At 27.8% G+C, this 144,179-nt stretch overlaps 4 protein-coding genes and 2 long non-coding RNA genes across 10 annotated transcripts; 2 read left to right on the top strand and 4 right to left on the bottom strand.

Annotated features, from left to right (window-relative positions):
• The first annotated feature begins 4,974 nt into the window (after positions 1–4,974).
• Positions 4,975–5,835, top strand: LOC136087099 (uncharacterized). Its single transcript, XM_065809605.1, has one exon. It carries the CDS (start codon positions 4,975–4,977, stop codon positions 5,833–5,835), a length of 861 nt encoding a protein of 286 aa, XP_065665677.1.
• A 22,172-nt stretch (positions 5,836–28,007) lies between these two features.
• Positions 28,008–98,800, bottom strand: LOC100204922 (WD repeat-containing protein 81). Of its 5 annotated transcripts, XM_065809080.1 has the most exons (19): positions 98,504–98,800; positions 97,431–97,618; positions 94,056–94,203; positions 92,207–93,443; positions 91,841–92,103; positions 71,949–72,136; positions 64,841–66,206; positions 64,529–64,654; positions 63,861–64,455; positions 63,545–63,614; positions 61,716–61,771; positions 52,793–52,849; positions 46,078–46,301; positions 45,843–45,973; positions 44,268–44,332; positions 41,659–41,798; positions 38,096–38,192; positions 28,367–28,464; positions 28,008–28,293 (listed from the first exon to the last, which is right to left on the bottom strand). In XM_065809080.1, exons 1-19 carry the CDS (start codon positions 98,621–98,623, stop codon positions 28,174–28,176), a joined length of 5,289 nt encoding a protein of 1,762 aa, XP_065665152.1. In that variant the 5' UTR covers positions 98,624–98,800; the 3' UTR covers positions 28,008–28,173. The 5 variants fall into 5 exon arrangements, 4 of the variants coding, with proteins under 4 accessions (XP_065665152.1, XP_065665153.1, XP_065665154.1 ...); XM_065809081.1 differs by lacking the exon at positions 97,431–97,618 and having other exon boundaries at positions 98,504–98,672; XR_010641537.1 differs by lacking the exons at positions 28,008–28,293; positions 28,367–28,464 and having other exon boundaries at positions 45,853–45,973.
• Positions 98,801–116,369: 17,569 nt separating this feature from the next.
• LOC124813292 (uncharacterized) lies at positions 116,370–121,068 on the bottom strand. Its single transcript, XM_065809079.1, has 10 exons — positions 120,008–121,068; positions 119,576–119,868; positions 119,198–119,410; positions 118,845–119,084; positions 118,616–118,692; positions 118,262–118,467; positions 117,827–118,156; positions 117,532–117,690; positions 116,931–117,123; positions 116,370–116,754 (listed from the first exon to the last, which is right to left on the bottom strand). Exons 1-10 carry the CDS (start codon positions 120,884–120,886, stop codon positions 116,447–116,449), a joined length of 2,898 nt encoding a protein of 965 aa, XP_065665151.1. The 5' UTR covers positions 120,887–121,068; the 3' UTR covers positions 116,370–116,446.
• A 6,128-nt stretch (positions 121,069–127,196) lies between these two features.
• Positions 127,197–129,029, top strand: LOC100210078 (uncharacterized). Its single transcript, XR_010641536.1, has 2 exons — positions 127,197–127,787; positions 128,520–129,029. It is a non-coding gene; the product is annotated as an uncharacterized LOC100210078 (long non-coding RNA).
• A 5,005-nt stretch (positions 129,030–134,034) lies between these two features.
• Positions 134,035–135,385, bottom strand: LOC136087098 (protein GVQW3-like). Its single transcript, XM_065809604.1, has 2 exons — positions 135,358–135,385; positions 134,035–134,522 (listed from the first exon to the last, which is right to left on the bottom strand). The coding sequence occupies exons 1-2, from the start codon at positions 135,383–135,385 to the stop codon at positions 134,035–134,037; spliced, it is 516 nt and encodes a 171-aa protein (XP_065665676.1).
• Positions 135,386–135,621: 236 nt separating this feature from the next.
• Positions 135,622–142,518, bottom strand: LOC136086730 (uncharacterized). Its single transcript, XR_010641535.1, has 5 exons — positions 142,159–142,518; positions 139,845–142,032; positions 137,624–137,810; positions 137,331–137,427; positions 135,622–135,814 (listed from the first exon to the last, which is right to left on the bottom strand). It is a non-coding gene; the product is annotated as an uncharacterized LOC136086730 (long non-coding RNA).
• Between the last annotated feature and the right edge of the window lie 1,661 nt (positions 142,519–144,179).

Raw genomic sequence — 144,179 nt, 5'->3', positions numbered from 1 at the left:
CAACGTTGTTCCAATGTATGTATATACATCAAATCAACGACGAGTGAATAACATTGGATCAACGTTGGGTTTAGATCGTAAAAAAAATCAACTTTTTGCGATGTTTTTACATACATTAATTCAGCGTTGTTTTATACACATTAAATCAACGTCGGTTTAATAACATTGGATCAACGTTGGGTTTACATCGTAAAAACAATCAGTTTTTTGCGATGTTTTTACATACGTTGAACCAATGTAAATGAGCTAGCTGTTTTTAGTTCCATCGGTATTAATTTCATCATTAAACAAATGACATTGGATCAACGTTGGTTTTGCATTGGAAAAAACAGCCGACGTTTACGATGGTTTTACATACGTTGGCCCAACGTAAGTGTGCTAGCTGGGATAGTGTCAAAACCGATGCATTACTTATGTCAAAACCGACTTTTCGATAGCGGACTGAACTTTTTTCAAAAGATATGCAAAAATTAGTTCATTTCGAGCTTTTTAGGTAAAACTTCATCAAACTACGGTACAGGAGCACAGGGTTGAAAAAAAGTCATAACCCTAATAAACACTTTTGCTACTTTTTTAAAACGTCTGTGTTTTTAACAAAAAATTTCGGGTGTCTAAATATCTAAGTGGATCATGAGTAGGAATCTCTGAAAATTGTTTATTCGCAAAAATTTTGGATTCAGCATATTTATTTTTGAAAATATTATAATATATATATACATACCATAAAATCGCCTAAGTTCGGTCACCAAGTAACTTCGGTCATTTAAGAAAAAAATATTAAAAATGCATGCAAAACTTAAATTATTCAAACTTTTTTTTCTCGAAGAATATTTCTTGTTACTTCATATATATGAATTAAAAAAAAGTTATAGTATTTATTTGCAACCTGCTAAAATAATTCTTTAGCAAAACAATAGGTCGAAAAAAGGCGTACTATTAAAATCTAAAACAAGCAAAGTTTTAACATAAATGATCAAGTTTAATTTTAGTGTTCTTAAGAACCACCAAATTAATTGTAGTTTCAAAAATAAATTAATTTTTGAATATAAACTACTTTTTTTAAGGAAAATTAGTGATATTTTGAAATACTCTAACTGCGGACATTCTTGGATAAACAGCAAAGGAGACAAACTGCAGGATTGTTGTGAAATTTTTTTTTTTTTTTTTTTTTTTTTTTTTCTTTTTATTTATTCAAAATAAGTTTTACAATATAAGAATGAATAAAATACGTATAGTCAGAATTACAATTTTGTTAACGTTACAACAAGAACGCGGATACTCGCAGAAGATCATAAGATCTTGTCATCGAGAACCGTCTAAACAGATTTTAAATAATAAATAATCCTTTAATAATTCATAGACAAATATTCACACATAAATACTAATATAATTATTTATACATATTTAAACATATAAACATGTAAATAAATATACTTACACATCAATATATATATATACACATACAAATAATACGCACAAATACACATACATATATACGTATATATATATATATATATATATATATATATATATATATATATATATATATATATATATATATACATATATATATATATATATATATATATATATATATATATATATATATATATATATATATATATATATATATATATATATATCATATATATATATATATATATATATATATATATATATACATATATATATATATATATATATATATATATATATATATATATATATATATATATATATATATATATATATATATAAGTTAAGATAAAAGATTTCGTATATATAAATTACGATAAAATATTTCCTAAGAGTATTAATAAAAAACAAAACAAACTTAAAAATATATCAGAATGTTTTCAACTGAGAAAATAATTTCTTTCAATTTTCTTTTAAATAAGAAAAAGTTCCATTCATGAGAGAAATCAAAAAGTTTTAACACTATTTTGTTCCATAAAAATGCTCCTCTAAATGAAATACAAAATTTACCAAAATTAGTTTTGAAAACTGGTTGAAGAATAAAATTTTCATTACGCAAATTGTATTTATTTTTAACTTTTAAAGAATATAAATTGTGAAAAGAAATTGGAGATGTGCGAGACTTACATTTAAACATAAAACACAATACATTAAAAATATTAAGTTGATATATATTAAGAATATTCATTTCGTTTAAAAGAGGCTTAGCATGATAAAATCGATGTTTAAAATTAATAAGTCGTGCAACATGTTTCTGTTGGCGATAAAGTGGTTCTAATTTAGTTTTACTTACACTACCCCAAGCCGCATTAGCATAGTTTAGATGGCAATGAATAAAAGAGTGGTAAAGCTGAATTAAAGTATGTTTATTTAGCATGCTTCTTATTTTAAATAGTATTCCTATACTTTTGGAAATTTTAGAGGATAAGTTTTCAATGTATTTTTTCCATGTCAGATTTTCATCAATAAAAACCCCTAAAAAATTTGTAGCCGTTACTCTTTTAATTTGAATGTCATCTATAAAAGGAGCAGGCAGTTCACTTGGTAGAAGATGTTTTTTGTAGTATGGATGAAAAAGAGACCATTTTGTTTTTTCAATGTTAAGAGAAAGCTTATTTAATTTAAACCATAATAAGCTTATATAATAATAAAGCTTATTTAATTTAATTTAAAAGCTTATTTAATTTAAATGCTGATTTGTGAAAAATTTGACTCTGTTTCTAACTCAAGACGGGCAAAACGATGTTACCTATGGTGTCACGCAATCTAGCTGGATGGAAGGACCTGCTTTTGCTAGATGATTTAAAAAAAAGTAAATGGCTCAGAATCCTAAACAAAAATTTTATTCAAAACAGTTTCAAAAATCTCACGAAATCAAGCTACCCTGGGTTGCTCAAACAGCTATTGACGAAAGCTTCTCCAGCGACAATGTGCGTTCCGGTTTCAAAGTAACAGGTATTTTTCGTATGTGTCGAGAAAAAATAACTAATGAAAAGTTAGGTTTTACATCTTCATTTTGCGCAAAGCATTTAAATTTTACCAACACTGCCTATACCAAACACAGCATAGAACTTCAAGTACACAAACTTCTTCGAGCTCATTAAAAAAAGACCTCCTTTAACATGCTCCACAATTGCTTGTGAGCATTTAAATGCTTTACATGCTGGCATGTCCAAAGCTTCTGTATCAGAGTCAAAGCTAAATGTTTCTAGTAATAAAATGCGCCTTATGAAAAGTTATACTATGACTTCTGAAGAAGATTTGATAGAACTTTCAAATAAGCAAATCCTGGCACAAAATAAGAAAAAGGAAATACAAGCTAGAAAGGTTTTTCGTGAAAAAAAACCCAGCTAATTCAATTACGACTCAAAAACGTTTGGCAAAGGAAGCTGGTTTGTTTAACAAACCTACAATTAAATAACGGAAACGCTAACGAGTGGAGGTAATAAAAATCCAACTATATTAGAACCTAAAGTAACTTCCATATGTCAACACTGTGAATCTGATGGTTCTTTGAATTAAAAAAAATGTCAAGCTAATGACATTTTTTTTGGAATGAAATTACAGCTTAACAACAATTATGAATGCGTTGCAAATCCTGAAACGATTGGTTGTGAGGATTTTGCTGTTCTACTTTGGTCGACGATATGTGCAAGAACTGCCAATAAACATACAAAGCTTATTTAAAGCAAATTAGCATTTTTTATGTTAATTGAAAATATGTTTTTAACTTAATTGAAAAATATCTTTTTAATTTTATTAACCAATGGTTAGCGAAAGTCCAGGGCGCTCTGCGATAAGACCGTAAGGACATCTTGGGGCACCTGAAAAAAAAAAGTGATAAAGGATAAAGTCATAAAATAGTTGACTAATTATAATAAAAATTAAAAATAATACTTTTTATACTTAAAAAGACCTTTTTTATGTGCTCCTTATTGTTTTCTTTGGCGCCCCAAAAGACTTTTTATAAGAGCCCGGGACGACGCCCATCCTTGATTATTGGTATTACCTGATATTATATTACCATTAAACAATAAAACAACATTTCATAACTATTTTTCATTATTTTTGACATGATACGTTATTAGGATTAATATAGCGACCGAACTTATGAGATGGTATTAGAAGTTCGGTCAAAGTAGATGTTCTCATTTAAAATTAATTATTGAGTTCTAGTTTTTATTTTTAAATTTTTTATTTATACAATATCAATTATCAATATAATTGTCTGTATAATTCAGGAAAAAAAATTGAAATTTCTTTATTTATGCGCGATAAATGAATGTTCAAATCTTAAGTGACCGAGCTTAGACGATTTTACGGTATATATATATATATATATATATATATATATATATATATATATATATATATATATATATATATATATATATATATATATATACATATATATATATATATATATATATATATATATATATATATATATATATATATATATATATATATATATATATATATATATATATATATATATCAGAGCCGTAACCACAATTTTGATATTGGGGAAGGAGGGGAAGAGGGGGGAGGCCCTTTAATTAGTTTTAATAATAGAATGCTGATAATAGTTCGAAAAAAAAGTTGATAATAACATTATTCGATTTGACAATCGAATTGTGATATGTAAAAACTTCACATGTATTACAATAAATACTTCATTTTTTGCAATAAAATGCAGTATTGAGAAATGTAAGGTTTTCGAAGATTTATAGTTTATCTCAAGAAAATAAATGCTATAGAAATAAAGTCATTCTATATATTTTACAATAGGTTTCTTATAAAAAAAAATATTCTTTTAAAAATTATTTAAGTGGTCTAGACCCCGCTGGTTTATTTTATATATATATATATATATATATATATATATATATATATATATATATATATATATATATATATATATATATATATATATATATATATATTTGGGCTTAGCCCATAAGAGCTAAAACTTATAAGCCTGAAAAAAATTAACCAATGAGGTTAAATGTAAGCACCGTTGGTACACTTACATATAGCATCTCTAAATATTTATTCAATATTGTACAACCCACTCTAAATTTAAATGAAACGCGTTTAAAAAATTCCCAACAGTTTGTGGATACAGCAAAATTATGGGAAATTGATAAGAATGAGGTTCAGGTCTCTTTTGATGTTGTTAATTTGTACCCTTCGGTCCCGATTAAAGAAGCAATCATTATACTAGTTGAAAGATTAAGAAACAACCAGAGCTTTATATCTAAATTAACTTTTGAAGAGATCAGGTTACTTTTAAAACTTTGTCTTTCTCATTGCTATTTTTTATATGAAAATGACATTCATGAGCTCGAAAACTCCGGACCAATAGGGTTAGCTCTTATGGTGGTAGTTGCTGAGTGTTTTTTACAATATCATGAAAGTAATGCTCTTTCACTGGAGCTTAACAACAACATCCATGTGAAATTATTCAAAAGAGATGTCGATGATACTCATTCAATGTTCCAAGTAGAAGAAGATGCGCAAAAGTTTTTAGATCTACTTAACAAACAACACAAAAGTATTCAATACACAAGGGAATCTGCCGACTTAACTAATACATTAAGCTATCTTATGTTTCAGTTACCAACAATAAAACCGGTACATATCGTTTTAAAATACATCGCAAAAATGCAATCACAAACATTCAAATTAAACCGAATTCATGCCATGAACCGAACTCACCCTAAAGTTATCAATGGTGTCTTTATTGGTTTCATCCATAGAGCATTACGTTTATGCACAATAAATAACATTGATGATGAGTTGTCGTTTTTTATTGATGTATTTGTAGAAAACGGCCATACGAGGAAAAGTCTGTAAAAACTAGATAAGTCTGCGAAAGAAAGTGCTAACAACAAAAAGACCTCACGAAAAATTAAAATTTCCTAATGTCTCCAAAAAGAATTGTGTCTTTACATCCCTGGAATCAGTCCTAAGTTACGAAGAGTTTTTAAAAAAGCAGGATACGCACCAGTGTTTAAGTCTCAAAAAATCTTCAAAGTCTACTTAGTTCTAAAAATAAACCTACACTACCAGTTAATTCATATCCCGGTGTTTACAAATTAGAGTGCTCTTGTGGCAAATGTTATGTATGTGAAACTGGACTGAAGATATTGTTTCGGATATGCCAGCATCAAACAAGTGCAAACAAGGGAAAAATTCAGCTGTAGCTGAACATTCCAAAATTTGCCAAGGAAATTTCCACTGGAATGATCGCAATACCTTAAAAATAGAAATAAATAGTTTTAATAGGAAAGTTAGGGAAGCGTTGGAAATACAACACAACGAAAGTACCATTCGCGACAATGGATGAAATTGTATACGTCACAAAAAACTCTTTTAAAAAACTCTCAAAAAGAAGCTCTTACAAAGAACATTGTTTCGTAAATTTAGACGGTTTTGTATAATATTATTTTTTTATAACGGTTTTCTATATTCCCTCGAAATATTGTAAAAATAAATATATTTTTAACAAATAGAAGTTAATCCATAAAAAGAAGTTTCTTTTTTAATATATATATGAACAAGGTAAATTTACAAAGAATATATTACTGGTAGGACTTCCAGAAGATCACATGATCTTATCATGAAGCCCTTTACAATCTATATATATAAAAAAGTCGTACATTAAAAAATTACATATGCGTTATAATACTATTCAGATGTTAAGCAAGTTTAACATAATATTTTATAATATAGGTATATAACATTCTCAATATTGAATATTATAATATAAAGTATTCAATATATTTTGTATAAATTATATTCTTCATACAGTAAACAAAAATAATGTATTAAATCATATAAACTTGAAATACTAAAAATAGATGAATATATTTTGTGTTGAAAATATTATTTTTTTTAAATTTCTTTCTAAAGGAAGGAAAAGACCACTTGAAAGAAAAATCAAAGTTAGGTAATACTATTTTATTCCAGAGAAATGGACCACGATACGAAATACAAAACTGGTTAATTTTTGTTTTGCAAAATGGCTCTTGAATAGCTTTACTACAACGAAGTTCATATTTGTTTTTGGGTTTCAAATTATAGAGATTTGTAAATACACTAGGAGATACATTTTCTTTACATTTAAACATAAAACATAAAATATTAAAAATATTTAGTTCGTATATATTTAAAACTTTCATTTCTATAAGAAGTGGTGTTGAGCTTGAAAAACGATTTGCAAAATTAATTATGCGAGCTGCGTGCTTCTGATGCCTATAGAGAGATTTAAGTTTGGTTTTGTGAGCGCTTTCCCATATAATATTAGCATAGTTTACATGGCAATAAATAAATGAATAGTATAGTTGAGTTAGTTGTTGTTTATTTAGTATATATCTAGCTTTATATAGAATTCCAATGCTTTTAGCAACTTTCATGGAAATATTATCAATTTGTTGATGCCAAGATAAGTTTTCATGACTCCTAAGAATTTTACAACTTTTTCTCTTTTTATGATTGTATTGTCAATTAATAAATCAGGCAAGATATTTTGGATTCTTTTTTTTTTAGAGGTTGGGTAAAAAAGTAAAAATTTTGTTTTATCTGTATTCAAAGATAATTTATTTTTTCTAAACCAATATGATATTCTTTTTAGTTCATTATTCATTTTACTAAAAAGTATATCTATGTCTTCGTGCGACTGAAATAAATTCGTATCATCCGCAAAATTTATGGTCGTTAAGTTTGAAGTTTTGTAAAGATCATTTATGTATAATATGTATAATAAAAATAACAGTGTCCCAAGTATGGACCCTTGGGGGACACCACATGTTATATTCGTTATTATTTGCGATGAGGATTCTTTATTATAAACAAATTGTTTGCGATTACTTAGGTAGCTTTTGAACCAATTTGTAAAGATCATTTATGTATAATATGTATACTTTGTTATCCTTGAGTAATAGATGCTTCAAAGACTTTGTAGAGGATATCTTTGATCACATTAATAGAGCTAATTATAATATTTTCATTTATATCAACAGGCCCAATTGCTTTATTCCTTTTTAATGATTTAAATGCTATTTCAAATTCATAATAACTTAGATTTGAAAAATTTATAGTTGAATTTGGTGACGATATAAATTCGTCAGCAGAGTTGTTGCCTACATAAGAAATCTTATTTGATAGGTTATTTCCTATTGTTGAAAAAAACTTATTAAATTCGGCAGCGATTTCACTTGAATCGGTAACTAATTTATTTTCTACTTTTATAGCATTCGGCATCGAATTTGTGCTTGTTTTATGTTTGCCAGTAATTTCTTTCATTATTTGCCAAACCCGCCTTGAATTATGTTTGTGTTTCATAAGCAAGTCAGAGTAGTAAATTTGTTTGGCTTTTTTGCGGAGTTTTTCAAATAGATTTTTATAAGCTGTGTAGTTATTTTTATGTTTGTCTGATTTATTTTTAAGATATTTAACATAGAGTTTTTGTTTTATTTTTGAGGATTTTTTTATTCCTTTAGTTATCCAAGGACAAAAAATGTCTTTGGCGTTAAGAATAATTTCTCGTAACGGAAAATTTGCTTCGTAGATTTTATAAAATATATTAAAAAAAGATTTATAGATGATGTTTATATCCTCATTAAAGTTTATATAGCTCCAGTCTTGATGTAAAAGTTGCTGTTTAAATAAATTTAGGTTATTGTTGTTATAAATACGTTTTTTTATTGTTACTTTTCCGTGCGTATTTGTTTTGAGGTCAGCGCCTAAGCAGAAAAAAATTGGAAAATGATCCGAAACATCAGTTTTTACAATACCTTTTTTGAGCGTTATATTGAAACAGTCATTGGTAAGAACGTTGTCAATTAAGGAGGATGAGAACTCTGTAATTCTAGTGGGTTTATTTATAATAGGTACTGTTCCCGTTTCAAATAAATGGTTATAAAACTTTGTAATGTTTTGTTTTTCATTGTACTGGAGACAGTCTTGGTTGAATCCCCTAGTATATAATTTTTTTTCTTTTCATGACTAGCTTTTTCTATTATATTATGAACAAGATAATTGCTTAGGTACTCAGTTCTTCCAGTTGGTGGCCGATAGCAGCAGCTTAGTAAAATATTTTTATATTTTTTGTTTAATATTTCAACCGTTAAAATCTCAATATTTTCATCAGAAACACTCATTTCGCTTCTAATATTATACCCAATGTTTTCTTTTATGTAAAAAAGAACTCCTACTCCACGCTTATTATTACGCTCTAGAAACACTGTATTAATGTAAGATGGAGATTAGAGTTTGATTTAAAATCTTCTTCTGTACACCAAGTTTCGGTTAAACAAATAACATTAAAAAAATATTCCGTTTGACAAATCATATTTAAAAAGCTATCAAAATTCTTTTTTAAACTTCTGATATTAAGGTGGATTACATTAAAATAATCACGATTATCATTTTTTAACATGCTTTTAATTTTATCTAGATAAAAATAAGAGCATTCGAATTTTGATACATTAATCTCATTAAAATAATTAATATCTGGATCAGATTCATAGTCTAAATTAAAAGTATTGGTTTGAAATAAACTCGATATTTTTTCAAAATCATTCTGATAAGTTGAATCCATTTTGTATGTTTTTGTTATTTCGAAAATATTCAAAAGTTTTTATATGCATCAGTATATATGTATGCACACATAAATGTGTACATAATACATACATATATACTCGTATACATAAAACTTAAAATTTTAATTTTTTTTTTTTTTTTTTTGATAATCAGATAGTCTTTTTGAAAGACTTGGTGATTAATTTATTATATACCACTTTGGCAAAATTACCTGACGAACGTATTTCTTTGGCTTTAATAAATAATTGCTTACGAATGATGGTTGTTCGTTCCCTAAAATCTTCATTGATGTAAATCTTTTCGTTCCATAGTTTTAGCTTTTTGTAATTTTCTTGACTTGACTTATTAGTAAATTGTTTTATTTATTTACAATGCATTAAGACCCTTTTCTTATGTCATAGTGCTACATATTTATAGTATATAAAAGAAACACTGAACAATATAAACTTTAAAAAAATCAATTCATAAGTTATGAATTGATTTTTTTAAAGCTCATATTGTTTAGTAGGGAAACCTGTTGTACCTTTGACCACGTTGTACCTTTGGTCACTCTACTCTGTCGGCTTACTATTATTTAAAAAAAATAACGTGAAGTTATTTTTTTAAAATAATAGTATGCCATTTGAAATAAAAGTCCATGGCGACTCTTCTTACTGTAAAACATCATACTTGTGATAGATGGTATCGATCCACAAGTAATTATAAGTTTTGGCTCTTAAAAAGTAATCATTTGTGTTAATTTTATTCTGATTTTAAAAATATGATAAGTTGTTGTTTAATTCATCTACGACATTATAAACATTACCCAACATCATTTTTTTGTTCTGCAAAAGTTTGGATGATTATATCTGACCGTAAATGGGGATTAAGACGATAATTGTTAAAGAAACTCATCTCGTGCACCTTTGACCAGACTAGGATGTTGCACCTTTAACCGACAAAAACTAAAGAAATTATGTGACTTTATCTAAATAGTTTTTATTTAAAAAAATTAGTAATACTAACTGAGTATCGTAACTTCGATACACAAGTCTTTGCAAGATTGTAAGGATTGATTTTACTATTTTTTTTTAAACTTGGGATTGATTACAAAATAGTTAGATTTGTTTTTTTTATTGACATAAGGTAGGCCAGAAGTTGCTATATAATATATAACAAGCTCTATAATATTAAAGAGGTTCAAACATTGCATGACTTTTTAATACTAGCATTTTGGTCAAAGGAACAACGCGCATCGGTCAAAGGTACAACGTACGTGTTGTACCTTTGACCAATTGATTTCATTTTTTAAAACGCGGGAAAAAGATAATTCTTGGTTGAATGAAAAAAAAGTCCTAAGTATAATTTTTGAGCAAAGTGTGAAAGAATATTATATAGTTTGAATGGTTTAAATTTACTCAATAGACTACGCAAAAAACACCTTAAAGCAAAAAGTGGTATAAGGTACAACAGTTGCGTAGTTTATGGACAATCCCTAACTCAAAAATAAAAAAATCTAAAGTTAACTACACCTTTTTGCGTTTAAGTTGGCCAATTTTCACTTTAATTTTGCATTTTTTCATTTTAATTTAGCAATTTTCTTTTACAAAATATTGTTAAAAAAGACAAATTAAAGTTAAAATTGATCAACTTAAACGCAAAAAGGTATAGTTGCTTATTTCAAAAATAAGTTTGAAAAATCAGCATAAATAAACCGCTTTAAAAACGCCATATTTTGTAGAATTACAAAGAAATGCGTCATTAAAAATAAGTTTAAGTAAACACGACTAAAACATTTGTCAAGATAGAATTGGAAAGACTTGCAACTCTCAAATTTTACACATGATAGTATTTTGGTCTATTTAAGGTACTCCCGCTTGAATTAAATAATTTTTCTAAAAAAAATTTGAAAATTGCTGGTATCTAGTCCTCAGCCTTTCAATTTTGAATTTATTTTAATAAAGGTAACTAGAAGACTAAAACATATAACTGGTTACAGTACCGGATTAACCATTAAACGCACTAAGCACGTGCTTAGAGCACCCCATAGAAATGAGCAACACGACAAGCTACTACAAATTTTTTGCAACTACTAAACTACTGCAACTTTATGTATTAGCAACGGGTTGTTTATGTCAGAAAATAGGTGTTTTAGAGTTTTGCGCATTATACACTGGAATCAGCTTTTGATAACGGCTTCTGCCAGTAACTGTTTCATGTTTATTAACCTGAATAAGCCATGATTTCTACGAACAATTATTATATTTAGATTTGTGACTTATAAAAAACCATAATCCTCGTGTTTTAATTTATTTGCTAGCCTCGTTTATCAGTGCATTTTTTATTATGGGAAAAAGAAAATCTAAGAATTCAAATCTAAGAAGGAAATCAGGTGGTAGCAGGATATTTTCATAATAATTTTTAGCTGGAATTTATACACATTTTTATCTGCATCTACGCACAGGTGGGATGTTTTAAAATCTCATGTACAAGATAAGAAGGTTTTAAAACTCCTTTCAGATACTCGATGGGAAGCACACTCAGCTGCAACTAGTGCTATTCTGGAATCTTTCTCAGAAATACTTGATGCAATGGAGAGCACTGCTGACGACCAGTCACAGAAAGGTGACATTGTGCGAGAGGAAGCAAGTTTAGCTAATAAAATGATAGAGTTGGAGTTTGTGTTGATGCTGATAATATGGCAGAACATACTGCAACATTTTCTTAAAACAAGTACTGCATTGCAACACGAAGAACTTAATCTGGCAATGTGTGGAAATCTCTATCAGAGTTTGGGAGTTTATCTGACCGACATGAGGGACCACTTTGATAAATATGAGAAGACTGCCAAAGAAATACAACTAAATGTTGACTATAAGCAATCGAAGAATCGTATCAGGAGAAGAAGAAAGCAAGCTGATGATGGTTTAGCAGTTGATGCTTTGGAAGACATAAATGCCAGGAATATTTTTAGAGTGTTTACATTCTACAGCATAATTGACAAACTGACGACTGAAATGGAAAAAAGAGTTAAAGTTTACAAAGATGCGTCAACACAATTTTTATTCATCAATAACCTACAGTTAAGCAAAGAAGACTATTTCAAAGTCTGTCATACTGTAGTCAGTTTTTACCAGGAAGATCTTAGAATGGACGTCGTTTGAGAACTTCAGCAGTTTCATAAGTACCTCAGCTCAAAGTTTCAGGGGGAACAAAAGTGATTTCACTCATGCTGAACTGTATGATGCTATTGTTCAAGATAAACTTCATAATGTTTTTCCAAACCTGGATATTGCACTTCGCATTTTCTTTACCTAACAAATGCTTCTGCTGAGCGAGCCTTTTCACAGCTTAAGAGACTCAAAAACCCATGTAGAACAGCAATGAAGCAGGAGAGATTGAAATCTCTGTCTCTATTCTGATTCGAGGCAGATATGCTTACTTCAGTTGACTTTGACAATGTAATTAACAATTTTACACTTTTAAAGTCTAGGAAACGAAATGTCTGATTTATAAAAATTATAACAATTACTAGTAATGTAGTAGTTTCGTAACTGTTTACATCTTACTCATACATGTTGTTTACAACTTACATCATAGTTACATGATGTGTGACAGCGTGATGTATAGATTATAGCATGTGTATATAATATTGTAACAAATATTAATGTTGCAAAGCAGCTTGCACTTACCTGCTATTGGTTGGCTATGTTCGGGCACCATACTTGGTTAAGTGCTTAGGGCCCCTGAATATGTTACCGGCTCTGACTGGTTAACACGTGACTGGTTAACATGTGACTGATTAATTTGTCAAATTAGCAAACTGAATTTCTATGAAAAATATCTTTTGAGAAAATCCGTCCAAAATCCAGAGTATGAGAGATAACCCTGATGAGAGAGTTGAGAAGCATTGTGTCCAGAGGCGATTCTACAAATAAAATGAGGGAGGGTAAATCCTAAAAAAGTACCGATTGGTTCATAAAAAAGAAAAAGGTCCTAAAAACTAAAAGTCACCCGACTGAAATTTGTCAAATACCTGACTAGCCGACTATATTCAGTGCTCTCCTGGAACTCATTATGAAAATTTAAGGATGATGGCTAAATATTAGGATGAAGGTTAAATAGTAAAAATAAACAGATGGCTAAATATTACGATGATGGATAAATATAAGGATGATGGCTAAATACTAAAAATTTAAGGATGATGGCTAAATCTGATCCTATTGGAGCTTAGTCACACAAACTGTTGTAGCAGGCAAGAGTTCTTCTCCAAATATTACCAGTCAGCCAAGAGAAAAACCTTTACCATTAATAAAACAATAAAATAAAATATTTAAATTTAATATTGTACACGGAGTTAAAAGAGGAAATACTAAAAGTGTATCCAAATTTTTTAACCGATTAGGTGTGATTGGACCTGAACATTATATGAAGTTAAAAGGTGCCTCAAATCCTACTATTTATCCCCCCCCCCAAAAATTCTGCCACCTTGAGAGAAAAAATAAAAACTGAGTTGGATGAAATGGAAAAAACCGGAGTAATAACAAGAGCAGATGAACCAACTGAATGGGTTAATTCATCAGTAGTCATGGAAAAACCAAACTGACAACTAAGACGCTGGATCCAAAAGACTTAAATAAAGCTATAAAAAGAGGACATAACCAATTATCTACTTTCGAAGAAATATCAACTTGAATTTGAGGTCTAGTTGACATTTCTTCGCAAGAAATGTCAACTAGACCTGCAAGCAATTTTACAAAGCTGGACGCAAATAAAGTTTGTTGGCAGATTCCAATGCATAAAGGTAGTTCTATGTTAACTACGATGAATACACCATTTGGAAGATTTAGATTTACATGAAAGATTTAGATTTACCTTATAGTATATATTCGGTGCTGGAAGTTTTTCATAAAAGAATCAATGTTTTAATTATCTTTGTTTTGTAGAAACTGATATTGATGATATTCTAACATGGGGCACAAAAGATGTAAATCAAGATAAAAATTTTATAAAATGCTAAGATTGAGCTGAAAAACTGCGAATTTTAAACAAAGGAGTTGATACACTTAGGACACAAATTATCAATAAACGAAATACAACCTAATAAATCAAAAATTAAAGCCATCGATGAAATGCCGAAACCTAAAGATAAAAAAAGAGTTCAAAGATTTGTCAAAAACAACATTGGTAAATTCTTACCAAATTAATCGGAAATTACGGAACCATTTCAAAATCTAAAAAAAAGAACACATATGCAATGGGGCAAAGTACAAGATCAATCTTTCCATAAAATTAAAAAACTACTATGTTCTGAAAAACGTCATGGCATTCAAAAATCTGTGGCATTACAAGTGGACGCATGCAAAACTGGTGTTGGAGCAGTGGTACTTCAAAATAAAAAACCAATTGCATCAAGGTCAATGACCCCAGCTCAGTTTTACTGTGCAAAAAAGAACTTCTTGTTGTACTTTTTGGATGTGAGCGATTTCACCAATATATATATATATATATATGTGTGTGTGTGTGTGTGTGTGTGTGTGTGTGTGTGTGTGTGTGTGTGTGTGTGTGTGTGTGTGTGTGTGTGTGTGTGTGTGTGTGTGTGTGTGTATGTATATATATATGTGTGTGTGTGTGTATATATATATATATATATATATATATATATATATATATATATATATATATATATATAATATATATATATATATATATGTATATATATATATATGTATATATATATATATATATATATATATATATATATATATATATATATATATATATATATATGTATATATATATATATATATATATATATATATATATATATATAAATATATATATATATATATATATTTATATGGGAAAAAATTTACTTTTAACAGTGATCACAAACCGTTGGAAAATATTATGAAAACAGCGTTAGCAAACACTCCTCCACGTCATTAAAAGGTATTATTAGATTGCATAAATATAAGTACTTAGAGTTTTAATTCCAACATCAATGCGAAAAGCAACAATTCAAAAGCAACACTAGCACAAATGGGGATTGAAAAGACTAAAATGAGAGCAAGAGACTCTGTATTCTGCCATTAACAAAACAAGTCGAAGATTTAGTCAACTCGTATGAAACATGTCTAGAATACTCAAAAAAAAACAACAAAGGAAATAATGATATTAAGTAAAATGCCAAATCAACCAATTGAAATTGTAGAAACTGATTTAATTCACTGGAATAATAAGGATTTTATAATAGTGGTAAACTTTTATAGTCGTTGTTGGGAAATTGAAAGATTATATAACAAACAATCGCAAACAGTGATAAAGAAACTAAAAATGATCTTTTCCAGACTTGGTATACTGCAGATAGTACGGAGAAACAACGGCACACAATTCACATCTTCAGAATTCCGAAAATTTAGTAAAGAGCGAGAGTTTAAACATATAACTAGTAGCCCACAGTATCAACAGTAAAACGAATTGACTGAGAGACATGTGCAAATAGCAGAAAAATTGCTAACCAAAGCAAAATCAAGATCTGTACATAACTCTACTAAAGGCAAAAAAAATACTTCTGTTGCCGGTTTTGTATCACCTGCTCAACTAAATCCGATTGACGTAAACAAATTTAAGAACAATCGTGAAAAAGTTCAAAATTTACACAAGAAACATTACGACAAAAGCGCTAAAAAATTGGAAAACATAAGGAGACAGTGTTCGTATCTATGATGAAAATAAATGGCAACCAGGAAAAGTTGTAGAGAGCAAACAACTACGAAGTTTTAATGTAAAAGTCTTAATTGGAAATGTTATTAGAAGAAACAGAGGACATCTACTAAAAACAAAGGAAGAAATAGATTGGGATGTTACTTTATCAGATGATGACAGCAATACTAATGAATCAAAAGGCGTGTTTATGGGCAAAAGAAAACTGTCGAAAAACACACAAAAAAGATGGTGTATTGTTGCACCTTCATCTTTTAAAAACGCATGTCGTAACCAATATAATGATTAGGTTCCTCAAAACTCTTCATGATCTTGTCATAGTAATATTGCGGTTTGTTGATTCATCGTGATTTGTATTTCAATCATTTTTTGTGATTTTCGACAATCATACGATTGTTACGCAAACAATTCCATCTGGACAATAATTTCTTACAATCGTTCAGAATAGTGATTAGCAATTGCGGAATAACCTTTGGAGAATTACGTTTTCTTAGGACAAAAATAGCAAAGTCATTAGCATAGCGACGTCACGTCATTCATTCAACGAATGAAAAGTTAAAGATTTTTGTTGGCACTTCAGATTTTTTTAGCACGATTATTATTTTTGTTATAAGATTTAAAAATCCTTTTTTTTAATTTAATCTTATTGTTTAAAACTGTTTGTTTACATTTTTACCGCTATTTATCTCAAGTTACAAAAATCTTCGCATAATAATGTAATACTTAAATAATATTAAAAAAAAGACATTTTTCAAAGTAAATATCATAATGAAACTTTTAACATAAAATAAGTTTACAACGCTTGTAATTAAGCTTAGGAAAGATACCTTTAGAAAACAAGATTTGCACGGTAAATTACGTAATTTACAAGGTATGTAAATTACGTAATTTACAAGGTAAATAATTACGTAGCGAATTCAAAAATGAATCGTTGCGATTATTTAAATAATGTGCGCAAGCTTAAAAAACAATTCTTATTTACGTAGATATTTGTTTAAATTTTTTTTTGAAATTTACAATAGCATAATGTATTACTAGATGTGAAATTATAAAATATGCCTTCTAAATTTGTTAGTGGTTAGAGCGCTTGCTTTATAAGCAGGAGATCCAGGTTCGAAACGAGCTCTGGACAAATTTTCGCGTCACGGTAAGGAAGGAGGCGTGAACTTCCTGGTTAAATGCACTTCCGCGGTGCTCTGTGACAAGACCGTTAGGACCTCTTGGGCACCTAAAAAAAAAATAAAAAAATAAAAATAAAAAAAATAAAAATAAAAATAAAATTTCGTTGGCGTTCATGCACGTCGCACGAAAACGACACACCCTACTCTACTTAACGTCGTTGTTGTTTATTTGAAATAATTGTAAAACCGCATTAAATATCTTTTTTTTTTTAAACTAACATTCTATTTGACATTCTATTTGACATATTTGAATTTTTCTTGAAACACCTTAATGTTATGTTCAATTTCTCATAAGATGCTGTCCATTGTCAATAAATTACGATGGGGAAGGGAGAAGGCCTGAAGTTTTGACAATTGTTGTTAAGGGGAAGGGAAAAGTCAGGAAAAGTTGACGTCAACATTAGTCTTTACTCAAATAATTTCAATTACTTAAATAAAAGGGAAAAAAAGCTTTTTGTTCCAGTAGTTAAATGTTGACGTAATTTTATAGGGAATTTATGGAAGTTTGACAAGTTATTCAGAAAGAGGAGGGAGAGGAAAAATTTCCATAAATTGCTGACATAAAAGTTGCCAAAAAATTAGGTAGCTTGTAATATAAAAAAATTACATTTAAATCAATAAATTAAAAACAACAACATATTATAGAAAATATTACTTTAACAAGAAATAAATTAAAGTTAAATCAAACAGAACTTCATTGAAAACCACAAGAAACTGAAGTTTATAACCTACAACAGGGGTTTCTAACTTTTTTTGTATTTTAGTGCACGTTCTAAATTATCAGTAGGGTGGTGGGTGCCACCTACTTTTAATCAACAAACTCCTACCATAACTTCTTATTTTCCCATAATTTATTCTTTTATGTTCAAAATTTATTAATAAATAAAAAACAAGTTTCAAAATATTTCATATTACACACCCATAAAGAAATGTATTTATAAAACGTAAACATAGTAAACAACAAAAATAAATACAATAAAAACATTTTATAAAAAAGTATAGTACCAATATGTCGAGCGATCTCTGGTATTGCATATAATCGGACATTGCTTCATAATTAGTAGAGTATGACGATAATCCTGTAAGCAACCAATCATAAAGATGCCCATCGGTGAATCGAAGTCAATATCTCGATTTTCTTATGTTCTTGTTTGAAAATTTCCCATAAATATGTCAAACCAAAATATGATTTAATTTCATATACCGTTTTTTGAAAAAATAGAAACTTTACTTTGTCCACGATACTTTAAAAATCCTTTGATATTAAGGATTTTAGCAAAATACCATTCTTAAGGTCTTATATTTTGAACTCTAGTTACATTTTAAACTTTCGTGGAACAAAATCACTTAAGCAATTGAAAGTGATTAATGAATAATCACCCGTTAAACTCACTATTTCCTAGCATTTGCTTCATATGCGAGAAATGCACAAGAGACTTAATTAGCAGATTAAATATTAACAAATCTAAATTATCTATAAATGACTTTAGAGAGATTATCATTTCAGCTATATTTTTGTCTTTTACCTGCGACTCCGAATTTGAGAAGTTCAATTTTTCCATGATGTTTATGAGAAAACCCAAATCAATCAGCCAGCGAGAGTCAGCTAGTTCATTATAATTTCCCTTTTTATTGTTTATAAATATTTTTTTATTTTTATTTTCAATTAGACTCACAAATCATATAAGAACTTTTCATTTACTGAGTGAAAAATACTTCAGTATGCAGGATAAGATCATGTGTTTTAACTTTAGTATCTTCTAACAGGGCCTTGAAATGTTAGTGTTGCAACGAAGCTGCTTGAGTACAGTTGATTACTTTGTAACCTTTTTCATAGCATATTCAAATAGTAATATTTTACAACATAGAGCTTTTTTGTGGCTGACATAGTGGTACAACATAAAGTTTGAAAATGATTCATCCTTCTTGCAAAAGCGATCCTACAAATAAAATGAGGAGAGTGGGGGGTGGGGTAGGGTGAATTCTTAAAAAGTACAAACTTGCTTCTTTTTTTTAAAAAAAAAGGTCCTCAAAACTAAAATTAAACCGATTGAATTGTATCAAGTACCCGACAAGCCGACTAAATTCGTAAAACTACCTACTATAACTTGAAAATCACCTTCTTTGACCACAACGTGTGATCTTTTAACTTAAAGTTAATAAATACCATTCTCACCATAACTGCTAACTTTGCGATGTCTGGCTCGTCAAATTGTGGAAAGAAACAGTCACATATTTCCGCGTCAGTCTCTAAGTTTGTATTTTTTTGAAATTGCATGTCTTCTTCTTGACAGTACGGTATTGCTGTTTTTATGGTATTTAATTTCACGTTTGTTTGAAAATCTCTCAAACAAACAATCGGCACCAGTCTTTTTTAACAATCGGCACCAGTCTTTTTTAGACAACTATTAATGAAAGCTATCTTCTTCTTTGCAAGCATTTGAAAATTTTTGAAAAGACCAATGGTGGCCTTTTTAAAATTTTCCAAATGCCTAGTAAAAAACAGTTTGTTGTGCAGTTTAACTTGATTGTATTTTATACATTTTTTTTTTCTTACTTTAGGTTTAAGTGGGTAATTCTCATCAAAAGTGACATGAACTGTCCGAAAGAGACATTCAACATAATGTTTTTTTGGCACTGCAAATACTACTACCACACAACAAGAAAACGCATTTATTTTTCAAATTAACGGAACAATATGATTCCTCCTAATCAGTGTTAAAATTTTAGGCCCGTTGTCTTTTACTCGGTCCACTCATTACCTAAAAATAAAATAAAAAAATAATTGAACTACAATATAATAATAATATTATAGCGACAAGTACTATCAACAAAAGTACAGTCAGCAATGCATAAAATATTGCAAACATACAAACGTATTTAATAAACCTAGGTGCTCAAAAGAATTAAAACTCTAACAAATAAATAAAAATAATTCACATTTTTAATTAGTATTTATGAAACAACTCTGCGTCGGTCGAGTAGTGGCGGGCACAAACGAATTGTTGCACGGACGCCATAGTGCTCGTGAGCACGTGGCTAGGGTTTTCTGACCTACACTTTAAAAAACTCATTGAAAAGTTAAAAAAAAATCTTTTTAAAAATCTTATATTTATTAAATATAAAAGTTTATTTATTTACTTATTTAAATGAGTGTTGATTAAGAGAATTTTACGTATCTAGAAAAATCTATTTTTTTAATTTTTTTTTGAACTTGAGAAAATTATTAGAGCAAAATCATGTTGTGTTGTTAATAGGTGGTCCTTAGACTAGATAGAGGTACGAATTAAAAAACATGTCATTTTGTCATGGGGCGTAGACAAAGGTACAAAATACAAAATGCATAAGACACAATCAGAAGCTGTTCAAGAAAATAAATTACGAAGGATCACGCCCGTGGCAAATAGATATCAAGTAACATTGAAAAATATACTATTGAAACATTGAAAAATATACTATTTTGAAATAGTCGACCAAACTATGTCTTTCAACCTGGGATCCCACACATCTATCTCTAGATTCTTTATTTTGAATGTCTGTAACATATTGGACAGAAAAAAAGACAAGGTTATAATGATTCTGGATTTTCATGCAAACTCTCCTGATAACAAAAAAGCAGTTGTAAGTAGAAAAAAACAATTTAGGAAAAAACTAAAAGTTCTGGTACATTTTATGCTAGAAACACAGGAAGAAGTGTATTTAAAGGCACAAAACCTTTTTTTTTATTTAAAGGCACGAAACCATTTAAATACTTTGAGTTGATAAAGTTTTTTTGAAAAATTTTATGTTATTTTTTGTGTGTTGATCTTTTAGCACCCAATTGACACGGATAAACTTAAAATATAATGCAAAGATGAATTTAAGACACAGGCAACACATTTTAAACGGTATCCTATGGCTGCTGGATTTTGTTTTGCTGGTATTTGCCTCTTACAACATCATTCATACAATGTTGAAAGAGGCAAACTGGTTCCTATTGACCTCTTATTTGAAGAAACTATGAAAAACAGGTATAAAGATTTTAAAGGTGTTCTCAAAAATCCAAAAGTAAAGATGTAACAAGGGCTCATCAGACCCTTTACTCCTTTTTTGAGGCGAAGTTCTGAATTAGAGGAGGAACCCGCTCTTATGAAAGAATGTTAAGACATTGTTTTGTAATTTTCCTAATAGTATTATATTCTTCATTGATAAATAATTGATGATATTGGTCCTAAACTTTATTTCTTTATTAGGAGAAACTTTTAAAAGACTACATATGCACAAAATATTCATGTCTATTAATTATAAAATATATGTCCTTAATCTGGTATCTATGATGGTTATGTAAATTAACTGACCAAGAAGCCAACCATGGGTAATGAAAATTAATTTAAACATATGTTTCTAAAAATATATAGATATAAACGCAAAAGTTATGTCTTATGTTGTGGCATGTGTCCCTGTCGTGTTATTTTAGTATTTGTTTATGCTATTCACTAAAATTCATAAATGTGCCACGAGTCCTGAAAACTATTCAACTACTTTAGGTAATTGGTATGCAACATGTGTTATATGTTAAGCTTACTTTGTGACCTTGGCGTTGTTCTCGGTGTGCTTCTCTACCTGTTCATCCATTTTACTAAGTTTTCATAAATGTGATAAGTTCAAATTACTTAGTTTACCGACCATCATCTCGTTTAAATTTTATCACTTTTTTTTTACTTATACACTATAACCACAAGTGGGTCATTTATACCTTTCTTCTAGAAAAGTTAATAATTATATAACAGTTTACATAACAGGCTATTATGTAAAATGTATATAAACATTAACTTCTCTTTAATATAATGCAGCGTTCTTTCGTAATACTGTGATTTTCAGTAGTATAAGAGTTATAGCAACACATGGACCTTACCAACGCTACCCCATAAAAAAGAGTGCTAACATATAAGCTTTCCACATGCGAACCACATTAAACTTACATGTATGAATATAGTGTGACATTTGTTCTGATTTAACGTAAATCAGAACGAGTGTCAAACGAACGAATGTCATAATCCACACAAGGACCACTCCGATGCCATCCCATAAAAAAGAGTAGAACATATATGGTTAATGTGAAATTGTACAATAAAATTTCTTGACGGGAATTTAGTTTTCTTTTTGAAGAAAATAGTATTATAGAAATAATAATTTCTTTAAAAAGAAGCTTTAATTGTCCTGCGCAGTTTATTTAATACGATATTATTCAAAACGTGCATTTATTGTTTGACTAAACTTTTTTTTTAAAATGCAGCGAGTATGTGGTCACAAAAATTGGATTTTCCATTCGTAAAAAAAGTTCGCAAAAAATTCCAGAAGCAATAGCAACTACCAATATTTACAATTTCTTACCAAACAAGGTATTACTTTGCTTAGCCGATACAACATAGATAGACACAAACGATTTTTCGTTTGTGTCTATCTGTGTTGTAAGATACTAAGCTAAGTAATTCAAACTTTTTTCGGTTAGTCTTAGGAAGTTAGGAAAGTTTTGTTTTAACTAAATGGATGAGAAAGTTGCAAGATAATTTAACAAGGTCAACGATCCAAAAAGTTCTGCAAATAATGGTTTCCTATACTCTGAAAAATTGCAACAAACATTTATGGAAAATGATTTCCTAATGTAATAGATGAAATTAATGATAAGTTCAACGCTCGCCTTTTTTTTAAAAAATAACGGAATTGAACAGGACAAGACTATTCTCTTCATGATAAATTTGTCTTAAAGGTTCCAAAAATTGAAACATTCGGCTTGCAAAGGTTGGAATGTTGTTAAAGGAGCTTTGATTACATTGAAGTCAACCAAGCCTGAAATTTTTTTTCAGTTATTTTGAAATTTACTTTAAATATATTTTGAAGCAGAAACGAAAGTTGGCAGTACTAATTTATTATCTGTGACAAAAAGTATATTTAATGCCTCAAAATATAGAATCATTAATTATAAATGTTTTAATTATAAATTTATAATTGATTTTTTTTTTCAATAGTTACCGTTTTTCAGGATTTTATATGATGTTTATTGAAAAAAAAGCTTTCAGAGTAAATTGCAAAATTTTCACGGGGCAAGTTGGTACGTAGTATTTACTCATGGTATACCTGAGGAAGGTATACCATGAGTAAATACGAGTGGCATATAAAAATGAGTAAAAAAAAAAATTTTTTTTTTTTTTAGTTTCTTTTTTCTTCCTCAGGTATACCATGTAAAAATACATTTATAATTGTGGATATATATATATATATATATATATATATATATATATATATATATATATATATATATATATATATATATATATATATATATATATATATATAGTATATTATTATTACTAACTCATTATACAATACTGAATCTATTGAATAAAATACTGAATCTATTGAATAAAATACTGAATCTATTGAATAAAATACTGAATCTATTGAATAAAATAGAAACGAAATTTTTTTTAAATCATGTCCAATGTAAAGTTAGGTGTGTTTCAAGTTAGCAATGTGAACTTTTGTCACATGCATCTTTTCTATATTTAAACAGCTTTTTTGGAGTGAAAAGTCATTTTTTATTTTTAATACATTTTATAAAGTTACTATAAATAGCAGGAATTAATATATAGTACCACGTTATTAACATTTTTTTGAGTAATACGTTGTAATTGAAATTTTCAATAAAAAATAAACATGGGTAATTTTTCAATAAAAAATAAACAAGGGTAAGGACATAAGTTCAAGCAAAACTTCAGAAGTAGAAGCACTTTTACAGCATTCATTGCATTCACAACAGAAAATAGCTAAAATGTGTAATGTTTTGCAACCATGTGTCAATAGAATCATACACAAAATGGAAAACGATATCACTCTCCAAAAAGAAAGAGACGGAGTCGGTCAAAACGTAAAACCACTCTAGGACAGACAGAATTACATGAGATATTTCTCAGGTGAATAGAAAAAAGTCATCCCTCCTCCTGACAAACTTATTCAAGAGTTTGAAATACAGGTTTCGGAGCTCAAAGTGAGGAGACGTCTGGTTGAAGATGGTTTTAAAATTACACAAATCGGCTAAAAAACGAAGGCTGACTCCAGCAATAATAAAAAAGAAATTGCAATTGTAAGTTTATCAATTTTGAATGAAATATTGTTGAAAAAGTGTTTAAATGTTGACATAAACTTAATAACAGCCACATTATGATGATTTTTTCGGGTGTGTTTTTCAGGCAAATCAACTTTTAAGATCTTGTTGGACAAAGCCACCTTCATCCGAAGAAGACCAAACAAAAATTATTATCCAGATTGCACTGTACAAACTATTAAACATCCAACTAAAGTTATGGTGAGGTCAGTTGTCAGTGGTAAAGGTACAGGAAGACTATATATTGTCAATGATGATAAACCAAAATACAGTTTGGAGAAGTTCTGGAAAGCTGGCTTATCCCCAAATACAAAAATGGTTTCCATATGACAATAAATTTACGTTATTATTAAAAAATAATAATAATAATTTTGGATCATTTTTTATATCCTTACCATCTTAAGATGTACGTAAACCTACATAAATTAGGAGTTTTCACAATGTCTGAAATCGCCAGAGACATAAGAAAAAGTTCTGCGTCGTAACTGCAGATCAATAAATATTCAAATAAATATGTCAACTGCAATTGGTTATTTGATCAACGCAATTGGTTATTTGATCAACTTATTTGAACAAAAAAGTTCAGTTTTTGTAAAACATAATTAGATGGACGAGTCAAAAATATTTTTACCATGATATCCAATTAAACTTCAAGTAAATTGTAGTGTTTAGTAACTATTTTTAGGCATACTAAATTCTGGATTTCGGAATATTAAAATAAATTATTAATTTTATTTTTGACTCATAGACTCATGATGAAATTCAATCTCGTATATACGATCGAGTCTTATATAATGAAATTAAATCTTGTATGAATAGGGTGGCCACACTTTTTTTGAGTTAAAAAGCTAGAACTTAGAAGATTTTAAAGGATTTTTTACCGTGAAACTTGGAAATACGAATAAAAATATTAGGATTATTTAGGAGCATTTTAAACGAAATTTAAATATTATTCAAAAATTTTAATAAAAAATTTAAAAGTTTAACTTGAATGCTCAAAAGAAAACTTAAAGTTCAAAAAACAAGTTTAAATTAGGAGATTTTTGAAATTTAAGTATATTTATAAAAAATTTGTCTTTTTAGGAGATTTTTCAAATATTAGGATATTTTAGAATTTATTAGGAGGCACGCCCTCCCTGTATGTATGATCGAGTCCTATATGGACTCGATCATACATACAGGGATCATACATACAGTATTGGACAAAATATTTGCAACCAACATCGAACAATGCTAAAAAGTGTTCCTAATTTTACATGTCTTAAAAACGATACGAACTATACTACCACAGCAAACAGTTCAGGAGTCTGGAGTCATAGCATGCCATGACATGAGCAATCAGCTGACAGGTGACAGCACACAGGCAGAATTTCGTTGACAAGTGCCATTTTGCAGCGGACAAAACAAGTGCAACTTTTTTGGTTTGTTTCATTTTCTTAAGTCTGGTCCGTGTCAACGTCACAGAAGTTTTTTAATAATTAAAGGAAGTATCCAGAAGTTTCCAGAAGTTTCCAGAAGAAGCATCTGGAAGCATCCAGTAGCATCCAGAAATATCCAAAAACGTTCAGAAGCATCCAGACGCATCCAGAAGCTTCCAGAAATATCAAAAAGAAGCATCTAGAATCTTCCAGAACAGGTTCATTTTACTATATAAGAGACATGTAAATCGACATGTAATTCAGTCAGTATATGGAAGTCAATCAGTCAGTATTATCAAGACAGTTTATCGAAGTGAGTTTTATCAAAGTGTTTTATCGAAGAACATCAATACAAAAAGTGAAATACAACAAGTGTTTCATTACATCAATACAGTCCACATCCAACCAAAACTTTGTGTTCCACAGAGCATTATTGTATCATCACAAGGTAAATGTAACACGGTAAGCCTTGAGAAGCGTGATTATTTTTATTATTTTTATGACTTCAAGTGAAAAAAAGGCTCCCAACAGTCTTGGATTGAAACTAAGAAAGAAAATTATTGGCAATTACGTAAGTGGAATGTCACAAAAAAATTTGTGATAAATATCGAGTGAAAAAATGGACCGTATCAAGACTATGTTCCAAATATCGTTCTACCGGGAAGTTGGCAGCAGATAACAAAGGTGGAAGACCGCGTTCCACCACTTCTAGAGAGGATTCTATGATCGTCAGATCCGTCAAGAAGGATCCCTGGATATCATCAGTCAAAATACAAAAGCAATTAGAGCTGCCTGTATGGACCGAACAATCAGACGACCTGCTGTTGAAGCCGGATTGTTTTCTCGCAACCTGCAAAGAAACTGCTGATTTTACTAAAAAACCAGAAGAAAAGACTCCTGTTTGCTACATCTCATATTGACTGGAATGTGCCAATAAAATGGGTTTTTCAGCAAGACAACGATTCGAAACACACTGCAAAAGTAGTCAGGCAGTGGTTTCAAGACAACCACCTATCGGTGATGGATTGGCCGCCTCAATATCCGGATCTCAACCATATCGAGAACCTGTGGGAGATCGTCAACCGCAGAATTAATCGTGAAGGTGTTCGTAATAAGGATCAACTGTTTGAACAAATCCAAAAGCCTGGGCAGCGATTCCACAAAGTTTCATTGATCACCTGATCGAATCTATGCTTCAAAGATGCAAGGCTGTGATCGACAACAAAGGATTCGCCACGAAATATTGATAGCGAAATACAGCTTGGTCAACATTTTGTCGAGTTGCACTTGTTTTGTCCAGAAGGAAATCAACTTTTTTTAAATACTTTTGATTAATTTAATAATTTTCGTTTACAAATAATGAACTTTGTGATGAATAAAACTTGAAGAACTTTGTCTCTAAACAAATACATAGTTATTTCTCTAAATTGAAAAAATGCAGCACTTTTATATAAAGAAACTAAATTAGCATTATTTGGTTGCACTCGTTTTGTCCGATACTGTATATATAAATTCAATCTTGCTAATATGATCGAGCGAAATTTTCTCTTATTTAATGAAATTAAAACTTTTATTTATGATCGAGCCTTGTATGATGAAATTAAGTCTTGCATGTATGATGGAATATTTTCTTATATTATATGGCAGTCATATTTCAGTCTATTAAAACTCTGTGACAAGTAATTTTATTTACAAAAAGTTGTCAAATAAAAGCTAAATAATTGATTTTTACTGTTCTTGATTTGGATTTTTTTTTACATAAGTAAAATTGATGCGTAAGAAGACAGAAAAGTTCATAAAATGTGTACTTATGCCTTTAAGGGTGACAAATTTAAAATCAGTTATATACTACGTACATACTTTGAGAATGCAACCAAGATATACTTTGGGAATGCAACCTCTTCATTTCAAATCTTGTTTGAAAAACGCATTTATAGAGACATTCTTATGACGTTATTTTTTTTAAAAACCATATTAAAAAAATATGTTCATATATTTATTTAATTTAAATGATACAATTTTTTAATAAAAATCAATATATATAAAATAGAAAAAAACAATCATTTTAATAATAAAGAATTCAGTAAAGTTAATGACACCCATTATGACGTAAAGATGCTATATCAATTTCATAAAGATTTTACGAATATAACGTTATGTTGTTATTGTCTGTAGCGAGTAAATATAGTTTATTCATTGGCAAAACCGACATCTTTATAAGAGATCCTTTGAGAGTAACTCGATGTGTAGAATAAATCGACTAAATAATTTTAAGCTATTAAAAAAATATTCAAATAAAAAAAAAGAAGATAAATAATAAAAAAATAACATACCATTTTATCGGGATTGTGAATATTGATTTTATTGTTGGTAGTTCCCCAAAGTAGCTGCTGGTTGCAGTAAATAACGCTGTGAATGAAATCATTTTGGGCTAAAAATGTATAGAATAGTCAATGCATAAAATCGCAAGTCCTGCACACTCAGGTATTACTTAAGGTAAAAAAATAAATAATCAAAGCGATAAAAACAAAGTAAACAAAAATGTAAATTTACATAATAATAAAACGTACGTACAAAAACCTTAGTTGAGTAACTTAACTTAAATTACTGCTGTTTGATTGCGTAAAAAAAGTATCGGTTTCTATTAACATTCAATAACTGTTAGAGTCTAAGATAGATTCTAGATAATAATAGATTAATAGCTATATTTTTCAAAATAATAACAATGGTAATAGCCGTGATAATTGAAAAAGAAATTGCTTTGAAAATTTTAAGGGAATAAGAAAAAAGTTTAAAAATTTAAGATAAATAAACCACCTGTCTCAACTAAAACTATCAGTCAACGTATGAAAACTAGGGTTATACTGAAATATAATATATTTGCGAAAATATTTTTGCAAAATTAGGTGTCAAGGACCCGCACCAACGATACCCTACGACATAGTAGGTGTCATATTTTACCAAAAATAATTCTCTCCCAAAGTATATCATGTTGGGCCTCAAAAGAAATGAAATTTGATAAAAGTGAAAAGAAATTTTATTAATAACAATCTTTTTTAAATGTAAACAGAATTGTTTAAAAACGTTTTAAAAAGCGCCTTTTTTCAAATTTTGTTTAAAAGTTTTTTTACAATAAATTTGAAAAAAGTTACTTTTTATTTAAAAGCATTAAACTTTTTAAAACTTCTATAAAATTAAGCTTCTTTTGAGATCCAACTTGATATACTTTTGGTGAGAAATATTTTGGGTATTATACGACAACAACCATGTCATTGGGTGTCTTGGTGCTGGAACTTTTTTATGAAATGAACAAAATAAATGTGATTTTCTTATTTAGTATTAAAATGTTCATTCATTCCTATTACAGGCCAGAAAAATTATTTTTTTGTCATAACCCTAATGAACACTCCAATGCACCAATCTCTATTTAATTCAGTTGATGAGTGTCACCATAAATATATTTAAAGAAGTACAATTAATAATATATAATTATGTATAAAGTATTAACTTAAACTATTAACAATAAGTTAGTTTATTGCATGCAATAACTCTTTTATTACATACAATAACTCTTTTATTACATGCAATAACTCTTTATAACAATAAACTAACTCTTTATATATAATAATAAACTTTTAGCTCTTGCATACAAGAGCAAAGATAAAAACTAGGCTGTGTAATTTTTAATCTCTTTCTGTTTTTTTTTTATTTTTTTTATTTTACTGTTTCATAAGTTTTTTTTTAGAATTTTGAGACTCAAAGGTAAAACATTTTTTGAGACTCAAAGGTAAAACATAATTCATGTAAATGTTTAATAACACTCACTCAGAGACAATGTTTTTGTCTCATATTAACACTCACTGACTTATTGTCAGATAAGCATTGTCGAAGGCAATGTTTTTGTCACAGTTTCAAAATTGATTCACATTTTTTCAATTTTTCGTCAAAAAACAATACAATTTTTGTTACTACTTTTTTTACAAATCACACAAATTAATACTTCTCCCAAGATGATATTGTATTATCAAAACTAACAAAACCCAAGATGATATTGTATTATCAAAACTTGCATATTTTCTAATCTGCTCTAGAAATAGTAAAGATTCAACTGTCAGTATAATAGGTGTACTTCAATCTAGTTAATCCAAAATCTATTTTTTTAATTAAACAACTTGGTTTTTATTTTTGCTATTAAAATTTTGTTAATCGTTATCTTGCTTTATAAACTTCTTTTCTCTTCCAGTAACTTCAAACTCTAACAGTGGTTGCTTGCAGATTTGTTGGTTTGTTGTTGGATTTGTTGGTTGCTAGCAGATTTGTTGGAAGTGAAGAATAATAGTTACCTAGGTTACCTGTTAAAATCTCCTCTTTTATATTTATAATGTAAGTAGAGTTACAATTTGGCAAAGTGTTGTCACCATAAGTGTCTAATACTACAGTAAAGAAAATAATAAAAAAATTATGCTGTATAATTTGATAAATTTTAGTAGGTATTTTAAACATACTAGGTACCTGTTACCAGCCAAAGCCACCATGTACATATCTGACCACCATTCCAGCGCATGTGTGTCCTTAAGTTGGACACACATGCGCTGATGAATAATCAGCTTCTATAAAATAATGAAGGTCTGGCAGCCATGGGCTTTAAGAATATGTAAAAATTTGTCATTAATTTTAATTCACCTTTCTTATAGCTTTTAAAACTTGTAATTATTTGATGTTTTTTTACTTAAAGTTTGTTAATTTTGATTTATTTCACCAAATTTATGCGATGCTGTGTCAAATTAGTATTAGTATAGTGCAAAGCAAATTAGAAATGGTGTCTCAATACTAAGAAGTACTAAATTCCCTAATAAGGATACAGCTCTAAAACTCAGTTTAATGGTTCGATGGCCGGCTTTGTAGTAAGATTTCAATGAACTCAAAGGCAGCTCCCAGAGAGACTGACTACATCAACAGCTAAAAGATAACTGAGTATTAATAGCACCATGCTGTTGGTGTTAGCAAAAATGAAGCTATTGCGTAGTTTGTTTGGTAAAAAACCATCAATTTGTTTTAACTCATTATTTATAAATACTTGTGGTCTTCAAAGTAACAAACAGATAATTGTGGTCTTTAACATATTTTAATTTTTGAATTTAAAAACTAATGTAAACTTTTTTACCAATGAGCAAAACGAAAATGATTTTAATTTTAGGGGTACTCAGTGGCAAGACTTTGTGTCCTTTTTCAAGTTTCTACATTCTTAATTTTTTTAACAAAATCTTTATTAATAATTAAGTCTATTTTATATTTGTATAAAAACTGTAATATAGAACATAGAAAAAAAATTAGTTTTCGGCAGATTCATCTTTGAGTTGCAGTGATGATTGCTATTATTCTTTAGTAAGCTAAGAAATTAATAATCACATGCTTAGCCTGGTCAAATTGGCCTGGTGTTCTTTATCTTTATCCTTCTTTCCAAGACTGCACTCTTTTTGATGTTGTTACTGATCTAATTGACCAAGCCTTATCACTATGTTTATATATGATTCTGTTCTGAGATTTCTAAATCTTATATTTTATATTAAGTTAGGTTTAAAATATTTAATAAGTTAGGTTCTAAAAACATCAACAAAGGTAAGTGTAACATCTCTTTTCTCAAATATAACAGGGTTGCCACTGTTATACTGGAATTAAATTCATAATTTTTTTTAAAAAGCATACTTGTATGGGTCCGATATTATTATCTCTCCAAAAAACTTCTTCTATTTGCAAATAACTCATCCTTTAATTTATCTCTTGATTGACCACAATCTTGCTGACATTCTAACCACTCCAGCTTATAAAGTGAATTATTTCTCACTTAATTATAGCTTGTGGTCTGGGGAACATAATTGTCACAGTCTTGCAAAAATCTTCTAAATCTTCTAAATCTCTAAAGAATCTTTCTTTAATACTCTTTAAACTATTTAATAGTGGTTAACAAAATCTTATTTCCCCTTTTCCCCAAATTCTTAGATTCACGCTTAACTTTTGGATTACCTCAAAATATTCAATTTTTTATTGATAATGTTCAAAAGAAAATGTTTATGAATTTATTAAAGACCATTGACACCGTTGGCCATCCTCCTATAGAAATTATTTTTTGTGTTGTATTGCTGGACAAGAACACAAATAATTTTAAAATGATTTGTTTTTGCAACTTCAATTGCTCAATTTTTTTGTTATATACCTCTCCAAGGTGGAAAGGTCTACTACTATTGAGAAGACTATTTTATTGTGGTTACAACCCTCTCTCAACCCTCTCTTTACCTAAGAAACACGAACCTTGATGAACAAGGCAAGAGAAATAAGAAACAACAACTATAAAACTACCAAAAAATTTAAATTCCAATGTACTAAAAAACTATACTTTTACATTCGTGCACATGTTTATGACAAACGTTTTAAAGATTTTTGACAGACATCATCATTTAGTGAACTTAAAGAAAGTTTTTAAACATTTTTTTGAGCTATTACATTTAAAAAAACTATTAATATATGATTTTTAATATTATTTTAATTAATAATAAATAATTTTTTTATCAACTATAATAACAGATTTTAAGATTTCTTTATATTTATAATTTTTGCTTATACTTTTTCATTTGTAAACAGGACACATTGATTAGCAGTAGTATTTTATATTGAAATGTTATATCCTGTATAAACATTCATAATAATAACAATAAAAATGAAAACTTTTAAACCCCCTAGTTTACTGCTGATTTGTCAACCATAATAAAAAAGGTTCTATCATGCATTATATAGAAGCAGTGAAACAAGGGCTTTGCTTTTGGTATAAAAAAGACTTGATAAAACTTGGTATGTTGGTCTTCTCAATAAATTTCTTGATATGATGTATCTAGGAAAGATTAAAAATTTATTGATTCATTTCTTTCTAATTGCAAAATTATAGTCACCTTTGATACTGTGATTTTGTAATTAGTCCTTGATGAACTTTTTTCCTGTAAACTTAAAGATATCCCAATGTTCCAACCTTGGTCCTTTGCTTTTTTATATACATTAATGATCTTCTCCTTTGACGCAATTATTTATTTTCACTAATTGTAAAGGTAAGAGTGCAATGCAGAGCTAATCAATAAAAGTTCCATTTATACCAAAGTACTATTCATATTGCTGAGCTGACAGAACAGGATTCAAAACCTACTATACTACTTATAAGAACTCTTGGTTAGTAGTGCACTACTGAACTAAGCTACTCCAGCATCTTGAATATGATCTCTCCTCTATGACAGTTTGTAGCACAAAGTGGCTGGTGAATTTTAACCTAAACAAAACTTAGTAAAAATAAAAGTGTTTTAATGCTTTTACAAAAATATTGATGTTCACATACTTATGATTGGCCATTTACAACAATACTAATGTATTTTACTAAATGTCTCTTAGATTTTTATTTACTACTAACATTTCATAGAAACCATAAAATCTGGTAAAACTCTTCACTATTTTTTACTTTTGATTCCATTCTCTACCACTGTAAACCTCTTATCCATGTATGAAATATTAATGCTATATTTAGTGGTAAAAATTTTTTTTATGGTGCAATAGTTCAACACCATCAACATAGTATTATCATTCTATTAATGTCTTTTTCTTTTTTAGAAAAAGTTTAAAAACACATTGTAAATGTACTTGGATCTGCTCTAGCTGTCTAACTTGAGCATTTTTTTAGGGTTGCATTTCTTTTTTGTTCTTTACTAATAATAGTCGTTAGTTATCATAGCATCATTAGTTCTTTTATTCTCTAAAAGCCTTTAAACTCATAATGTTTATACTATATCAGTTTTTTTCTTCAACACCAGTGTTTTAGAATTCGCTTCCCATGTTTTCCTAAATAATAAATTTACTGCTTTTTAAGCAGTAAATTTATGCCCAAATAAAATCCCAAATAAAACAGTGGTTACAAAAAAAGCAACATTTCAACTTTTATCTGAGTATATCGAAGAAAATGAGTCTGTTAAAGATTGGTTGATGATTTTTAAAAGCAATCATTAAACAATGTATTTTGATTAAGATCTAAAGCAGTTTTGATAATGCGACACATCACGTATTGATATGTGTTGCATTAACTTATACAACTTATATTATCAGACTAAGTAATCTTTACACTAAGTATTATCAACAACAACAAAAATGTGAGCAAAACGAATGTCAAAAGTTAGGCATTCATTTTGCTAAAAAGTCAACAAAAAAAACAAACAGCTAATTAATTTTTTTTTTCTATTGTTTAAATTTTTTCTTATTGCATTATTTTCCATAATATAGGGGAGATGGGGGCGCATTGATCACCGTAGCAGTGTTTTGAAAATTGCGCAGAACCTGAAAGAGATGTAAAAACTTATTAACTACGAAACACATGTAGAACTATCTGGCTTTTGGAATATTTAAATATTTTGATTTAAAAAAATGATAAACATGAATAATTTTAACTTTTAAACAACCCTCTCAAAAGAACAATGTACCCCAAACTATGGGATACTATGATCTCCGACTTGGGGCACATTGATCTTATATGCGTAATATTATCTAAATGTTTAACACTTCTATAACTAAATCTTGTAAATAATTTAGTCAAAGGGTAATATTGTATAACATATAATACATCTAAATTTTTTAATTATTTTTTAAATATAGCAGTTAAACCCACTAGTCTAATTTTTAATTAAAAAATGTATAAATCACAGCAGCTATAAGCTACCCGCTTTATATATGTTTAAAACTTTACAACAACTTGAAATTTATAAGAACTGAAATATAAAGACTGAAATAAGAATACAACTTTTAAGTTTACAAAACTTGTTAAAAGTACAATATTTTGATTAAGAATATTTCATCATTTGTGAAAGTCAAGTTGTGAAGCAGTTTTTGGTTTACATTGTTTTTTATTCCTAAGCAAGTAATTCTTAGTTTCTTTCTTATCTTTTGTGGAGACTTTTTGTTGATTTTTGGTTTGCTTCAAAATTTTCTTTTCTTTTGACAAACGAATTTCATTTCTGACAGGAGTATCAGTCAAGATCCTTGTTTTTAACTGCCTACTTTTAACATTTTTTTTTCTGGCAGATGCTTTTGGGTAAGGTTTTAAAACCTCAGGTGAGATTATAGAAGCAACACTTGTTGACACTTTGTTTAAAATACTTGTTTCAATATTTACTATAGTTATTTCAGACTCTATGTGATTAACATGTGCTGGTATCATTTCAGATTCCATGTTGTTGACAGGAGTGATAGTAACTGTATCTGGAGCAGCTCTATCTGTAACTGATGATGGTAAATATTCGTCATCTTTGAAAATTTCAGAATTGAATGGCTCAATGCCAGCTACTCTAAATCCTGTCTGTATATTAGATGGTGAGAAAGCTTTTGTATACGGTGTTCGAACTATTGAAACAATATCATAAATGGTCATTGGTCTTGGGTTTGAAACCATCCAATTATCACATGCAGAATTGTAAAACCTTTTCAATGGTCCAAAAACAGTTCTATCTAATGGCTGCAATTTATGGCTGCAATGGGGAGGAAAACTTATCATTGTAATTCCGTGTTGAATTGCAAGCTCCAAGCCTTTAACAGAAATATGACTTTCATGACTGTCGAGAAGTAACAAAACTGGAGATTCCTGAGAACAGTTTGAATATTTAACAAAATGTTTAATCCATTCTATGAAAATTTCTGAGTTCATCCAACCAGAAGGATTTGCAAATCCCACACATCGAGGAGGTCCTTCCAAAATCATGTAATCATGAAACTTTACCCGAGGAAAAATAAATAATGGAGGAATGGAATTTCCAATAGCATTAGAGGCACAACATGCAGTTACCAATGTTCCTCGTTCTGCAGATGTGATTCTTCCAACTTGTTTGCTTCCTCTACCAGCTAAAACCTTTACCGGCTTTTGAACGGTTGTTAAACCAGTTTCATCAACATTATATATACAGTTAGGATTATATTTATATCGATTTCTTACCGTTTTAAGATTTTGAAAAAACTCTCTTACAGTGTGTTTGTTGATCGAGCGAAGCTCGTTGCTTCAGGTGTTCGTAGAGACAACTCTGGTTGTCTTTTCATAAAACCTTGCAACCAATCAATGCCTGCAATTTTATTTTTGATCCATGATGATGGGCATATCTTATTGTTTTTTAAAGCAAATTCATATGCCAATAATCGCGTTGACCTAGTTGAAAGGCCATAGTTCATTTTTGATGCAATTAGTAAATAACTTGATAAACTTTTTTCATCTTCTGCTGTAAAAACTTGTCTATTGTTGTAGTTAGGCTTGAAAGCTTCATTTGGATTAAGCCTCTTTTTACGACAATATCTTTTTAAAGTCATTCTATCTATGTTAAACTGACGTGCTACAACATTCAGTTGTGTTCCTTCTAAAACTTTATTAACAGCTACTTTCATTGTTTCACTTGGTATAGCAACTTTATTTGTTTTTTTAATTCTATTTCTAACCATTTTAAGATCTGTAAAAAAATATATCAATAAAAACATATGTTTTTAATAAATGCTAATATTTAACATAATAATATTATGTTAAATATTTTTTAATTATTATGTTAAATATTATTCTTTTGATATTATAAAATAATAGTATTATTATTACTAGCTTATAACATAAGTAGATTTAAAAAATGAAATGCTAAAAGCTATTGTTTGTTTATATATAGTTTTTTAAATTATAAATACAATTCCATTCGTTTAACTGTATTGCTTATAAACAAAACTATGGGGCACTTCGTCTTCTATGGGGCACTTTGATCCTCCGATCAATGGGCCCCGCATAGTCAAAGATCAATGTACCCCAATAGGTATAGGTAACATATTGATAGCAATATCTACTGTATAAATTGCAGCCAAATAAAAATTATATATTATATCATACACCTAGCACTTACAAATTTAAAATAAAATTGTTGTTAACCCATACAGACATCTAAATAAAAATATATTTGAATTATAGTACGATTTAAAAAAATCACTTTTTATGACGAAAAACAATATTTTCTTTATTTTTTTTGACGCTGATAACCTTATGAAAAAATATTACGAATAATCAATTAGGGAAGCATAATGGTTAATTAAATTGCAACCTCACTTCTAGTAAGGCAAAAATGAACGAGTAAAAGCTAAAAGATCATACTGCCCCAGCGATCAATGCGCCCCCATCTCCCCTACATAGCAGACTCGATAACACTGTTCCTTTATAACATTGATTTCAACACTTTTTTAGCTGTTCACTTAATTTGCTAAAATTGCTGCTACTTCTTTAATGTCTTTTAAAGAAGTAGCAGCAATTTTCATGGACACATTTACTTCTGGCTTTGTAAATAAAAAACTTTTACAAATGCATGAGCATATTACTAATCATATTCTGTAAGTAGTACATTCATTTCATTCATTCATTTGTAACTCAAGATTTTCATTCTACCTGTTTCACAAAAGAGTAGGAATGAAAATTTGCTTCTTCATTTTTTTCTTTGAGATTCATTTTCCATTAATATTTTCATTGAGGAACAGCTAATTAAATGTATTCCAATCATTGTAATCAAAAAAAATGTAGCTAATTCTGAATAGATAGCACCTCATTTAAAAAATTAGATAATCTGTTAATGCCACAGTATGCTTCTACTCAGAAGATGTTAGTATTAATACATATTTTACCTTTTTTTTTCTCAAAAAAAAAGGGTAAAATATTTTGTACACACATAATAAAGTCAAAAAAATATTTTTGACCAATAAAGTGATAAAAGCCGAAACCATCAAGTGAGATAAACAATTTCTTATAAACTTTGAACTTTTCAGCAACATAAATATACAGCATAAAATAACTTCATTTTATTGCTACTCATAGTATAAGTTTTTTGATTTTTGTATAAACAATTATCTCTTAAATTAAACAAGCAAGCGAATGACGTAGTTTCATAAGCCACAACTGTATATAAAGATTTCAATAACTAATGCAAACAAATAATTGAAAAAAATAGTTAATAATAAACTTATAAGTTTTTTCTTACGTTTTAGCAACTGTGAGACATTTCCATCTTCACTCCACAACCTAATACAAGAATCTGCAGACAATGATATAAAACCACGATCAGGGATGGTTTGCAACTAAAGATAAAAAACACTTCTTTTATTAAATTTGATGAAAAAATTTTGAACTTGCATAATTTAGTTTTTTTTTTTTTAAAGTTTTTAAACTTTTTCACTGTTTTTATTTTTTACATTTTTACTGTTTATGATAATACTCAAAATGTCTTGGTATGGTAACAAAAAAATGGTTCAAATTGGCTTCCAAATTTAGGCCAAAAAGGATGAAAATTTGAAATGGTAAGAAACTTTACTTGCACAGTAACAACTACCAAGCATAAATGTCTGAAACTTTACCAAATTGATGTCATATGAGGAGACTACTACAAGTTTCACGGAGCAAGCTATAAATGTCTCTAATTTTTTTAGGTTGGGTTAATATTACCTGAAACTTATTGTTAATCAATTAGGATAATCTTGCACAAAAGGGGTGAAAAAAGAAACTGTCAACATCCAGATTAAACTTAGATATTTGTTTTAACTATTTAACTATAATAGGGTTTACTGATGATTTTATACTTATACAATTCCAGGTGAACTAAAGGGAGTGATGAAGATTTAAGCACATTTCCAATCTCAATGTAACAACACACACATAAGTTAAACATTTTTTCTATTGCTACATAAGTACATACCTGGTTTGTGCGGGCATTCAGCATTGTTTGCAGGTTTTTTTGAAATTTAGATAAATAAGCTCATAGAGAAAATAAAATGAATATGATAATTAATTTGGTTTTGGTAATAGTTTTGTTAGCTACACTGTAGCTTTTTGTATTATATAAAAAGTACATCAAAGAAACAATTGCCAGCAATGGTTCTTTCTGATATGTATTTATCAGGGATGCAGAGTCCCAAAAAGGACTCCAGATTTGAAAGTCACAAATAGATTACTTTATCCTAGTTTTTGGTATCCAGGAGCTCTAAAAATATAAATAAGTTTATGGACTACTAATAAGAAAAAAATTAAGACTTTTAGGTTAGAAGAACAATCATTTTTTGAGCCCGGAGTCCTTAGGTATAATGGCGGCAAGGACTCCAGGACTCCGGGCTTAAAAACAATAAATTTCAAGTCATTAAATCTCATGAATTTTTTTATTATAACAGATAATAAGTCAACAAACATGTTTAGAGCCTCTGGACACTACAGGCTTGGAAAAAGTTGAGATATAAAGCCGGAGTCCTTTTGGGACTCCGCATCCTTGGTATTTATTCAAGCATCGTAATGTTTTCTAGAAAGATTGTTAAAAAGAACATTGCATTTGACCTAACTTTTTAAACTCTATTTTAGTATATTTAAATATTATTTAGTTTTGCGTTTCTTCCTATTTTCATATATAAAAAGTTCATTCATTACTCTTCTTTTTTGTGATTTTTTTTTTTCCTAATTTAAAAATTGCACTGAAGCGTGAGAGCAAGTAATTATAGGAAAAGCATTTTGTAATTAAAACCTGAATGAATGAGTTAGATTTATGTTATATAAAATTGTTTTTGTGTTACATAATTCAAATTTAAACTAAAATTCATATAAATTTTATACAAAAAGAATTTTTTTATGTTATTAAATATGCGTGTATATATTATTTTCTATTAAGTTTACATAGTTGAAAATGCAACTATAAAAATAGTGTGTATTAAAAAGATGTTTTTAGAATAAATAGTTTCCGTAAGTTAAATATTATATTTTATTTTTAAAAAGTTTAAAAAAAAATTTAAATAAAAACAATAAAAGTTCTTTGTTATTTTTATACTGTTTTCTTAATATGGTTTTTAATGAAATTCTTATATTGGTCATTTATCTAGTATATTTAAAAATGTCAAACGACTAGTTTATGTTAAATTATCAAAAAAAATCTTACTTATTAAAGTAATATTTTATTTTGTGTTAGATATTTTTTTTACTACTTTTGTTTATGTAAGTAAAAAACAATTCAACCTAAAAACATTAATAAATTTTGCTATTAAAAAAATAATTGTATTTTGCACAGGGTTTATTTTGCTCGTGTACTGACTAACTGACTAACAATGTGTCGAGGCAAGCATGGCATTTGCACACTATTTCAGCTGAGCCAGCCTATATATATATTTTAAAACACAACAGTTGTACGAGAGGTTGAATAGAGACAAACATAAGGTTTGTATATACACTATTGTTTTTAATTTTTGACTATATTCACCTAATACATTCCACCTATGAGGTGAACCATTCCGCCTATGAGGTGAACCATTCCACCTATGAGGTGAACTGGGACAGTTGAAAAACAAAAACCAAAAACAAATTATTACTAAACTATAGGCCAACTCACAGACAACATGGTTTTTGAAGGTTGTAATAAATGAAACAAACAAAACACATGAAAATTAAAAAGAAATTTATATAAACGAACACATGAAAATTAAAAAGAAATTTATATAAACGAACACATGAAAATTAAAAAGAAATTTATATAAATGAACACATGAAAATTAAAAAGAAATTTATATAAACAAACACATGAAAATTAAAAATAAAGATGTATAAATATAAACACAAAAAATTAATAAGTTTAAATAAACACATGAAAAAAAACATTTGAACACATAAAAAATGAAAAACAATGAACACATAAAAAAAACAAATTAAAAATAAACATATATAAATAAAAACATAAAAAATTAAAAAGAAATAAATTTAAATAAACACATGAAAATACAAAAGAAGCATGTATAAATGAAAATTAAAAAAAATGAAAATTAAAAAATGAAAATTAAAAAATTAAATAACTAAAAAAAATTAAAAAAAAAAAAGAAAATTAAAAAAAACATTTACAAATGAACACATTAAAATTTAAAAGAAACATGTTTAAATGAAAAAACGAGAATTAAAAAGAAACCTGTATAAAAAAACACATGAAAATTAAAAAGAAACATTTATAAATGAACACATGAAAATTAAAAAAGAAAAAAGAAATTATCAAAGTGTAAACTAAAAAAAATATGAATTTATCAAAGAAATATGAGAAAGTATCCTTTTTGTATCTGGTCAAGAAATATTTTTGGACAAATAAAAATCTGACAATTTTAAAAACATAGTTAACAACATGCTACTGAGTTTTAAAGCTATTAAAACTAAGCATCAAGCTGCACTTTCTTTACAGAAATTTAGATTGCAACAAATAAAGTAAACATTTACATTTAAAACATTAAAATCATGGAAAAAAGATTGAACAAACAATTCACAAAATTTATTTTTAAATAGCATTAATACTGCTTATTTATTGAAATTAGGTTTAAGATATCAAGGAAGATGGGAAACAAAAATAATGACTAAATAATGTGGGACATGTGATTGTAAAGTCCAAGCACTAAAGAAAAACTGGAAGGGATAAATTTTTACTGAATCATTAATAATTTAAACTTTGTAGTCAATTTGATAGAAAACAATATTTTAGAATAATAAATAAAATTAGTCAAAAGGTAATTTTATACTTATCAGGTAAAAGTAAACAACCTGTGTAACTTCTGTGTCATTAAAACGTGGTGGTTTTCGAAGTATTCCGCATCTAATGTCAACAACTGATATTAATCCATTGCTGAAACCTGCTGCAATCCAGCGACCACTGCTACTCACGCACATACAACGAACTGTACCTGAACAATAAAATTGTTAAAAAATAACAAAAAAAATAAACGCTTCAAAGACTCTGTGGTTAAAGTACAAAATAGAATAAAAATGATAAAATAAGTAATGTCTTAATGTAACAGTAATGCTTTAAATTTATATTTAAAAAAATTATATTTAAAAATTATATTTAAAAAAATTCTTTAATTTATAGATTCTAACCAGATTTCCCAAACAATAAAGAAAACATTTCTTTTTCACACAAAAATGTGTGTTTTAAAGTTGTAAAAAAAAACACATTTTAAATTATATATATGTTTTTATAATAACTTTTTTTATAATATGTTTTTATAATACATTTTTTTAACAAAAATATTATTATAAGAGAGTTTACACAAACAAAAAGTATTAGGAATAAAGTCTCAGAAAGATTTGACAGAAGCCTTACAAAAGTTCTATGAGTCAGAAAAACATGAAGACAAGAAAGAATTTCAAAGCATTGATGTGTAAGAAAAAAAAGTAGATGAATAAAAGTTGAAATAACAGTAAAAATACATGGATGCAACATAGCTGAATAAAAAAGTCATACAAGATTGAGTTTTGGTTAATAAAACAAAAGATAATAGGTTGCTGAAGCAGCAATTATGAAAATTTGTTGAAAAGAGAAAAAGATCATATTCAAATGAAAAATGAAGAATGAAGATTAAAGTACATTAACAGGATTAAACATAATTTTAGGAGCTCTAAATTTTATCACTAAAAATATTACTTCATCGTTAATTAATCAAATGATTAATTCACGATGATGGGCAGTGGCTCAAGTTTGGCAGCTAGAGCAGATCTAACTACTTTTAAAATGCATTTTTGGATAATGTCTAAAAGAGAAGGGCCATCATTAAAAGTACAAATAAGACACCAGTACCAGTTAACATGTGAGTTTTGTTTGGGTTAAAGTTCCTATATACATATTAAAAAATATGGTAACCCAGTAAAAGGAAGAATAATAAATTTATTGTCATCTGTTTTTGAGGGATAACATTCATTGTCAGCTGTTTTTGTCATCATATTTATTGGCAGTTGTTTTTGACGGAAATCATATTAATTGTCAGTTGCTTTTAAAATAATTATTTTAATGACCAAATAAACTTCAAAAACTAAATGGGCATGGAAAGTAAAATGCTACTCAAATAATGTTGATTCAATTCCTGAAATTTATTATTAGATTATTAGCTATTAAAAGCTGGTTTATTAGATATATAAAAGGTGGAACATTTTGAAAAATTTAAAATTAAATGCTTTTATTCTTCAAAACAATATCTCTTTTCTTAGCAATCCTGTTTTTTCTTCACTCAGTTTGTTCTGTACAGGAATGTTGTTATAATTCATTTACAAGCAATTTAGCTTCAAAGCCATTTTCAAACAAAAAAAAAAAATAACTTTAATTAACTTATAAAATTAGCTTAAATTTTTAAAATTAAATATTCATTATATTTAATAAAAATTATTTGCTTTTAGTTTATTTTCAAAGAAATATGAGATCAATAATCTTAAAAATATGCAACAACTTGTAAAATGCAAGTTTATAAATATTTTGACCTGTTTATAAATATATCAGCTATTTCTGGTATCAGCTGAAATTTTAATTTGAACTGATACCAAAATTTTGGCTTTGGTACTTTTATAAATTGGGTAAGAAACAAAATTTTGGTTAAAAAACATACCAAAAGCCAAAATTTTTATTGAATGATTTAACATTTTAATTTAATTTAAATAAATAGTATTTTTTGGCAATTTTTACTGTATACTTAACTATTTTTCCACCAATTATTTAATTTTTAACTAAATAAATAGTAGATATCCATAGTAAATAGTAAAGTAAATAGTAGATATCTTCTTTAAAATTCTAAACCTCAAATAATCTAACCATTGCAGTGCACATCATATTTAGAAACTTGTAAGTCTGATAATCAAAATAATTCAAAGGTCAATTTTTTTAAATCTCAATTTGCATGAAACAAAACAAATTGTTAAATAAGATGATCTTCCTTTGGCATTGCTAAACAAACTGATAAGGAATTGTTTTAAAAAAATAACTCAATGTTTTTCCTAAGCCATCAGTCTTAGGAAAAACATGGAGTTATTTTTGTCTTGTTTCAAAACTCCCCATCCTATTATTGCCAAAACCAGCACTATTTCGATCAATATTTTGGTATTTGTTTTGGTAAAAAACTTGCTAAAACATTGGATATGGTTTTAGTATTGAAATAGTATACCCAAAATTTGGCTAACTTTAGTTTCTGCATACTTCCTGCCTTGATCAACCACTGCTTATAAGTGAATGTAACATATTAAATTAATTATAACTTACCATATGTAACATACCAAATTAATCATAACTTACCATATATAACATATTAAATTAATCATAACTTACCATATGTAACATCAAATTATTCATAACTTACCATATGTAACATATCAAATTATTCATAACTTACCAGCATTAGGTTGTATAGAAAGCTTCCAACATTGAGAAACCTTTTTTTGACGAACATCATACAATCTAAAATAAAGAAAATTCCTTAAATAAAGACAATTCCTTAAGAAACCATTACTTCCAATCTATCAGCAAAATAGTTCTCCATATCTGATTACTATTGTTAGAAACCATTGTAAAAAGGTTTTGTCTAATGCCGAAGCCTGCTATTCTCAGGTCATGAAATCTTGTATTTCATTTCAAAAATTAGGCTCTCGTGACTTCTGGAGAATCTTTAACAGTATCTATAAAAAGGGCAAATCTGTTATTACACCTCTCTTGTATAATTCTGATTTTATCACCTCGCCTAAAGGCAAAGCTGAATTGTTTGCTAAGAACTTTTTATCAATATCATTTCTTGATTCCACTAGTTGCATTCTACCTGATATAGCTGTCAAACAGGTTGATCCATTGCTTGACATTCATATCACTCCAGCTTTTAAATCTTAAGTGATTTCCTGTTTAGACTCCTCTACAGCTTGTGGTCCGGACAACATACCTATTATAATTTTGTAGAATTGTTCTCTGGAGCTGTCGTCTATACTTTCAAAACAATTTAACAGATGCTGCTTTCCAGCAGCATCTGTTAAATTGTTTTGAAAGTATAGACGACAGCTCCAGACCACCTCTATTTTTTATGCATAATGAACATCTTCCTCTTATAGAATTGAAAAGTTTACAACAATATTCAACTGTCAAACCGTTAAACAACTTTTTTAAATTTTCTCTTTGATTTTCAATTGAAGTTACTGTTGGACCAAAAACTGGTAAGTTTTCGGTCCAACACAGTCCAAACATTTTCAATTGGATTCAGATCAGGTGATCTAGCTGGCTAATGAAGTACCTTGAAATTGTTTTGCTCAAACCATTCTGTTACAGATTTTGCTTTATTGCATGGGCGTTATCTTGTTAAAACATCCACTTTGACTCGTTACCAAAAAAAATGTCCCTGGTAGGCATTAAATAGTTTTCAAAGGTGTTGATGTATCTGTATTGGTCCATTTGACATTGTATAACATATGCAGACCTGGGCCATTACAAGTGATACAGCTCCGAATACCAACTGTACCACCTATACCTTGTTACACAGGTACAATACAGCGACTAATGTACTTTTCACTGTGGTACCTATTGACAATTACTTTGTTTTTACGATTTAGGATAGTGTAGTTAGATTCATCACTAAAAACAATCTTTCTTAATTCATAATTAAGGAGAGCGCGCTAAACTTGAGCAGCTTTTTTTAAAGCTTAAAATACCGCTTAATGTATGTACTTAAAAAAAAAAAAGTGCAGAATAATTTTTTTAAATTACACTTTGCATCTATCACTGTTATTTAGAAAGAACGAATTCTATTTTGATCAGTTCAAAATATTGTCTTTCATATAAAAAAGAAACTTTTTTTATATGAAAGACAATAGTTTTAAAACAAAAATGACATTTTGTTTTAAATGACATTTTGTTTATATACTTAATTCAAACAATTGAAATAAATCTTGTAGAAATCATACTACAAAAAGTTGAACTATATTTAAACCTTAACAAACCATCAGTAGAAGCTACTCCAATACAAGTACTTGGTGGTGACAATGTATGCATACATGTAACTGTTTCGCCAGCAGAGCTATCATACACAGATAAAGTGGTTGCAACTATTGGATCCCAAACCTTTTGTTTACACAAAAAAAAAATTAAAAAAAAAATAATTTAAAAAATTTTTTACAGATAAAAAACTTTAAAAAAAAAAAATGAGTAAAAATAACAAAAACTACATGAACAATCCCATCACACGATGAAACAAGCCTTTTTGACTCAATCCCTTGCACTGCAAACACAGGTTTTTTATGTTTATCGTAAGTATGAGTACATCCTAATTGAGCAGTGCCATTTCCATGGTTTTTCAGTAACCATAACTTAACAGTCTTGTCACGACTTGCAGAAAGAAAGTAATGTTCATTCTCTGCCACATACATGTCACGGATAGGTGATAAATGACCTATTTTTAAGTTTTAAAACATCATTCAACATTGCCTAATATCATTTAATATTGAATAAATACATACATGCATAAAATTTAATGATAATAATAGTTGTAAAACATTTTGAAAAGCAAAAAGCTATATATGAAAAATATTTTGTAAAAAATCAATTAACAAAATTAATAAAAATAAACTAGTCTTTAAAATTAAATAATTAAAAAAAAAACAATCCAAAATCTCATTCAATCTAAAATTTTTTACTAACATATAAATCATTAAACCACTATCTTTCACAATCCAAATAATCAAACCACAACCTAAAACACTATCAAAACAAAACTAATTTAAACATCTACTAAACAACAATGGGTTGCATATATAACCATCTTACATAATAACAATAAAGATCAGGATCAGTTTTTTAAAAAGTGGTTCATCTTCACTTTATCAGCGAAGATAAACCACCTTTAAAAAAAGTAAAGAAAAAACAGTCAAGGGATAATGCTGTTCATTATCTTTTGTAAAAAGTATTTACTAGTCAATATTTACTAATTAACGCTCCTCTCTCTCCCCCTCTTTAATATTATATTATAAAAGAAGGAAGAAGCTTTGAGTTCTTTATACTGTACTTTTTATTATAAGTCCTGCCAAGCTGTACCCTGATAGAGAAGATTATCATCAAGACTTTAGCAAAGAAGCAAATTTGGCTAATAAACCTGATAGGCCTAAATCAAGACAGCTCTGATGCCTCAACCTTTGTAGTAAACAATAAAATCATAAGAGAAATTTTGATTGCACCAACCACACCAACATGTAGGAGAGCTGATATTACTATAAGAGATTAAACTCTATTCATCTCTAGCAGTGTAAACAATTTTGAAGAAGATATCACAAAATTAAGTATAAGCAGAGAGTCAATCAGGAGAAGCAGATACAAACTACTTCATTCTAAAGGTAATAAATCATACTGTTGAAAATACTGTAATAATTTAGTTTACATGCTGTAATAATTTATTAACCTGTTTTAGATTGCTGATTGATGAGAATATTAAACTGTCTTAAGATATACACTCAACATGAGTATAAGGAAACAATGAGGAATAAACCATTGGTGATTCATTTTTCTATGTTTAAGCACATAGAAGAAAAATATTTGATGAGACTTCTTGTTAATAGACTAGCAGTATCAGTTACATGCCCTGTGTTTTTATCAAACGATTTACTTGTTGGGGTTATTTCTGTGGATAGTGGAAAAGCAAATGATATGGTTATTGAACTCCAGAATCTGGTAGAATATTTTGAAATATCAGAAAATATTATTGCTGTGCATACTAACACAACAGTTTCAAACACAAGAAAGAAATCAGAAGTAATCACAACCTTAGTCAAAGTTTCGGGACCAGTTCTCTGGCTCTCGTGTTAGCAACATATTACTGAAAAAGTTAGTTTGCATCAACCAGGTACTAAGTTAGTACCTAGTTAATACAAAGTATCAAAGTACTACTAAACGTAATGCCAGGTTTATGTGTGATAGTATCTAACGGGTACTTCTGGATATTATGTCTTATTAATTAATTCTTAACTTCCTGTGATGTGAGATGATTAGAAAATTTTAGTCTCTAAAGCTATTGTTGCACTATACTTTGCTCCTTCATTTCTCAAATCCTGCAAAGCTGAACATGCAGTAGTAAATGATCTTGAGGCATACAAAGCTGCTAAAATCATCCTAAGAATTGGAATTATGATGTTGGTAGTACTTTATTAAAAAGTCTTAGCAACCATACATGATGTCTTTCCCTAAAGTATGTTAAAAGTTAGTAATAAAGTGTATTACTATGACATTGGCTGATCTTGATCTTGTCATGTCTACCAAAATTTCTTTCAGAAAAAAGATACTTACATTCCTTATACCAAAGAAAAACGTTTTAAGCTAAGAGGTCCTGGGAGAATATCCATCTCAGAGTCTATTAAGCTTGAAGACTTAATTACAGAAGAGAAGTAGCTTCTGTTCATACTTACCGATACCAAAAGTGTTGTCAGGGAGTGTTATCAGACAAAGGGATACTTTCATATACTTGCATCTTATAACGACTTTTGTAGTTATGTATGTATGCTAAGTGTCACTAATAATTGTGCAGAAAGAAACATCGGTCTTATCCAAGAACTTGCTGATACACCCCGAAATGAAGATCAACACCAGAATACATATTGCTGGTTGCCCGAGAGCACAGAAGGCTTGTCTCCGAAAAAATGCCGCAAAAAATGTCTTAATTTATGTTGACTAAATGCAGAGAGATGCTAGAAAATAATTGCAATCAAGTGACTTTTTTAAAATGTATCTTTGACAAAAATAAAAAAATTTCTAAAATTATATTTCTATTAAAATAAAATTTAAAATAATCCATTTTCAAAAAAATTGATATTTGAATTAAAACTCAGTTTTTACTTGTAACTGTTCCTAACATATTAGAAGTTAAATATTTTTTAGGGGGACTCTTTATATGGTGTGTAATGGATAGGAGACCTTATCATGTTCTAAAAAAGAAAAGAAAAAAAATATATATATATATATGTTTCCAAAATTTCCTTTTTGCACAAAATAAATAAAACAATTAAGTAATAAGACAAATTTTTCCTACTTATTAATAAAAACCATATTTTTTTTAACAAATAGAACAAAAATACATGTTTTGACTATTTTATAGTCATCTTCAGTTGGGTTTAAAAAAACTTATTTAATTTTTATATATTTATACACACACACATATATATAAGTATGTATTATATTATTTATATATTTATACACACACATATAAAAGTATATATTATATTATTTATATATTTATACACACACATATAAGTATATATTATATATACTATTTATACACACACATATATATATATAAGTATATATTATATATACTATTTATACACACATATATATATATATAAGTATATTTTATATATACTATTTATATATTTATACACACACACACATACACACACACACACACACAAACACACACACACATATATATATATATATATATATATATATATATATATATATATATATATATATATAATAAATGTATCTATCTATACCTATATATATATATACATTATGTCCCTCCATTTTTCATAAGGCGGTGAAAATCATTCATAAATGATAAAACTTCTTATTTTTTTATTATTTTAATAAAATTATTTAATGCATTATTTTATTAATTTAATTAATAGAATAGCTTAATTGATAGAACCTTTAAAATTAATAATACTAAGCTTGGTTTTTAATATGACAGTTGAACTTTTTAATATTTTAATAGTTTTTTAGTTTTTAGAAACCATTTCTCTCCCTAAAAAATAATTGGGTGCAAATTTCCACTGCTATTGATCAAGCATTTCATAAGTTATAGCTAATGGTGTTATGCAATTGGCTTAAATAATAAATGGCAATACACTTTTCCTATGACAATTTACTAATCAATTTGAATCCAAAAACCAAGAAGCCATAAAAAACTACTTTACACTTCCTTATGTTGGTAATATGTCTGATCAAACCAAAAAGAGTTTGAACTTATTAAAAATCATTGTAAACTCATTAAAAAACATTGTAAACTCATTAAAAAAACATTGTTAACCTATAAACTTTAATTTAATTTTAACCTCTTTCAAAACTTTTAATGTGTTTTATCAAAGGATCCTCTTTCTGTAGAGTTCAAATCATTCGTTGTTTATAAATTTGTATGTGTAATTCCTGTTATATAGGCAAAACTTCTCGCCACCTCAAAATATGAATGATTGAACACTGCAGGAGAGACAAACACTCCCACGATACAAAAATCTCCATGACAATACAATGTTTTAATAATAATAAGAGCTAGAAACAACATTTCAGCTTAGTGAAGATATTTGTGCTACAAACAACATTTCAGCTTAGTGAAGATATTTGTGCTAGAAACAACATTTCAGCGTAGTGAAGATATTTGTGCTAGAAACAACATTTCAACTTAGTGAAGATATTTGTGCTAGAAACAACATTTCAGCTTAGTGAAGATATTTGTGCTAGAAACAACATTTCAGCCTAATGAAGGTATTTTATATTAATCTGAATTATAATCCAGGTAATTACAAATAAATTGGCAGATATTTTTCACAAATTAAATGGGGAAAGGTTTTCATTAAGGATGATATTGAAATAACATCCTCAATGAAAAAAAAATTCCAGTTATGAATTTGAACCACAAATGCAACAGTATAAACTATTTAAAAAAGAAGTGAAAAACAAATAAATTTATAAAAAATAACTTACTAACTACAGTTAATCAAAAATTTTAGATATAAGCAAAAACAATTTTACTTGTATGAAATCAGTACATGAATACATTAGGAGCATAAAAAAATCAAGATGGTTAGTTATTAACAAACAGAATTTGATATTACAAATCAATTAAGTAATCAAGTTAAATCAGTATTTTTACAACAAAATAACAATAAAATACCAAATTTTCTTAGACATTTGACTAGGAAATCTAGTATAAATATAGTAATCTATATAAAGAATGTTCAATACCAACTTTTAATGAGTCAAATGTATATGGACTACTGTTAAAACTAGAAAAAATTTAACAGAGTTTCTTGTGAGAACCAATAGAAAGTTTTAAGAATAGGGACAGATCAATTTTTGAAAATATGGGGCGTTGGATGCACCCTACTAATTACATATTATTTATCTCAAAATTCATCTGTGGATATTATTTCGATTTTGATATGACCTTCAACAGTACCACCATCAGAGATTATTGTTAAAATTATCAGCTCATAAACTAAAAAACAAATTATTGCAGTGGATTGCAGGTTTTTTATATTCATATAAACAACGTTTTTGTAAAGGTGATTTTATATCAATTTGGGTGATAGTCTTGAGTAGTTTTCCACAAGGTTCCATGCTCAGAACAATTTTATTCATCATTTTAATTTACGTTTTGAATGAGATCATCTCAAATAATTCAAAACTTTATGCCAATGATTCAAAGATAATAGCTGGAGTAAATAATGTATCATTACAAAATGATATTAGTAATATTTTAAAGCGATGTTAAGACTGGTTAATCAACTGTTAATCAAAGTGTTAAAAAATACAAAGTTATGCACATATATTTAGATGGTTCAAAAAAATCAATTTTGGAAAATGCTCTTCCGAAGTGCTCATTGATAAGACCATAAGGACTTATCAATACGAGCTCCTTAATAACTACTCAAAAAAAAAAAAAATTTTGGAAAAAATGTTTAAAATAGTTTTATTGTTGAGGAATATTGTATGTTACGTAAACAATATAATTTTTTTTGCTTCACTTATTTAGATTACCTTCATGGTGGTGAAAATCCCTCATAAATGATAAAATTCTTTTTTTTAAATTATTTAAATAAAAATATTTAGTGCATGACTTAATAAAATAATAATATATAATAATTGTTGCATTTAACTAAAAACATTTTTTTTTTTTTAAATCTTTTATCTATTTTCTTGTAAGTTTTTGTCGCAAATTGCAATGAATGAAAATAAATGATATGTAGAGATAAATATTTTTTCTGTAATAGGAATCTTAAAAAATATATATATATATATTTTGTAAAACCTTGTTTTATGTAAAGTAAGTAATTTTTATAGTAGTGTTTCACAAAATGATTGACTTATTAGTATTAAGTTATCATTTTAAATAGTATTTGCGCGTAAAAGTTAATAAATGAAATTAACTAATTGGCAGTTTTTAAAATGATTCTAATAAGCAGAGATATAAAATGAGCTATTATTTTTCTTCTTTATCGTCGTTAACTTTAAAGATTGAAGTTCTTATTTTATTATCATTTGAAATTGTTGTACATAACTAAGAACACTTCTCTCGTCCAACTTTTTTTTGATTCACTGTCTATTTATTTTTCTCATAGCTTTTCTTGCCTATTGCGAAGTTATTGCAATTAATGAATTATTTTTGAATAAATTTAAAATTATCAATTGCACGTTAGCGCAATTTTATTTATTACTGAATTGTAAAAGAATCATTAAGCAACAACTCATCAAAATGTTTGCAACTGAAATGAGACAAACAACCTACCTTAAAAACTCTACAATAAAAATTCTATAAACTTATATTTAAAAATATATTTTTAGTAAAACTTTGTTTTATGTAAACTAAATAAGATAAATTATAGTAGTTTAAATAAATAGCACTAAACTTAAAGCTATAGTAGCATTTCATAAAATGATTTCTTTTAGTATTAAGTATTCAGTTTATATTCTTAAAATAGTTTTTAAAAAAACTATTTTAAGAATATAAACTGAATACTTAATACTATTTTTAATAATAATAAATACTTCATACTACTTAATAATAATTTGTTTATATATGAGTGTAAACTAAGGTTAACACATTAAGACCAAACTGAGAATTTGGATTAGAGCAATATAAACTAAATTACTAAGTAATTTCAAGAATAATCAGCTTACCAGTGTATGTTTGAAGTTTGCAATCATTAAAACTAAATTCTTGAGGTTTACTATCATCTACAAAAATAATTTATTTTTTAATTGTAAAATAGTAAATATTTCAACAACTTAAAAACACAAATATTTAAATAAAAAAAATATTAACACATTTTAAAACTCAATGTAAAATTATTTGTTGAAATGTCCAATATTGAATGAAAGATATGTTTTGTTAGTACCAAATCTAGATTGTCAAAAAATAAATTGACTTATATCTGTTAAAGTTAGTGATATTACTCAGCAACACTGCTTTGGATGTTTTTATTGCAAGCTGCTGTTTTCTTTTTAGAAACATAGAAAACTATTCTGCATTTAAAACAAAGAGATCATTGATGTTAATAATTCAAATAATATTAAAAAGCCACTGGTAACATGTGGTAGAAAAAAGAATAAATAATAAATAATAAGATCTTTGATTTCTAATTTAGCTTGTCAAAATGTATAATTATAAAATGACAAAAATAATTCATTAGCAATAATAGAAGGTATATAAGTGATGCGCTAAAATTCCAACATTCCAACAAATCCAAATAACAAACCCAAATCTAACAACAAAATAGTACGAATTTTAACACTTCAAACTTTGTATAACTTGTTTGTATTAAAAACAGCTCGTTAGTATGTGCTAAGGTTCAATATTTTAACTAACCCTGGACATCATGGGGTACATGATGTCGAAAGGTTAAAGATTTATAAGAGCATGTGAGAAAGAGAAAGTGGCACATAAATATAAAAGTACTAAAAGCCACTAAAAAGTATTCCAGACTGCAAATTGCATTTTAAGTTCTAAATATTCATAGTTTAAAACTACTCCAAATTTAAAACAAAATTGTTTTACGATAAACAACTTTGTCCATCAAGTGTGTTAAAATTTATACCAAGGTCTTCTCTACTATTAAGAAGGGCAAATTGTGTTAAATCCAGACTTATACCAAGGTCTCCTCTAAAATCAAGAAGGGCAAATCGTGTTAAATCCAGACTTATACTAAGGTCTTCTCTAAAATTAAGAAGGGAAAATTGTCTTAAATCCAGACTTATACCAAGGTCTTCTCTAAAATGAGGAAGGACAAATTGTGTTAAACCCAGACTTATACCAAGGTTTTCTCTAAAATTAAGAAGAGCAAATTACAAGAAATGTACAAAAAAGATTTACCTTAGTTATCTATGAACTAAATGAGAACATTTATGTAAAATATTTGTTGATAACATCACATATTACTAAAAACTTCAAGAAAAAAATTTAAGAATAATAATACAATGATTAAATCTTAAGAGATTTTAATCTTTGAAAAATAATACTATGAACTGTACAAACTATTGGGAAAATAAACAAAATGTTTTATGTTTGATAATTGTTTTTTGAAGAAAAATAAGAAAGCTCTTATACATTAGCAAAATAGCCAGAAAAAAACCAAAGCAAAGTTATATAAAGATTAGTTATAAAGATGGAGCCACACATAAGAAAATTATTCCTAGCAGTTTTTTCAAGATGGAGCCAAACATAAGAATATTATTCCTAGCATTTTTTTCAATTTATAAAGATGGAGCCACACATAACAAAATTATTCCTAGCAGTTTTTTCAATTTATAAAGATGGAGTCACACATAAGAAAATTATTCCAAACAGTTTTTTCCATTTAACCAAAATATCTAAAAATTAAATTATATATGAATTTTTTGTTTTATTAATTAAGCTATCAAATCAAAAAATATATAAATTTTCCTTGTTCATAAATTGTTGTTTCATTAATTTTCATTGGTCTTTATTAATTAAACTGTTTGCTTTGTTAATACTTTCATTTTTTATTTGTTTAAATCCAATGGATATTTTTTATGTATTTTTATATTTAATTAAATTAAATACATAACGTAATTATTTGTATTGAATTTACAAATTATTTATTTTGGACTTATTATAAATTGTTATAATTCTTTTTGAACATTTTTAACAAATGGTATAATTCTCTTTAGACATAGAAACTAATTGTTTGAACTCTGGTTATAGCAATCAATTCCTATAACTTTTTGAAATTACTTACAATTGATATAATACCCTCTGGATATTATTAATGATCGGTACACAAATATTTAAATTAATACTTCAGCACGAAGGATTGATTGGTAGACAAACAAATAAAATAACACTTCAACACAAAAAAATTATTGCATGAATGCACATAAAAGCTGTAGCACTAAACTTAAAGAGAGATAATACGAAAGGTATTCTCACAAACCATTTCTTGTAATTGTAACCAATTAAACCATTTCTCGAATATGTAATTGTAACCAATCAAACCATTTCTCGAATGTGTAATTGTAACTAATCAAACCATTTCTCGAATATGTAATATCCTAATATCTATCACTTGAAAGTACATTTAAATAATTTGATATTAGTAAGAATAATAAATACTATATATAATCAATATCACAACTATTATTATTTTATTTAAATAGTAAATGAAAAAATAAAAAATAAAAAAAATCATATCTTTGTTTTTATTTTATGAAAGAAACAAAATGTTTAAAAAATTTCCATAAAATTAAGGTCTGGAATTACTTTGTAAATAGCAGTGACTCTACAACAATCACATGATACATTGTAAAGATACACTGACAAATAAAATTTGCAACAAAGAGTTAAAACACACTAAAAATACCAGTTCAATAGCAAATCATTTGTATAGTAACCATTGTGATAAAATTAAAGAGTAATAACAATAACTGGTTATATAGTTATTAAAGTTGCATTTGCCAAGTCTCACTATTATTGTTCAAGATCACAAAAATATAGAGATTTATAATTGTCTATGAGTAACTTTTTCTTCAAACAGACCATCTGCTGTTGATTGTTGATAATAAACATTTTATCAAAATGTAAGCGTTGTTTGATAACAAACACAAGCTGCCAACTAAACAAAATATTTTGTACATAATAGTGCAGCCTAATTTAAATAATTTAAATTAAAAGTTACGCATATTTAAAACAAAGTTAAATTTTGCTATCTAACAGCAGATGGACGGACAACTCTCACTTCACGCACTGGTGCCACTATTTTGTTGATCAACAGTTTAAAATCAATTTGCACTGCATTAAAGTATAGCACTGCATTACTGCATACTGCATTAAAGTATAGCACTGCATTACTGCATACTGCATTAAAGCTTGAATACTCATACTAGCTTTTATTTAAGTAGCAAATTAGAAAACTGAATGGAACTGAAAAATGAATAGAAAATAAACCACAAAACACTTTCAACAAGTAGTGAAACTGCTGCAGCAAATGTCAAATACTATCTAGAATGTCTATTGAATAAAAAATACCTTATTGTTGTATTAAATTATATTTATATATTATCATATATTAAATTTAATTGTTAAAGATGTTCTTGTAAAAGAGATCAAATAAAGAAAATAGTTGTCTCTACTTTATTTTAAACTAATGTAGGAACCTGTTTGGTTTATTTAATTGTATTAATGAGCTATGTAATCTGCTAATCTAGTTAATTGTGTTGAGTTATTTAATATGAAAAACTGAAAATCAAAAAAAAAAAAAAGTCCACTTAACAAATTAAAACAAGAGGTGCCTTTGATGGTATAAAACAAGAGGTACTTGATGAAATTCAATTTTTTTAATGTTAGAGTCAGTTTTTAAACTTAGTAACTCGATTGATGTTATAAGGGATTATCCATAAAGAATGTGCGCTTGGCTGAGAGAGAGGGGTCTTCAAATGGTACATTTGAGTTGAGGGGCAGGGGGTCAATTACAAAAGTAAGGAGACACTAAATTAAAAAAAATATCATAAAATGTTGGGTAGAAAGGTTAAAAGTGTAGGTACTTTCAAGGAGGTGGAGAATACTCAAAAAAGCGTATAACAAAATGCGAGGGAGGGGGTCAAAATAAAAGCGTAGGTACTTTTAGACGACCCCTAATCAAGTAAGAGAACAAATATTATAAAAAACTATCATTAAAATGCTAGAAATTCATAGGTGAATATCATTGATTTATTTATTAGAGCTAACACATAACTTTACAAAAACTGTACAATGAAATAAACCTAAGATTTAGCTAAACAATGTGTCTTATTAAATCAGACATAAAATACAGTGTAATTTATATTCTATATTTAGATTGTATATTTATATTATATATTTGTATAATTTTTCATAACTTTATAAATGTAATCTTTTTTTTTTTGATTCACCTGATAACCATAGCAAGTTTTATTATAATAATTAAAAATCGGTTTTTGTTTACATTCCTAAGTTCCATTTGATTCATAGCATCTAAAAAAATAAATTATCAAGCAACATTATAATTTATACACCTAATTAAACTTTATGTGTTTTGTTAACTACTATTTATTTATACTTTTCTTGTATTTTTCATATACACTTTTTTTATATAATAATGGATCCTAACACCAGACCTTTTTTAGCATCAGTGCTTTTGTAGCACCAGATCTTTTTGCATCAATATAGTAAAATAAGAAAAGGATTACTGTTTTCCAGAATGTAGTTTTTGTGGAAAAGATGAAAAAAAAAAAGATAACGATGAGAAATAGAAAGAGGTTTGACTTAAATGATAATGATGAGAAAATTATAATGATGAGAAATAGAAAGAGGTTTGACTTAAAAGTGATAAAAATAAATAAAGGTCCATTCCTCCCTGTACCTAATAGCTTATAATTTTAGGCAATCTTTAGCAGAGAGACAAAAGACAACACCCAAGGATCATCATGAAAAAAACTGTTTCTTCATACTTAAAAATCTTCTAGTATTGTTTTTAAACATTGTGCTTTAAAATCCTCCCCCATTTTCATACTTTCCTGACTCATACAGTTCACAATTTATTAGGCCTTCCGTATTTTATATATATATATATATATATATATATATATATATATATATATATATATATATATATATATATATATACATATATATATATATATATATATATATATATATATATATATATATATATATATATATATATATATATATATATATATATATATATATATATATATATATATATATATGAAGGCTTCAACGGAAGAACAGTCACACTTTTACAGTTTTGAGAAAATCAATTTTTAAGATTTAAAACACCATTATGTAGTTCAATGAATTAAAATCACCCCAAAAACCATTTCATTTTAGAAAACATTTATTTCTCAATATTCAAAGTTTTACGTGAAAATATTGATTTATATGTTTGATATTGATACTGTAAGAGGGGAACTGCTGTTTGGACTTTGATCATTTCCGTTGCATCACTCCAATACAAGCCAAAATATTCCACAGGTTAGTTCCTAGAGACTCATTCTCATAAAAGGTTTTTTAATTGATTACTACTCATTCCAATCACAACAGAATTGAAATGCACTAAAATAATGCTTTACAATAGTAGTATTATTACATGAGTGTCATCTCTATTGCAGGTACTAAACCAAAGAATAAAAGAAGGGAGGAGGAAAATAATAAAAACCAATGTTCATGTTGCAATAGCTCCATAATTATATACTGATTAATTCAGTCATCAGCATAATATGACGTGTCTGTTGAGGAGCCATCATTACAATCAGAGGGTCCAATAACTGGAAGATTGTTGTAGAACTCCTGGTTCACAGGATTGCACAGTTTTTTCAGACACTGCAAGTCCTTGAATTTCTCCCGACTGATTGGTATTGGGACAGTGTATAAACACTCAAGCGCCCTTGTTTTCAGAGGGCTGGTTGTTTGTTTACCTTTAGGTCTAAATGTCATAACCGCAGTTTCAATGGTGCCGTTCCAGGAATCTCTAAAGCTGATGTATTGCGGATGAGAGGCTTCGATGTAGACCTCTCGTAAAGGTCTTGTTTTAAAGGGACATAATGTCTTGTAGCCTGGCTTTAGGAATTCTTTGAATGCCTTGAATATATTCTGGTCACAGGGGATCATTGTAAAGGGAAATGGCTTGACACGTGCATTCCTGAAAACTTGAACCCACTGGCTGGGAAGATCCAGGTCTGTTGACTGTTTCGTCAGGGCCATGTCACGGTCACATTCAAGATACAAGTGATCACGGATTGGAAAACAGAATGAGATGTGCTCAAATCGCCTTTTTGGGATTTAACAATCAATGCATAAATCTTAAGTAGAGTATAATTCTTGCTTTGCCCTGCACACCCATCATAAAACAAATCCAGTCTTATCATTACTTGCGGGATGTATGTCTCTATGAAGTGATAAAGCATGGAACACACATCATCAGCACCCTTTTTGGCAACAGTCTCATCGTAAAAGTATACATCATCTGTTGATAGCATGTGAACATTAAATGAGACACAGGTTAGTTGACACTTGTAATAAACATCGTTGGAAGTTTTGTTGGGAGTGCATAGATTTTTCTGAAAACAGAAAACGACTGTCTCTGTAGAATTATCTATACGGGCAAGACCTTTCACCTCGCTTTTTTTTTAAAGAAAGTTGTAGCGTTTCTTTGATAAGTTCCAGTTCTTGCTTCATTCTTTCACTTTTTTTCATCACAGACGTTACATGTATCTTTTTTTGGATATCCAAATCCAATATCAAATGTAGTGTTGAAGATATGTATTTATCTTTCATAAGAAACCTCACATACAGGGCAAGAGTTTACAAACATTTGATGCATCTTTGCAACATTTAAGTCATCTGGCAAGTATATTTTCATTGTAGCACCCATGGCATAGTGTGACTTTCTGCCACAGAAGGACAGGATATGGTCAATCACTGCTTGCAACTCTTCTGGCTTTAATTTATGAGGTTGATCTGAATGTCTCCCTCTCATGTCTACAGGTAGACGTCCTGTGGTAAAACAGATAAACCAACAATATTTAAATAGTATTATTATTTAAAAAACCAACACAGCATAAGCCTACATAATTTTTGTTTTTAAGTTACAGTTTAAAAAAAAAGTAAACGAGTAACCAATCACTCAGCATTATTTCACAACCTTTGCGACACATAGATTTACAACAAATAAAATGAAGCTTACCAGTCTTTGACAGAGCAGATTTTATAGTTTGAACCCTCCTGTTTGTTATTCTAAACAGAGCAATGAATGCCTTGTGACACACTCTTGATTCAAATGGCACACCAACTCGAATAAACCAGACCTTGTACTGATAGGAAAAGTCCCTGAATTTGGCATTCTCTTCATCTTTACAAGGTCGTCTCCTCTCCACTGCTTTCACCTTTAAATAAAAATCAGTTCACTTATTTTCGAGAATCAAGACCAATAAGTGTGCAGTATTTTTTTACTCAATGTTATTACTAGTTTGTAGGATGTTTACAAAATTAATGCCAGATAGCTAAGATAAGGCATTGTTTATGCTTTACAATTAATATTTTTTGTGTGATAAAATTATGTTTAATCTGTTATGACCATGTTATTAATTTTAATTAGTTTTAATATGGCTCGTAAACATGGCCACAACACAGATAAAAGTGTATTAAATAAATGAACAAAGTCAAACACGACAACACAAAGTTCATCATTTAACTAAAAAGAATAACAGTTATACCAAATTTAACTTAAAGTAATATACAAAGTTCACAGTACACGTAAGCCTAGGCTATAACACGATGCCGCTAATAAAATTAATCTGCCTGAGATTAAGCGTGCCTGTATTGATTAGTGAACCTATATTTATACTATTTCACAGGATCCTAGAATACTCCAGAATATGGAAAATATGCTAGTGCTGCTATATTAAATAATAAAATCCCCAAAAAGAAACAAAAGAACTTTCCATCCTATACAGAAATTCTATACACAAGTAAATTTAATATCATTGACCCAATTATTTTTACCCTGGCCTGATACACATAAATTAATCAACAAATCAGCTGAGAATGCATAGGATTGAATAGGATTTTAGAGAGAGCATAAATAGGATTTTAGAGAGAGAGAGTCAACACAGTTCAACATTTTTCGCATGGCTCAAAAAAATTTCTAGTTAGACTTACAAATGCTGAAGTCTTGCCCATCTTTGCTACTAATCGAGTTAAATTGATTGAGTAGACCATCTTTTTCTTTGTCAGTAATTGCTTCAAAACATTTCATCTTGCACTTGCAATCTTCCCCTCTTTCATGACTTGATATGCATTGAAATTTCAGCTGTTCTTTATGAGTAAAATTCTTTTTCCTTTTCTCTGGTTTGTCACTAATGACCGGGCAATCAGTGCTGCTATCCGCCATCTTAAAAGCAGACGCCTAACTAAAACAGCGCGGGATTGGCTCCCACATGTCATGTGATAGAAAATAAGCCAGCTGACAACTAGCTTGATCGTTTTGTTACTGTAAACATGGGACTCTGATCGCTCTGCCATTGTGTGGTGTTTTTTAAAATTCTCATTCTCAAGACTCCAATCATTTTTCGATTAGTCACTTCAGGTAAACAAAGTATGAACCTAGGGCTACAATAAAAGGGCAATAACTCAAAAAAATCAAATTTGTGACTCTGATCGTTCTTCCATTGAGGCCTTCATATATATATATATATATATATATATATATATATATATATATATATATATATATATATATATATATATATATATATATATATATATATATATATATATATATATATATATATATATATATATATATATATGACACACACACACACATATATTAATGTAATTTACATCCCTAAGCGGGTCACATCAGTCGAGAAGGCTACTTTATTGTGGTTACAACCCTCTTTCAACTTTTTAACTCAACAAACATATATATTTAACTCAATAAATATATATATATATATATATATATATATATATATATATATATATATATATATATATATATATAGACATTTAAAATATATTGAGATTCAATTATTATTGATTTACCTATATTTTGTTGCCAATGATTAAACCAATTGCCATTAATATGCTGCCATGCAGATCTTGAGAATAAAAAAATATATATCATAAACAGATGATTTAGATTGACACAAAACAGCAAAAAGAAAAAGAGCGTTCATATATATCAACTGACTCCTAACCAACCAATAATTAACTAGGGAGAGAAGTTTGATAAAATAAGCCTTAGGTTGAGACCCAATGATTGATTGATACAGGTTATTTATACACATTATGTTACACCTTACTTGCACAGTTGATGCAGCGGCACTCTGCATATATTCTAACTATTTAAGTCAGTCAATTTAATTACACTCTTTGATATGACAAAATTGTTCGATAAATATGCAACTATTTATCTATTGATGCTTTAACTTGAGTTGCCAACTATTTATCTATTGATGCTCTAACTTGAGTTGAGCTGCAAGGAAGTTGCGGCTACATCAACTGAGAGTTTGGGTTGCAGCAGTGATAAGTTTTTTTATTATTGTTTGTTTTTTTCCTTTTATTTGAAGAAAAAAAAAACGTATGGAATTAGGTTGCTAAAAAAAGTTCTATACAAAATATTTTTTCAGGAATTTAAAGATTCCAAGAAATCTGTAATAAAGCTTAGTCACATTTGTACAGTTAAAATGTTATTTTTAGTCATCCATGACTTCTTCTCTCATGATACTCCCTGATTCATCTATGGCTTTCTTAAGATTTTCAAAGAAGCTAAACTTTCCACAAGTTTGCACACCTTTTTTTTTATATAGACTCAGCTTTGTTTTATGAAAAATCTTTTTTAGCCTCAGCTAAATATGACAATTTTTAAAAAACAGTTTTATGATGATTTTTTTGGCAAACTTGCTACATAGCAATAACTCCACATCTTGTATCTTTGAGAAAAGATTCAGAATAGATCTTCAAAAAAGCAGATGACTGAAAAAATTTGAACTTATCAAAAAATCAAAATTTGCACAAGTAAAAGTTTAAGCCAGATGTTAAAGTATTTTATTTTTTTAACTTATTTTAAAAGATCACAATTTCATCCTAATTATCTAAAATGATTTTAAAAGGAAAAACATCTGATAATTGTAATTGACTAAAATGATTTTAAAAGGAAAACATCTAATAATTGTAAATAACTAAAATGATTCTAAAAGCAAAAACATCTGAAAATTGTAATTAACGAAAATGATTCTAAAAGGAAAAACATCTGATAATTGGAATTGCAACCTAAAAACTATCCATTTAGATAAAAAAAACTACTATATAAAAAACCTAAACTCATTTAAATCTAAACATGAAAATGAGTACCTATAAAAATTATAAACATAAATACTTTAAAACTATTATCTAAAGAATTCTTTTTACAATTTTTAATAATTACTTTACCATTTTTTTTCAAGAATAATACAGAAATTAAAAATAAAATTAATGCAATTAAATAATAACAAAATATGCGAACAAAAAATATAAATATTACAAAATAAAAATGTGGTTATTGCATGGAATAAGAATTCCAACATATATGTATGTATATGCGGTAGGGAACACGAGGCCTCTTAACTCTGGTAAAAGCAACCACAGAAAAAGTCAGAGGAAAGCCCATAATTTAATCATGAGTTAGAGTAAAAGATGTTCATAAACTTAAGATTGTATTTTTCTGCATATCAGATTAACCCTAGGAAAGGCAGAAAAAAATGCTTCATGTCTTCATAAATTAACTTAAAACTACTCCTATTACATTTTTTTTGTTTAAATTATAAATCAAACTAAAGCTTATAAAAAAATATTATCGCTTATAAAACAACTAATACAGTGGCCTTTTTTACCTGTTTTTCTGATAGTCTTCATCTTCAAGATTAAAAACACTGAATGGTTGAAACCATTTACTTGTTAATGCTTTAAAGTAAAATACTTATTATATTAAATTGTTTCAAATAATTGCAATTTAAAAATATGTTGTTTCAAGTACAAGAATTATTTAAACTAAACTGCTACAAAATATTCATGCTATGTTTATTCAAAACTTATGCTATTTATATTAAATTTTTATTTATTATTTATTTATGTTAATTATCGCTTTATACATTTTTATACTTAAAATTTTAAATATTAAAAAACTTTAAAATAAAATATTAAAAAAACCTCTATTTATAATAGACTTATTGAAACTCTGAGCTAAATGAAAATCTTCATCGTGCTTTGAGCATAGAAACCAGACTAGCTCGCTGTTAAACAATACCTTTTCCACATAAACAGATGAAAATATTCGTGAAATCAAAACATATGCATAATAAGCTAGTGCAGGAGAAAATGTTTCATAAACAGCCTCATAGCGCTCATCAAAAATAATTTTATCCTGTAAATTATTATCTGATGCAGAAACGAAATTTAACTTTGACTTGTTGAAACTAGTTTCAATCTTGTTTTTATCATTATTAAACTGATCATTTTCATTAAATAAAAATGATTTAGTTTTATTTTGATTTTTTCTTCTGAGTACTTTTTTCTGATTAGAATCAGTTTCCAGATAATATATACCATCAAAGCAAGAAAAAAATTGCTGCAGAAGAGGAACCATTAATTCTTGTGCTAATTTTCTATCAATTTTCTGACAAAGAATGCCTAATATATCAATAAGTTTTCGAGATAAGTACACCTTAGTCATACTTCCTGATACAAAAATATTTAGTGAAGACAGTAAACGAATTAGCGGTTGAAAAACATGATCAGCTAAATTCTAAATAAATAAATGCTGTGGTTAAAATTAAAAGACAATAATTTTTTATTCATATATTATGTTGGGCTTATACCTCAAAATGTGAAACAATACTTTCTGGACTTAAAACCTTGCATGATTCTACCATTAATTGAATACTGCAGACAAGATTACTGCCTATAGACAATGATATTGTGGTACTATTTAATGCAGTTTGGATCTACAAATAAATAAACATTAAACCTACATGTTTTTGCAAGAAAAATAAAAGTATAAATTAAAATAGTAATGACATTTTCAAATAAAATGTAATTTAAAAAAAAAATGTCAAAAATATTCGGAAATAACAGCAATTCATAAACAACATTAAAATATTTAAAAAACATAAAAAACAAAAAATATTTACCAATTTAGTTAAACTAAAAATATATAAACTTGTGATTATATTTTCACCATAAACTACAACAACTTCAACTAAACAATCAAGAATAGGAGATATTTTTTGAATAAATTTATCTATAGGATCTGTAGTATCATCTAACTCCAACTGCATTCTAAACAACTTCTTCATTAGAGGACTAGCTATATACTCTATTGATAGAACTGGCCCTAACCAAGGAATAAGCCAAAAAAAGCTTTCAACAACAGTTTCTGTAAAGGTAAGTTTGTTTATTGAGTTGATGCTGCATTTGTCGTAATGATAATTCAAATTATCAATTGATTCATCTTTTTCTAATTGACACAATTGAAAAGAGGATGATTCATTTTGTTGCGCTGTGTCACTGAAAGACAAAGAAAAACTTTTTCGTGATTCAGAGATTGCATTTTCATCGAGAGAAGTATTATTATTTGACACTGTATCTTTTTGAATTTCATTTGTAAATATTGATGCAGCCAAGTCAATATTTTGAACCAAGTTTGTTTCTACATCTATTATACTACTATGACCTCTTGTTAAATGTTTTTCTTGTAAACTAACAACTTGATTATACTTATTATTCAAATCAAAACATTCAGATTTACTTTGTTTTACTTCTTCATTGAAATCAGAAAAAAATTTGTTTTCCGAAAAAAACCCGTCAGAATCATCAACATTTTTTACTATTTCTTCATTAAAAAACATTCCTAAGTTTAAACTAAATATTGAGTCTGTTTCACCTAAATAACATGGAGAAATTTCATAATTCTCAAATAATTCACTTTTGAAAGATAATTGTGTGAATGATTCTATTTTTGCATCTTTAATCACTAAAAGATCAAGAAGTGTATTCATTAAAAGCTCTAAGAAGCATTGTTGTCCAAAAGAATCTAGTATTTTTGATAAAAAACTTTGCTGAACAAGTGATACATCTTCAGACATCTTCATATTTTCATATATCCTCTGAAGATCTCTAATGAAAAGGTTATTTGATTTTGTAGGACCTAAAGCTTTCGATAAAGAAGGAAATATGTATAGGAACATAGGTATTTGAAGTAGCTTCTGATGAAATAATGGAAAAATATAACCAACTAGAATATCTAAACCTTCTGGATCAAGAACATTGAGCAATTCAACTAATTGTATATTGTAACATTCTAGTTTTAAACATAATTTAGCTTTATCATCTTTTGTGACACAGTCATCAATAAAATTGTAAAATTCAAATAAAAATTTGTGTAAACTTTTGAAATAACTGGGAAAGGAAAAAATGCCTAATAAAGAACTCAAAACAGAGCAGTTTGTCATGGACATATTTGGATAAATGCAATCTTTTATAGCTAACTTCATCCAGCTGAAAAACAAAATAAATTATTATATACATAAAAAAACCAGTTGTATCAAAGAAAAATATTATACAATGTTAACAACATTGAATAATAAAAATTAACAAGTTATTAAATTGCCGATCTCAGACACTGTCAGGTTGGCAGTTAGATTTCTGTGGGCTAAAAATGTTATATTATAGAATCAACACAACAACACAATAACAATTTTTTACAACATTACAAGAAAACAATTATTACAGCATAACTTCATAACAATATTTTTGAAAACAAAAACAATCCAACTATTTATTATTATATAACAATGAAATACAAATGTTTTACAGCATAACAATACAATATAAAATGCAGCAAAGCAACACAAATTTCATATTTGTACAGAAATACAATAACAAAAATATAAAAATATAAATATATATATATATATATATATATATTTATAAATATATATATATATATAAATATATAAATATATATAAATATATAAATATATATATATATATATATATATATATATATATATATATATATATATGTATATATATATATATATATATATATATATATATATATATATATATATATATATATATATATATAAATATTCTATATTTGAATATAGAAAATGCTTCAAGTTTTGGATATTTAAAACATCACAAAATTGTTAAAGCTGACATTGATGAAAAATTAGCAAATGGCAAAAAAAGGAAAAACAAATTACTCATGGTTATAATCCTACTTTATAAGATACCTATGTTGATGAATTAGTAAAGTGGGTAGTTATGACTAAGCAACCTTAAAGTGCTCCTTTGTGATTAGTATTTTAGGTCAATTTTAATGACATTCAATGTCTCTCTCGAATCTTATGGTCATTCTCTTCCTTCCATTTCTATTAAACAGGTTAACCCGTTGTTTGGCATTCAAATCACTTAAGCTTCTGTTGCTTAAGTTATATCTCAAATAAACTCTTCTACGCCTTGTGGTCCAGACAACATTCCTATCACAGTCATACAAAATTGGTCTTCAGAACTCTTTGAACTTCAATTTTCTCTAAACTATTTAATAAGTGCTTTACTGAGTCTTGTTTTCCTGCCTTCTGGAAAATGGCATCTGTTGTTCCAATTTTCAAAAACTCCGGTGAACATTCTGGCCCCTCCAATTATTGTCCAATCAGACTTCTATCTGTTACTAGCAAGGTCTTTGAGTCGTTGATAAACAAACTTCTCACATCCCATCTTGAGTCAAATAACTTGCTGTCGGACAATCGATATGGTTTTCAATCCTCTCACTCAACGGCTGACTTGCTAACTGCTGTGACTGAAAGATTTTATTGTGCATTAGATGGAGGCGGAGAGGCTAGGGCTATTGCTCTCGACATATTTAAGGCTTTCAACAAAGTTTGGTATGTTGGTCTTCTCCATAAGCTTGTTTCATATGGTGTATTATCGAATCGTTTCTTTCTAACTGCTTTATTGAAGTCATCCTCGAAGGCCAACATTCTTTTTTATTTCCAGTAACTTCTGGGGTACCTCAAGGGGCTATCCTTGGTCCTATTTTGTTTCTTATCTAGATTAATGATCTTCCCGACAATCTTACATCTAAAGTAGCTCTTTTTGCTGATGACTCAACTTTATACTCTTGTCTTGAAAAAAAGTCTTCTCTTTTCGATTGCTTAGAACAAGCAGCTGATCTTAAATCTGATCTCACTTCTGTAACTGATTGGGGCTCACAGTGACTTCTAAATTTTAACTCCAACAAAACTTATATATTTACTGCAAACAACTATTGCAGTACTGTTGACATTCCTATATTGATGAATGGCAATCCTCTCACTGAGTCCTCTTCTTTACATCTTCTTGGATTATCATTTACTACTGACCTTTCATGGAAACCATATATACAATCGATTGCTTGCCATATATGAATCGTGCTCGCCATTTTCTCTCTCCTGATTCCATTTTCTTCCTCTACAAATCTCTTATTTGTCCCTGTATGGAATACTGTTGTCATATTTGGGCTGGTTCATCTAATGATGCTTTTCCTCTTCTAGACAAGGTCCAAAAATGCATTGTAAACGTAGTTGGACCCGGTCTATCTGCTAAGCTTGAGCCTCTTTCCCATTGTCATAAAGTTGCATCTCTTTCTCTTTTCTACAAATACTATCATGGCAGCTGCTCAAAGGAGCTTTTATCTCTAGTTCCATCAACCATTTAAATAATCAAACTCATTCTCGCTTGACTCCTCATTCATCAAAATCTCATTTTACTGTACATGTCCCTGTATGCTCCAAAAACTTTTATTCGTCTAGCTTTTTTTCCCCACACTTCAACCCTTTGGAACTCTCTCCCATCTTCATGTTTTCATGACTCATACAACCTTCAATTTTTTAAATCTTCTGTCAACCGTTTCCTTGCTCTATTCCTTATTTATAATAACTCCAAACTTAATAGTTGCTTGCAGCCTTGTTGGGAGTGAATCTGAATAATAATAATAATAATAACAATATTAATAAAAAAATTGTTTGTTAAAAAAGACTGAAAAAATCTTTGTAAAGTTAGTAATTGTTTAAAAAGTATAAACAATTACTAACTTTACAAAGTGATTTTTTACTTATACATATTCAAATGTTGAAGTTTGCAGATGCAAACTACTACATCACTTTAGCAATTTCGTTTTGCAGTAAATTTTCAATCATTCATGATATGGTATTATCATTTTTTTAGCTTTTTAATGTTTTTCATCATTTACTTATTGTATTTTCTCTTGAAATCAATAACATTCTTGACTGATACAACTAAGTTTGGAAGTTAGTTCCAATTTGATACCAATCTATTCTTAAAGATCCAATTTGATGCCAATCTATTTGTAAAGAAATTATTTTGTAATTTGCAGTTCTTAATAAATATTCTTCAACTCTTAATTTGTGTCCACAAATAACGGATGTTGGTTCAGATTGATTGATTGACTGAGTTTGATTAAGGTTATAAAATTTTACTAAACCTATTAAATTAACTATTTTAAAATAAATCCTCTCTGGTTCTTCTATTTTATAATGTTGAAATATTTAAACTTATTTTGCTTGGTGTTGTAATCATAATTCCAAATACTTGTAACACCAATTGGGTAGCTTTCTGTTGGACTTTTTCAAGTGTTTCAATATTGTATTGATAATGCAGATTCAAAATTTGAACAGAATACTCAAGATGTGGTCTGATGTATCCTTTGTAAATTTGAATAGAATACTCAAGATATGGACTAATGTATCCTTTGTAAATTGCAGCAAACATTTTTTTGTCAATTTTATTAAATGTGTTTTATATAACATTCGATACTTTGTAGTCTTAAGAACTGTTTAGTTAAAATTCGAATTTATTTTTCCACAATGCATTACTTCACATTCAGCCCTCGGAATTAGGGTCAGCATTCGGCAATGCCAACTTAGAAGTGTTTGAGGTCAGCAAAAAATCGCTGAACTTGTTTCTATGTTTTATAGTCAAACCTTTGTTTCACATTTTTTCTGCAAAACGAATGCCGACCTCAGATTGAGTTCGGAAAATTATTGCCGACCATATTTTTCCTAATTCCGTAATATATCATTGATACTGTTAGACAAGTTAGACGAGTTTTATCTACAACAGTATCATTGATACTGTTGTAGATAAAACTCGTCTTAAAAACTTGTGCTGCTTTTTTATTGTTGTTTTTTACCGTTTTTACATTAAAAATGTAAAATCTACATTAACTTGCTTTTGTATTTTATACAAAACTTTGTATATATTGTAAATTATGTTAAATACAACAAAATATTATATTCAATATAAAATACAATAAAATATTGTATAATCATAGAATACAATAAAACACTGTAATATAAAATATTTTATATAAATGTGTGTAAACATTATTTATAATCATCATAGACATCAGACATTTGTGATGTGTGATACTAGACATAAAATTTAATTTCTGTTATACTTTAACATGCATCACAAATCTCTAATATTACTCATCATAATTGCCTGATATTATGTCATGTCTTACAGGGTGACCAGAAAAACGGAGACAAAATTTAATATGTCCTGATAATAAAGTTTTTTACGGTATCCAATTAATTTTATTGGTTTTTGGATTTTCCATCTTTTTATGTTAAGTATATATATGTTCTTAATTTGATATCTCTAAAATGTATTATATTTTTAGAATGTCAAATAAATGTAGTGCAATTTTGGAGTTGTTTCGTAAAGGAATGCGTCAATGTGATTTTGTTTGCTTGCTTAATGTGCCTAAGTAAACTGTGTCCAAGGCCGTCAATCGTTTCAAAGAGCTCGGCCACGATAATTGCCATCCAGGAAGTGGTAGAAGACGCACCGCCAACACGTCCGCCAACTGCCAGATCATCAGCAAGCGAGTCAAGCGAAATTTGAGGGTCTCCATGCGAAAAATCGCCCGTGAAACTGGAATGAAACGTGAATCGGTGCGACAAATGGCAAAAAGGGAGCTTAATCTCATGCCAAGCTCCAAAAAGTTCAATTGCTCACCGATGAAAACAAATGTGTGCGGCTCAAGAGATGTTGCCAACTCAAGCGTCGGGCCGCTGCTCAGCGATGGGAGCGCATCCTGTTCGTGGACGAGAAGCTGTTCACTGTTGAGCAGGCGCACAACCACCAAAACGGCAGGAGCTGGTCCGCTGAGGCTTCCGGCACGTTAATTGGTTTAATAAAAATGATTTAAAATGTTTGTCTCTGTTTTTTCTGGTCACCCTGTATATCACAGATCACAAATCTTTGATATCATACATCACAAATGCCTGATGTCATAAATCACAAATGTCGGATGTCATACATCATAAATGTCTGATGTCACACATTAAAAATGTCTGGTATCACATATCACAAATGTTTAATATCACGCATAACAAATGTCTGATGTAACACATCATTAATGTCTGATGTCACACATCACAAATGCAACCCTCTTAATTAGGAAAAAAAAGGTTGCCAATTAATTGTCGACCTAATTTTTCTGTTAAACTGTTAGAGGTTGGTAAAAAGAAATTGACACAAAGGGGTTACCATAAAACATAGAAAAAATGTCCAATATCACAAATCACAAAAGTCTATAAACTTTAAAAATAATAGTCATAAACGTGAAATTTTAAACCAAAGTTTAAAAACATTAACTATTATAAATAACAACACATCAAAAATATTTTTTAAGATTAAATTTACAAAATGATCAACAAAGATCAACAATTATAAACTTTACGAAATGATCAACAATTAATAACTTTACAAAGTGATTAACAATTACTAAATTTACAAAGTGATCAACAACTACTAACTTTACAAAGTGACCAATAATTACTAACTTTACAAAGTGATCAACAATTACTAACTTTACAAAGTGATCAACAATTAACAACTTTACAAAGTGATCAACAATTAATAACTTTACAAAGTGATCAACAATTAACAACTTTACAAAGTGATCAACAATTAATAACTTTACAAAGTGATCAACAATTAATAACTTTACAAAGTGATCAACAAATAATAACTTTACAAAGTGATCAACAATTAATAACTTTACAAAGTGATCAACAATTAATAACTTTATAAAGTGATCAACATTTTGTCATTACTTCAATTTTGTCATTACTCTTTAAATTTATTATAAAAAATCTTATTTTTTAGAGATAAAAAATACATTTAAAACCTCAATAAAAAACCTTAAACTTTTTTTAATTTTACTTTGCAATGCGATTTGATGCCTTCAAAAAACAAAGATCTTCTTTTAATCGATTGTCAAGAGTTAGGATAACAGTTCTTGTTTTTAGTTCCTTGTATAAGAGTGTCTCAATAACCAGACAAAGGAAAAGCTTCTCATCTTCTTCAAGATTTGATTGGTCAATATCAAGATTGCTAAAGTTTTCATCTCGCTAAAATTATATAACACTTTGGTTTAAGTTTTGGTTTTTTTTTTATTTCATAAAAGTTAATATGATGATTATAAAAGATATCTAAAAAATTAAAAAAACAAAAACATAGAAGTATAATAATATAAAGACATTATGGAAAATATTTTTAATTGATACCTTTTTTATTATCAACATTTGGTGAAAAACTATACTCATTTATATAGTAAATTTAATTTTTATTCTATTTTTGAGACTTAATAGTAAAAAGAAAAGTTTTATTTCAACGACATGCAACAGAAAGGAACAAACAGACAATAAGGCATAATATGAAATTTTATCACCATTAAGTTCAAAAGTTTATTCACACTTAATAAAAAGGAACCAATTGCAATATCCACTCCTTATGTGTTATAATACAGTTTCAAAATATTGATTATATGTCTTTCAGTTGAAATTTTTTTTTGTATGTCTTTATCTCAGGTTGAGATTTTTGTAGTGATTTCTTTCTGTTAAATGTTTTCCATTTATATAGCCGATAATAACATTCAGTTGGCTAGAACATTGAATTTTTTACTTGAATAGCTAAGTAATTATATCAATAAATATTATATAAACTTATAGCCACCAACTCAGCACATGAATAGTAGTTTGATATGCAACCAGTTGGTCAATAACACTAACTTGAATAGAACCTCTTATTGAAAAAAAATATTGTTTAAATATTTTCATGTTTCAAATTTAAATAAAATATAAGTTTTATATGCAAGAGATTTACCAAAACCTTTAAACAATCTTAAAAAATAATTCAATTTAAAGACAGGTAATTTAAAACAAAAACAGCAAAAAAGTAAAAAAAAAAAAAAAAATTTAAGCACCAGTACCATCATGATACAACTGTAGCAACCATTATCATAATTTTCCACTAATATCGTAATTTAATAAATGTAAAACTTAATAAAATATTTAACTACTAAACAGAGTTTTGTAAACTATGTAATAAAATCATCTTAAATAGAGTTTATGTATAAGTCTTTAAAATAATTTGAATAATTATAAGTTTGGCAGGTGAATAAAAAAGAAAAAGGGTCATCCAACATTTAAAGAAAAATTTAAGGCCATGAATTGTGCCGACAATTTCCTAACTCAATTTATACGAGCAAATTTAGGTTCCAAAATAACGCACCAAAAATAAATCTTTAAAAAGATTTATTTTTGGTGCGTTATATATTTTTAGCAGGAATAAAAACTATTTTTATTTGGCAGTTTCCACGATCCTCTTGTAACATTTAATATAGCTGAAACAAATTTTTAATTGACGACTGTCGATAAAAACACTATATATTGTATGGAAAGGTTTTGCATATTCAAGTTTTTAAATACTTAGTATTTAAATACTTAGTATTTTAAAACTAAAAGTTTTGAATATTTTTGTTTATCTAACTTTATATTATAATTTTTATCATTAAATTATTTTATGTGTAAATTTTAAATAAATATAGTGATTTAAAATTGCTTTAATATGATATTTAAGGCTTTAAAACGTTGTCAGCGGTAAGCAATAAAACTTATTTAAATTGATAGCTCAATAGCTAAGATAACTGATATATATGAAGAAAAATCTAAAACAGACAATAACTGACCATTTAAAAGTTAAAAAAACTTTTTTTTTAAGTTTTGAATAAATGGTCTTGCTTGTTAATAACAAGCTTTTTTTCACATAAAAAAAAACAAACAAACATTGTTCTCAATCAACTTAATTTATTTCTTTGTCGTGCCCACTAATTAAGTTTTCTACACGTCTAACATAACACTTAAAATTTAATATAGGTTTTTTTTTTTTTTTTTACGAAACTTTGAAAATTTTGAAACAATTGGGAATTCAGCATTATATGCGGTGTTATCAGGCTGGCTAACACTCATATATATATATATATATATATATATATATATATATATATATATATATATATATATATATATATATATATATATATATATATATATATATATATATATATATATATATATATATACATATATACATATATACATATATATATATATATATATATACATATATGTATATATATATATATATATATATATATATATATATATATATATATATATATATATATATACATATATATATATATATATATACATATATATATATATATATATATATATATATATATATATATATATATATATATATATATATATATATATATATATATATATATATATATATATATATATATATATATATATATATGTAAATTATGTTAGTGTATTTTACAAATAGAGTGCTCAATGTTCTTAAAGAACAGAGCAATAATTAATTAGTTAAAAACACTTATCTAACTTTTATCTTCGACTTGGAGTTTCACCATTGCTGGATCATCAGGAAGAGTACTCTTCCTGATGATCCAGCAATGGTGAAACTCCAAGTCGAAGATAAAAGTTAGATAAGTGTTTTTTACTAATTATATATATATATATATATATATATATATATATATATATATATATATACATATATATATATATATATATATATATACATATATATATATATTGGAGTTTCACCATTGCTGGATCATCAGGAAGAGAACTCTTCCTGATGATCCAGCAATGGTGAAACTCCAAGTCGAAGATAAAACTTAGATAAGTGTTTTTTACTAATTATATATATATATATATATATATATATATATATATATATATATATATATATATATATATATATATATATATATATATATATACATATATATATATATATATATATATATATATATATATATATACACTAGTGGCCATAGGAATGGACACCCCTGTAATTTGTACCATTTTTCTTAGAAAAGTTGACATATAATGCATTTGGTGGATTTAATTATTTATTTTTATATTTAAACCACGTCATCTATTATTTGGCTTTTTGGAAATCGCAAATTTTAATCGTTTATATCAATTTTAAACATAATTATGGATTATTATTGATAATTGGTGTCAAAAATAATTCATTGCTCTGCTAATGGTTTTCTCAAGTAAAAGGTGACTGTCTCATTAATTTTATGCTTTTGTGAAAATTAGTCTATTAATTGCGATGACTAATAGTTAAATACGTTATTAATTAACATTTTTATCCATAAATCTTTTAAGCTATAAATACAAGATCATTATTTTGTAGTCATTTAGTTGAATTTCAACAATTGCTGGTGAAAAGTGGACAGTGCTCTTGAAGATTTAGTGTGTTTTTTAAAATTGTACTTTTATTTACAATGGCGAAAGGATATTGGTCACCTGCAAAATGATGCAAAGCTGTTACATTACATGGAGAAGGTTATTCGTACATGAAAATCGCCAAAAAGTTGGGAAATGGAGCAACTAAATCTGGAGTGAGGGAGGTGCGCGAAAGGTTTAAGGCAACCACTACCTTCAAAAATATGCCAAAAAATGGAAAAATTAAGAAGACAACTGCCAACGATGACAGGATGATAATGAGGCTTGCACTTAAGAACTGAAGAGCAACTTCAGCTGAAATTAAAATGATTTAGAGGCCACTGGAGTTTCGGTTAGTTCAATAACAATTTGCTGAAGGCTTTTTGAAAATGGTTTAAAAGCAAGAAGACCCAGAAAGTAACCATACTTAAACAAAAAACAACAAAAGAATTGTTTGATTTGGGCAAAAGAACACAAGGAGTGGACAAAGGAAGACTGGGCAAGAGTTATTTGGAGTGATGAAAGCAAGATTTCCATTTTTGGAAGTGATGGAATCAATTATGTAAGAAGAAGGCCCGGTGAAGATCTTTTACCTGAGTGCACATTGGTTACAATGAAGCATGCCATAAGTGTAATGGTGTGGGGATGCATGATCAGAGATGCTGTGGGTCATATCCACATTTTGGATGGTATTTTAAATGCCAAAAAATACCAAGAAAACATATTAGAAGCCAAATTACTTCCATCGATTGATGATTTGTTTGAGAGCAAAACAGAAATCTGTGTGTTCCAGCAGGACAGTGCTACATGCCACACCACAAAAACTGTAAAAAATTGGTTTAAAGCCAAAAAGATAAACATTTTGAATTGGCCTGGAAACATTCCGGACCCGAATCCGATAGAAAACTTGTGGTCTCGACTGAAAAAATGTAAGGAAAGAAAAACCTGGGAACAAGCAACAATTAATAGAGGCCATAATCAAGACCTGGTTTCACGTGATCAGCACTGAAGATTTGGGGAATTTAGTGGACTCAATGCCTCGTAGGATTGCTGCAGTAATAAAAAATAATGGATGTCCAACAAAATACTAAGGTTTTTTTTATTAGCCATTTTTTTAATAACATGTTTTGTAAGCTGTAAAACGTAAATTTACCATAATTTGCCACTTTGTCATTAAATTGTTATATTTTTTATATTTATATATTTTTTTAATCTAAACACATCAAAAAATAATAATCAATATAGAAAACCGCATAAATATGGTTATTTTCTTTTAAAAAACACACCAAAGTGAAGTTTTCATACATTTTGAAGGGGTGTCCATTCCTATGGCCATTAGTGTATATATATATATATATATATATATATATATGTATAGATATATAGATATATACATACATATATATATATATATATATATATATATATATATATATATATATATATATATATATATATATATATATATATATATATATATATATATATATAACCCTTCATCAGGTCAGCCAAAGGTCAGCCAAAAAAATTTGACACCAATACCATAATTTTAGGTCCGCAGTTTTTTCCGAGGGCTATATATATATATATATATATATATATATATATATATATATATATATATATATATATATATATATATATATATATATATATATATATATATATATATTATAATAATTGTACATAAGTAAACAGTAAAATAAAAAAAAAACTTCAAATTATAATCATGGCATAAAGTTTTACAGAATTACAAATGGATTTAGCACAAAATGTCTGTACAAATGCTACTGAATGCTTATTAAGACTTATTGAAAGTTGCAGATAAAACTTCTTGCAAAACTGCGACCTGCAATTAAATTATCTAACTGTGGTGTATGTCTAATGCCTTACTTGAAAGGGTTTATAATGAAACCTCAACAACCTTTAAAGAACTGCTTTTAGTATAGCAATTTTATGTGATAGTTGGAGCAATATTAGGTATGAAAAATGTAATTTAAATTCGTAGAAAGGTTTTATATAAATTCTGATTTGTGCCATAGACAGGAAGTCTCAAACTTTAAAAAAATATTAAACTTTATATAACAATGTATTTCGAATTTAAATAATTTAGAATTTGTATGTGTGTAAATTAGAATTTGAATGGAAAATAATTGTAAAAAAATGATAATAATATGCAAATAAATAAATTTTTCTATCAGTATTAAAAATTATTTATTAAGTGGATCATTGATGTAATTTACTAATTGCAGGAATGAAAGAACTATTAATTTTTTGCAACAATATCTCATCCAGTATTTTGGACAGCATCAAAACAGGTAATCTTTTTAGATTATTTTTAGCTAACGTGTTATATCTAAATTATGTTTTTTAGTTAAAGTAATATCTAAATTAGGTTTTTTGGAATAATTTAAAATAATTTTTGTTGATAATGGCTTATTAAATATACTTTAATGCTTTTTTAAGGTGCAGAAAGCCATACTGGCAAATATATCGCAAAATCAATTAAAAAAATAATATGTGAAGTTAGACCTGTGAAAGTTCTGGGTATATGCTACTGATTATGCAGCCAATATCATAGGAGCATGGCATCAAAGGTTCAAGATTTTCCTCACATTTATCCTTATGGATGCCTGGCCCATGCACAAAATTTGATTTTCATTTCAATGCAAGTAATCTTAAATCAACAGCAGCTTTCCAATAAAATTGCATAATGGTGGTAAAAGCAATAAAGAACTCACAAATTTTATAGGCTTTGTTAAAACAACACCAGCAGAAATTAAGGCAAGCCAATCACTAAAACTAGATGAAACTAAATCACTTGCTTAGTCTATACAAAACATACTGTTGTCAGAAGTCTTCTAGGATAAAGTGGATGGGTTTATTAAGTTATTAAAACCTATAGCCATAGCAATTGCAGCAGTCTCTGCAATTGCAGAGGTCTCTCTATTGTAGCTAAAACTTTTTTGATTTAGAAAAATCTTTTCAGAACAATATTCTTTGCAACCCAATGTTAAAACCAAGGAAGATATCTCATAACGTAGATAAAGCAGGAAGTTCTTCATTATTTAAAAGTCTTTATTATTTAACTTTTTATATTTAAAATGAATTCCTAATTGATTAAAAATATTTATATTGATGCCATCAAAACCTTTCATAATTTAGGAAAAATGAATCCTTGGATTAAGGAATGTGACAACAAAATTTTGGGTAAGATTGCTGATAATAGATCTAAAGAAGGATTTTTTTCATAACCTTTTATATGGTTTTTTTATCAAAAACCCTATAAAAGTTTTTAACAAAAACAAAATCTTCAATAAAACACACATCTCGTTCAAGTGGGTGGAAGGAAGTTGTTCGTTGCTCAAGTGGGTGGAAAAAAATTGTTCATTGTTCAAGTAGGTGGAAGGAAGTTGTTCGTTGTTCAAGTATTACTAGTAAAATTTTATCCACTAACAAGTGCGGCATCAAAAGATCCTCAATTATGGTAATTTAAAGCAGACTAAAAAATAGTCTAAAAAATGACAGAAATGACATCAAAATAACTTTTTATTTCCCATAATTTAGAACTTAAAAATCAAAAATGTGATACAGAATCATTAGCAACTCAAAGTCAAACCCAATAATTTAATTTAGGCAATCTTACTATACAAGTAAGATTGTAATCGAAAACATATCAGGTAAAGTTGAAGAATCTGTACTTGACTTCTCAATTAATAATCTTACTAAACAGAAAATTCAAGAAAATTCAAGATTGTCTAAAAAATAGCTATTTAAAAATTGCATTGAATGTTAAGATTATGTTAAATTATATGTAACATATTATAATCTTTTTTTAGAAAAAAAAACAACTAAAGATTAAAAAAATATTTTTTTGCATCTCTCTCTCTCTCTCACTCACTCTCTCTCTGTATATATATATATATATATATATATATATATATATATATATATATATATATATATATATATATATATATATATATATACATACACAATGCATGTGATGGACAAAATTGCTCAGCGCAGTATTTCGTGCTTGCAAAACTGAAACACATTATTAACAAACGCGATTATGCGTGCTCGGTATCAAGTCTTCGAGGGCGATATTCTTTGTTGAAAATTGGTTACCATGAAGTCATTCATAAATTATGCACCCAGGTATAAGGAGGGGCTTACCCAAAGGCGTACCAGTGTGTACAAGAGAAAGGGTGGACAATTTTTTGTTTGAATTGTTTTTCATGTTAAGTCCAGGAAATCAGACAAAAAAGCTTTGGTTTTTTTTGTTATTAGTTGTTATAGGTTTTTTTTGTTGTATTAGTCTATCTTATCTACCGTAAAAAATATGTTATTGTGGCTTTGATAAAAAATATAAAATATTGCGTAGTTTTATATATTTTATATCTCGAAAATTTAAATTTATTTTAAAGTTTTCACTGTTGAATTTCACTGTTGAAAAAAAATATTCATCTTAAGAACTAAATTTAAAAAAAGTTTATTTTAAACTATTTATAGATTTTTATTTAATTTATTGGTAAAATTTTAGTCATTAAAAATGTTCAACGCATGATTTATTTAAACTTTTCTCATCCCACTTTCCAAATTTGCGGTTTAAAACTTTGATTAGTCAAAATGCTATCAACTTTTAACTTTATAATTTAAATTTTCTAATCTCATTTGGATGAACACATTTTGAAAATAGTAAACATTCCAATTTATCTGTTAGCAGTAATGACTTCATAACTTTCTATTCATTGTTTGTACAAAACAGAAAATTGCTTTTTAATTTAAACTGAACGCGCAATTTATTTATTATTAAGTGAATTATTTTTTATATACTTGATTATATACTTAATAAATATGTAATAGAATTATATAATATACTTATACTAATATAAGATATATTAATGTAAGTATATATCTATATATTATATATATATATATATATATATATATATATATATATATATATATATATATATATATATATATATATATATATATATATATATATATATATATATATATATATATATTAGTAGTAGAAAATCACTTAACAAAAATTTTTTCCATTTAACACTGTGTTTCATCAACAAAGATTCATCAGAAATCTTCTGATGAATTTTTGTTGATGAAACACAGTGTTAAATGGAAAAAATTTTTGTTAAGTGATTTTCTACTACTAATATAATTGCTCTGTTCTTTTAAAAACATTGAGCACTCTATTGTGTAGAATACTTTTTAAAGTTGTTTAAATAAATATATATATATATATATATATATATATATATATATATATATATATATATATATATATATATATATATATATGTATATATATATATATATATATATATATATATATATATATATATATAAATAAATATATTTAATTCTAAATATATATATATATAAATAATGTATATATTTATATATATATATATATATATATATATATATATTTATATTTTATTACATAGACTTTTGTGAAACTCAATGTAAAAGTCCTAGTTAAGTGAAGTTTTTTTTCAGATAGATACAAAAAAACTGAGTTAGCGAATGCTTTGACTTAACCAGGGTACGATTAAGGGATAATATGATAAAGTTCAACAGGAATTTTAAAAAAAAAAGTCATGCTGCATTTAACTTTAAAATAAAAGAAATAAATCAATGGCTCTCTTGCACTGAAATTTTAAATTTTAATTTATGTGTGACGTACTTTATAACGAATATAACTTTGTTGATATTATTTAAGTATTATTTAACAATATGCAAGCTTGGTCAGGTGCGATCACACTCAATTGCTGACCACGAAAATAATATTTAGTTGCGACAACTTGGCCACTTTTTAGGTGTTTTGAGAACATTTAATATATTTTTAAAATTTTGTTTTGTGAACATACTTAGGTTGTTAGTAAAGTTTGTAGAATTCCCCTATAAAAAAAAAACTTCTTTGGGTATATACAAGTTTTTTGACTTTCGACATCAGTATTGTCACCAAGATTTTTTTTTATCAAGTGGAATAGCCAATAATCGGATGGAAAAAGTCTGGTGAGTATGGTGGGTGGCGAATTATTGTAATTCCAGCTTGGTTTAGATAATTTGTGACGGTTTGAAATTGAGAAATTTGAAATTTTGAGTGCCTGTTTTAGGTCTTTGCTTATTTATTTTCCATATAAAAGGTTTCAACTTAGGGGGTATCCAACGTGATGTTATTTTCTTTTTTTAAGTGCGTTGTGAATGATTTTGTTGATTGTAAAACGATTAATCGATGTCAGGGCTTCAATTATACCATGTGTTGCATGATATAATTGAAGCACACAGTTTAAAATGATATATAAATATTTAATTATTTCCTTTCTTATCGTACTTTATAGATGAAGTTCTATGAACTTCTTTAACGACCTAAGTACATTGAAACATACATAAACTTGAATGTTCTCAAAACATCTTGGTGCGGAATAAAGAATATTCGCAAACATCTACAAAACCATAAACGTTTTAAACTTTTATTAATTGTTTACAAAAATAGAAGTTTAAATAAATATTTTTCAAATTATCAAAGTTCTGTAAAGTTTATTATATATAATAGATTTTAGTAGTATTTTATTTTTTAGTATAAAAAGTATGTATTTTTAAAGTAAATGTAATTTGATGTATGTGTTTTTTATGTTAATGTATTACTTTTAAAGCAATTTGTACGATTGATTTTGTAAACAAAAAGACTTTCAACAATGACTGCATTTTCAATGAAATTATTAATAATCATTAAAGTTAATAAAACTAATTATGAATAAACATACAAGAATAAACTTTTCAAACTACGCGAAGCAATAGTCATTACAAAAATATTCACTTTTTTATTTATTAAACAATTCAACTAGCGTTAGTTTTATTAGAATTTTGTTGAAATAAGACAAAAGTGTATAAATAAAAAAAATTATATTATACTCTTTGATAAATAGAAGAACATTTGTTTCTTTATTAAACAATCATTAATAGTAAGTTGTTACTTTATATAGATAATGATGCACAATTTTATTAAAAAAATTATAAAAAAAAAAAAAAATTACAATATATAATAAAAGCTAAATTATAATATATAATAAAAATTATATTTAAAAAATATATATATTAAAAGTATAATATATAAAAATTGAGCAAAATATGTTTGCTAATCTAAACTGCCTTTTTTTTTCAATAACAACCCCACTTATAAAATTATACGATACAGGCCTGCTTTCTTAGTTAAGTTTTTTTTGTAATTGTCTCTCATCGGTCCAGTTAATCTTTCTTAGCATTTTTTTTGGAAATGTTGTCAAAACAACTAAAGACAAATTGTCACAACTAAATATTATATGCATGGTCAGGAATCGAGTGCAATTGTACCCGTTTCCCAATCAAGCCTGAATATGCAAACTCTACTGTTTAAATAAACATATTTTGACTTCAGCAAAAAAATTTCACTAAAAATATTTTCTATAAAATCAACTAATAATTTTTTACCTAGCAAGTCCTTCAGACGATCGCAATTTTTTATTTTCGTAATGAAATTAGCAAGCGCTATAAGAGCGCAACAAGATGAAGACTATTTATAAGCTTGTTTCATGTGCGCAGAGCGATTGCTCCTATTTCATCACAAGGTCTGATATATATATATGCGGTATTATATATATATATATGCGGTATATTTATGCGGTAGTGGTGTAGTGGTAAGAGCGCTCGCTTTGTAAGCGAGAGGTTCGGAGTTCGACTCCCACCACATCCCTGGAAGTACCGTGCTCAACTTAGTTTCTCCGCACAGCGGCCTTGCTCGGCAAGGTTCGTGTTTCGGAGTTAAAGAGTTGAGAGAGGGTTGCACCACGAATAACAACTAAAAAAATAAAAAACACAAAAAAATGAGTAGCCTCCTCGACTGTAGTGGCCCCCTTCGGGCCTTGGGGAGGTGAATAACCTAAAAAAAAAATATATATATATATATAAAAATATATATAAAGTATGATATATATATATATTTATCCATGTATATATATATATATATATATATATATATATATATATAATATATATATATATATATATATATATATATATATATATATATAAAGTATGATATATATATATATATATATATATATACATATATATATATATCTATATATCTATGTATATACATACATATATATATATATATATATAATATATATATATATATATATATATATATATATATTTACAGTACCTACTCAAATTATTAGACTCAAAAAAAAAATTCAAAATTTTGTTACTTTTTTGGATTTTCTTTGTTAGGTAGGGGTTATTGCTGTTTACTTTTTATTATTTATATGTAATATAACTTCCTGTCATTCATTTTTTGTTTTAGATTAAAAACATTTATGAAATATATACACTTTTTAACAATATTTTCAACTTTATAAAAGGTATGGTAAATTTTAAAAATATAAAATTAAAAACATTCAGTTATTTTTATCTTTCATAACTCAAATTATATGTCTTTATATGTTCAAATTATATGTCTAAATTATTGTCGACTGTCTTAAAAACTCAAATAATGAAATTTCAGTTGTTTTTAAGTGTTTTTTTAAAGAATCCCTGTCATATAATAACTTATTAAATGTTGTTGTGGTTTTTAGATTAATAATGGGTAGAACTAGTGATGTTTCCCCACGTAAATTAGCTAAAGTAGCTGTTCTTCTGCAAGAAACAAATCACAGTCAAAGAAATATTGCCAAAATTGTCAAAGTCTCACAGGCTACAGTTAGAAGAATAAATTCTAAACTCAAAATGGGGGTCAAATTAGAAGCACAGCGAACAGGCTGCTGTGGCCGAAAAAGAATAACAAGTGCTAGAGATGATAGAAAGATCAAAAAAGTTATTGAGCAAAATCGTAAGATGCCAGCAATAAAACTGAAAAGCGTTTTGAAAGACCAAGGAATCAACATTTCACTTGGATCTTTAAGAAGGCGAAGTTACGAGTTAGGATTCAAGTGCAGAAAGCCACTGAAGAAACCAAAACTTACCACTGCGATGATTAAAAAACGTCTTGCTTGGGCTAAAAAACACTCTTCTTTTTCTCAGGATGACTGGAATAAGGTCGATTTTCTATTTATTCTCTCCTGAAACTTAAACAAACAATATTTTATTATTACAAGTTTTCAAAAGACGCTTTTGCATTAATATCTTACCCCAATTGATTTTACTAATACTTTAAATATTATTAAACATCAATAATTATTGCTATATTCAGGTTGTATTCAGCGATGAATCTACCTTTCAAACTTTAGAAGACAAAGCCACATTTGTCCGCCGCAGACCACGAGAACAACACAAGCCAGAATGTATCGTAAACAAGGTAAAGCACCCAGCATCCATAATGGTTTGGTCATGCATATCAAGCAGGGGTACCGGTCAACTTTACATTGTACAAGGGACAATGAAGCAAGATCAGTACAAGACTGTCCTACAGACCACCCTGATTCCACAGATACGAGAGTGGTTTCCTAATGGTGAAAAAATAGTTTTTATGCAAGATGGTGCTCCTTGCCATACTGCAAAATCCATAAAGACATTTCTTGCTAATGAGAGTATTGAGCTTCTTGATTGGCCTGGAAATTCTCCAGATATGAATCCTATTGAAAATCTGTGGGAGCTAGTAAAACGTAAAATCAGTGCGGAAATAATAACGAGTAAACAGAAGCTTACAGAACAACTGATTGATGTATGGGTTCGAGATCCAGAAGTTAAAGCATTGACCTCAAAGTGCATAAATAGTATGCCAAGGCGTGTCAAAGCTCTTATAGAGTCAAAAGGGCTCACAACCAAGTATTAAGTTTCTTAATATGCTTTGTATGTAATAATATATAGATTATATAACAAAAAAATTAAGTTGCGATTGCTTGTATTGCATTTTAGACACACAAAAAAGACAAAAAGCTAAAAATTGAGCTTGAGTCTCATAATATGAGTAGGTACTGGATATATATATATATATATCTTTATATATATATATATATATATATATATATATATATATACATATATATCTATGTATATATATATATATATGTATATATATATGTATATATATATACATATATATTTAAACAACTTTAAAAAGTATTCTACACAATAGAGTGCTCAATGTTCTTAAAAGAACAGAGCAATTATATATTAGTAGAAAATCACTTAACTAAATTTTTCCATTTGACACTGTGTTTCATCAACAAAGATTCATCAGAAATGAATGATCAAATTAATAAAACTTCAATTTATACCAAAAATTAAATTACAAATTAAATTGCAACTTCCTGTAATTTAATTTTTGGTATAAATTGAAGTTTTATTAATTTGATCATTCATTTCTGATGAATCTTTGTTGATGAAACACAGTGTCAAATGGAAAAATTTAGTTAAGTGATTTTCTACTAATATATATATATACATATATATATATACATGGGACAAACCCAGACCTTCTTTAGTACTGCTAAAGCGGTATGAGCGCCTAAAAAAAAGCGCCCAAAAATTATTTGTATTTTTTTTATTTTGCTTTTCTATTAAAAATAGAATAGCTTTTTTATGAAATTTTTACATAATTATGCAACATAACTGTCATTAGCTTACTAGTTGTTACAAAACTTAATTTTAAAAACTTGTTGCAAAATTTTATAACAATAGAATGTATAAAAAATTTGCTTTTTCAAAAGATAAAACGATTTTAAAATATCCATTCTGAGTATAGTTAACTTTTGTTTTTTGAAAATTAAGAGTGAACTGCTTTTGATGATAAATGCACAAAAGTAAAAAATTTCAGTCTCAATAACTATCGCGCAAATTTAATTTTTGAATGAATGAACTTTTGATCTTTAGCTTGAAACAAAACTTTTCAGAAAGTTTTATTTCTTTTCCATATTCTTTTTGACTTTTAAAATAATAAAAATAATGATTACAATGACTTAATAAAAGTTTTATTAAGATCTGTTTAAAATAACCCATAGTAAATGTAACTTATTTATTAAGTGTAATTTTTTTAATTATACTTAATGAAAAAAAAAAATACAGTATATTTTTTAAAATAAAAAATGTTTTTTAATCAAAAATATATAACATTTTTAAAATCATGTTTACCGTAATTATCTTTTCTTTAATTATCTTTTATTTAAAAGGCACCTTAAAATCACTTTAAAAAACGATTAACCTTTAGTAAAACTTAAATGAACAGATTTGATATTATTCAAGTCAAAATTTTAAAATTAAAATATTAGTAAATACATTTATTATATGCTTATGTTTTTCATTCAAATAGATATTAAAATACAAGACATAAAACTATTTTGTTATTTTACAAATATTACGTGATTTAATATATGTAAATATATTATGTAATGTAAATATTGATTAAAAATTGTTTAAAGTATTTAGACTAATTAAACTTACTAAAACATATTAACTATATTTTAGTAAATTTAATTTTAATAGTTATAAATTTTTTAAATAATTTTACTAATTATTTAAAAAATTTATAACTATTAAAATTAAATTTACTAAAATATAGTTAATATGTTTTAGTAAGTTTAATTATATATATATATATATATATATATATATATATATATATATATATATATATATATATATATATATATATATACACAGTGGTGTACACTAGCGGTGGTCCGATGGCAAATGCCACCCGAATCTTCTGAAGGGCTCCTGGAAGTAATAATTTAATGCAATTCAGTCGCCCAACCGGGCGACTCGATTTTTTTTTCATTATTATTATTATTTCAATAATTCTATAAGCAAAATTTATGCGTCCAAATTTAAATTAAGCAAAATTTATGCGTCCAAAATTAAAGAAGATGACTTTTATCTAACATAATAATGCAATGACGTTTTGCATATCTCGATATTAAAGTTTGTATTTCGTTTTTTCCATAATTAATTAGAACAAAATAAAATTTTTCTAGCATTACATTGATTAAACAATGAAATACTAGTTAATGTTTAATTATTTTTTTTAAAATTAATTTTTTCTAAACTTTATTCAAGCATAGCAAGGTTATTCATTTAAAAGTTAATTAAAAAATTAACTTCCAAATGTTTGCTGTTGTCCCACTTTTTTTCTCAAAATTGGAACAACATATCACAATAGACAAGCAAAAGTCGATTTTGGATTAGCAATAGGAGATGTTTTTCTAAATGAATTCAGAATGGAATTTTCAACAGCTAAATTTTTTAGCATTGTGGACGAGTTGACTGGTGCTTATAGACTGAAGGAAATGGTTGTTTATCTGCGCTATTCGATTAATGGAAATATTATTACTTGATTTCTGGCAATAGACTGTGAATGAAGCACCTCTCATGGTAGGCATAACTACAGATGGGGCAAATGTTCTCACTGGACGGAGGAATAGTGTTCAGCAGCAACTCAAAATTACTTGCAACAACTTTCTTACATCTCCTCATTGTTTGTCGCATCGATTGCAGCTGGCATTAAAAGATGCTGCAAGCATGTCGAAGGAGCTCCAAAATTTGCAAATATTTTGTGAGCTCTTCGTCTATTATAGAAATTCAACAGTTATATCTGCAGTTTATCATAATGCATGCAAAGTTTATAGTGTGCAAGGTATTTTATTAATTAATTATTGATGTAGTACTATTATGTTTTTCTTCCATTTAATTTTTTTGTTTTGTAATTTAATTTTAGTAAATCTAAATCAATATTTCTGTCACAATTTTGACAATTTTTGAACACTAATATAGTTCATTAATTTTATTTTTGTATTTTTTCAGGCAAGTGTAGTGTAATACGTGTAAACGGTACTAGATGGGTGGCGCATATGGTAAATGCATTGGAGAATATTTTTAATGGTCTCGAAGCACATATTAGTTATTTTAATACCATCAATGTGTGGAAAATGACTATAGCGCAGCGTAGAAATCAAAGGCTTTGTTCTTCACAAAGAAGTTAGAGGATCAGCATTTTATGTCAATGGCGATCTATATTTTTGATGTGTGTAGAGCAATGACAGTTTTTTCAAAGGTAAGTTTGAATAAAATTAATGCAGTACATAAACAAATAAATAAAAATATAATTAAAATATAAATAAAAATATAAATAAAATTTAAAATAAAATATGAAAAATAATAATGAAATAATAAAAATATGTTTTTTATATTTATAAAAAGTTTAATTATTAACATTTAATAATTAATTAAAATGTTAAAATGTAAAATGTTTAAGTCGTTAAATTTACTTAAAAAGAACAAATTAATTTGAATTTTGTAAATTTGTTTTGTCGCTCTCTTAATTTGAGTTTTTTCAACATTATTATATAAAAGTCTATCGAAGTATGACATAGTCATACTTCGATAGACTTTTAAAAAAAGAAGATTTTATTTAGAGATTTTATTATTTACTAAATTCAAATATTTAATATACGCTTTATACTATTTATATTTGTAAATCATTTGAATATAGTATATTATAACAATTATATATAAAACTTATATATATATATATATATATATATATATATATATATATATATATATATATATATATATATATATATATATATATATATATATATATATATATATATATATATATATATATATATATATATATATATATATATATATATATTAAATATACAGTATATAGTAAAACATATATTAAATATACAGTATATAGTAAAATATATATTAAATATACAGTATATAGTAAAATATAAATATATATATATATATATATAAATATATATATATTAAATATACTGTTTAACGATATACAGTAATCAAGAAGTTCATTAATCATTCATTAAAATTTACTTTTAAAGAACTATTATATATTTAAGTTATATGATATAGCGCTTTTTATTTCACAAATAAATTTTAATTTCAATATTTTAAATTTAATTACTAAGATCAAATATTTAATTTCCATATAATATATACTATACAGTTTTAATAAAAACACACAAATAATTTTTTAAGTAAACCATTAATTTTAGTAAATAAATTGTTTTAATAATAATATTCGTAATAATTATATCAATATAATTGTTTAATAAATTAAACAGATATAATGATAAGAAATTCACAATATATCGCCAATAATATTGTTTACGTTTTTATTTACAGGTAACACAAGAAAAAAACGTATCAACGCACGAAGTTCAGGCTTCGCTCGACCATGCGATTGTCAATCTAGAAAGATTTGAAAAAAATCCAGACTCCGGTTTTTTCTGGGCGAAGCGCTCATTGTATGGAATTGTCAATTCAGACAAAGTACTAAAAAACAAAGTTTGAATTCATATTGCAACTTCCTTGAAGGAGTGAATTTTAAAACGGTGTTCACCACTGAAAACAACAAAAAGAAACATAAAAACATATTAGACTATAACATTAAAGTCCTTATCGAGGACAAAAGGTTACGCAAACAACTTGAACATAAACAGGTAGATGTTGGAAATATCCTATCCAAGTGGATATCTTTAAAGCAAATAATGAAAACTTGGACCATTGCAAGTTCAAAATTATTTCTGCCATTGTCATGGGCACAAATATCAGTAAATCTCAAACCAGATAGATTTAATAATCTATTTTCATTAAATGATTATTTATTATGCCATAGTTTATGTTCGGCTGACGTGGAAAAAGGCTTCAGCGCAATGAAAAATATAAAGACAAAAGAAAGAACACGAGTCATTAATAAGTTACTAACAATACAATTGTGTATTAAGATTGATGGTAAGGAAATGAAATTATATGATCCAACAAAAGCTATTAAAAACTGGCTCTTAAAACCGTCGCGGAAAAATGAATCCGGCATTCCTAGAAGAAGAAGACTTGGTTATATGGATAACAAAACTCCCGTTGTCTCAGTTAAAAAATCAAAACTAATCAAAATTTTTTCGAAGAGCGATGATAGCGAAGATGATAATGATACAACTATAATGATAGATGATAATAACCATTTTTGAATTTCATTTTTTGTTTTATTGCTTTCTTGTAAAAGTCATTTTTATAAAGACTTTGAGTTTAAATTATTTTATTTGTAATAGAAGCACTTATAGCAAGTCAGAAAACTAAATTCATTAATGCCATATATATATATATATATATATATATATATATATATATATATATATATATATATATATATATATATATATATATATATATATTATTTTAATTGTAATAGAAGTAATTGTAATAGAAGTAATTGTAATAAATTATTTTATTTGTAATAGAAGCACTTATAGCAAGTCAGAAAACTAAATTCATTAATGCCATATATATATATATATATATATATATATATATATATATATATATATATATATATATATATATATATATATATATATATATATATATATATATATATATATATATATATTTATATGGGTGTCACAAAAAACAACATTGTTGAAAATAATCTGCTTTCACCCCATAAATGTGTTCTATCTAATAAAGAAACTTAAGGTTTAAAATTTTTTTGCATATAAAAAATTTTTAAGGGGTCCCTCAAGACCCTCGAATATTTAATAAGTCACTAATATTTTCAAAAAAAAAGTTTTTCAAAAATATGTCAACCTGGTACTCATATAAAGCGAAATTTTATAAAAATTTCAAAAATAATATTTACTTCAAAAAAAAATTGTTATTTATGGTTTTATTACATTTAAAATTACGTTTTTTAACAAAAAATGAAAAAAAATGCATTTTTTTTGATAATTTTGTTTAAAATTTTTTTAAAAAGTTAAAATTTTTCCAAAATGAATATTATTTTTGAAATTTTTATATAACTTCGCTTCATTTGAGTACCAGGTTGACATATTTTTGAAAAACTTTTTTTATGAAAATGTTAGGGACCCATTAAATATTAGAGGCTCTTGAGGGACCCCTTAAAATATTTTTTATTCAAAAAAATTTTTAACCTAGTGTTTTTGTATGAAATAGAACACATTTAGGGGGTGAGAGCAGATTATTTTCAAAAATGTTGTTTTTTGGGACACCCTAATATATATATATATATATATATATATATATATATATATATATATATATATATATATATATATATATATATATATATATATATATATATATATATATATATATATATATATATATATATATATATATATATATATATATATATATATATATATATATATATATATATATATATATATATATATATATATATATATATTATTCAACAACATACTAATAAATATCATTAGTGAATCAAAAAAATCTCTAATTTTTAATCCACTGATTTTTTTTTTTAATTTGATATATCAACTTCAATAATAATATATTATTATTAATTTATATCAGATCAAAATAAAAATCTAATAATTAATATAAAGTTATACAAACTTAAACATGTCAATTAGAAAACAAAACAAATAGAGTACTTGCATGTACAATCACAAAACATCAGAAAATAAATCTTACCTTTATATCATCAAAAACAGATCCAAAATAATACGTTCCAATACCTTTTTCTGTGATAGCAGAAATATTAGATTCATGAGTTAAAATCTTCTCTACATGATCAAGTGTTGTTAAAAAGTTAACTTTTTTAAATTTATGGACTTGAAACTTTTTATAAAGATCTTCTTGAGAAAACTCAACTGAGAAATCATTGCTCTCATTTTCAACATTCTGTTGAATAGCCTCTTTGTTTATGTCAACATATTCCCATGACATTGAAACATCTGAAAAAATTAAATTTAAAAAAAATGCACATAAAACTTTAGTAAAAACTAAAATAAAAAACTTTGGAGAAAAATTTGAAAGTGGAAATAAAAACTAAAATACCTTCTCTGCTACCACTTTGACTTAAAATACTATCTCTGCTGATTTTCTTGTGGGGGTGCGGAGAAAAAAAGAGCTGAACAACACCATAATTGCGCAAATCTGTGTGATCATCAACCAAAGAAAGATGCACATTTTTGTCTTGCTTAGCAGCTGTATTACCTAGTTTGTATCCAAAAACAAGATCTATCCAATGATGCAAATTCTTAGAAACATTTGGACTCTCCAACATTTCATAATGATATTTAACAAATTCGTAACTATTTGCTGTCCAATATGGTAAAACTATGTCCTTTAAATCATTATGAATAGACACAAGGATACTAGGATTGTAGAAAAACTCTGGAATACATTCATCTGGCGTACATTGATACATTCGTTCCATTGACACAGGATATTCATTTGGTACCCATCGTGATCGAACATGTTTACAAAGTACTTCTTTAGCAGTATCTCGAGCATGGTAAAGATAATAAGTAATATCCGAAAGAAAATCAGATATATGGTGTGGAGCATAATCATGATACGCTGAAGTATATGTTTCATCTAACATTCTATCACCTTTGTTTAGTCGGAACATCGTTTTTGTTAGATCTCGGAAACCTGAATATTGTTGCAAAAAATCTGTAACCCATGGAAACACAGGATGATTCAAAACATCATTAAATTTTCTTCCTGAGACTTTATTAAGAATCATTAAATAATCAAAGTTATTAAGATCTCCTTCAACCCATGCTTTAGTATAAGTGCTTAAACTTTCATTTAAAATTATTTTTTCATCATGTAGATCTGTATTTATCCCATTATAAATTCTAATTAAAGGTTTTTTTAAAATAGGCTCAACTATTTTAGTGTCAAATGATAAACATTGAATAGGGGACATACTTATCCATAATGCATTATGTGAGAGAGAAATATCTTTTAAACTTAATGACGTATGAAAGGAAAACCCAAATTTTTTAACAAAGACAAAAATCTCTAGCAATTGTTGAAAGAGAAACATAAATTTTAAATAGCTTTTCCCAGCTATTGCAGGACTATAAGTCAAACCATCTGCTAAAGTAAAACTAGGTATCTCTTCAATAATATAAACTGTTTTTGTTGATTCAATTATTGAAATAACTTTAGTCAAATGTGAGCACTCATTAGGATAAATGGTATTGTTTTCTGTTTGATTGTCCGAATTCAAATTGATTGATCTGATACCATAGACTTGAAACAAAAGATCACTTAATGTAACCTATAAACATAGCAGTTATTAAAACATTGTGATTATTATAACCCTTTAAATACTAAAGGGGTTGTCCACAAACAATGTCAAGCAATAGGGAGGAGGGGTTAGCAATTGTGTGATGATTTTTACATCATCACAAAAAGTAGAGGGGAGGGAGAGGTATAAAATTTTATAACACATTAAAAAACTTTTTTTGATTTTAAATCAAGAAAAACTTTTCTGATTAAAAGAGTGTCTAATGTAAACCTTCAGTTGATTTACACTCCACTGCGGCTATTCCAACTATTCCACTGCGGCTATTGCACACGGGTATATCAATAAATAACACAATAAAGCCACAGTTTAGAGCTATATCATAGATGAAAAAATAATCTAGGGCTATAATACTAGGGAGTGGGGGGAGATAATCAAAACTGTTTAAAAATGCATGATGCATTTTATGGACTAACCTTAAGTAGCATAGCTAAAATAACAGTCTTGATTCGATTAAAAGTTTTAATTTCGCTTTTAAACATAAAATAATATCCAAAATAAAAAAACTAATTAAAAGTAATGAAAAGAAAAAAAAATAAAAAAAAATCACTTCCTAATTAAAATGAATTTCTAAAAAAATTATACCCAGTCATACTGAAAATCAGAACTTTGCTTAATTAGTTTACCATGTTCATACTTTGACAGATATTCACTCAATTTTTGTTTTTGTTTTGTCAACAAAGTGAGTAAAAGATCATATATAGAATCTGTTTCAGTAGATGATATTGATGAACTATAAGAAAAATAAATATGCAATTAGGTATTTTAAATATATGTATGTATATATACATGTACAAACCTATATTTACATTATGTTTATACTCATGTCAAATAAAGATGATTTGACATTAGTATGAATACTTTTTTATACTTATGTCAAATATACTTATGATAAACTTATGTTTAGACTTATGTTGAATAAAGATGATTTGCAAAAATATTGCAATAATTGGAGCCTGGGCCCTAAAAAAGTTCTAAAATTTTGGCCGCAACTGCCCCAAATGTAAGAGCAATAAGTTGATAAAATATTTTTGTTACTTTTTACAACTAAATTTATATCTATATTTGAACTTTGAATTTCATACAATAGTCTCCTAGAGTTCAAAAAGTAAACTGTACAAAATTTGAACTTCCCTCAATTTAAGAGGGTTACAAATTTCATTTAAAAAAAATATTTTTATCAATTTGTTCCTCTCACAATTACGGTAGTTGTAACCAAACTTTTACATGGTGGCCACTCAAATCGGAAAATGAAATTCTATGACTTTTCCATGATTCTACATAAACTTTAATGATATCTCACTAAATTAAATAAAAAATATCCAGTACTTGCCAAGCACTTAGCCATTACTGCTTGGTCACTAAAAAACATGCATACCAAAAACTAATCGCTAGAAAGTTCTGAAATCATGTCTGAAAAAAACTCTTTTGTTTGGATTATAACTGACAAAAATTTGACAATTCTAACATTAAAAATAAAGGCACAAAATCTTTTAAGAGACCAGGTAGTGACAATGAGAAAACATGGTGAGTACTAGGTGTTTTCCCCTAACTCTAAATACAAACTCTAATTGTTGTGCAGATTTTTAAAAATTACCTATTTTAATATTTTGAAAAAAAATATAAAGATTTTTCCAACAATATGTTCACTATTTTACAAAAATAAATATTAAAAATAATCTTTATTAGATAAACTTATACACAAATATATAACAGCACATAAAACAAAGTATAATAAGGGTTTGTTTCTCTTTTACTTTTCGCCTGAAAGCATTCTTCAGTCCCCCCCCCTTACCCTTAATTAGATCTGGACAAAAATTAACACATCCTGCTTTTATCCCCCTCCCCCTCTTTCCTTGTATTAAGGACTTGATAGTAATTCACTCCAGTGGAATTATAACAAAATTTAGGATCAGATTTTACATAACTAACAAGAAAACAAAAGCAGCAAGTCAATAACAACTAAAGGTATATGGTCAAAACTATCTAAGTTACATTACTGTCAAGTTACTACCTTTTTTTTCTTGACTTTTTATAATTCTTGTTTTATAAGTAACAAACTTATGTAGATTTGACCATGCTTTAGAAAAACCACTCTTTAATTTTTTCTAAACTATTAGGAAAACATCTAAAAAACTCAAGCATTTTTGTAATAAAACTTATCCCATTAAAATTGTGATAAAGGTTTAAACACTCAGTTTATATATTTTTATAAAACTTATTATTATTCATATGCTCAACTTAAATTCAGGTTAACCCGTTGTTAGACATTCAAATCACTCCAACTCCCGTTGCTAAAGCCATATTCCGATTAAACTCTTCTACGACTTGTGGTCCAGACAACACTCCTGTCACAGTCTTACAAAATTGTTCTCCAGAACTCTCTTCAATCCTCTCTAAACTATCTAATAAGTGTTTAAATGAGTTTTGTTTTTCTGCCAGTTGGAAAATGGCATCTGTTGTTCCAATTTTCAAAAACTCCGGTGAACATTCTGACGCCTCCAATTATCGTCCAACCAGCCTTCCTTCTGTTACTAGCAAGGTCTTTGAGTCTTTGATAAACAAACTTCTCACATCCCATCTTGAGTCAATAAACTTGCGGTCAGACAGTCAATATGATTTTCACTCCTCTCACTCTACGGCTGACTTGCTTACTGCTGTGACTGAAAGATTTTATGGTGCATTAGACAGAGATGGAGAGGCTTGAGCTATTGCTCTTGACATATCTAAGACTTTCAACAAAGTTTGGCATGCTGGTCTTCTCCATAAGCTTGTTTCATATGGTGTATCTAGGAAATTTTTTGAGATTTTTTGTCAAATCGTTTCTTTCTAACTGCTTTATTGAACTCATCTTTGAAGGCTAACACTCTTCTTTATTTCCAGTAACTTCTGGGGCACCTCAAGGTTCTATCCTTAGTCCTATTTTGTTTCTTATCTACATCTTCCCGACAACCTTAATCTAAAGTAGCTCTTTTTGCTGATGACTCAACTTTATACTCCTGTCTTGACAAAAAGTCTTCTTTTTTCAATCGCTTAAAACAGGCAGTCAATCTTGAATCTGATCTCACTTCTGTAACAGATTGGGACTCAGTGGCTTGTAAATTTTAACTCCAACAAAACTCAGTTATTTACTGCAAACAACTGTCAATACTGCAACATTAATAAATGGCAATCCTCTCACTGAGTCCTCTTATTTATGTCTTCTTGGATTATCAGTTACTATTGACTTTTCATGTAAACCATATATACAATTAATTGCTAAATTAGCATTTGCTAAGGTTGCTTCATTTTATTGTGCTCATGATTTTCTTACTCAGATTCCATTCTCTACCTTTCCAAATCTCTTATCTCATGTTTTTTCTGACTCATACAATCTACGACTCTTAAAGTCTTTTGTTAACCGTTTCCTTGCTTGTTAACTCTATTCTTTTTTTACCTAGTAACTCCCAACCTAATAGTGGTTGCTTGCAGCTTTTTTGTGATTGAATCAGAATTAAAAATATATATCAAATATTGAATAAAATAAATAAAAGGTTTTAGTGTTATATTTGAATAAAAGGTTTTAGTGTTATATTTTGACAAAATAAACAATGTTTATTTTGTCAAAATATAACACTAAAACCAATTAAGATAAAACTGAGGAAGATAAAATTATCTAACAAGTCTTTATATAGAACTGCTCCAACCATGTTAACCTTTAAGCATACCAAAATCATAGGAGTATCAGTGAATTTCAGTGTTAATTGTCCTATTTAAATCTGAAACTAAAATATGAATTAAGATATTGCTATTAAAATAAAATTTAGTAGCTTAGATAATGAATTTTTATTCATTTCAAAAAAAAAAAAAAAAAAAAAACAAGAACCAAAAAAACTGGTCACATCTCTAATTCTAATACCTTTTTTTTTTCAAAATTTTTTTTCTTTTTTCAAAACTATAATTAATTACTAATAAGCTTACACTGTAAAACTGATATTCTTTTTAATAATATAAACATTCACTTTTTGAAGAATAGAACTTTGATTAAATCGATGTGTTGTTTTAAATAACTCTGATATCATGGAAGGATCTTTTTTTACTTTTTCAAGTTCAATGTCTTCATGCACCTTGCCAGTTACATTGATTGTGGAAATCCATTTATTGGTCACCTAGATATTAAGTGTATTAATCAAACAGCTGTAAAAATTTTAAAATTAAACAACATAATAAAAGCAAACAAAAAGCAAGTAAATGTTTTTTTGTTTGCTTTTTTTTTTAATGTTTTCCTCCTTTTTACTTTTATAAAGCTGTTTAAAATTGTAATTTATATAAATCAGGAAAACATAAATATGGAAGGATTTCCAATATAATATTCTATAATTTTATATTCCTTTTTAAAAAAAGAATGTAAAACATTAGAAGACTTAGCCTAAATATGACAGTATTCCATACAAGGGTAAGTAAGATATAAAAGTAAAGAATCAGGATAAAGAATAGAAATTTCAGTACAAAAGTTGCTATTTCTCAATATAGAATTATTAACATTAATGGCTAGCAGGAAACTTTGATTGGACTGAAATTTACCAGCTATTGCAAGTGGGAGAGATCACACTCAAGATTGACTTCCTTTTCTAATCAATCATGAAGAGAGTTAATGAGAAGAACAGCGTAAAAAACTATATCAAAGGCCTCGTTGAAAGCAATTGGCTTTACCTTATCTATCAACAAATTATAAAATAGTTCTATTTTTATGGTTAACATACCAGCAGTAGAAATAGAGGATTAAAATTTGTAATGATTATCAGAATTATGTTATCAAACTCAAGATTAAATATTAGCAGTTTGTTTTAGAGACTCAAATACCATGCTTATACTAAAAAGAAAATTGATGAACAACAATTAGTAATTAATAACAGGTCAGCCTACCTAATCCCTTCAACTATTTCTCCTTAGGGAGTAAATAGGAATGATAAATGGTGATTAAAATGCCTAACATATAAATTATATTGTAAATTGTATTATTTTTGAGCAATGCTAAATAAATAAATATTTACCACAGCCAGACATTTATTAATAGTCTGCATCGTGTCATTTTCGGTTACAGAACTAGATGGAAGGTTTAAATCTGCGATTAACATTTCCTGAGCTTCTTGTGAAGTGCAAGCCTGTCCCATACTTTGTTTTATTTAATAGAAATCACTTTAAAAAACTAATTTCATATAGATCATTCGATATTATAAAATATATACCTTTATATACGATATAATATAAAACTTTTTTCACAAACAATACTTTTTACCACATTATTGTAAGCGAAATAGCTTGTGTAAATTTAGTTACCGTTGGCAAACAAAACATTTAACTTGAATTTTAAAGTTCCGTAAAGGGACAGTCACTGTCCTTTGGGACATATATAGCGACAGCGATTTAGGTAATTTTCCATATTTTAGGTAACTAAAATAAATTTAGTAACCTAAAATATGGAAAGTTAGGCTGTGTTTGTAGTTTTCTGTTACACACTAAACCTTCAGTATTTTAATGATACTAACTATATTCCTATTTTTTTAAAACCGTGTTGTGCTTTAAAAATACCCCACGCAAACAGAACTAAATAAGCACTCACGTTGTTTACATGTAAGGTTATTATTTTTTCAAAGTCTTTTTTTGTTGGTCTGCTGTGAAAACAAATATAGATTTATGTAAGTACATAGTCTACATTATATTATTTAAATACTTATTTAAATACAAAATTAATGCTGCTCGCATTAATTTTGGCCCATTCGATTTCAAGATGCGGCACAAATATGATTATAATAATAAAATAAAGATTGCTCTTCCGTCTTAAAAGATTTTTTAAGACGGAAGAGCAATGTTTATACAAATTTCCCAATTGCGGTTGAGTAAAACTAACATGTTAATGTGTACTGTTAATGTTAATGAAAATTCGGAAAAAAATTTTATATAGAAGTTGTCCTTGAAAAAAAATAAAAACTACTCATTTAATTTATATGGGTAGTTTTTATTTTATTTTTCAGGGACAACTTATATATAAAATTTATTTTTTCCCATTCGTTTGACAGGTACCTGGGCAATCATTTTCACAATTTTCGACAGACTTATCTAGGGCTTATTTAATATCTTATTTATACATTACATGCTAGAATGTTCAGACCAATTTAATATTGTTAAATAGGTCTAGGTCTAATTGTCTAAATTAAATCTTGTATAAACGAAAAGAATGCGGTGTTTTATGTTTAGACCAGGAAAAGGAACCAAAAAAAAAGAAATTTAAAGTTGATGAGCTTGAAAAAAAAATCAAAAGAAAAAGTCATGAACAAGAAAAGCAAAAGATACTAAAAAAAAAAAAAAAAACTTTAACGGAAATTTGTGCTAAAAATCCTGACATACCAATAATTGAAGAAAATCAGGCGCTACTTTTAAAAACCATTGTTGACATTGAGTTGTATGGGTCAGCTGCTTATGACAAAAGACAAAGTGATATGCATCACAGTGTTAAAAATCTCGATAAATTGACATAACAATTAAAGATTCAACGTTTTCAAATAAGTAGAAGTGCTGTTTATACTCAGCTCTTGCCAAAACGAATTCTATCATTGGAAGGCAAACGCCATGTAACAACTGTACCATTGAAGTTAATTCGAGCACAAAATGATTTACTCTCAAAACACAAAATGATGATCGATTTTGTGCAGCTACTTTGAATCACATAGAGAAAGTAGCCAGAGTCCCCATAGAATTAAAGCAGCTAACAAACAAGCTCTGCTTGTAATGCACGTCGAATATCACGTTACATTGCCTGATCTCGACTGGATTGTAGCATCTAAAAACAAACTCATACCATCTGTTTATGCTGACATCGAAATTCAAAACGACTGTTTAGGTAAACTGAAGCTGTAACATATTCAGGTCCAACTTTGATAACCATCAGATCAGGCAAGCATTGCTTATTATCTTATAGCCATGGACTGGATTATGAAAAGTTACTTGAATTGGAGGAATTTGACATTTGTACAAAGGATACAGCAACAATTGATCAAGCCAATTTTTATTATGTTTGTGGATGGTGAACCTGATGAAAATCCAATGTATCAAAAAGTTATTGATGTTGCAATTCATCATTTTGTAAAGCAAAACATTGATGCAATGTTTCTAGCAACGAATGCACCTAGTAGAACTGCGTTTAACCAAGTAGAAAGACGAATGGGTCCTCTTAGTTGAAAACTGTTAAAACTAGTTTTGCCACATAAACATTTTGGAAGCCACCTTGACACACAAAGTAGAACAATAGACGAAGAGTTGGAAAAATTGAACATCAAATATGCTAGCAAATCATTGTCAGAAGAATGGAAGCAAGTAAGTATAGATAATTTTCCAACAGTATATTGTGCCTGAAAATCTAAGCTTGAAGTTGAAAATTTAGTAATCAAAGATCAAGTTTTGTTCCAAAACCATGTAAGAAAAAGTCAGTATTTTCTACAAATTATCAAATGTTGTGGTTTAACTTGTTTCCAACCGATTAGAAGCTCGTATTTTGAAATTATTGCTGATAGATTTATCCCCCCACAAATTCCAGTTTGTCAAACTAATAAGGGTTTTAAAGCACCAGATGTTTCTGATATAAAATCATATAGATTTCCATCTCTTTTCTAAAACCAGTCTATAAAAGTTAAAAATATACTTCCTCGATTGGTAAAAATTTTCAAAAGTCTTCCATATTATATATATTGTCCATCTATTCAGTTGTCATTGTTTAAAAGGATCTGAAAAATCTATCACGTTTATGTTGCTTCGCTAACCATATTAAAAGAGCATGTTTAACAGCACCAACAATGTTTGTGTGGGTCCAGTCACACATTACATGCACCCCAATAACAAAGAATTCGTCCAATGTGAGTGACTGCTAAAAGACAGAGAGAACCCATGGCAATTTTTGCTCATGGAGAGATGCTAAGTGTAGAATAGCTAGATAAAGAAAATGTTGACTTTTCTGGTATTTCGGTTCCACAAGAAATTATTCAATCAGAGTCTATGCCAATAATAAAAATTGTGGAACATTTGGCATCTTCATGGAAAGATGTAGAGGCTACGATGTAAGATTTGAATTTATTTGTAAAAATATGTTAATAAATTCAAGAAGTGTTTTTTGTTGTAGTAGTAAAACTACTACTGTTACTACTTTTTAAAGTACTTTTGTTTTCGTTTAATTTTTTTTTTCTTAAGGAGGGGGGAGGGAAAGGTAATAAAAGGTTGACGTAATTTTATAGGGGTATTTGAAAGTTTGACCAGTTGTTGACAAGGAGGAGGGGAGAGGTGAAAATTGCCAGAAAATTGTTGACGTAATTAATGGACAGCCCCTTTTAAGATTATTTTGATTTATTATTGAACTAATCATAAATCTTAAATTTTTTCAACTGACACCTTAAGTTAAATAACTCCACAGCGCCTAGATATAACTATCTTTAACTGGTTTGTAAAAAAAACTATATAAATAACATATAAACACAAAATATATTTAATTATAGTAGTTCTGAATGGTTGGAATAAAACTGACAAATTAATAAACAATGCTTGTAAATTTTTAAAAAATTAGCAAGTAAGATTTTTCTTAAAACATAAAGTTTTTGAATTCAGTGTCATTTTCAGCTGAAACCAAACCAAGATGAAATCCATTAATTTCGACCACTTTATTGTAGACAGGTATTCTTGCAACTACAACTCTTGTGTTTGTACCCGTTAGTATGCACTCGCACTTCCTGAAAGCCAGAAGAGCTTAGGGGCTGTTGGAAGAGTACACTGAAATCAGTGGCCTGAGGTTTATTAGGACATGTCACCACTGAATTTTTCAGAGCCATCGCGTGATTATATGTCAGTTTTGTAATGGGTACATTGGTACCCATTACAAATGTCGGTGGTAATTGCTTCTCTACTTTGTCTAATTTATCAAATAAAAAATACACCTGCTAGTGATTCAAACTATTGAATTCTTACAATGGTCGATCTTAGGAAGGATATTCATTTTCTGATATTTTTATACTTTCTCCTTTTAGTAATTCTACGCGTATTTTCCTTATTATAATATGAGTTATATATATATATTTTTGGGTATCATACTACTATTTGATGTTATTTGTTTTATCTAGTAAACTTTGAAACTTTGTTTTATATTTATTTATTCTATCACTCTAATCACAACTATGACGATCATTTTTACATGTATGGGATTGTAACTAAATTATTCCACTAATAAAGAACAATTACTCCCACCAATTTTATAAACTAAATCATTAAATCTTCTATAGTTATTTCTGCATTTTATAAACTAAAGGGTGTAAACTATTACTTCAAATAAAAACAAATATTTACATTAAATCTGAGAACCGGAGAAATAAATTAAGATAAAAACTAATTAAATATAAAATGAATGACTCGAACAAATCGTATAAATTTAATCAAAATTAAATATAAACTGAATACAAGTCAAATAATTCAATCAAACCGTTTAAATTAAACTAAACTTAATTCAAATTTAACATAAAACTGGTTATTTTAAAATAATTTAAATTTTATTTCTATCTGGACAATCTATCCGACTTTCATGAAAACCATAATTTTTTTTTTTAATAAAATCTCATTATTCTCCCTTAGGCTACCAGGTCAAGCCTGCATATCAGATAAACAGACATGGTCTGAATATCTTGAACAAAACAAAAACCGTTGTTATAAAAGCAAGAAAACCGCTAACCAAAACCTTTTGTTTTCTAGGTAATTAACTGTACCAGTAGTTTATCAGTTTTTCCAAAGTTTGAAATGATTTCTGTCTATCTGTGCGCAAAGAACAATTACACTGCATTCTTAACAAGCATTATAAACATTGTACCTGTAATTGAAAATAACTTAAGGTAACTGTAAAACTTATTTAATTACATTAAAATTTATTATAAAATAAATCTTCATGTCTATTAAGAAAGTGTCGCATATAACTGCAGCACTATTTAGTTTTCTACCATAAAAAACAATAAAAGACTTAATACAATTAACTTTCCAAAGAAAAGGCCGAAGTTATGTACTTTTACTTTTACACAAAGGGAAACTATTTAAAATTGTGTATTTTTACTTTAACACAAAATCTTATTTCTAAAATTAATATTTCTCAACAAATTTCTTATAGTTCTCAACAAATTATTGCTTTACTGCTTTTAAACAACTTCAAATAAATATACTGGCCAACCACATGTTTGCAAAACATTTACAATGCGATCAGTAGCATAGCAACAAAAAATGGCCAACAAAAATTTAATCCGGGCACCTAAATTACCTATCTGCCACTCCCTTCCCTCCCCACACCCACATACCCGACCCTTCCTTTACCCTCTTTCTTGACAAAAAATTTATACATAAATACAAAAAACCATGTTCTAAAACACAATTAATGATATATTAATTACAGAAACCAGTGTGTAATAGTGTGTTTGTATTGTATGTTGAAGTTCTAATGAAATTGTTTTTTTCGTGCCTTTATAACTGCAAATTAGTTTATTACATCTTTTAAATCTAATAGAAAAGCTTCTTCTGCTCCAATAGCTAATAGACTTAACGCCGAAAAACAGTCTTGTGCCATCATTGTCCTAAAATGCGTTTTTATTCTTTTTAATGTGCTAAAAGATCTTTCTGCAGTTGCCACGCAAACGGGTCATATCAAAAATATGCTGCAATTATTTCAGTGAAAGAGTAACTAATATCACAATATGTTATGGTTATTAATTTGAGCAAACCCAAAATACTGTCCACGTCGTTGTTCACATTTTTTTTTGGAACATGGGTTGGTTGGTGTTAGGGTAAAAATTTTTGTTTAAAGAAGCATGTGTAAGAAAAACTATTGAAATGTTTAAGTTACTTACCTTTCTCCAACCACATCCAAAGCGAGATTTAACCTCATGGGCCCAGTTAACCCTTTTTTTAGCCATTGCCCTTGTTATTTAGGCTTTCTTTCTTGGCCGACGTGCTGGAAGACCTGCATTAATAGGTCTTCTCCTAATCGTAGAACTGCAAATATCAACACCATACCTCTCCAAGGACTTTTTTAAGTCTTCACTAGTGGCTCTTCTATTCACTTTAGCCATATGGATAAGTTTGCGTTGGGTTCTCGGGCTCACTTTGGACTTGCGTCCACAATTTCCTTGTCGTGCAGAAATTGTAATCTTGCCCATTTTTAATAGCCTGGCTGATACGGCTTACAGATTTCTGTGAAATTTGTAGTCTTGAAGCTATTTCTCGTTGTGAATACGTTTTTTTTTCAAGCAATTTTTTTTGTAACAGCAACTTTTCTAGGTGAAAGATCTTCGATTCTCCCCATAACCTCAAAATCTTAAGAAAAAAACAAAACAATTTGTAATCAGATTTTTTATACATTTTAAAATGGAAGTTATAGCAAATAAACATTAATATGTTAATGGTTAACCATAATGATTTAATTAAACTCACCTTCAGCTTTTATTTTGATGAATGTACATTAATGAATGTATTTACAGTAAAAATTCTCCTTACAACAGCTGATTGACCACCTTTATGTTTATAGCAGTGTTGACAACCCACCAAGCTTATGCGTGGTTACCAAGTTACTAAAGGCTAAAGTATTAATGTAACTTTAATTTGTTCAATAAATTCTTTTTAGAATATAAAAATTTTTTTTTTTTGAAAAAATTTCTAAAATTTCTAAAGAGTCTAATAATTTTCACACCTCTGTAATAAGAGAATCTATCTGATTTATAACTATATCTATAACTGTGTTAAATATAAAAGCATTAAGTTTTAAAATTCGTTTTTAATTTTACTTGTTGGTTTCGTTTGTGTTAAAAAGTTCTTTTTGTTCGTGTTTATTTAAAAGTTGGAACTATGTTTTACTTTATAGCAAGAGCTTTTGCAAGAATTTTTTCAAAATTATTACGCATTGATTTTATTTCTTTTCTTCCAGTTTCTAATAACGAACAAACTTTATCCAAATCCATATTTTTAGATTGCAATAATTTTGAAACGATATTTAATGGTGTTAATATTTCAATAATTGACACCAAAATCCAAAGAAAATCTAAACAATCCATTTTCTTTCTCAAACCGGTCGCTTATGCTATTTCTGCTTTTTTTATCCCCTTCCAAAATAGCTTTAGATAAAGATTTCATTACATCTACATATCTATGTTTTATGGCTTTTATTCTTGTTTGTACCCCAGAGTAAATGCTACTCATCTTAAAGAAAAAAAAAGAGAAAAATCGATGTTCGCTACCAACTTTTCAACACCTTTTTTTCGCCGAAAATAACAAAAAATTATTATTATTTTGTAGAAGTTTTCGTTCTTGCATTTTTGTTTTGTAGTTTTTGCTTTCATTTTGTAGTTTTTGTGTTTTGTCTTTTCGTTTGCGTAAAGTTTGTAATTATTTGTGCTGTTTTTGCTAATTATTTTTATTGTTGTTGGCTGTTTTTCTATTATACTAATTTTTCTACACCTTTCTTTTTTTCGCCAAAATAACTAAAGATTGTTTTTATTTTTTATTTGATTTTTTAATTTAATGTAGAAGTTTTGTGTTTGCATTTTCATTTTGTAGTTTTTGTGTTTTGCCTTTTCGTATGCGTAAAATCTGCTTTTATTTGTGCTGTTTTGCTAGTTGTTTCATTTTTGTTTGATGTTGTTATTAATTGAGTGTTTTTATATTTTTTGTCTTATTATTTCATTTATTATAGCTTTATCTTTAATATTATTTTTAAATTAGTTTAATTTATACATGCTTTTATTTATTGTTATTTTGTTTGTTTGTTTATTTTATTTAGGTGTCTAAATAAAACAAAAAATCTAATCTTGTAAAATTGTAAAAAACTTGTAGTTATTTGATTTTTGATAGAATAAATGGATTAAATATTGCTTCCCCCATCATAACCTTGTCCCCTACATTTTTTCAAATCAAAACCAAATGATTTTAGTGTATCAATAATTTGATTTGATATTGCACTTGCCGATTGATAGTTAACTTTAAAAGACCCTATAAGTTTTTCTTTAATTTTTATTAGGAGAGGAGAGCCATTTATGTTATAACAAATTTTTACAAATTGAAAGGAAATACCGTTGATAATTTTTCTTTCTAATTTTCTTGACCAAAAAAAATAATTTCATTCTGAATTTGAGGTGATAAATAATTAACATGGCCACGAGGCAAAGATTTTTTATTAAAAACACTGTCACATTCTGCTAATAGTTGAACATCTGATAAAAACTTACGATTATAAATATCTTTAAGTGAACCATTTTGCCCTCGAAAAGAACTTCAGTTTTTAGCTAATATCAATGTTATTTCAGTAAGTCTTTCTAAAAATTTTGCCCTAAATATTTGTTCTTTCCTTATTTTCGAGTAACATAATATTTATTGTTTTTCCCTCTTTCCGTTGTTTCAAAATAAAACAAGTTTTACGCGAACCTCAGAAGTTTCATGTTTCTATTTTTTTTTGAAAGCCATCTGCCAGTCATTAATACCCCCTATCCAACTAATGTTTTTTTTCTCGCTTAAAAATAACCAACAAGGTTGACAATAACCTATTTTTTTGTTTGTTGAGTAGCATAACTGACTATTTTCAATAGATATTCTTGATTTTTTAAATTTTTGTAGTAGTTTATAGAGAAATAACAAATTTTATCATCTTTAGGAAGGGGTCCTTCAGGACGACAAGGACTGAATTTTTTTTCTTTTACCGTTATAACGGTATGTCTTTAAAATTTGCAAAATCAGAAGAGTTTTGCTCACAAATAATTTAAAATAAATTACATTTGGTTTTAACTTCTGCTTTTTTTTAGCGGTACTTTCGTTGTATTTGACATCATACTTTCAGAATCTCGGGTTTTTTTTCGTTTCAATTCTCGGTCCATACGAGACAATATTTTTCCGAGACGAGATCTCGTACAAAACCGAGATTTTTTCAAAAATGTAAAAACTATGAAAATAAACTGAAATTTTCCGATAAATTTGGGTTTTATAATTTTTTATTATTAAATTAATGAACCATAGTTTTTCTACATTTATCAAACTAATATTGACTCTTGAAAAAACTTTTCAAAAGACTTAATTCGTTCAAAGTTGCAGCTGTCATTCTCTCCAGTTTCTTACTACGGTGGTTGCTTGAAATTGAAAAATTTTGTTCACATCGAATCGATGTTGGCTTGATTAATTTCAACACATTTTCTAACATGCATAACTTTTCTGATTTGAATCCAGTCGTAACGTAGCTGTTAAATTCATCAGCAGTTAATTATTAGGATTAGTTACTTGGATTTGTTGTCGGGTATTGGATTCTCTTTTCTATCAAGGTGGTCTTTGAGCTTTGGAACAAAGTTTGAAGTTGTTTGACGTTTTAAGGAAGCGAGAAGACGTAACTTAGGATCATTGGGAGTCTGTTCGACTGTCTGATGAGCTTCAGATGCAATTTCCACAACATCATCATTGCACAGTGGGCCAGAATGCACTTTTACTGGACAAAATTCATAACTAATTTAATATTAGAGCTATATTCATTAAAATTAGTATGAGTACTAATATGATGTCTGCGCTTTTTATGATGGTAATATTTTTTTATTTCGTTGCTATGGATACCTTTATTTTGCTTAGCAACAACCTACTTTTGTTATCTGCAGATATTTTATAAGTGCTATATTCACTAAATTTGGCATGAGTACCAATATGAGATCACACTTCTTACTAAAGTGATAGTTTTTTAAATTTAGTTGTTATGGATACTTATATTGCTTAGTTACCGGATACTTTCCTTAGTTACAAAGTGGTAAATTGATATTTGAATATCTTATCGGATTTTTGACCCTCCTATATTGAATAAAAATTGAGTATTTAGGTAAATAATGTTTTAGGAATAATAAAAGCAAAAAATAGTGCAAGAAAACGTTATCAATTTTAAATTACATCAAAAAATTATAAAACAATAATATCGTTTGAAGATTGTTTAAGTAATTGTAAAACATCTGAAGGAAATGCTTTATGATTTGTTTGGTGTGATGTTGATTTACGCAATGATCAAATAACAGGATCAGTGGAAACTAGGAGTCTATTGATAAGATCAGTATTTGTTGCTTTTCTGGATGTTTTTCGGCTGAAATTTTCGCGATAAGATTTAAAGTCTTTATTTCTAGCCTCTTGAGCTTCCTCTGACATAAGTCCGATGGGTAATGTAAGGCTTTTAATTATGTCATGTCCATGTATCAATACTTTGTGAACTGATTGAGCCATGTAATACCATGGATAAAGGGACACATATAGTCTAAAAGTGTCAAAACAATAATCCTTGAACTTTAAGCAGTCTATTTCATATCCTGAAGAGAGCGTTACCAAGATAATGTAAAATCTGAATATAAGGTTTTGGTCAATACCCAGAATTTCAGCTGTTTGTTCATATGCTGCAAAAGCACGCCTTGAGGTATTGCCATCATTACTTGTTCCAGAACCACCACTTTTAGGGAAATCAACAACAAGTCCCATTTTGTTCATAAAATCAGTCTGAATCTTTTGTTTAGCTACAGATGCCTTTTCTTTGTGTTCTTTAGATCTTGCTTGCCACTTTCTTGTTTCTTTTTTATATGCAATGTGCAATAACATCTCAAAAAATCGAATCTATGCATGAAGACTGGAAAGACCATATTTGAACTCTCTGTTAGTATAATCTATATTATAGATATCAAGACTATTCATATTTTTTGGAGAGACACCACACACTGAACAGCATTGGTATGAGTTATTTTTTTCAGATAATATTGTTTGAACCTTCCCATCAATCATTGTAAGTTCAATAATACAATTCACTTCAATAGAAGATCCGCAAACCTCTAATAAAATCATACCCAAGCTTTCTATCTCACTTTTAATGTACTGATCTTCTTCAATCACAGATTCCTTGGATTTCATTTTGTATGCAAATCTTATGGGTCTACAATAGGCTGTGGAGGACGACTTTTGATTTCTCCAAATAGGCACCTTTTCGTTGCTGTTGTTAAATCCAGTCAAATCCAATGGGACAAGACAAGTAATAAATAATGATTCTTCACGCTTTAAATCTCTGTTAATGTCGGGTTCTGATAAAACTTGTTTATAAATGCTTTGGCCAGTAGCACCATCAAAACCAGCCTTACACGTTAGTGTCATTGTTTTTATTGCTTTGTCGTTCAATATCAAGTGCCTTAGCACAGGTTCCTGAACTGCACAGATTCTTTGCAAAGTATGAGTCATTAAATCTTTTAAAGGAACTGAAGCTGAATAGTCCTCCACTGTTATGTTTGCAGGATAACATTTCAATTTTGCATCTCTGACATCATTGTAAGCGGGGTAGATGTTATATTCTTTCTCCAAGGCTCCGCTTCTAATCAATTGATAGGAAGCTTTTGTCAGACTTGCATCAATTATTAAAGCCAGTGCTTCGTCTGCTGAATATTTAGTTGCTTTATCTGTATTTGATATATTTAAAACATTCTTGGCAGCAATAACAACAGATTCATCTCTAAATTTTTTATTAGCAGCAAAAAATAATTCATTGGATGAATGAGATTCAATTAAACAAGATACACGCCGTTTTTTAGTTTTATTAGAACTATTATCAAATGCAACTGGTTTTCGACCACGTCTACTTGCAGTTGGTTCATTGTCTTTTTTTCTGACAATTAAATATTCATTAAGCCAGTTCACAAACTTCTTTTCAAAATTTTTCACAGTATAGTTTGCAGATTTCCACTTTTTTTTATACAAGTAAACAAATCGTTGAACAGCATGTCTAAAATCAACGTCTTTAAAATCAGCATACTAAGATTGTTTTTTTGGAGAAAATTATGAATGTCTAAGTTTAACAAAACCATATCTAAATAATTATTGTAACAAGTATTTTGTATTTAAAAGTAAAATATTATAATATATATGCCGCCTGGACTACTAATACTTGTTAGTAATTAAGTTACTACAAGTGTTAGTAATTAAAATTAAAAGTAATTAAATTACTGTCAGTGTTAGTAATTAAATTACTAACAACTACCGAAAATATGTTGTTGCTATGTTATGCAAAGTAAGGTATCCATAGTAACCAAAAAAAGTTAACCTCATAAGAATTCTGAATCTCATTTTAATACATACCCCCAATATTGTGTATTTAGCGCAAGTAAAATACTGTTAAAACAACGTTAATGTAAAAATGAGTTGTTGCTATGCAAAATTTAGTACCATAGCAACCAAGTTAAAACATACATAAAATCTGAACGGGGATTTAAGGGGACGAGCAATCAATTAAAACTCGATTGAAGCATCATATAGCTCAAATAAATATAAGACAACACATGGCAAATTGTGGTAATTATTAGTTATTGTGCGGCAAAAAATAAGTTTCTTAAGAAATTTTTTTTTTTAATCTGTGATTTTCAAAGTATAACTGAGATAACATGCTATGACAAATTTATTTCACACATTGGTTTTTCTTATCTCTAAATACTCTAGAATAACATGTACTAATTTTTTGTTTCAAAAACGTAGATGTAATTGAAATATAACACAACGTTGATGTCACCGTTAATTACTTATTTATAATTTTTATTTTATTTTTTTTTATCTCAATATTCAAATGCTTAGAGTCCTGGTAACTAAGGGATTTAATATAAATAAATTATCAATAGATTTCTCCTAATATATGTAGATACTAAAATTAAATAGGTTTTCAAGATTAGACAACTAAAATTTTTCCCATTTTGTCCACCTACTGGCCAACTGTGCATTGTCTGGACGGAGTGAAAAAATGTTTAAGCCAGAGTCTTTTCGCTTTGATAATAATTTCTTTATTTGATGAGAGTAAGAATGGGGACACTTTCGGCTCTTGAAGAACTCCTGGATTGTTGAGAAATTTGAGCAGGCTAACAGTTAAGATCGGACGTCTTTTAAGAATCTCTATTTCAATTTCTTCAATAAAACGAGCACAAATAAAACTTTTCTTTGTTCGCAATTCCTCTAACAAAAATTCTAATGCGCCTTCTGCAATGTTCAATTCAGCATTATCGCCACTCATGGCATCCATAGCCATTTTAAATGGTTGAAGAGTTATTACTAATTCAGGAATGCTTGTCTCTAAAAAATCAGGCCAATCATGTCCAAATGATTTAAGAATTTATTATTATAGCTGGGATCATGTCTTTGAAAGTTTTCAACATTTTCAATGCACTGTTCCATCGAGTTCTGACATCAAGAATTAGCAATTTGAATTTGATTTCAAGAGATTGAGCATTTTCTTTGACTAATTTAAGTTTGAATTTGAATTTTTTTACAATAGTTCGAACATCTTCGAGAGTTTTAGTACTGCACACTAAAAAATAAAGGTAGAAATTTTTACTTAAGGTAGGATATGTGATATACCTTTATATTAGAAAATTGTATGACAAATAATTGTTTTTAATATAATTTTCTACCTTAAAAGGTAGAAAAATTATACCTTACTAAGAGTATATCGCATATCCTACCCTAAGGTAGAAATTTCTACCTTTTTTTTTAGTGTTTAGGCATTGCAGGATCGTACTCAAATGCTTCCTTATCTTTCACGTTTTATTCATCAGAATTTGCTTCAGCTTTATTTTCGTCTTCATCTTCTTCTTCGTTTGTTTCTAAACTAAGCAATAACTCTGAGATTACGTGCTAACATGTCACTCACTGTATCTTCCTTCATCACTTCATATATTCCTTCATCACTTTGTCCCTCGCATACGCTGATAAGCTATAAATTGTCTGACAAACTCTCTCGACATTTTTGGGAGCTTCAACCTTTGTGTAATTTTCAATCAGCTTTTGCATCAATGGATTCGCAATTTGGTTGAAATTAAGTCCAATATTAGATGCTAGCTTAGTAACAATTTCGTCAGTCAATGTTAGTTTCACAATAAAAAACGAGTCAATCCTTTTTGAGCGAGGTTGATGATGCGTTGATTTTTCGGATTTATCCGCAAAAGTAGCAATATTGATGGAACTTCCATAAATGAGCGTGAATTTGTTTTGTATTTCAGTCTGTTCGCTTGATGAACTTTTCCTTCGCACCGTCAGGACACAATGTGCATTCAACGTGAAACTTGTCATTTTTCGAAACAAGACAGTAGTTTTGCCATTTCAAATAAGTTCCTCTCGCAATTTTTTTCATTTCAATATTTGAATCTGTTCAATTTTAAAAATCATCAAAGTTGCAGTTGCTGTACCAAATGTCATAAATTAAAATAATTTATTCATGAATAAATTTAATAAACACTTACTTTTTAGTTTAATACAGTCTTTTTATTTAATATATTTTTATACTATGTACATACTAGTATAGTATAATATATAGTATAATAGTATAATGTACATACTAGTATAGTACATTATTGTTTTAAGTATAATACATTATTGTTTGCAAACAAACAACACATCAATCATTTTTTTAATATATACATATGATTATGTATAAATATGATTGTGTACCATAGTGGAAAGCGAAAATTAAATTGAAGTTTGTGGCCGGGTTTAAATCCGGCTTGTCTTTTTATTTTTACATTAAAATCATATCGTTGGTTGACGTTGAAAAATTGTTGTCCATCCTTTTATTTTTAACATTAATACAACGTTAATACAACCTAACCAACAACATTGTTTAACGTTGTTCCAAATAGATGTGCCAATGGGCAAAATCTTAAATTTAAAATCTTATATTTTAAATTTAATTATCGGAAGCTTGTATTTTAAAAAAATTTATTTTTTATTCCTAAATATAAAACTTTTAATAAATCTAGTTAAAAAAATTTAGTTTGTGTATTTCTGACATAAAGTTTGTATTATATTAGATATAATATAATATTAGATATATATTTCAAAAAAAATTAAAACTTGTTTTTAAATTTGAGTTCAGGAACTTAGAGTCAGAAATATACAAACTGAAATATTTTTTTTTTTTTTTTTAGAATTGTTAAAAGTTTTATACATATAAACAAATGCTAAATCTTTTTAAAATATAAGATTCTGTAAAAAATGACTGTTTGCTAATTAGTTTTAATGAAATAGTAAAGTTATGATATATTATAGTAAAGTTATGATAAATGATAATTTATAAAAAATAATTCTATGAAATTATAATTAATTTAGAAATAATTCTGAGAATTAATAAAGAGACCAAAAATTTCCTCCGTAATCTTTAAGGTTGCTTAAGTTAAACCAATTATCTCTCAAATAGACAACCTTGAAGGAAAAGATATCTGGCTTGGGATTGCAGATTTAGCAACACTTTTAGCTTCAGCATTGTCTATTTAAGCAACCAGCAAAGCTTCAGCTTTGTCTATTTGAGCATTCCAGCTAAGTATTTTTGTTGTGTTTCTCTTGTGCTGACATAAGAAAGCATTTAAACAATGGTTGAGAAGCAGGCTAAGCAACGTTTTTAACTGTTGTTTAGTATTTTGAAAATAACTTTTTTAATCAGTTAGTTAGAACAGTCAGTTAGTTAGAACAGTCAGTTAGTTAGAACAGATTTCCTACTCATCGTCTTTTCAACATATCAAATAAATAAACATGAAAAGTTTAGGTTGTAAACAGAATGTATTTTTAGGCTTAAACCAAAATTTCTTGTACAGATAAATAATAAATTAAATGATTTTAAAATTTGTATCAATTTAGTCCTGTATAATTGTACTATTTTTTTATTGCTTATGTTTTGTCAGTAAAAAATATATACAATTTCGAATAGGGGAGAGTAGGGCGCTATGATACTTGGGACATTATTTGACATCATTAGGCCTACGAAGGATCGAAATTTGTGTTTTTTGATAAAAAAAGTAGTTTATTAGTTTTTAAAGTTCATAAGTTTTAAAGTTTTCAATGCGTCTATTGGTAAGTAACATTATTTTATAAAGTACAAATATTAGGCTCTTTACTACATTAAACAAAATCATTAAAAAAAAAGCGATTGTTTTCTATTAGCAAGTATGTAACAAGATGCAATATTTGTGTGGGGAAGGAGGGGAGAGGGAAACATAGGCCTAAATCTGTAATACTTCATTGTGTCATAAACAATTCTAAAAATCTTTTAATATTTATAGCCAATTGTTAAGAGATTTATGTAAATACAATATTAGGAGATCCAATTTCAATACAAAGCCATTATTTATTCACGCTTAAGAATGACGTTTAAAACGATATACTATCTAGTCTTTTAAAATATTATTTAGACCTTTGGATGCATTATTTAGGTTATAATTATTAACTTGTTTAATTTTCAAGTAAAAATGTCAAGTCTTTTCTCTACGTTTGATACCTTTTATTTACTTTTTTGATGATGCTCAAAGTGTCTATCAAGGTACCCCATGGGTGGAGTACCTTGAAACAAATTGTTAATGTTATTCCAAATTGTCTCACAAGTTTAACCTGTTATATTTTGGTTATTTATAAATTTAATTTTGTAGGTATAAATTTATTCAACAATAGAAACAAATTGCCTAAAAAAAGGGCGTTTTAAAAAAAATTGTTACAAAGCAAAAACCAAAACACGGCGATTTAAGCCTGTTATTTTATTGTGAGCATGCGCATAAGTTACGTTTGATAAAGTTACAAAAAAAAATGGCGATTAGATTTTTCGGCAAATAATGAAAATTTGTTTTTTTATTTGTTATTAATGAGGTACAAATTTCACATGAATAAGTAAGCACAACAAATTTTTGGAATTTTATATCCTTAAGTGTTTAACCTAAATCGTGAAAATAAATGAGAATGTTTGTAAACAAAGAAAATATCTCAGTTCAAAATTAAAGGTTTTTTAAGTTTAAAAACTAAACATCTGTCATACAACCTATAGAATATCTTTTGTTTGAAAATTTTTTGGCCAAAAAGTTTAATTGATTCAAATTCTGTAATAAAAGCAAAAAAAATCTGTATGCTCTGTTTTAACCGATCATTTTTTTAACTAAAATAAAATGATTTTACGGCAAGCTATGTATATATTCTATACCTTTTTGTGCGTTCTGAAAAAATTTCTTACCACTATAAAAACCTAAAATTGTACAAAGTCTGGTGTTGTATTATTCAATTCTAACTAAGTAATTATAAACATGTTAAGAGATACATGTATTTATAATTTATGAGATAACACTTGTAATCATTTACTTTAAAATGTGTAAGAGATTCCACAGTTATGGAAATTCTAATGTTTGCCCTTAACTTGTAGACATAGATAATGTCATATTTTATTGAGTAACAACTTATAAGATTTATGATATTCAAGATATTAACTAGAAAATTTACGTTTAATTGTGTAACGTATTAATTAAACTATAAATATGCAAGACTTAGTGTTGTAATGCATAGAAAATATTGATTTAAAAATACTTAAACTTCATGCAACATTTTTCTATTGTAATTTTTCATTAAAAAACTAAAAAATGTCCCTCCGATAACTTTTAAACACAAATATAAATACGAACCTTGTTAAGTCGGACTCTCAAGGGAAATAGATGAAGTTCGATAATAGATAATAGTCCGACTTAGCGAATGTCCTTAAACGAAGCTCTCAGTATTTATAGAATGTTCAAAGGAAATTAAATATCTGACTTATCCAGGTCTGAATTTAAGGGGTTCGACTTATCCAGGGTCTGAATTTAAGGGGTTCTACGGTAGTTTCTACTGATAATACATTTCTTATGCACAATGCTACCTTATAAACTATTTGATTATAAATCCGGGAAATTTTCAACAGCAGTATTATTTATATCAATATATACTTCCATACTATAAAACTTAAAGTACAATTATTTTTTTTTAGTTTTCGGTAATGGTGCAGAATAGGGAGCCATTATTATTATTTTTAAATAATAATACATTTCTGAATTATATACTCCTTAGAAAACCTTTTTTTTAAAAGATTGGATTTTCAATACAAATTTGTATACAATAAAATTTAAGATCTAAACATTTTTTTTTCTTTTTTTTATTTCTGGTTTCATAGCTTTAGCTTTCGGATGGTTTCTGAGATAATGTTCTTTCAGCGTGCTTTTTAAACGACTACAGCCTTTCATATGCCAAAACAAACGATTAAGGTTGTTAAATTCGGCATGTAAACTTTCGCCGCCTTGTTCCCCATAAACGCCAATGCCTAATCCCCATTTCTGAATAAATTGAATTACATGGGATTCAAGCAAATGCATCTTTGGAGTTACAGATGCACTTGGCCAAGTCAACCGATAATACTCCATAAGCGTACGGATTGCTAAGTCTAAAATTAAATAATTTGAGTACTGAAAATCTTTTACACAACTTCCTTTAAATATACTAATCAAATATCTACCTAAAAGCAATCAAGACAATCATGCTCGTTTGCAAAATTTACTTTTCAATAAGCTCAAAAATGTGTTAAACTCAATCATCAATCTGCTTAAAAAGAAAACCTACCTAATTCTTGAATATCATTCTCTTGAAAAGATTGCGAACTGTTCATGAGCTTATGACATTTTGAATAATAATGAAATAACTGCCTAAAATTCTGGCTCACTTTAACAGATAATAAATGAATATCGGTGCCAATAAAACCAAGAGTTGAGATTAGTTTTGGAATGGAATTGCACAAATCTAACAATGGCTGAGGCTAAAAAAATATTTATAAAATTAAATAATTTTTCAATATTTTACAACAACAAAAAAAACACTTTTGCATGAGATTAAACTGATTTCTGCGGATTTTTGATCAATTCTAATAACTTTTGTTTTTGTCGACAAGCATTAGTTTTTTTCTTGCAATAACCAATTTACTTTTTCTGCTTAATTGTAGTGGATGTAATAAGCAGGGGTGTCTCTAATCCCTCTAATTTGCGAGGATCGGGTAGTTCAAAACAAAAAATTAGAAAAAAATTAAAGGTTTTATATGAACAATTCGAAAGCCACTTTAGGATTTTTCCCAGTGACCTAATGTTTTTCAATTGCTGCTTTTCAGAACAACTGTTCCTAATAAAAAAACACATAAAAATATAAATAATATATACTATTAAATAAAAACCTTAAGCATTATGTGAACATGGTTTCCAACAAAGCATTTTCCATGATAAGCCTGTCTTTCTACTTTATTAGCCTTCAACACTTCATCAAGTTGCTGAATGCAGGGACCTGAAGTTTTATCAAGTACGTTTGCTTCATTTAATGAACTTAATTCTTTTATCTAGAAAAATATATATTTAAAGTTTTAAAATATAAGCATACATATATAAATTTTTAATAACATTTTTATTTAACAAAAATTTCATTTTAAACTTAATTAAACATTTTTGAAAACATAGTTTCATAATAATAAATACCTTGTCGTTTTTTATTAAATCATAGTAAACTATTCTTGGTGTATATATGTTCCTAATTTCTTCTGTTTTATCTGGCTCACATATAACCTTTAGAGAAATTGTGTCTTGTAGAAGTGCAATTTTATTGTCACAGTCTTCAATAACACATTTTACAAAATTGGATTGAACATGCATGTTAACATATTTGTCAAAATCAGCTTTACCAATTATATTATTCTTTAAAGCAAGTTCTCCAGCAAGCTTTATATCTATTAAGTGGCATTCGTCTTCAAACATGTTGAAAAACTTTAAATAGGTACCCAAAGATATATGTAAAGCAGGTACAGCAACCTAACAAAATTTCAAAGGTTTATTAGACTACCAATACTAAACTCATGATTGAACCAACAAAGAGTACTAAAAAGATTAAAAAACAGAAGTGCTAAATTATATTACCTGGTCTAGAGGAATATTAAATAAAGTTTCATTGATCACATTGTTGAATAATTTAGCATTTTTCAAATTTCCTCCATTACTTTGAAAACGATGAAAGTCATTGTTTAAGGAGTTTAAAGACCTTTGTGAAACAACATGCTCTCTACATAATGGAGCTAGTTGGACATCTTTTTTGGTGATGTCACAAAAAAGACAGCAATGCCGACCTATGCATAACAGAAATGGTATCAGTATAGTAAGGTTTTCATTGATTTTTAATGTTTTTAAAGTCCTTAAGTTTTCTTGATAAGATTTATTTACTTTCTAAAAAAAATGGTTTTTTGTATAAGTGTAATAAAAGCAGAGCAAACTTACCAATAGCTCCTGTAACTCCATATACGCTGCAAAGAAAATCATAATCACCAAACATAAAGACACGAACATTGCAATTTCTAAATATTAATAACTGATAAATAACAATTGAATTGTTAATTATCAGTTATTAATATTTAGAGAAGCATAAAAAAATAACAATTTAAATAAATAAAAAGATTATAATTTTGTATAAACTATAATTGCTTTTATCATTGGCATTATAACTTACTGCCATATCATGTTTTGTATCTCATCAACTTGCAATGTGTAACGAGACAGTCCTACTATAAGGTTAGTTCGATAGTCTTTGGCTTCAAATGTGCTGAACACAATACTATTTGATTTTGAGTTTGGTTGATCTTGGTTAACTATTTGATAACTCATTTTAAATGAACCACCTCCATAATCTCCACCAATTTTTATGTGGATTTCATCACACTTTATTCCATTTTGTTTTATTAACCTGAAACTTAAAATTAAAAAAAAAACAATAAAAAAAGAATAATAGCTTCAACTCTTTATATGTTTAAGTAAAAAATATATTAAACTTTATAACCTTTGCAAATATATTAAACTTTATACCTTTGAAGAACATTTAGCCGGTTTTCAATATTTGAAGGTAGATTTTCTATGTATGCCCAGGGAGCATGTTTGATTTCAAGAGTAGACTTATTATTTTCATTTTGAAATGTAAAATTCTCATCCAACACAATAAGATCATTACCTGCCCAGGTATTTGCAACAACTCTTTGTTTACTGTTAGAAGCAGTCTGGACATTTCTTGAATTCAACCATCTACAATATTTTGTAAGTAAACTTTTTCCTCAAATTAATTTTTTTTATTATAAAAGCATTAATAAGACATTATTAAAAATTCACTTTAACACATCTTTACATACATTTATGTGTAAACTTTTTTAATAATTGAAATTTCTTTAACTAATTGAAAAAATATTTTACCTAGACATTGTTTTTAGTTTATTCCATGGTATCCCCACATCAGCTTTAAAAGCAACCAATTCTTCTGCAGAAAATTCAACAACTCCAACGTTAGCATTTTCCAAAATTTTTCTCTTTTGATTATAATCAAATGATTTTAGCATAACTGCAGTTTGCATTACTTGTGAATCTTTAGAAATTCCAATCTGATGACTAACCTCCTCCATTAGAAGTCTGTTTCTTTTTTTAAGCGTACTTGTACTGCATGATGCACTTTCCTTGTAAGCTTTAGGTGTTACAGTTAAGCAAAGAGGCTTTAAAAAAAGTATATATTTATACATTAAAAATATCATAACAATAATCTATATTATTATGTTTATTTTAAACTTTAGACTAATTCATTTTTTCCTTAAAATTTTGCATAACGAATTTAATTTTTTTTTGAATACTTACTCTTGGCCCACCAGATGGAAATTCTATTGTAGTTGTTTTCGAATGCTCAAGTTTGTGCTTAATGACCTGCACGACTGCAGCTTCAATATTTCGAGAGATATCACTTGATTTATTGACTTTATAGAAATCATCAATGATTGTACTATGCTCTCTCTTTAAATGATCGTTTTGGCAATCATGACATTCATATTTGTCTTTAAAAAGAATTTTTTTTTCACAAAATTTGCATGCTATATATGAATGTTTTATCATTTCTGATACATGCACAGAACTGCAAAGGTTATTAACCATGATACAGGTTGAACATATAGGACATTTTGCTTCATTTTCTAGTTTACCTTTAATAAGCAATGCAATGCATCGGCTACAAAAAGAATGCTGACAATCTTTAATCATAACTGGTTGATGCATTATTTTTTCACAAACTTTACAAATACATAATGTTAAATGAGGATTAAGCTCAAGATTTAATTCAGAATACTGATCTTGGTTCAAAGGTAAGGGTAAGGATTTTAGAAACAGATTAAGGTTTATTTGCGTCCATCTTTTAAATGCTCCTGGTCTTCCTACATTTGGCTTTGGTTTTCGACCAGCTTTACCAAATACACAATTACACTCATTTGCTTGACATTTTAACCAAATTTTTGGTATAACATTGAAAGTTTTATTACCTCGGTTTTCATAATTCACCATAGTTGCATTGCATTTCAAACACATTTGTGCTGGATGAACATCTAAACAATCTTCAGCAATATTTATTTTAAAAATATTATAAATTCTATCACGCCTACTGATGGTTTTTATAGAGTCTTTTCCAGTCAAATTTCCACAAATTCTGCATACTCTCAGTAATTTTTGTTGATGTTTTTCAGCCATCATCAAAATGAAGATTTTATAAAAACCTCTTGACTAAAAAATGAAAATATATTTCATAAAAAAATGATCGGTTATAGAAACTAAAATTTTTTGAGAGACGATTAACAATATTTTTATTAAAAACTAACCCAAATACCATAAAAATTTTATTTCGTCAATAATTAGCATCTATGACATAGACTATGTAAAGTGTTAGTTTAGGTAATATTCCAGTTAAAAGTTAATTAATTAAAGTGGATGTTTAAATATATTTTTCACATTGATTTTATGCTTAAACTAACTCATTTACGTAAAATTTCATTTTATGAGTCAAAATATTAGCAACCATTAAAATATTGTCTTTAAAAACAGAAAACAAGGTTGAATTATGATATACAAATTGAACACGCAAAATATAAAATTAGATAACAGAGTATTTGTAACAGACGCATGCGCATAATAAAATCCCAAGCTTTCATAAGTATTGAATCACCGTGAAAAGTGTATAATGGTGCCCCCGTTCTCTCCTAATACAATTGATAATTACATGACTGGAACAAAAAGAAGACGTTATTTGTCTTAGCACTACCCCGCTTTTAAAACACTATATTGAATTCAAATATATTTTCAAGTCTCATTTCAATAAGATAAGGTTTACAATAAGAAACAATCAGTAAAGTTAATTATGCAAATTGCTCGTTTGACAGCGATAAAGACAATGTAATTTACTTTTTTCAGTACTTCTCCAGGCAATATTAGCATAGTTTATGTTGCAGTGAATAAATGAATTAATAAAGTTATCTTAACTTTTTTTTATTGAGATAAGTTCGAGCTTTGTATAAAACTCTAATATTTTTAAAGACTTTGCTGCAGTTTAAGTTCTTTATTTACAGTGGCAAAAAGTTCACTAAAATCAATCTTAAAGATAAATAATCTTCTAAACCACCTCAATACTTGTGTATTTACTCTATTGTACTTCAGTTTTTTGAGTAAGATGTGTTGGTCAGCTGTGTCGAAGACTTTTGAAGTATATTAAAAATATATTTTGGTTGATCGAAAGTTTTAGAAATTTCATTTGCAAATTGGATAATTGCATGCTCTGTTGAGTTATCCTTTTTAGAACCAAACTGATTAACATTTTTATGATTTTTGAGAATATGGAAAGTGCTGAGATGAGGCAAAAATAAATTGTTTTAGTTATTTTTAATTAGGATTGGTCACCCTCTCGATAAACAGGTGAAACTTTAGCAATTTTTAATTTAAAATTTCTTGTTTAACTGAGGCACCGAAAACTTTGAAAAGAACATTTTTTTAATTGCTCGAAGCAACCTATAATCAAGTTTCCATTTATTTCATCTGGTCCACATTATTATTTTTTTTATAGATTTGAATTTTCAATTGATAAAGCAGTTGATATGCTCATCAGAGCATATGCATTTTTCCAAGACCCGTGTATTCCAAGGGTAATTTGAAGTCACCTGAATAAGATTCTGGTTATTTTTTTGATAGTTTAGAATTTATTTTAGTAAAAAATTTATTAAATTCATGTGATATAGCATTTAGTTCAAATATACTAGTGTGTCATCAATTTTATCCATTTGTGGCAGAAAACCAAAGCATGATTTTTGTTTTCCCGCAATTTCCTTTATTATTTTCCAAATTCGTCCAATGTTTTTTTTTTGAATTTGTTAAGCAATTTTGAGTAATAATTTTTTTTAAGTTTTCACAAATTTTCTCAAATAAATGGGAAAGTTAGCGTGGTATGTGAAATAAAAAGTATTGAAAAAAGTTTCATATATGACATTTACATTAGGGGAAGTTGGGGTACAGTGGGGAAGTTGGGGTACAGTTGGGGACACAGGGAATAAGAGGCATTTTCTCAAAGATTAGAATTTTTTTTATCTTGATAATATAATCATTTTATGTGCTCAGCAACCTTTATTCATAAGGTAATTTTTGTTTTTTATCTAACTAAAGTAAATTTTCTTACCTTCCTTATGTCAATTATGGAGATCATGGTTGAAATAATTTTAAAAGTTGAAGTTTTTCATTTGGATTATTGATTTTTATGCTTTAATAGTTTAGCTTTTCCTTTAACAACACTCGTGACCCAAGAAAAGACTTAAACTCAATCTATTATGGTGGGGCACAGCGAATAGTGAATAGGTTAATATGGCCCATTAGTGATCTTAAAGGTTAAACTCATACATTTTTAACAAACAAACTACACGAAAATGAATTTATTAGTTTCAAGTTATAAATAATAATAATTGAATAAGTTTTTAATTTTTTAATATTTTTATAAATTATGTTATCAGTAAAAAAAAAATTTTATTCTAAATTTTTAAAATGTCTATTAGGGGCGGTCCATTAATTACGCCAACAATTTTTAGCAATTTTTACCTGCCCCCCTTCACCTTGTCAACAACTTATAAACATTTTTTAAATATATACAGCCATTTAAAATTACAAAGGCTTGCTATGAACAAAAGTGAATAGGAGTAAAAGTGATTACTACATGCAACACTATTGGTTTAAACTTCTTTCAGTGCATGATAGAAGGTAAAAAAAATTAAATTCACTCAACTTATCGAAAAACTGCAAGTTGATATTATGTTAATAATAAAAAAAATCGTTCCAGTTATGGAATTTGAAAGAACAAAGAGAAACATTAAAACTTTGATGGAGGAGAGTATTCCTCGATGTTTTCCGAAATTCTTACTATGATAAAGAAATCGGAACTATTGAATTTTTTGATAAGATCTTCAAGATCTTCTTTATAAAAACAAGTTTAAATTTTTAAGTTGTTATATTACTATTTGCATATTGCATATTAATAATTGCAAACTTAAAATATATATATATAATATATTTATTGTTTTTGCGTGGATAACGTTAGCATTTAGGTAATTTGGGATAACGGTAGTAACCAACGTGCCCATCAACTTCTAGATAATGTTAAATATTTCTCATAATATTTTTACATTAATTTATGTACAGTGGAGAGTCACAAAACGTGAATGTGCCAATCCTCCTTACTTTAACTTTAGACCTAATTCAATTCCACATTGAAAGCAAACTAATTCAAATAGAGTCTAGCATAACAAAAGAATGCATTTGATAATTTGTGTAAACAAGGGCTTAGCAATCTTTCAAGACGAAAAACCCAAAGTTTATAATTTGTAAAAATTTTCCAGTTTTTAAAGAGCTATTAACATCTTGTTTTCAATATTATAATAGTATTTGTGCATGAAGCTGCAGGGTCGCATTGTGACATTGAAGTTTTAGCATCAAATTTAACAGGGTTGGCAACCTGCTTGCGAGCAGCAGGTTACCGGTTCTGCTATAAACTTTTAAATAATATAATGTAGATTATGTACTTACACAAATCTTTATTTGTTTTTACATCAGGACAACAAACAGAAACTTTAAAAAAATAATAGTGTTACGAGTAAACATCGTGTGCTCATTTAGTTCTGTATGTGTCAGGTATTTTTAAAGCGCTTCACGGTTTAAAAAAAGTAGAATATAGAAAATGCCATCAAAGTACTAAAGGTTGGGTGAGTATGCAACACAAGGCTACAAACGATGCTTAATTTCCTTTTTTTTAAGTTTAGTTTAGTTAATTTTAGTGATAAATAATTTAAAATATTTACAACAATCCGTAATAAATTTATAGACTTTTGAAAAATCATAAATGTTCGCTATGTTTAAATTACCGACAAAGATGTGCTGTATCAGGCACCTCTATACTAACAGTCTTATGATACTTGTGCACATCTGCGAAAAAAGTACCATACTTTAAGAATGTTCATCTAGTCAATTTTTGAAAATCTTGACGAAAGTCATGTCAATTACTATTTGCGGCAGGGTACTCCACTGCAACACAACACGGTTCGTGAAAAATTTCTCTCTTGGCACGCAATTGAGTACTCTTTGCTGTGCAAGTCTTTGATTATGACCAAGCATAATATCCTTTGACGACAAAGGACGATTGAATAATACATGAAAGTTTATTTCATCAAATCCACGCATGAACTTGAACATCAGAATTAAATCACCTTTTATTCTTCTTTCTTCCAGTGTCGGAAGACTTAATCTAACTCTTCGGTGCTCGGCGGTGCGATGCCTAATCTCAAGAATGGTTTTTGTAGCACAGTTTTAAACTTTTTCTAGTGCTTCTATGTCTGCCCGTTGATATGGTCTGTTATATCAGTTTTTAAAATACCTTTTTTCATATCATTATTAAAAAAATTAGTTGAAAAAGTGTCATCAATTAAATTCGCAGACTTTATAGTAACTCTGGTAGGACGATTGATGAGAAAATTCCAATTTTTTGTAAAACATCTGAGTTTGCTCTCAAAGTAGGTCTTAGTTTGAAAATCACTTCTTCAATATATTTAATCACTTTTGGAAGCACATTTTAATGTTTGTAAAAAGCTAGTAATTGTTGGGGGAAAGAGAGTTGCTGATCTAGAAAGTCCGTTGGATCGGAAAATAATTTAACGCATAATTCATTTAATTTAACCTTTTTCATTGATTTGAGGAAACAGTAGTTACGTTTTTTTCTAAATTTCTAATGACTCAATAATGTTCTGTAATATTAGCAATTTATAATTTTACCTTTAAAAATCAAGACAGAATATAAACAAAATATAACTCTTGTCCTAAAATAGGAATGCCATAACTCTATGAGCTTATTTTTGAGATTTTGGTTGTCTTGGTTAATTTTTTATCGATTACTTGATTGTTAACGCGTTGTTGTTTTTGATTTGGAGTAAGCCACTATCAATCCACTTCAAAACAACTTAAACATGCTCATATTTTTTTGTATAGTTATAAACACGTTCTATTCTAAAACTTGTATGGTCTCCTGTAAACTTTAGGAATGTGGAGATGTTTTAAAACTTATCATGTTAGTTCATTACTTGATGGGAAATCGGCTAGGGACTAGTTAGCGATATTCGAAACGATTAAGACAGCAATTTGGCTACGAAAATCGCTAAAAGAAAAGCTAGTGATTAAATAGTAAATATTTGCATTCTATTTTTATATATTACTTGTTCATATTTATACTATTTTGATTACATATTGTTATATACTTACTGTGGTGACAAACGGATTCGTAAACCAACTAGCGTTATAAAATATTAACGTCAGATTTCTATTTATATCGCCCAAACTTTTATTATTTTTTGTCTTTTTTTAAATTTTTTTTATTTTGGTAGTTTAATCTAAACAACCATGTTGATAGCTACAAACGCTACCGTATGTAGCTATCAAATAAATATACACTTGTCGTTATGTTATGCTACTACAGCTTCAGAAATGTTTTAATAATAGTGAGGCTAACTAAAGTACTATGGCGTGCATACACACCACAGCTTTTTAGCAAGCGATATTGACTACCTATAGATATATAGTTATGCTTTAGCAAGCTACAAAGCTAGAACGAGTAGCTTTAGAATCGTTGTTATGTAGTAGTTTGCGACAAAGCTATGAAACGTAGCTATTGATACATTGTAACAATATTGCTATCTAAAATGCTACGATATGTAGTTACCAACTAGCTTTAGATTTATCGTTATGTTGTAGTTTATCTACGACCTGTAGCTATCAACATACTGTAAGAAAAAACTGCTCGAAAATTGTTATACTGCTAGCTATTAACTAACAAGTCGCTAGCTCATTTCCTATCGAACATATTAACTACCCAGAAAACAATTTTATGAGCTGTGTTGCCATACATGTGTTAGATTAGAACAATGTGTTCTTGAGTATATGTATATCTTGTATATGTCTACTTCTTGCTCATGTTGTATTCTTATGTTTATTAACAGTATACTAGATCTTTAACAATTTTTTTTTTAATTATCATTAGAAAATGTGAGATTATTAGAATATGCAATAAATTTATGTATAAAAAATAATTAACTTAAGAGTTCAGTTGATTTGTTCCACGCACTTTAAGAGCTTAACTATGTTGCCCCGCACAGTTTAAGAGTAAAATTGCTTCACCCATTTCAAGAACGCAACAAATTTGTTCGTTTTTTATGAATTTTAAATCCAAAATTTTAATTAAATTCTTTTTATACCGAGACAATTCAATTTATAATAAAATTCTAATCATGTTACTTTAAATGCAATAAATATATAAAAAAAAAAATCAAAGATTTAGTTAATTAAGAAATTCATCTTTAAGTGAACAGAACAACTTCTGCTAAGTAATAATAAATGTAAAAAAATAAAATAAACGAAAATTTCTACCAATCAAAATCTTCTACAACCGATATAAATATTTATAAAGGTAACAATAGTATTAGAGAGACTTTTCCTGAATAGATTTCTCCCGAATTAATTAATTATGGAAAAATATGCATAAATTTTCATAAATAATTGGAGATGATATTGATGTTTTGAAGAAACTTAAATAATTTATTTATGTGCTTAGCGTCAGAAGCTTAAAATGCGTGCTAAAGAGCAATCCATTTGATGAAAATTGAAGGATTTACATTGCTCATCATTAAGTGCATTATAGAAGAGCAAACAAAAGGAGGAAAAGTTTTTGGTCAAAGCACGTTGTTGAGATTTTTATTAGATGCAGAAATTTTTAAAAACTTTTGAATTAAGTTGGCATTGTTTACTTCAAACTTAGTTGAAAATTTTGACATTTTACAGAAGTTTTAATAACTTATTTCGTAACTTTTTTCAAACTTGTTGGAATCATCTTCTTAAAATCCCTTCTAAGATTTAAATTAAAGACTTTTATAATTCTTATACTTTGAAAATAACTGATTTTATCATGGATATTGAAAATAAAACTTTTTATTTTGCCAACGGTGGTTTGTGGTTATAGATCATAAAGCTTTTAAAAATTTCTTCAAATCAAATATTAAAGGTTACCAATGCTGCTTCAAAAGAAAGAGTGAGTAAATAAGTTTAATTTTCAAAACAAAACAAAATATTTTGTTTTGACTTTTTGTTCGCTTAACTCCACATCATTTTAGTCTTTAAAACAAATTTACATTATTGATTTTTTTTAATATAATTTTATCATGAAATCATTATAAATCGAGTAAATAAAAAGGAATCGTAAACAAGAATAAATAATGCAAATTTTCTGAAAGAAAAATTTTCATTTGGCGAATCGCCATTTTACTTCAATCAAATAGAATATGAATTATTAAGAAAAGTTTTTCACCTGCGTCTTGTTTCTCTGCTAATAGCTTTTTTCCATGTCAAAGCTGAAACTAAAACAAGTTTTAAATAAGGAACAAAATAACTCATCTAAATGATGGTAAAATGTATAACATATATATATATATATATATATATATATATATATATATATATATATATATATATATATATATATATATATATATATATATATATATATAGACAGTCCTTATACGTGTGTGCATATATATATATATATATATATATATATATATATATATATATATATATATATATATATATATATATATAGATTCACACACACACGCACACACACACACACACACACACTTTTATTAACAAAAATAATTTTAATAATATAAAATTAGTTTTGTTCGTATATTTATGAAAGCATAATAAAAATTTAGTGACGTCAAATTGTTTTATAAAATGTCGTAATACTTTTTTGTCATTCCAGCCAAAACAATGACGGTGTGATGCCAACGCAATCTACCTTTGATCGGGATGATGAGCCGTTACAGTACTCTATAACAACATTGTACGCGGATCCTCTTCCGTACCCGTCAGGCACAAACATCTATGGACAAGCAGCTAGTTTAAACTCTTGTGCTGAACCGCTTCTAACTAATAATAATGTTTACTCCACCAATATGCAACCACCACCTTACACACCTTTAGACGAAAATAAAATATACCCATCAGCACCTTCATATGAATATGCTATTAGCTATCCCAACACGCATCAAGAATTTCAAGAACAACGTCAGAAGGAAAAAGATGACCTTGATTTATTTAAATATACTGCACCTTGCAAGAAAACTGCCTCAATGGTTATAGTAATTATCGGGATAATAATTGTTATTATTTTCATTATTTTATTGGTACTTGGAAAACTTTAATCCGTCGACAGGTTTATGTAATGAAAAAAATGTAAAACTATTTGCCAGATTAAAGAAGCTAGTTTTCAGGTTATTTATTTTACGTTGAAACGATTATTACGATTAAAAGTTAAATTTAAGCTATACGCAGGAGCGATTCTAGGAATAAAATGAGGGAAGGCGAATTCTTAAAAAGTACCGGCTGGTTTAAAAAAAAAATGAGGGAAGGCGAATTCTTAAAAAGTACCAACTGGTTAAAAAAAAAAAAGTCCTTTAAACTAAAAATCACCCGACTAAAATGACTAATCGACTATACTCCTCAAAAAACCGGGTATCAAATTTTTTTAAAACGATGTTAGTTTTCTAACAAAGGTCAGCTTGTATATTGACTTAACTTGAATGTTAGTTTTGCTTCAGTTATTTTGCGCTTTTTTTCCTTTGCGTTTTGCAGAAAAATATCAACAGTTGGTTCGCCTTTCTTAAATATTTAATTTTTAATTTGCTTAAATAAATAAAAAGAGAAAAACTTTATCAAAACAAACATGAAAATAATGTCTTTTAGTAAACTTGCATTGTTTAGTATTTATCTCTTTATTTTCCCTTTATTTTCAAAAAAATTTCACGAAGTTTAGTAAGCTCTTTAGGTTCAAGTATTTACTAAATGTTTTTTCAATAATTTTCGAATCTTGATGCATTATATTTTGAAAATTACTTAACCTGGTAACCATAGATAGAGAACCTGGTAACCATAGATATAGAAATAAATAAAAAGTTTACCTAAGTTTCACAACAAATTTTTTTTTTTTCAAATTGTTTCATATTTGTAAAAAAAAATTGGATAAGCAAATTTTTGATAAGAGTCACTAATTTATTTCACAATTTTTCCATTTAAATAAAAGTATTCCATTTAAAATCAAAATGAAATTTTAAAATAAAAAAAGTTTTTATGATTTATTATTTCAATAAAAGTCTTAATGAAATAAATTTAGAAATGAATATCACCAGTTTAAATACTTAGATATTTTTAAAATTCTTAGTAGTAAATGAGAAGATCGTCAGTAACATTAAAACAACAGCAAGAGAGGTTACAAAAGAAAGATGTTTAAAATGGTGGTACAAAAAGACTACGTCTTTAAATAATGAATATAATAAGGTTTTAATTGAAGTTGTTAGAATTTTATACCATAACTCGGTAACAATTATTCCTGGATAATGCATGTATAGAAAGCATAGAGCCGTTGAAAAAAACAGCGGATTTAAAATGTTGAGCTTCAAAGTAAGAGAGTATGATATTGAGTAAAAAAGAAAGTTACATTTTCTTATGTGGACATTTTTATTTTGCCCCTTAATTGACTGGAACGATTTCGTCGGTTAACTGGAAAACATGAAAAAACGCAGTTGTTTTTTAAAAATAAAAAAACTGAATATAATTTAGATAACAGTTTTAATAACAGTTAGAAATTCGAAATTTTTTAACTTAATACACTACCCGCCACCACTATCCACCGCTTCAACCACTATCCACCGCTTCAACCACTATCCACCGCTTTAACCACTATCCACCGCTTCAACAAGAATTAAATTAACATCATTTTCATACTTATTTTTGACAACTTTATTCAAATAAAATTGGAAATCAATCTTAAGCAAAAAAATATTGGCATCATGAAAGGAAGTATATTAATATGATATGATATATGTATCATAAAGGGAAGTATATTCATATGATACGATATGATATCATAAAGAGTAGTATATTAATATGATATGTTATGATAAATGCATCATAAATGGAAATATATCATTATGATTAAAACTTAAACTAAATTAACTCAGAAAAGCTTTTTGATAATCTCAACGCAGGCAATATAAAAATTGGTTACAACATTATGATATGGATTGCGTGATGTTGGTGTATGATACAGCGTTTATGGTATTAGTGTATGATATAGCATGTATTCTATACATTCCGCAAGCAAATATTAATAAAATTAAAAAACATCTAGGCTTGATAAAAAAAACTATCTGTATTCAGATAAAACTAAAAATATTATGAATCAAGTTCAGGAGTTCTAAATATTAGGGATGCGCCGAACGTTCGGCAAAACCGAACGTTCGGTTCGGTCGAACCTTGGCAAAAGTTTGGCCGAACATGCAAAAAATGCAAATTTTGCAAAATATTTTATTTTTTCTTAGATTAGACTTCAAATTTAACTCATTTGTACTGTATCAGGTAGCTATGGTAAAATAAGTTAAATTTTAATATAAAATTTAATGATTTATTTTATTATATTATTTTTAATGTATTTAATTTACACATCGCGTACATAAGCACAAGATCCATAGATAAAATTAAATAAAGAGTAAATAAAAAAGTATATATACAGTCATCTACAACAACCCATCACTCGGACAGTATTAATATTCTATTAACCGAACCAAAAGATAAATTTCTTTTCACTGTCATTTTTTGATAGTTCCAAAGAAAGCTGAAGGTTTCTGAAGAAATCTGTTTTACGGCGCTAAAAAGAACTGTAAACAGTCCTACAAAAACATTATCCAATACTAAATAAAAAATTTGCTTTTGGAATTGGGATTTCAAAGGAGATTTGCCTACCTCACTCATTTTACTCACATTTTTATTGTAGAATTGTTTTCTGCTATCGTTCCTAAACAATTTTATTTCTATATCAAGGCTAGACGCAACAAGCTTAGCTTCATTCAACATTGCTTTCCAACTGTCACGAATAACTACTAATTGTGAAAGTAAGCTTTCTATATTTGAAACCTCCATCCCCAACCAGGAAAAAGAAGTTTTATAGAATTTTTATAAACTTTTGGAACATATGGTCTATAGAAATTCTATAGAATTCTATAGAATTTCTGTAGAACCTCTCTTAATTTCTATAAAAATTCCAATAGAACTTTTTTTTCTACTTTTTATTTTATAGAAAAAAAGTTTTATAGCAATTTCTATAGAAATTATTAGACATTCTATAGAAATTTTATAGCGTTTCTATAGAATTTCTATAGAGCATATGTTCCAAAAGTTTATAGAAATTCTATAAAACTTTTTTTCCTGGGTTTCTAAAGTCGCGTTACTGGCTTGAATGACTTTGTTGCAAATGTAAATAGGAATTAATATTCTGTGCCACACAACTGACATTATGATACAGATAAAGGTACTGATATAACAAATTGCTACACGAATCTCATTTCTAGCTTTTGGAGTAAGATTTAGCTGGAGCAAGTCTAAAAAAGCCAGCTTTACTCCTGGAAGGTGAGCTACAAATGGTTTGACAATCTCTATTCAATCGGACCCCCTGGTATCATATATGCCGTAAAGGGAACAAAATATGCTTAGATAATTTTCCCACAGGACTACACGTGAATAAGGTATATATTGTTTACATAGTTCCGAAGTAGGTTTTGGCTTTTGGAATACATTCAGTAGCATCATTACCACATAAGTTAAATGTGTGGTATGCCCAAGGAGAAAACATAGTAGCAGGACACAGTTATTTTATTATAGCTTGTGCCCCATTGTATTTGTCTGACATATTTAGCGTATTCTCATAACTTAAACGTAAGATCCGTGGTTCAAACCCCACTTCTGGACAAGTTTTGCGACAACGGTTGGGAAGGAGGCGTGAACTTCCTATTAAATGCTCTTCCGCGGTGCTCTGTGATAAGACCGTGAGGATTTCTTGGGGCACCTAACGTTTTTGTAATCATTTCAGCAATTTTAGAACCATTTTTATCATTACAATCTATAAATTTCAATAATCGTTCCACAATTTCATATCGCGATTCATGGCGAACTTGGTAATGTAAATTAAATGTTGTTTGCTCAACATGTGATGAACCTGTTGTATAATCTACAGTTATTGCGAAGTACTTTGCAGAACGTCGTTGCAGAATGTCTTGAAAACATGTTGCTTAACAAGATCAGAACATTCTGCTATAAAATCATTTTGGTAATCATTTAAGAGGTAATGTACTTGCAGTCTTTCACCATTTTTTTATGACTCAGCCACTTTAAGAACGTGTTCCTTTAGAATAGGGTCCCAGTTAGAAAGCAACTTTATCAGACCTAAAAAGTCTCCACTGTTTTAGTCACCAATGCGTTGCGAAGATCCCTGAAAAGCCAGACTACGTTTTACTAAGAAAAGAATAACATTAATAATTCTTCTCAAAATTTAGTACTATTTTCTGATTCCACTTTAATTGTTGATTCAATAAAAATATCATACCGCCTTGCATTGAAAGACTTCACTCTAATTCACGCCATGCTAGATAGCATTCCCTATGCTCATTACTCTTTTTATAATCTGGAATATTGTTGCATAATTTCTGCCAATCGGAACTCGCTGGCCAGCCTTCAGTTAATACAAATTTGGAAGTAATACTTAGCTTGGAACAGACATTGTTCCAAAATAACAGGCAAGGAAAACAATTTAAAGAAGTCTTATGCTTGGTCCATACAAGCCAGTCTCGGGTACGCTGTTCTGCATTAATGTTTCTAAACTTTAATATACCTTTCGGAAAATTTGATTATTATCATCTTTAGGCAAATTTAAAGGTACTTAGGTCGTTAGAACTCCCCTATTAAAAAAAAAAAAGAAGAGTTTTTTTAAATTTTATTTTATCAAATGTTCAAAATAATGTCCATCATTATCTAAACAAAGTTGCATCCTTTCAAGCCATTTGTCAAACGTTTTTTTACTCTTCTTTTGGGTATACTTTGAAGTAGCTTCGTTATGCGAGTTTTTCGACGTCAGTATCGTCATCAAGATTTTTTTTTATCAAGTCGAATAGCCAATAATCGGCTTGGTTTAGACAATTTGTGACAGTTTCAGTCACATGGGGTCGAGCGTTATCATGGAGAAATTTGAAATTTTGAGTGCCTGTTTTAGGTCTTTGCTTATTTATTTCGCATACAAGAGGTTTCAAACAATTTTTTATATAATATTCGACGACATTTTTTTCGTCTTACTATATAGTAAGACGAAAAAAATGTCGTCGGTTTTTAATTGGGTCGGTTTTTAATTTGGTCGGTTGGTAATTGGGTCGGTGAAGGTGAAAGTCCGAGAACTATATAGTTCTCGGACTTTCACCTTCACCGACCCAACTAGCATTAGCCGACTTGTGTCCAACTTGTCTCAAATAAAACCACAACTCATCCCCTGTAATAATATCACATAGTCTCCATGGGCCGTTTCTGAAAAGGGCTAAATTTTCCTTACATGCCTCAACTCTATTCTTGCGATTTTGATCGATTAACTCGTGGGGTATCCATGATACCCCACGAGTTAATCGATAACGTGATGTTAGTTTTTTAAGTGCGTTGTGAATGATTTCGTTGATTGTAAAACGATTAATCGATGTTAGGGCTTCAATTATATCATGTGTTGCATGCGGATTTTCTTCAATAATGGCTCGCACACGTTCAATATTCTCAGCTGTATACGTGGTTCGAGAGTGCCCTGAGTGAGGATCATCTTCGAGACTCTCTCTACCATCTTTAAATAAAGTAGCCCACTTGGCAACTGTACTATATTTTGGAGCTTGGTTACCATGAACTAAAACCAACTCATCGGATATGGTTGTGCTGAAACTCCAAGTAGGAGCGCGGGTTTTAATATATGCTCGATATTCAAATTTTTCAATTTTTAATTTTTTTTTTTAACGTATATAATAAAATTTAAATAACTTTTTAATAAACATTCAAAATACTTCAACAAGTACTTAAAATGTTCATAATTAAACACAGGTTAAAATGATATATAAATATTTAATTATTTCCTGTCTCATTGTATTTTTACAGATGAAGTTCTACAAACTTTTCTAACGACCTAAGTAAGTCAATATGACCTCTGGTAAAAAATTTATTTCTTATTGAGAAGGAAATTCTGTTGTAATGAATTCAATGTCAAGTTTTGTACTTAATTAGTGAAGTGAATCATTACTTAACTTAGAATTTTCTGTAGCACCAGGTATAGGTTCTGAATCAATATCTGTCAATCATATTTGTAAAAGGCTCAAATTTTTTTTTTTTTTGTTTCTACTTCATTTTTAAGATGGCTTCTTTAAATGGAAATCAACAATGTAACAAATAGTTGAGATAAAATTCAAAAAATTTGAAAATGAAATAGTTTAATATTGCGTATTATATCAATAAATCATTGTTAATAACATTATTTATAATCAAAGATGTTAAAGAAATGTATAAACTAAAGAAAACAAATAAAAATTTATATTTATTTCATTTATTTTACAATCCATATTTTATAAAGTTCTATTTTAAAATTAATACAATTTAACATTGCTTTATCGAGCTAGCATCGCATAAGTGAAAACTAACTACCCAGTCGGCAAATTTAGTTGTAAATGCGCATTAGAAACTCGTTTAAATACGTATCGATGTGGTATGTATGTTAGCCATTTTATCGTGTCGAATACGCATTAGAAATACGCATTAGATGCGTATAAAGACAGGTATACAATACGACGCCTACTAAGTATCAAACTCGCATTTGAAACTCTTGTAAACACGTATAAAACACGATAACCAGAGAATATTCAATACGATAAAAAAAAATTATAATGATAATGACTAGCAGTGAGCAACCCGTAATACGGGTTATGAGTTATTAAATCATTAATAACAATAAAAACACATTAATAACTTGATATATTATCTAAAAAATTAAACACAAATTTATATGTAAATATTTTAACTTTGACTCCCTATCAGCAACATCATTGCTTATAGTTAAAGACGAAGATCGCAATTAACATCAGTTGAGTTCTTTTTAAAATCTGTCACAACACAGGTACCAGAAACGGAAAGTCAAGTAAAGCCTGCAAATACCTAAAAAATGAAATAAAAAAAAAAAAAATTAATTACAAAAGTACTATTTGCATTTTATTGTTAGTAGAATTAGGATAATAATAAAAGAAAATATATACTTTGTGTCGACAGAATAATTAAAAAAGATTATAAAAAGGCTAGACAACACAATGTAGTAACACTGGCAAATAACACCACAACTTAATAAAATATTTTATTAACTTAAATACTTGGACTGAAAAGATTTTATTTATTACAATATTTGAACAATCGAGGGACAATTATAGTTAAACAATTTAAACAATTATACCATAAAATAGCAAGCAAATCGTAAAATATTTCTTAGAAATGATCTATTTTTTTCATTTGACTACTATTTTCAAGTTGCCTATAAGCATTTATATTATAACTTCGTTGAGCCTAATACTATCTATTTCAATTTAACTATTATCATTAAACATATTACCAGTAATCTTATATTGCTGCAACTGAATAAATGAATGTAAAAGAATCTTACAAATTGTGATCTTTTCTAATCAAAGACTTTATTTAAACTTAAGATTTATTGAAATCCATATCTTTTTATATGTTTACATACATTAGTCGTTTATCAAAAATATTAAACAACATTTATTTACATCAATTATTTTTAATTAAAAAAGAATCTAGACTACAATGCACAAAATTATTTTTACTTTAATGCATAAAAATAATAAATGCACAATCTTGTATAAAAAAATGAAGCAATGTCAATCAGTATATTTTACTCTAAATTAATTATTTAAATAATTATATATATACATATATATATATATATATATATATATATATATATATATATATATATATATATATATATATATATATATATATATATATATATATATAGGGAAACATGGGGTAAAATGACGAATGGGGCAAGATGACGACCTACAGTTATCTCTTAAGCAAAACTAAATATAACAGTTGATTTTAGCTGAAAGGGAAGTAGATTAATTTTACTAGATTTATCAATGGTTTCTTTTTAAATATTATTTTTGTGACAAAAGCTAAGTATTAAAAAAGTTTTTCCGACATTGAGAAAAAAACTTTTTATGCTCGTTTGACTTGATTTATTACATTGTTACATCACCAGCTAAAGGTATGTTTTAATTTTTGGGACAGACTAAGATACAGGCGTTTTTTGAAACAGTCATCATCTTGCCCCATGTTCCCCTATATATCTATTCACATACCTTTAAAAAGTGGTATTACACTTTACACAATGAAATATGGAAATATATCATTTTTTTCAACTACTTTCAGAAGAAATTTATTTATTTTTTCTAGTCTGTTATATTTTCTTAGAAAGAATATTTATAAAGATACAGAGAAATATAAAATATACTGAAATATAGACAGATTTATGTTTATAAAATTTTGTGTCAACAAATTACAGTCAGTTTTCCATGTTAAATACATAAAATATATATCTAATATAACATATATCATATATCAAATGAATCCAATATAAATTAAAACAAAATAGTAAACTTACTCAAATCAATATCAGTTGTACTGTGTGAAGTAACTAAAAAACACTTCAATTCTTTTCAATTGCTCTAAAAAATAACTTTCAGCTCTTTCCAATTGCACTAAAAGAAAAAAAAAAACTTACTTAGATAAGTTGCCAAGTTCTTAAGAATCTGAAAACAAATAAGTAAAAAAACAAAGAACAAACAAACATTTATTTGTTAAAACTACTATATTTAAACAAATTAAGTTTAAAAGTGTAACGCCAATTCTCTTTAAAGGCTAAAAAAAATTTTCAGCTCAAATTTGCTTGCATACCTTGCTTGTAAAAACCATGTGAATAAGAAACACATTTAGAAAAGCCAAGAAACTACTTAAAGATGACATATGCAACATTGAAGTTTGAACGTTCACTGGACTAATTATAAGCAGATGTTTTTAAAAATTCATAAAAATTTACATATATTCGTTCTTTTATATTGCACAAATCCATCATATGATAAATCTGAAATGAAAAAATGTAATGGATAAGTAAATACAAAGAAAAACATCATATATGAATCACAAATCAATATATCAGATAGAGATAAGATGTCATGATAAGAGAGTATTAGTTGTTAAATATTGTTATTTCATGTTAGCTTTTAGAAAACAATTCATGTTGGTACGTCATGGTTCTAAAAATTCAAATTAAGATATAAACAAAATGTATATATGGCAAAATGATTTTTCTTGAGTGGCTTTTACTGAACGATTAAAAGCAGTGAGTTTCAATAATAAAACCACTTATAATTTTTAACAATAGACACCAACATAAAGGTAAGCCAAATGTAACAACATTAGTAACATAAATAACAACTTTATGCAAAATCTTGCTCAACACGTTTGCCAAGTCACACACTTTGAAAACATGGTCCATAAATATTATAAGAAGTGTTTATATATGTTATATAAATTTAAATAAATATATTGTGTTTTATATTGTTCTCAATTACCCATATAAAACAAAATTATAAAAATATTGCCTTGGCTATACTGTTCATAAATTAGACATTTTTTACTTGTCTAACTTATTTAACGAAGTGCACCAACGAGAAGTTAAGCCATAGGACTTTGCACTCGATCTGTAAACTGTCATGTGGCCTAAAGTTAGCCCTCCATTTCTGGATTCTTTCCTTTTCTTGATAGGCAGTTAGTGTAAAGTATTTGTATTGTTGCCTTAGGTTAGCCCTCCATTTCTGGATTCTTACCTTTTCTTGATAGGCAGTTAATGTAAAGTATTAATATAGTTGCCTTAGGTTAGCCATCCATTTCTGGATTCTTTACTTTTCTTGATAGGCAGTTTATGTAAACTATTAATATTGTTGCCTTAGGTTAGTCCTCCGTTTCTGGATTCTTTCCTTTTCTTATAGGCAGTTTATGTAAAGTATTAATATTGTTGCCTTAGGTTAGTCCTCCATTTCTGGATACTTTCCTTTTCTTGATAGGCAGTTAGGCCAAATTTTTTTTAATAGGGTTTTTTTTTTTAATTTTTAATGTTGGTTTTTCTAATTTTCAATAAGTATAAGATAAACTTAAATATAAAATAAAATACACGAATATAGTCAATAAACAAAAAAGAAATTAATAAACTAATATTAGGTAAAAACCAATTCTAAGTGTCGTTCCCCCTAAAACAGAAAAAATATTTAAAACTCTTTCCACATCAGGAATTATTTATTGATGAATAGACATCAGAGCTAAAGAATTAAATCTTGACTCTGTCATGCGGTTTCGCATATAAGTTTTAAGTCTGCATATAACAGAAATGCTCCTCTCGTATTCACATGTAGTAATTGGAATTGTTCCCATTATTAAAAAACCTTCCCTAATGTTTGGGAAACCCCTCATATCAATAGACTTTAAAGTCTCTGTAATAGTGGATGGGATCACAGATAGATTGTTCCAAAATGTTTCCCACAAATCTAATTCAGCATGAATTGATGTAGGATGAGGCATATCCGATATATAAAAATGTAAAAATTCCATAAAATCTGACTTCCAAAAACATTTTTCTTTTTTTTTTTTGCAACAGTTGCAGGAATACCAGATAAACCTTTGTAAACAATCATCTTACCTTCATCAAATCTATCTTCTAATTCATTAATTAAATGATCTAGAAGAGGAGATGTGATGGAATATTTGAAATAATCTGAAACAATGTCAGAGGGATAATTATCTCTATAAACTTGTCTGCCACAGAACCTTGGTTTAACTTCTGAAACATCAAGAGTCTTAGCTAGGTCAAGAGCAATTAAGTACCATTCATTATGATAGACATCAATATTTTTTTTTAAATCTAAAATTTGAGTTTTCAAACAATTTATTTCATTACACTGTTGTGATATATCAAATGCTTTAGTTTGGAGAACAACAGTTATGGCGTAGAAATAGTCCATTATTTGTTTTGTTAAAAATAAGCTCACAATAAAAGAAAAATTTGTCATAAGATTTAAAAAACATGAAGCTTTTGAAGAAGTATCAATATTATAACTCTTACCTTCATTATATGCCATTTCTTCCATGGAATGAAAAACGGATATGTAGTTATCAAAAAAAACATCCAGACCTTTAAGTTTCTGAACCCATCTAGTTTGACATGTATCAATTAATTTTGCTTGACCAGGAAAAATGAATTTATTGAGACAGCTAGCACGTTTAGGTGATAAGTTAAAAAAATATGATATATCTTTGATTTGATCAAGAGCATTTCTAACACTTTGAACATTGCATGATTTACTAATAACTAAATTAAGTTTATGGCAAGCACAGTGAACAAGTATTCTTGTTCACTGTGCTTGCCATAGCCTTTGAATTGATAAGTTTAATTCTAGATGAAATACCTTTTAATTTACCAGACATTGCCCCAGCACCATTATCCCTTGACCTCTACATTTTTGGATATCAAGACCAAGATCATCAATTGCAGAAATTATGTTTGCGCAAGACTAAGACCAGTTGTACCAGATTTACATTCAATAAACCGTAGAAACTCTTCACAAATAACATTATCACAGTCAATGTATCTTATAACTAGAGATAGCTGTTCAACATTAGAACAATCAGAGGCTCCATCACACAAGATAGAAAAATAACCTGACTTTTTAATTTTCTTAATTAGAACTTCTTCAATTGTTTTTCCACAGCATTCAATAAGTTTGTTTTGTGCGATTTTAGATATATAAGCTGCATTTTTAAGAGCAGAACGAAATGGTGCTCAAGAACTTTATCACCTGCTTCAATACGAAAATTTAAAAGTTCTACAAAGTTACCTATACCAATGTTGTCTTTACATGTTTCTCCAATCTGTGGATGATACTTACTGTCATCACGATGACCTTGAAAAGCAATATCGTTGCGGCCAAGAAAAGTAATTGTCTTTATAATTGGAATTAATTTAATTCGATTACTTATAATAAGTTTTTTTCTTAGATTATCTATGTCAACTTCAATCAGATTTTTTTTTGAATTAGATCTAGATTGCAGCATGTTCAGACAATGCATTGACATTTGATGAAGTCAACAATTATTATTGTGATCCATATAAGCACAAGTTTCATTACCCCATATTTTAAAAGGCTTTTGAATAATGTTGATTATTTTGGTATTGTTTGGAATTCTGTTACCCAACAGTGTACATGGAAGGCAGTATGCTCTATCTTCAATCTGTGAGTAAGCTAACCAGGAATATTCAAGAACCCATTTATGTAAAAATGATCGTTTTTTTTTTTCACCAGAAACAGGAAAAACAAAAGACAAGTTAGGAATAAATATTTTATTAACTAGATCTAATAACATTTAATCATCTTTGCCAGCAGATAGATGTCCACTGCGCTCATAGTAAGTAGAAACATCATAAAAAGGAAGACTTGAAGACTGATCTGATGCACAAGGATTACAATTAAGTAAGATTGGATTAGGAGTAATATCAATACTTACATCTATAATTTTAGTTTCATTATCTATGCAAAACTTTATGTGAGATTGAACTAATGATTTTTTATTTGAAAATAGATTTTTTGGAGGTTGACAAGATAAATTAAGAACCTTAGTGGTAGCAGAAGAATGCGATAGAACACTTGGCAAAACTGAACACGATCCTCTTTTTAAATCACTTTTGATAAATTTCTTTAAGCATAAAACTTCTCTTTTCACAATAGGGACAAAATGATTTGGTGACCACATATCTTTATCCTTGGAAATAGAGCGACAATCAGTGTTACACCATAAAATACTCAGAATTTCTTTATTTTTTTTATGATCACCACGTGGGTATATACTCACATTAAATAACTTTTTATATTTTTCAAGTCCAAATTCATGATAAACAAAACGAATTTGCTTATTTAACACTGTAGATAATGCAATTAAACAAAGAAAAGAAGCAAATCTATTGTTTCTGGCTTTTGTTATAGGCTTCTCTTTTTATAAGTTCAGAAATATTTATATCATTTAATTCTGTAAAAGAATCAGAAGACTCAAATGAAACACATGCCATGAAAACACTAGAGAGTGAAGAAAAACTTATAGATTCCATTTGGTTTAAGATTATTAGGTATCTTGAATAAAAGGTTGCTTTCTCAAACAACTCAACAGAAGTTAATAGTCGAAGAATTTCATGTGTTTTATCTGATGAATTTATTAATAAAGCAGTAGAGTTGTAAAGACAGTTACCATTTTCCATTGACCTGTAAAGTCATATCATAATTAAACTAAATATAACTAAAAAAAACATATTTAACTAAAGGTTATTTGTTAAGAATTATTATATAATAAACAAAATAAAACATAAAAAAACGATTTTAAACTCATACTTTAAAACAATATAGTCTTCATTTTTTTTTTAGCATGGGAATAAAAGCTTCCATTTCAGAATTTCTTAAAGAAAGAAGATCTTTGTTTACAACAGGAAACTTTGAATTTAAATCTTTGAGATTATTACGAAGCTTTACTTTGTAAGTCGTAATATTAGGCAAATGTTTGGCTTTAATGGCATTGGATAGCAACAAATCCATAATTGCAAACAAAAATAAAACTTGTCTTAAAAATTACTTGAAACTAATTTTTGATAAAACTTCAATTAAATACTTATACCTTTATTTTAGAGCTTTAATTATTCGTATAAAGTAATTACGAATAATTAATGCGTTATTTGAATAATTAAGGATTCATTTTTATATATAAACGGAACCGAGAGAACCCTTTTGATCAAACGTTCCTGCAATTTTTTTTTTGTTGTCTACCGGAAATTCGGGTCAAATGACTCCTGAAACAATAGGGATTTTTTTGGCCTTAATTACGGCAACCAAAATAAATACATTTCAATAGCGATTGATTAAAAGGGTTCTTACGGTTCCGTTTACTTTAAAAAAAGAATCCTGATTAATAGCGGCGTTTTGAAACATCACGGAGGAGAGCGAAGTCTTTGAAACATTGTTAAAGCCGTGTATGTTTTTCTATAAAGGCAATATTTATTTTTTTAAAGAACTCATATATGCATATAAGTATACTATAAATTTAAGTTTAGTATTTTTTATATTATGAAACGGAATTTTTTATAACTTCTTAGAATATTATGGGTGAATCCTGGGCAACACAGGATACCCCCTAGATACGCCCCTGATGTTAAATATCTTAAATATAAATTATAGCTTATAAAAATCAATATGAAAAACTTCGCAAAAAAGCCAAACAAATTTACTACTCTGACTTGCTTATGAAACACAAACATAATTCAAGGCAGGTTTGGCAAATAATGAAAGAAATTACTGGCAAATATAAAACAAGCACAAATTCGATGCCGAATGCTATAAAAGTAGAAAATAAATTTTAACTTTTTTACCCAACCTCTAAAAAGAGAATCCAAAATATCTTGCCTAACTCATTAATTGACAATACAATCATAAAAAGAGAAAAACTTACGAAGTTCTTAGGAGTCTTGATAGACGAAAACTTATCTTGGAATCAACAAATTGATAATATTTCCATGAAAGTTGCTAAAAGCATTGGAATTCTATATAAAGCTAGATATATACTAAATAAACACCAACTAACTCAACTATATTATTCATTTATTCATTGCCATATAAACTATGCTAATATTATATGGGGAAACACTCACAAAACCAAACTTAAATCTCTCTATCGGCATCAGAAACACGCAGCTCGCATAAATAATTTTGCAAATCGTTTTTCAAACTCAGCACCACTTCTTATAGAAATGAAAGTTTTAAATATAAACAAACTAAATTTTTTTTTTTTTTTCAAAGTTTTAAGTTTGCCGTTTAAAATAATTACAACTCTCGTATTGGTAAAATATACACATGGCGGGGGCAAGAAGAAGACGAAATAGTCTTATCGCCAAGCTCCCAATAATATTTTTTAATAAATATTTTTAATATTTTATGTTTTAATGTAAAGAAAAATCTTCTAGTGTATTTATAAATCTCTATAATTCGAAACCCAAAAACAAATATGAACTTCGTTGTAGTAAAAATATTCAAGAGCCATTTTGCAAAACAAAAATTGACCAATTTTGTATTTCTTATTGTGGTCCATTTCTCTGGAATAAAGTAGTATTACCTAACTTGGATTTTTCTTTCAAGTGGTCTTTTTCTTCCTTTAAAAAGAAATTCAAAGAAATATTATTTTCAGCACAAAATAAATTCATCTATTTTTAGTATTACAAGTTAATATGATTTAATACATTATTTTTGTTTACTGTATAAAGAATATAATTTATACAACATATATTGAATACTTTATATTATAATATTATTCAATATTAAGAATGTTATATACCTATATTATAAAATATCATGTTAAAACTTGCTTA

This window comes from Hydra vulgaris, chromosome 11 (assembly GCF_038396675.1).
Source record: "Hydra vulgaris chromosome 11, alternate assembly HydraT2T_AEP".
In the NCBI taxonomy this organism is placed as follows: domain Eukaryota; kingdom Metazoa; phylum Cnidaria; class Hydrozoa; order Anthoathecata; family Hydridae; genus Hydra; species Hydra vulgaris.
The sequence above is the reverse complement of the archived record's forward strand: the minus strand, read 5'-3'. Positions and strand labels throughout refer to the sequence as shown.

Bases quoted from the DNA above. Each gene is read 5' to 3' on its own strand.
- LOC100204922 (XM_065809080.1), bottom strand. From the start codon at position 98,623: ATGGGACAGGCTTGCACTTCACAAGAAGCTCAGGAAATGTTAATCGCA. The intron at 66,207-71,948 runs GTAAAATTAAAA...TTTGTTTTTCAG, and splicing joins GCATCAAATCGCATTGCAAA to CTGGATGAAGTTAGCTATAA. The intron at 63,615-63,860 runs GTTTTTTTAATA...TTTACTTTAAAG, and splicing joins TAAGTCTATTATAAATAGAG to CATTAACAAGTAAATGGTTT.
- LOC136087099 (XM_065809605.1), top strand. From the start codon at position 4,975: ATGAGGTTAAATGTAAGCACCGTTGGTACACTTACATATAGCATCTCT.
- LOC136087098 (XM_065809604.1), bottom strand. From the start codon at position 135,385: ATGGCTAACATACATACCACATCGATAC. The intron at 134,523-135,357 runs GTATTTAAACGA...AGTTGGTTTTAG, and splicing joins CATACATACCACATCGATAC to TTCATGGTAACCAAGCTCCA.
- LOC124813292 (XM_065809079.1), bottom strand. From the start codon at position 120,886: ATGATGGCTGAAAAACATCAACAAAAATTACTGAGAGTATGCAGAATT. The intron at 119,411-119,575 runs GTAAAATATTTT...AAAATATTGTAG, and splicing joins AAACTAAAAACAATGTCTAG to ATGGTTGAATTCAAGAAATG. The intron at 119,085-119,197 runs GTATAAAGTTTA...TTTAATTTTAAG, and splicing joins CGGCTAAATGTTCTTCAAAG to TTTCAGGTTAATAAAACAAA.